Source organism: Pocillopora verrucosa, chromosome 9, assembly GCF_036669915.1.
Source record: "Pocillopora verrucosa isolate sample1 chromosome 9, ASM3666991v2, whole genome shotgun sequence".
NCBI lineage: Eukaryota > Metazoa > Cnidaria > Anthozoa > Scleractinia > Pocilloporidae > Pocillopora > Pocillopora verrucosa.
The window spans coordinates 13501007-13642565 of NC_089320.1; the positions used below are offsets into that span (position 1 = coordinate 13501007).

Below are 141559 nucleotides of genomic sequence, written 5' to 3' on the forward strand. Positions count from 1 at the left end.
CACGGATTACGACGGAAAAAGTGACGAATCACGGATAACGGATATCGAAATTTTTGTTGACCGAATTATAAAAGATAAGCATGTCACATAATTTATACGGCTCGTGAGCAAAGAAACTTCGCCATGTTCACCATAAAACAATAAGAAAAGTCCAAAATTTTTTAATATTTTCATTAAAAAAAGGACTTTCTGAACTAACCTGCGGGGCAATTTTCTTTTTTGAAGATGCAGTATTTTCCTTCAGGCCATGGCATATTATATCTGGATGTTCGAGGCTTTATCTTCATACAGAACTTTTGCTCCATGTTACTTTTGCCAACATGTCCCGCCAAATGGTAGGGGTTTGACCAATAATTGCTTGGGTCTTTATCTTCAGTGTCGTGGTATCGCCAGCCCGTTTCCCAAAAACCTCCGTTTGGACATCCTGATTTTGCCATAGGAAGTCCATATTTGCCCAGTGGCCAAGTTAGAGGAATGCGGACTTTAGGATCTAACAAAATTCCAAGAAACCTTATGATGCGACAACTCTTTAACATAGTTACAGAGTTGCACGCTATTTTAGCCGAGGGAATACGCACTTAAGAATTAATGACGTTGCTACCCAAGATAATGTTTCTTCACCGAAGCTAAAAAATTTGTGCTTTCTTAATGATATATTTGGAAAAAAGAGAGAAAAAGTCTTTTGAACATGACTTTTCAGTCAACAAAAGAAAATTTTAAGAAAAATTTAGGAAGTAAGTTCAATGATTCTTAAATTGCTCAAAACAGTAGAGCAAAAAAACGTCAATGTTTTCAAAATAAAGAGGTTTAAGCCTGTTCAGAACACGATTAATTTCTTGTTGGCTACAAAATTCCTTCCAGCTCAAGTTTATGTTTTTAGTCAAAATTATCGAGCAGTGGATTGTTCAGTCAATATTAGTCATGCAGTTGAAAGCTTTTCATATCACCATATGATTATGTGTTCGAAAATCTTTCAAAATACTACGTCAGCACTTTTCAGATTTCAGACCTATCTATCTCGAAAACTACACCAGGTTTCTTTTGGCTACACCAAGATTCTTTTGGAATTTTGAAAGCTCAAGATCAGATTTATTTCATAAGCATAGGCATCGGCCAGGAAAAATTAGATCCCAATCATCAGAAGATGACGAAGAGGGTTAATGAGGATCTTTACGAATATCATTCAAAAATACATCAAAATAGCTATTACCTGATTGTTAACGTTACAAAAGTAACACGAACGTTTCTAGTATCTATGTATACGTGATGATACCTCGAGGATACGTTTTAGCTCCTTCTAAGCCTGGGTATTCTTTCAAAATCCTTTTCACGTTCCTCCTCCGTCGTGCCAAATTCTGACATTGGTATTTCTTACTGAGTGCCTTGAAGAAGCTGTCGTCAAATGCCCGGTCAATGGAAATCAACTTCAATCCAATGGGCTCAGGCTTGTATCGTGTACCACACCGAAACTCAACTTTTTCACTTCCAAATGAAAGGCCAGTTTTCATGGATGCTGTGAACCTTTTAAAGTTAACGGAGAGATAGCTACTAAACCCAAAGAACCTGCCAGACACAGACACCGCGGTTTTCACCTAAGGGAAAAAAAAGTCAGAGCAAAAAACATACAAAACTCGATGTGGAAAAGTGCTTCAATAACATTTATATCACGCGGGAGCCGGTTTTCATGTTTTTATTTCGATTTCGCTGTAGTCTGTAACGATTCACCGGTAAATTTTCACACCATGGGTATTTTTTACAGAGCCAATGTGAATTGTCGTTAAAAGGCATCATGGAATCAAATAAGTCCATTAAAAAATAAAACCTTGATGATTTCAAATTTCAGTTGAGTTATCGGCACACAGCTCAACTTTAAATGTTCCAAGGAGCTTCTATGGGCCAAAACCAGGTTGTTGGCTAATTAATTATTGTTATCAGAATGGCTCTTTAAATCATAACGGTAAGTTAGCACTCATTTAGGAGTTGGAACCAAAGGAAAATGTGACTTTGCCTCAAGGGCAGTCGAACGCCGAGCAACAAAATCTATTCCACATCAGTTGACGTGCCTGGAATTTTACTGTGCACGTTGTTGCACACGTAATAATTAATTTCAATGAGCGCAGAAACTTATTGATACTCACATTTTTCATGGCGTACTTGAAGAAATCGACATACGAACTCTTGTAGCGTTCAATCTTCTTGGTTCCAAGTTCCACCTCGCTGACAATATGCTGTAAGAAAAATAATAAAATTCATACAAAAAGATACATAACGCTCTCCAGACTGTAGTTTAGCTTAAATTATTCTACAGGCAAGTTCTTTGAGATAAAAATGAAAATTATCTTAACGTCTCTGAGTTACCTACATATAGTTTATGGCTTTGCTTTCCCTGCGACAATCAAAATGTTTCATTGCTAAATTCATAACTAAACTACATGTACTGTTTATTCCATTTGAATTCTGAGACAAAACATGCTCTAGTGTAATTAAAAGGGTCTTAATGGGAACCTTGAACTATAATCAATATCATCACAATTATCATTTCTATTAGCACTATCATTACGAAAAATTAAGTTTTCATGCGTGGCTGTGAAACAACCCACATTTGATATCCAAGAGGACTGGGTGCTAGTGCATGTTCATCGGGTAGAGAAGGTCAACTTGATATGTATTAAGGGAAAATTTCCTCTTGGTATCCAAAAAAATTATATATAACTTTTGATTGACATTATTTTGTTTGGAAATTTATCAAGATGAGTTTATCATGAGTATAATTTAACCAAAATTTCAGAAACATACATGCACCTCGGAATATCCACTTTATTAAAACCAATCAGTTTCCTGGTTGGATGTGTATAGTGAAATGGTAAGACTATTTACTAACAAAACCAAAGATTCCTACAAATCCCCCATAAGGGAGGAGGGGGGAGTGGGGCTTAAAAAAAATTAATGTAATTTGGTAAATTAGCCTTTGTAAAAAGTTTCAAAGCTGATGATACTCTCCCACCGACACAGTACCATAGTTTCTTTAGAAACTAAGCCCCATTATTAGCAGAAAAAAAGGATAGTTTTATAATATGTAAAACAAAAAGACAAAAAAATATGAAATTAAGTAAAAAATCTGATCAATGTATTGTAAACATCAACTCTAGTCAAATGCAAAGATGTGGCAAAAAGCTCTGAGGCTAGTTAGAGACCACTATACAACTTAAATCAAATTAATGTAATTATACATTGTCAAGAAGTTCAAAAAAGAAAGGACAACTCATATATTTTGCAATTTGAGGATACACCATACATAGATTCCTCAAAAATTATGCAAGTTAACACATATAGTTCATTGACGCACTGGGTTAAAACATAGCCAAACAAAACCAGGCTAAACCCATTCAAATTAAAAGTTAATGAGGTAACAATTAAATTAATTTAGAAACCCACCGTTCCCCAATTCTTTATGAATCTGTGATAAGCCATCCGGTTGTATGATTGTGGTAAGTTACAGACAGAAGCAGCAAATTCATTGGTGATGGTGAAATGTTTCCATTTAACAAGATTCAGTTGGTATCATGCTTTTCCAAGATTATGTACAGCTTTCTCTTGGTAAAATATGTTTTTTGCACGAAATGTCTGGTAAGAAACCTTCTGATACACTGCAATAATTAAGGGCAAAAGAAGAAAAAAATGAATGAATGAATGAATCAAACAATCAATCAGTCCATCATAGAATTCTCAACAATCAACATAGCAGTCATCCATCTATCCTGCCTTCCAGCCATCCAGTCAGCCATCATTCAGCCAACCACCAAGCCAGCCAGCAATCAATCAGTCAACTATCCAGCCTTCAAGCCAACTAGCTAGCTATCATTCAGCCAACCACTTAGCCAGCCAACCATTCAATAAGTTAGTTAGACAGTTGTCAGTCAGTTAGTCAGTCACGCTATCAGTCAATCTGTCATCCAATCAGGCAGTTGGTCAGTCAGCCACTCTGTTTATTTGTTGGTAAGCGTGCCATCCAAGAGGAACTCCTCCTAACAAGAACTCTTAATTTTTGTCATGGTGTTTATGATGGTTCCTTTCCACCCTGGTTTTCACATGATGTGTGATTAGTTTAATGATAATAGGACTGAGTGGAGTCCAATTCTGTCCATAATTATACGTGTGATAATAAAGTTGGATGACTGTACAGTGGGAGTCTGATTTGTTAATTAAGAGTATGATTACACACAGAATTGGAAGACACAAAGCCCAGCTGTAACCATTAAATCATAATCATTAAAAGTTTCCAGAGAAAACCATGGAAATGAGTCAAAACTGACCTTGAAAAAAACATCTCCGATAGAGACTTTGTCTTTTAAGGTAAAAATTCCTCCATTTTTGGAAATTCCCCAATTTTGTTGGGAAGTGGTTGAATGTTATTATGGTTACTTTGATCAGTTCTGGATTTGATTGAGTGGACTTCATATCATTGACTGCTTTAACAGTCCAGTTATGTTCCACTGTCCGATTACACTGTTCGATTACAACTCTACAGAATAATTTGTAAAAAATTAAGTAGCTATTGCATCAATCAGATTTGTGGAAATTGTAATGGTTATGAGGCCAAAATTGAAATGTGACTTGAGAATTTTGCAGAAAGGATAGCGTGCAATTGGTGATTTTATGAACCGGTATCAGGTGTGATTTCCCTTTTGAAATATGTAACCTGTAAATTTTTTTTGGACTTTTTTTCATTTACATTTTTCATTTTTGCCTTAAGATTTCCACGAAACCTCGCTCATGAAAGAAGAGAAAGGGTGATAACCAGGTTAGCTGTAAGCAAAACTAATCAATAATTTTTGTTCTTACTTGTACTGAGGCTGAATGCAAGATTCCATAATACATAGTTCACGCCACCTACCGAGAGAATATACAAAGATATATGAAATGTTTCAACGGAATTACTCACAGGTGAATAAAATTTTCCGTGATGTGAACTGACTTAGTAACCAGGCTATAGTCTTAGTTCGAATTATTGTCCCTCTCTATTGGAACAGGGACTCTTGGATTAGGAATAGTTGAGTGTGGAATCGCAAAATCTGTCTGATGTTCGCGCAAGCGTGAAACTCAGTCACAGAAAAGTTATGTCTTATTGATTTGTCCAACCTTCAGATATACCACGCTCTACGAACGCATCTAGCACTATACCGCAAGGATAGACTATAATCAAGATTTATATATATACACACATAAAGTTCCTTTTGAAAGTCGATCTTCCTTACAAACTGGATATAATCTTAAGCAATAACACATACTCTCTTAATCTCATCTACTCACCGTCGACTTTTACCCCAGTCTTGAGTTTGCCTTGGTAGGATTTGGTTCCAGAAAAAACTTCTTGCACGGTTTCTTTTGCACTAGAGTCGCGATCAGCAAAAACAACCTGATCTGGCACCTTGTACTTCTTATTAACAGAAAGTTTTCCGTCGCTCCACGTCAACTTCAGTATTTTTCTGGTAATTTTCAGTTCTGGGTCAATTCCGCCTTTTGACAGATCACCGTCCGGATTTCCTCTCAGGATGTCATACCCAACACCGATAAAATTAAGGCCTTTAGCCGTTTTGGGATAACCGTAGCCATGGGTGAAAGCGATGCCGAAAGCGACAATAAGGACGAAAAGATGCATGGTTACTCTTTGCCTTTTGATGCAGTAAATATGTGACGAGACAAAATAAGTAAGGGTCCACGGCGCTCTGAGAACACTTGCAGAATTTTCGTGTTTAAATGAACAAAGAAATGATATCACTTCCGATAAACAAAAACGGCGTAGAGTGCCACGTGGCAAATTAGTTGAATCATGTTTTCAGTTTTGGCGAGTCTAAGAGAGGCGTTTATTACAATTTATTTTTGATCATAGATTATTCCTTTCCGTACCGCCTTATCACCAGACGAAAGTTTAGCTTCATACCAGTTATTTGCAGCCCTTTGCGAAGTCTTTATTGATACCGAGTATGCTGAATTACCGTCACCTAAGAGGTGAGTATATTGATTTGTGTACTTGAAGAGTGGTCATTAGCCGTGGTAGCCATGAAAAAGGCTAATTGATATGTCTCTGCATATCTCTAAACCCTATAAGAAAACTTTCACAATATGTACTGTGACTCCTGGTTATCAACAGGGCATAAGCTCTAAGGAAGTCAATTAAGTAGAACAATAAACTTTACAGCATAAAATCCATCGTGCTAGAATGATAATGGCGTGGTAGAATGATAATGGCGTAGTTAAAAGAGCATTTAATGCTAATCAATAGCTATATATAACGAAATACTTTATGCATCTAAGGAGGTGTATATATAGCAATGTTTTGTTTGTAAAAATTTAAAAACTAGCAGGATAAAATTTAAGCCATTGAACGTGTGCTCAAAAAATTTGTTGATATGGTAATATATCATAGACATAATAAAATTTAAGTGAAAGAACATACGCTTGAAAGATTTTGTTATATGGTAATAAATCACAGACAAAACAAAATCTAAGCGAGTGAACATACGCATAATAGTTGCTAGGGTTAAATTTTGTAAGCTAAAACAGAACGAGCCGATTTGCAACGAAAAGGGGTAGGTGGTGAGAATGGCTACAATGTCTACTTTACGAGGAAGTGAAGAAGAATTGCGAGGAAGTGAGCAATGCAAAGAATAAAAATTTTTACTGGTGGATTTTTAACATTTTATTGACACAATGGATCAACCCTGTGTCGAATCACTTTATTTCGTTAATGAATTTATGTTGGCTCCGGCAGTAATGGATTTCAGTGGCGTTTCTTTCTTCTTCGAAGACTTTTGATCATCGCTTCATTTTTCTTTTTTTTATTTAAAAACAGAACGAGGCTAAGGTTTTGCAGTCACGCTTTCTTGAGACATTCAATTGCAAGTTGTCCTTAAGTACCACGCCAGTCACGCGATATTCTTGAAAGAATCACTCTTCGACCCTGGGATGGCGTTGTGGACTTTGACCAAGCGGAATTAACTTGTCGATCTCTCGCTATAGTGGTACGGAAGCAGCCCCTAGAAATTCAAGTTGTGACGAAAATGGGTTCTTCGATGGAATTCCTACCTGTGAAGCATATCTTAACAATCAATAAAGACAAAGGACATATCTAGTTGATAAGTAACGACAAGTAAATTTTTACAATGCTTTGACAAAGCTTTGCAAAATAATTGGTCTGGAGTCCTAAAAGGAATGAAGGAAGGTTCCTCGTTATTAACCCTTTAACTCCCAAGATCTCATTAGTAATTCTCCTTACTGTCTGTCATACAGTTCTTGTGATGTTAGTTTGGAGAATTTGATATTGGATCAACTCTTAATCTGAATGAACCCGAATGATTTAGGGCTGTAATTACAGCAAGATCCTCCATATAAACTGAATAATTTTGAGCGAGTAAATGGTAGTTAAAATAGAGGTGATGAAAATTAAAGAGAGAGGCTTCACAGAAACATTTTCATTTGCGTAATGATAAAGGTGATTTAAAAGGCTTCCAAACAAACTTTGAAACATCATTTTTACAAGTATCTGTCACAATCTGACACCTGTAAATCAGAGAGCGCGTAAGAAAAAAAAAAGCGCATGTACACTTTTAAAAAAACAAAACAGTCAATAATCTTATGGAAATATTATTCACTCTCGTCGACGATTAATTCATGTACGAAGATTTACTTGCTTGCTACAATGGCGTGTGTAAATCTGGTCCTTCCTCCACAAAAACTAAATTCGAATGAGATATTTCAGTGAGACACGAGGATTTAATGCGGCTTTTCCTCATAGAATTACTTCAGTTTCTGTTGTGCAATTTACGGTACCAAGCAGATATGTTATAAGGAAGGAAGGTACATTATTATTGATGTAGAAGTCGGTTAGTTAATCTTTACCATCTGTAATATTTATGCTCCCAACAAAGACGACCTATTTTCTTTCAAAATGTACGTGAACAAATGATAATATTTAGTTGTGAGGAAATTATTCTTGGGGGAGATTTTAATCTTGTTAGGGATGCCACGAAGGACAAAAAGGGTGGGAAATTAACGACACACCGAAATTCCGAAAGTGATTCAAAATACTCGAGATAATCTTAAACTGACCGATATCTTACAAATGACTCAGATATTCTGAGAGAGTGTAACTCTTTTTATAGAGATCTTTACACAAACAAAGTACCAAAATAACAGAACATTTGGAAAAACTTTTTTCACTATAAACACCACAAACTTAACAAAATGGATTAGAAAAAAATGTGAGGGTCTCTTAACTGAAAAAGAATGTCTAGAAGCTGTCAAGTCAATGGAGTCCGGTCTCCCTGCCGAATTTTATAAAGCTTTCTGGAGAGATCAGGGTCGGCCAGGGTTTTTGGGTATTCGGTATTCAGGGGCGTTTTAAATCGGGTATACGGTATATTGCAGCTTAAATATGGGTATTCAGTATATCACTTTCTTTGAATTTCAGGTATAAAGTATTCAAAGCTTCGATTATTTTTGGGTATATTTGGAGGAATTTGGGGTATTTTGGGGTATTTTGTCGATTTTTTTTCGGGTATATTGGTATTCCACTACCCCCCCTGGCCGACCCTGAGAGATGTATCACCTTTTCTTATAAGTTCCTTCAATAAAAGCTATCAAAAAGGAAAACTAGCCATAACTTAGAGGAGGGGTATCATTTCTTTGATCCCGAAAAAAGACAAAGCATTAAACGAATTGAAGAATCGGAGGCCCATAACCCTACTTATCTACGATTACAAAATTGCATCAAAGCGATCGCTTCTCGTCTCAAGTTTGTGTTGTCGGATCTTATAGATCACGATCAGACCGGTTTTCTGAAAGGCCGTTCTATTCCATAAAGTATTTGTTTGGTCAATAATGTTATTTCCTATACCCACTTGAAAGATATTCCTGGATTACTCCTGCTCATCGACTTCGAAAAAGTATTTGATACTAACGCTGGAGCATTTTGGTTTTGGTTCCTCTTTAATTAACTGGCTAATTTATTTTACTCCAATGTCCAAAGCTGCAAAATAAATAATGGATGGTCGGGGAGTTTCTTTAGCTTAGGTAGAGGTGTAAGGCAGGGCTGCCCGCTCTCGCCTTACCTATTTGTTCTCTGTGTCGAGTTGTTAGCTACAGCTATTCGTGGAGACAATGAGATAAAATGAATCTCTGTAGGAAATGTCGAGTGTAAATTAAGTCAGTGTGCGGACGACACCACGATGATATTGGATGGTTCACAAGCGTCACTTGAGAGGTATTTTGCTTTTTTAGACAGTTTCGGCCAACTGTCTGGCCTGCGAGCTAACTGTGGAAAAACTAAAGTTCTCTTGATAGGATCAAAGAAAGGGTCAAATCAAATTATGTGCCCACAAAAAAACTTGAAATAGGCGGATGGTAAAGTCAAGGCCTTAGGTGTTTGGTTTTGTACGGACCAAAATGAAGAAATGAAAATGAACTATGTAGATAAGGTTCACAAAGATGAAAATGTTCTTAACAATTGGCAAAACAAGAGATTAACGCTTCCTGGAAAGATTACAATTATAAAGATGTTGGCTGCATCCCAATTGATCTACATGTTGCCCTCATTACGTACATGTTTTAAATTGTTTAAAGAAATAAATGGTTTGCTTTTCAAATTTCTTTGGGATGGAAAAAGGGACAAAATCAAACGGTCTAAAATGATTGCTGACTAAGGCGATGGTGGTCAAAAAATTTTGGTTATCATAGCATTCAGTAAGTCTTTAAAGATCGCGTGGATCGTTCTGATGATTGTAAATCCAAATGGAAAAATTTTGAGGATTTCTTTCTTTCAAAATGGGGAGGAAAATTAGTTTTTCTTGGGAACTTGGAAAAAAAGACGCTACGAAACATGATATCAAGGAGGACTTCCTCCGAAAATTTATCGACATCTGGGTGGACTTTAATTTTAGAGACTCTTTCCTCTCCAAACACGACTTTTGTAGTAGTAGTATAATATGGAATAACTCATTAGTCAGAATTGCTGATAGGCCTTTTTTTTTCTACAAGCATTGGGCAGAAGCTGGTGTACAAAATATCAAAGATTTTGTTAACGATGATTTTAAGGTCATAACTTATGGAGAGTTTAGAGAGAAATACTGCTTATCCGCCTCTTTCCTTGAATTTTATGGAGTAACCACGGCCATAAGGAGAGCTATGAAGTCTTTGAAATTGAAAACGCCAGATGGAAAGGATCAGGGGTTTTCGGTGCAAAAACAGATTGCAGCCACCAAGCCGACTAAATTAGCGCATTAAATTCTAATACAAAAAAATTGTTCTAGCCCCCGAAAGAGTCAAGAAAAATGGGTAAGGGACTGTGACCTTGAAGTGGTAAAATGTTGTAAAATAAATTTAAAAAAAAGAAAAAAAGGCCAGCCTGAAGTCCAAACTTTTAAAAATCAAGATCTAATTATAACACCATTGGTCGTAGGGTTCGTGACCTCAACACACCATTTAGGAAAGCGTACATGAATACAACTGCGTCCGATTTTAAGCGGTGCGTCATTTATGTAAAGAAACATGAAAACGGTCTTGTCATCCTAAATCAACGTCAAGATTGTACGAACTTGAGTCTCGCTCTTATCATTTCTTACGGCATCATAGGAATGCTGTCATTGACATGAAGGAAAAAATATACTGGATTACAAAGAGCGGAATATGGTCGGCATGCCAAAGATAAACCAGGGAAACAAACAAAGAAAAACCAAAAATACAAACAAACACCCGTTACATAATATGCGGCCAGGAAGTCTGGTACCTTTGGATTAAACCAGTGCTCCAAAAGCTGCAGTATTACCAAGAATATTGAGGCATCAAATCAATTGACCCAGCACCATGTTAGCTTTAATTTCTGATCTCAAAAGCGCCTTCTGACGCTAGTTTACAATTTACTTTCCCTTTATTTTTCTCTTTCACTTCTAATGTCTAAAAACAAGGCGAAATCTTCTTGAGGCATCAGTTACGTCTGTGGCTGCGTGTGGGGCACTGATACTGGGTTAAGTGTAATAACAGTAGTGAACTTTTATATTACGGTGTGAATCCAACTCAGCGTTGATCGGTCCGTGTATGGCGGCATTCGGTTTGTGATCTTCGGTGTCCCAATAAAAATACGCTGATCTGTGTCTCATTCCGACCACTTCCTGACAGATGTGGGTGTTAGCCTTTATCAGCGCAAACGGTGAGCCAGTTGGAAGGCGAATGGCTTCTGTGGCATCTCCATCCGTACGGCAACAGTATTCGATGCGAGTATTATAGTTGTAATGACCTTCCGGAAGCGTGCCACCTCTTTCATTTCTGTTATCGTCATCTTCATCATCCCAACGAATGTATGCCTCCTCGAAATCTGTGCAGCAAAAATTTAGCGCAGCATTACGCTTGAATTGAATCATTTATTTGAGGGAAGATGTGAGTTACGACTTCTATAATTTATCATTTCACGATTACGTCATTTGAACACATCAGGGCAACGGAGTGCTAAAAGTATGCGACGGTTTTACATCGTAGAACAGGGAAAAAAACACGGGCAGAAAACGGAGCCAAAAAATGACCGCACTGAACGCTTCAACCTTTGATTTCTTTCGGGTTTTTCGGCTTGCCTTTTTTAAGCAACGACTTAACTTTTAAACTTAAAAGATATTTTTGTTGACAATAAAAATACTTGTGAAAATGGTTTCCGATTTGTTGTTTCTATGCGATCGATACGTTGTTGAGCTAAGGTCGTAAGAAGCATTTGTAAAACTAGAGGACTAGAAAATGAAATAATAGCGGAATAATAAATCCTTATTCGATGGTTTAACAGATAAAATACGTGGAAATTTTATTTATTGCTGTTCTTTCTTTGCCCCAACTCGCAAAATATCCACGTGTATTATATATTAAACCATCGAATAAGGTGCAAGAATAAGACTTCAAAGGCAAAAAATTCTGGTTGAAATCAATATTTTTCCTTCATAGGGGTAGGCCTTGTGCTTGATTGATTCAAGATCTGCATTTAAGGTATGAAAATACATGTAACGGCCGCAGACGGTTATGTTTTTGGAAAGAGTCGTACCAGAGGATTTAAGGCATGGATCTTGGCGGAAAAAGTAATCAATCACGGATAGCGGATATCGAAATTTTTGTTGACCGAATTAAAGATAAGCATGTTACATAATTTATACGGCTTGTGAGAAAAGAAGCTTCGCCATGCTCACCATAAAACAATTAGAAAAGTCCAAAATTTATTAACATTTTCATTAAAAAAGGACTTTTTAAACTAACCTGCAGGGCAATCTTCTTTTTTAAAGATACAATATTTTCCTTCAGGCCATGGCATATTATACCTGGATGTTCGAGACTTTGTCTTTATACAGAACTCTTGATTCATGTAACTTTTGCCAACACGTCCCGACAAATCGTAGGGGTTTGACCAATGATTGTTTGGGTCTTTGTCTTCGGTGTCGTGGTATCGCCAGCCCGTGTGCCAAAAACCTCCATTTGGACATCCTGATTTTGCCATAGGAAGTCCGTATTTTCCCAGTGGCCAAGTAAGAGGAATGCGGATTATAGGATCTAAAAAAATTCCAAGAAACCTTTAATGCGACAACTCTTTAACATAGTTACAGAGTTGCACGTTATTTTAGACGAAGGAATACGCTCTTAATGACGTTGCTACCCGAGACTATGTTTCTTCACCGAAGCTGAAAAAATGCGTGCCTTCTTAAAGATATATTTGGAAAAAAGAGAGAAAAAGTCTTTTGAACATGAAATTTAAGTCAACAAAGAAAAATGTTAACAAAAAAAAAACTAGGAAGTCAGTTCAACGATTCTTTTATGGTCCAAAAATAAACAGTAAAGTTAAGAAACGTCAATTGTTTCGTCAATATTAGTCAATCAGTTGAAAGCTTTTCATATCACAATATGACTATTTGTTCGAAAATCTTTCAAAAGTACCACGTCAGCACTTTTCAGATTTCAAACCTAACTATCTCAATAAAATAAGTGGTTACACCAAGATTCTTTTGGAATTTTGCAAGCTCAAGACCAAATTTATTTCATTAACATGGTCATTAGCCAGGAAAAATTAGATCCCCATCATCAGAAGATGATGAAGAGGGTTAATGAGGATCTTAACGAATATCATTCAAGAATATACCAAGATAGCTGTTACTGATTGGTAGCGCTGAAGAAGACTTTAAGCGGCAATTGTGCCAACCAAAACAAATTAACATAAATGTTTCAAGTTGTACAAATAGTGGCGCACACATAGCTTTAAAATAGGAATCTATATGTGATGATACCTTGAGGATATGTTTTAGCTCCTTCTAAGACTGGGTATTCTTCCAAAATCTTTATCACGTTCAATCTCCGTTGTGCCAAATTCTGACATTTGTATTTCTTACTAAGTGCCTTGAAGAAGCTGTCGTCAAATGCCTGGTCAATAGAAATCAACCTCATTCCAATGGGCTCAGGGTTGTTACTTGTACCACACTGAAACATAACTTTGTCACTTCCAAATGAAATGCCAGTTGTCATGGACGCCGTGAACCTTTTAGAGTCAACGGAGAGAGAGCTACGGTACTCGCTAGACACAGACATAGACACCGCAGTTTTCACCTATGGGAAAGAAACAAAAAAGTCAGAGCAAAGACACACAACATAGTCGACGTAGTAGGTTTTCATGTTTTTCTTTCGATTTCGTTACAGTCTGTAACGATTTATCGGTAATTGTTCACACCATATGTATTTGTTTTACGCAGCTAATACAAATTGTCGTCAAAAGGCATCATGGAATCAAAGAAGTGAGTAGTAACTCATGTTTCAAATTTCCGTTGAGTTATCGGTGCACAGCTCAACGTCAAATGTTCCAAGGAGCTTCTATAGACCAAAACCTGCAGGTTATTGGCTAATTTATTCTCGTTATCGGAATGGCTCTTTGGAGCATAATGGTAAGTTGGCACTCACCAAGGAGTTGGAACCAAATGAAGTGCGACTTTGCCTTAAGGGCAATTAAACAAGAACAGTTGAACGCCGAGCAACAAAATCTATTTCATACTGTTGCTTAGTAGAAATTTCAGTGAGCGCAGAAACTCACATGTTTCATCGCATACTTGAAGAAATCAGCATACGAACTCTTGTAGCGTTCAATCTTCTTGGTTCCAAGTTCCACCTCGCTGACAATATGCTGTAAGGAAAATAATAAAATTCATACAAAAAGATACATTCGCTCTCCAGAATGTAGTTTAGTTTAAATTATTCTACAGGCGGGTTCCAATAGATAAATTGAAAAGTATCTCATTGACTCAGTTACCTTACTACTGTACTGTTTACTTCATTTAAATTCTAGGACGAAACACGCTATAATGTAATTAAAAGTGTCTTGATGGAAACCTTGAACCTATTATTATCAATATCATCAAAATTATCATCTCTATTAGAAGCACCTTTATGAAAAAATTGGGTTTTCACGTATGGCTGTTAAACAACCCACATTTGATAACCAAGAGAACTGGGTTCTGGTGCATCGGTACATCATGTAAACAAGGTCAACTTGACATGTATTAAGGAAAATGTATTCTTGGTATCCAACAAATAATCAATAACTTTCTATACACATAACTTTGTTTGAAAGTTTATGAAAAATTGAGATGAGTTTATCTTGAGTATATTTCAACCAAAAATTCAGAAATATAAATGTACCTCAACACATCCACATTATTGCAACCAATCAGTTTCCTGTTTGAATGTGTAGTGTGGAACGGCAAGCCTGTTCGCTAACAGAAACCAAAGATTCTTACGAATCCCCCATTGGGGAAGGGGGGAGTGCCGCTTAGAAGGTTAGTACCAAACAGCGAGAAATGAAGGTAATTTGGTATTATCAAGTGAGTTGATATTGTGAATTGGCCTCCGTAAAGAGTTTCAAAGCTGGTGTTACTCTCTTTGGAAACTTAACCCCTTTATAAGTGGAAAAAAATGAAAATTATAATACTTAAATTAAAAAGGCAAAAACACATGAAATAAAAAAAAACAGATCACTTAGCGCAAACATTATCTTTAGTCAGCTGCAGAACATTGAAAACTGCTTTTCTAATTGTTACATTTTTGTTATTGTAGACGGATTTATCCTTTCAGCCAAACAAAAGGATAACGTGCATGCAAAGAATGTGCCAAAAAATTGTGAGGTTAATTTAAGACACCTACACAACTTAAATCAATGTAATTATACATCTTCAAGAGGTTCAAAAAAGAAAGGGAAACTCAGATATTTTGCAATTTCAGGGGACAATATATAGATATAGATAACTCAAAAATTTTCAAACACGTATTCTTCATTGACACACTGGCCATGGTAAAAACCTGGCCAAATGAAACCTGGCCAAATCCTTTCAAATTAAAAGTTAATGAGGTAACAAAGTTAATTCAGAAACCAACCGTCCCCCAATCCTTTATAAATCTGTGGTAAGCCATCCGGTCATATATTTGTGGTAAGTTACAGACAGCAGCAGCAAATTCATTGGTGATGGGGAAACGTTCCGATTTAACAAGGTCCATTTGGTATCGTGCTTTTCCAAGATTATGTACAGTTTTCTCCTCGTAAAAGACATTTTCTGCATGTAATGTTTGGTAAGAAACCTTCTGATACACTGCAATAATTCAGGGCAAAAGAAGAATAAAACGAATCAATTAATCAGTCCATCATAGAATTCTGAACAATCAACATATCAGTCAATCAACAGTCAATCAGTCAGTCAGCGATCCAGTCATCCAGCCATGTAGCCATCCTTCCAGACTCCCACCTATTTGGCTATCTCGCCATCCATCCAGCCTTCCAGGCATTCAGCTAGCCATCATTCAGCCAGCCAACTATCCAGCTAGCCATCATTTAGCCAGCCAGCCATCCAGCCATCTACCCTTCCAACGTTCCACCCATTCAGCCTTTCAGCTTCCAGCCGTCAAGATATCCAGTCTTCCAGCCTTCAAGCTTCCAGCCATCCAGATATCCAGCCTTCCAGCCTTCCAGCTATCAAGAAATCCAGCCATCCATCATTCATCCAGCCTTCCAGCCAGCCATTATTCATCCGGCCAGGCGTCCATGATGATTCATTTTCACCTCAGTTTTTACACGATGCGCGACTAGTTTAATGGCAATAGGACTGAGTTGAGTCCAATTCTGTCCGTAATTATTCGAGCGATTGATAAAGTTGGACGACTATACAGGGGAAGTCCGATTTTTAAATTTCGAGTATGATTATAGACAGAATCGGACTACGAAAAGCCCAGCTGTTACCATTTAATCATAACCACTTCAATTTCCAAAGAAATAAAACAAGAAACCGTGGAAGTGAGTCAAAATTGACAATGGCGAAAACATCTCCAAAAGAAACATTGTTTAGAGTCAAAATTCCAACAGCTTTGGAAACTCCCCAATTTTGTTGGGAAGTGGTTGAATGTTACTATGGTTACTTTATCAATTCTGTGATTGGTGGATTTAACTGAGTGGACTTAAAGTATGACTGTTCAATTATAGCCAACTGTCAGATTACATTGTCCGATTACAATTCTGCAGAATAATAAGTGAAAAATAAAGTAGGTGAAGCATCAATCATATTTGAGGAAATTGTAATGGTTATGAGCAAAAATTAAATTGTGACTTGTGAATTAAACACAAAGGAGAGCGCGCAGTTGATGATTCTATGAACCAGCATCAGGTGTGATTTCCCTTCTTATATATACAACCTTCTTATTTTTAAATTTTTTTTTGTTTTTCATTTTCATCTGTCATTTTCAACTTAAGATTTCCATGGAACCTCGCACATGAAAGGAGAGAAAGGGTGATCGATAACCAGGTTAGCAGTTGACAAGACTAATCAATAATGTCTTTTCTTACTTGTATTGAGGCTGAATGCAAATTTCCATAATACATAGTTCACACCACCTACCGAGAGAATATACAAAAATATAGAAAATGTTTTATTAGAATTACACAAACAGGTGGGTGAAATTTTCCGTGATGAGAACTGACTGAGTTACCAGGCTATAGTCTCAGTTCGAATTGTCGTTGTGGTAACCAAACCCCTCTCTATAGGAACAAGGTCTCTTGGATTAGGAATAATTGAGTGTGGAAAATAATACATACACATATAACTGCTAGTGCTGTCATGCTAAAAACTCCCACCATTTTTTCAAAAGCAAAAGTAACACGAGTCGCAACACAAAAAATACATTTTAGGGGTAGTTTTGCACAATCAAAAAGTGAACAAGTGTCGCAATCCCTCCAATAATATCACATAAAAATCTCATAAAAAAAGTAAACAAGACTCGCAAATCAAATCAAAATTTTTCTCTTTAAAAGGTGAACAAGCCTCGAAAAATGCATTTGGTGGGGGTTGCTTCGGCACAATGGCATAAAATTGAGTATAATTTGCACCAGTCATAACGCAAATTATGATAAGAAGTATGTGAGGCTGTATTTCAATTTGGCACAATCGCGTGAAAATGAGCATAATTTCATGATCAACCAGTCACAAAGGCGCTGGCGGTAACGACGATCAGTGGTGATAATTTTAGACTTATCCCACTATACAGTTGGTTATGCACGTGTGCTCCGAAAACGTTGAACTTTCTTTATTGCAAAATAACACCGCTTCCTGATGCTCTTTCAAAGATGTACCAAACTGAAGTTTGATTTGTCCGATATACTCGTGATCAAAGTCACTGCATGGAATATAATAAATAGCGTTCATTGTTCTTTCGTGACAGGATCCTTAAGTTTGGCAAAAATATGCCCTAAAGTTTGAAAAGGTCTTTGAGCAACTTTATTGTTGTTGCCATTCAAAATTCTCTTGATGGGTTCCGTAACACCCTGAATGTAAGCAATAGCAACAAAACCAGTCGCAGGTTCCTTCTCATCAGGAGCGTTACTAGTTGTAACTGGTTTTTGGCAGTTACGGAGAAAAGTTTCGGTATGGCCATTTACCTTTAGGATATCGGGGACACATTTATTTCCTCAGCCTTCGAATTAAGTGAAGATGATAGATATTCAGCCCTCCTGAGTAAAGTTTTAGCTACATAATTTTTGTGGTAAAATTGGGTGTGGTGAGAGTCGAAAGCGAGGTATTTGTCGGTGTGGGTAGGTTTACGACACACACTCGTCTCTAAATTCCCCTTTTCCACTCTGCACAAATTTAGGTCAAGAAAGGGCAAATGTTTATCCTTTTGAAGCTTAAGAGTGAATTGGATAATTGGATAGACGGCTCCACTGAATTCAAATGCGATAGGAAGCGTTCCGCTTCATTTCCGGATACCGCGGAAATAGCATCAACGACATATCGTCTTTAGAAAAAGGGTTTAACCGGTGAAGTGGCTAAGGCCCTTTGTTCCACGTCTTCCATAACCATATTGACACTAACAACAGAGACGGGTGAACCCATAGCCGTACCAAAAACCTATTGATAGTAGGTGCCCTTGTATACAAATTGTGGGTTTTTGAGGCAAAAAGACAGCATATGAATAATATCCTCCACAGGCGAAGAAATTCTTTGTCCTAGGGAAGGGTCTTCTCTGAGTTTCTCCCCCGCAACTTTAACGGCAGGATCAACTAAGATTTTAGGGAAGAGTGAAAAAACGTCGAAAAATACCAATTCTTCACAGGCATTAAGAGTTTTATCTCTTATGAAATTTTTGACAGTGGAATAAATGTTCCCAACAACAGGCAACAAATTCTTGCAAGATAACCAGAAATTGCATAAGTTGGAGAATTAACAAAAGAGACGATAGGTCTCAATGGAATTCCCAGTTTATGAATTTAAGGTAAGCCATAAAAACGTGGGCATAAGCCATCATTATTGTATAGAATTTTGTATGTATAGTCACTAATCTCATCAGCTCTTTTCATATCAAGCAACATTTTGTTTAGCTTTCTTTAAGTTTTACTAGTAGGATCAGAGTTAAAGACTAATTACGTACTTTTGTCACTGAGCAGGGACAAAGCTTTGTCGTCATATTGCTGTTTGTCCATATCTACAACTCAATGGGAATCTTTGACGGCACAGAAGTATGCGAACTAGTCAGACTTTTCATCTTGAGCGACCTGGCAAACAAATACGGAACAAACAACATCGGACTCTAAAGGGACGACGGACTCGCCATTTTCAAGAACACAACAGGACCTCAAGCAGAAAGAACACGGAAAGAAATAACAAGGCGCTTGCAAGAACACAGACTGAAAAAAACAATCCAAAGCAACTTAAAATCAGTCGACTACCTCGATATCACGCTCAACTTGACGAGTGGTCTCTTCCAACCATACAGAAAACCTAACGACAAGGCGCTTTACATCAACTCAAAATCTAACCACCCACCCACTGTCATCAAACAAGTACCCACAGCCATCAATCGCAGATTATCAGCCTCATCATCTATCAAAGAAACATTCGACAAAGCCAATCCTCTTTACGACAAAGCCCTCAGATCAAGTGGATTCAACGCAAACCTTCACTACTAAGAGAAAAACACAACCACACCCACGAAAAGAATTAGAAAACGAAACACCATCTGGTTTAACCCCCCAAACAGGAAAAATTTCCAAACCAACGTAGCTAAAACCTTCCTCAACCTAATCAAGAAAAACTTCCCACCAAACCACAATCTGCACGCGTCTTTAATAAGAACAACGTGAAAGTCAGTTACAGCTGCATGCCGAACATGGGCAGCATCATCAACAACCACAGCTAGAAAATCCTTACCAACAAAAACAGATGCAACTGTAGAAAAAAAGACCAATGCCCACTAGACAACAACTGCCTCATCACCAGTGTAATCTACAAAGCCAACGTGACCACAGACAAAGACAACACAAAAAAGAACTACATCGGACTAACTGAAGGAACATTCAAACAACGATATACGCAACATAAACTATCATTCCGTAACAGAAAATACGCTAACCGCACCGAACTAGTAAAACACATCTGGAAACTCAAGGACAACAATGAAAGCAACAAAATAATCTGGTCTATCAGAAAGCGCCTACATCCAAACGATGCTTCTGCCTAACTGAAGAACTCTACATTATTAAAGTCGACAAAGCAAGCAACCTTAACAAAAGAACTGAATTAATTTCCAAATCCCGCACTGGGAACAAATACTCCCTAGTGAACATCGACACCAGATTACAATAGACTTGATAATTAACTAACTACTGTATATATTTAAACCAAGTGAGGTATACTCTCCATTAAAATCTGTCGGATGAACGCGTGTTTGTTTTAAACATAAAAATGTTTTAACATTATGTTTGTTTTATGAGTGGGCAACCACGAAACAGGCTTGTAGGGATGAACTTGTAGTTTATTTGTGTTTTTTCTCCCACTATATATATATATATAAATATATATTTGAGAGCATTTAATGGTGACCCAGTCAATCAAACAAACGGTTCCAACAAACGGTATGTTGATGCAAAAACAAACGATTTTTTTGCGAATTGATGGTTCGAGATCAGTGAATGCTGATCTGAACATAAGGTCAAAGAGTATCACAAATCTCAAAGATCCTCAATCAGACGAATGCACTCATACTGTTCATGTAAATTTTGTCGATAAGACGATCTCTGACAATAATGCAACCATCAAGACCTATTACAAGAAGTACGTTGATGGTGGATTAAATCATTCCAATCAAGTGTATGATGATGTTAACATGTTTCAATAAACTTTACTGACAAACTTTGCTGGTAATCCGTGACCTAAGAACAATAGCAATTACTTAGATTACTCATTTCCTCGGGAAAGTCCCTGTTATATCATCAACTTCCCGATCCGCTGACAGTGTCACGCAATGGAAAAATTGAAAGGCACGCTGAGACATGTTAAAAACGTAATTTGGGTTGTGACTACTGAAAATTAATGCTTATTAAAATGGGATTGTGCCTAATTGAAATATAGCCTCACATTTCATATCATTATTTGCATTGTGACTGGTGAAAATTATGCTCATTTTTACGCGATTATGCCAAATTGAAATACAGCCTCACATACTTCTCATCATTATTTTCGCGATGACTAGTGAAATTTATGCTCATTTTTACGCGATTTTGCCAAAGTACCCCCACCAAATGCATTTTCGAGGCTTGTTAACCTCCTTTCAAAAGTCGATCTTCGTTGCAAACTGGACATAACCTTAAGCAATAATGCATAATCTCTTAATCTTTTCTACTCACCGTCGACTTTTACAACAGTCTTGAGTTTGTCTTGGTAGGATCTAGGTCCAAAAAAGACTTTTTGCACGATTTCTTCTACACGGGAGTTACGATCAGCAAAGGCAATCTGATCTGGCACCTTGTACTTCTTATCAACTGAGAGCTTTCCGTCATTCCACGTCAGTTTTAGAATTTTTCTGGTAGTTTTCAGCTCTGGGTCAATTCCGCCTTTTGAAAGATCACAGTCTGGATTTCCCCTCATTATATCATACCCGACACCGATAAAGTGAAGGCCTTTGAGTGTGTCGGGATGACCGTAGCTGGGATGACCATAGCCGGGGGTGAAGGCGATGCCAAAAGCGAAAATAAGGACGAAAAGATGCATGGTTACTCTTTGCCTTTTGATGCAATAATTACACTCGCACAATAGGTTCTTTGCAGGACTTGATCACGTGCTCGGATACCACATAGCAACGCTTTGCTGGGGAGCAGGTAAACTAGCGTCACGCTCCTTGTAGTGATCGACTTATGCGAAGCGAACTTTGACTTTTTGGTCGAAAGCCCCCCAAACATTTGTAGTATAAGGACACCAATCGAGAATTATTGTGACTTTGTTTCATTGAGCTTCAATTTCGTCTGATCTACCTTTGTTGTGGGAGTAAAAGACCGGCGAAAGCCCCAATACATGGCGAGATATTGCCGCTTATCCAAGACCGAGTGACGGTGAGTTACTTTGTTTTCTATTAATGACTATTTCCTGGGATTCCGTTATGTTAACTGAAAACGGTCGGTTCAGTCATCTATTAGAAGACCTCAATCGCGTCAACTTAACTGGTTACGGTTAGAAAGGTTGGTTTCAATACAAGACCAAGTCGCATAGTGTAATTGAACTTATCTGTAAAGTTGGTCAATTTTAATATCTAACTTGTTTTTCCAATTTATTCTTGTATATCTGATTTAGTACGTCTTTGCCTATCAAGCTGGCAAATTGTCTTTTCATATTTGCATTCCAAAAATTAGCTTTTGGTGCTATTTTACAGGAGATTTTTTCAGTTTCAATTTAATGAGAATAATTCTTTCAAGTAGAATAATTGCCAGTCTCCATAAAAGGTAACTTACGCATTAGAATCTGTTAAGAACTCCTTTGTATGTGAGAGAGCCTGAGTTCGATGACAAGAAGTTTGTTTTCTTCATGTGTAAAGTATTTCTACTAATGCACTGGATTATCACATACGTTCACGTGACATAGATGTTAAGAAATTAGCTCAGATGGAGCTACAAAACTTGAACACACCTGTCCCAAAGGATAAAGCAATAAAAGTCAGAGTGGCTGCTTGTTTGTCGTCTTCCTTTGTCATAATATTCGTGATGTAAAGGTGTCCCTTTTCATGATAGATATAAACTTTTCACTAACTTCCAATTTATTAACTTATCCATTTATTTCTCCTAAGTCATTTATTCTTCCATGTAAGTAATTGCAAAGTGTGTTAGAGAAAATCTAATTTAGTAGTATGATAATTTAGTTGTCCATTATATGTGCAAAATTCTTCCGTGTAACAGTGAAAACATTTAGGAGAACTAATGTGTTATACTACCGTTTCAACAAATTTAGGGCGACATTTTTTCCACTGTCTGAGTACGTCACATTTACATCGTACGATCAGACTTACAGAAAATAGCAGATAAGGAGAAACCCCCTTGGTTCACCTCCTGGTTCCGGTTACACTCGCGACATCGTCGAGGATGCCATTCGGACATTAAAGGAAAAGCTCAAGGAATACTGACTTTTATACTTTTGGAATACACTGAGGATCAAGGTGAATGGTTTTCGTGTTGATAAGAAAATGAGCACAATTACGTGCATTCCTTTGTGAGATTGCTGCCAAGAGATGTTGTAGACTCTGATCGCATGATGAAGGCGTATTTCAGGAAAGCAGTAGCAAGAAGACACAAAGAGTCAAGTCCATGTGGGTTCCGTGACATTTAACCATAATATATAGATTTAGCCAAGCCTAAAAGTGGAGCTCTTATTAGTTTATTTTCCAGCCCTACATTAAAATAAAAACTGCTATAAAACTCCTCAGCACTGGCCGTAGAAGAGTTTCTTCAAGGGGATTTAGGGACCAGTCCAGGGAGTCGGGAGGGGGCAGAAATTGACGAGGTCTGGAGCCTGGGGACGATGTTCTCACAACTTTCAAAGCGATCGACACGCATGCGGGTCAGCGGTATCTTAACGCAGCTGAGGGCCTTCGTTGTTGTTCCTGATGTTTTGTGCAAATTTTCGAAGATAGGGAATGTTTTCTTCTTCATATGAAGTGTATGATGTCAGCATCAGTTGAAATTATAATCTATTGAGCGTGACTGATAATTTAAGTTTGGGGAAAATGGGCCAAAATTGAAAGAAACGACGGTAAACTACTTTGCGTGTAAATTCATCACCGTTCGATTGAAGAGATATCCGCCACTTTCGCCCCTATCTAGTTCACCCATACCTTATCCCGTGTTCGCCCCCACACTTTTCAAGTTCGACCCCACCAAGTTCGAGTTCTACGATGCTTTTCCTGCTACGTTTCCTGAGCCTCATGCATTTGATAAGTCGTCGCTAATGGAGCCTTCAGCAACAGGTTCTGGACCAGCCATCTTCGAGATCGAGTTTGAGATAGTGGAAGATTCCATAAAGCGGGGCCGAAATAAGCTGGTGGACAGCCGTGGTTACGCTTATAGCATTAAAAGACGTCGAGGTGGAAACACTGATTGGCAGTGCACTGTTTGACCAAAGGTATAGTTCTACATTCATTTCTTTCACAATCACCCGGGGCAAGTGGGCGCAGGCTTAGCAGCCCGGATTACTGCAAAGGCGAAAAAGCAAGCTGTCGCGAATTTGTTTAAGCCGGCGTCTGCAATTGCAATTCACTGAAGAGGAATACAGAAGAGTATACACATAAGAACAGTAAGTCATTTAAACAATACGCTAGAATCGTATGGGCTTCTCTTATATCTTCTCTTGAAGTTGCTAGGTGTGACTGCTTGCCTCACTGTGTTTCCCTAACGTGACAACCTCTTCTATTTAGCGTAGAAAATTAAAAAGAAAATTAATTTTCAACTCGTGTTTAAACCTGTAATTTCTTAAATTTTAACTTTTTCTTTTTTGGCTATCTTCAAAGTTTGTTTCACGATCGTCCTCTGGCTGGAAATACACGGCGTCTTTTTGAGATTTTTCTGTTATTTAATTTGGCAACCTCTGCTGTAACTGCATATAATGGAGGTGTCTTTAAGCCAACTGTTCATGATCTTGGCAACTCTGGCTAATGAAATACGAAATGTATCTAACATGTTTCTTGTCCTGCCAAAGTTTGCTTTAAAGGAAGACAAACTAGATCTAGATTATCATAATTAAAACTTGATGACGAAGAGAGGCTTAAGATTCGACCATGAAGGCATTTGTAGAAAACTTGAGATAATACCTGGATTTCATTTTTACATCACAGAAATCAATTACAAACATGAACTAAGTTTTCGATTTAGTTTAAAAGTTGAGTTGATGTTGTTATTGGCTGTATTAAATAGGTTGAACAATTTTAGTTGGTATTTTCTCATGTTTGCAAATAATTTAATTTACTGGAAGGTGGAGTTGTTGCAACATGTTAACATGAAACACATCCATAAATTTTATTGATATGTAAAAAGTTTTTATTTGACTATCTACTAGCAAGTCTTTGTATTATATTTCAACCCAACTATTTTCCACATCTTGTAAACACAATTACAAAATAATTAGTCAAGGAAATTGAAAATTTAAAAATAAATGTAATGTATCCACCACAACAAACTCAAAAGGGATGTTAAGAAGTGGAGGCATTGTGCAGCCTTTCCTTGCAGCCGTGGTGGAGTGCTGGCACAACCAAGTGCACTCTGATAGCTTTCTCTCAATTGGCCAGTCATCAACTGGAAAAAGATCACATAATATAATATATTTCTATTATTGACTTGCTTGTTGTTGGCTCTGTGATGATGAAGATGAATTTAAAATACAAAATTTCAAGAAGAAATTCTCCCTACTTACTATCAAGGTTGTTAATTTGGTCCTTGCAGCAATAACACCAAATACAAAAGTATTTCGAGCTAGCTCCATTTAGTCCATAAACAAGGGCCAAAAACTTCCAGTCAGAGCAACAATACCTGTTAATAAACAAATTATTAAACATGAATTAACCAGTAAACACCTTTAAGGTCATTAGTTGTTAGCATCTCTGCACTTACCATTGTACAATGCCAGAGTATACTGGTATTCATATGTTGCTTTATTTTCACACAGAATGTTGAACACAGCCATTACTGTGCCAATCCTTTTGCTTGTCCTCCTCCCATCAGCTGCAAATCTAAGTTTAATTTTTGATCCATCTTTTTTATGGCATCCTTAACTTCTGGTATTGCGATTAAATACTGCAAAACATCATGAACACTCCTCCAGGCACCACCAGCTTGTTTGGCCTGCATTTATTTAAAACCCAAAAATATTAATTATTCTGTAAATTATTATGCTTGCCACAGTCACATTACAAATTGAACACTACAAATCAAAATAAACTTAAATAGTACTGGTGCATAGTGTCACTTATGATACCCGGAAATCATCGTAGGTCGAATATGTGGCCATGATTTTGCCAACAAGCATGGGTGGGAAACTGTCAAAAACACTGCTAAGCTTTTGGATGCTTTTCATCACCATCCCCACCCTCACCTCAACTTTTGATGATAAGGTTTGCTCAGCAAATGCCAATGCGATATGAATGATTCTCTGAGGTCGGCCAAAAAAAAAGAGATGCGGCGATGAGGTTTAAATGTTAGTAACATGTGCACGACAGCACAACTGCGACTACGTGCAATGCCGCCATGTTTTCAGCCATTTTTTCCTCTACTGTTTCATCTGAAAGCCCGCTGAAAGTTATCGATATACCGTGGGCACACTTCATGCTTGTACAGCGATGGCATCATATCAGCTTCTTCATGAAAACTATTAGCGGCAAAGCGAATCGAAAGCAAAGAAAAATTTATTTGAGGTTTAAATTAACCGTGTTTTTTTTTTAAATCAGAAGACGATAATTGCACTAAACTCTGGCAAAATAATAGTAACCATACTGCTTTGTCTTCACCTTATATCGCCTGCATAAAAATTTTATTTCACTTATTTCACAAAGATTCTTTGCTGATAGCGTGAAAGGAATAAACAGCGACAGGTGAATATAATACTGAGTAATTATCAAGGAAATTTCGCAATGATACGTACCTCGATTGCTTTAAATTCTGCTGGTAAAATCTTTGCAGCATTTCGGAGGTAGTCTCCGATTTTTTTCCTCTTCAAAGACCGCGCAGCCCTGTCCACGTCCCAATAGCTTTTGCGGCTGATGTTAAATTTGACGGTGTTCTTTTTTTGGGAAACTTCGTGTCTTAGAAACTGAAGTTCCTGACGAAGCTGGAAAACTTCAGCTCTTCTCTTTGCCAATTCCTTCGCCTGGCCATTAATGATCTTAACATGTTCCACTTTTTCAGCTCTTAGCTGCTCATTCTCAGCGCGCAGATGGCGAATACGCTGGTCGTACGCCTCAAGGAGTGGCAAAGAGATGGCAGACTGCTCTACCTCAAATGGCTCGGTTCACGTCTGTAGAGGGCGTTTGGCGCCTTCTCTATCTTAAACTTGGAAAACATTTTCGACGATCTCTATTGATGACACGAGCGAAATGATTGTTGTCAAGTGACAATAGCGAAATGATCGTTGTCAAGGGAACGCGTCTCTATAACCATTTAAAGGGGTAAGTTTCTAAAGAAACTGTGGTGCTGCGTCGGTGGGAGAGTATAGCAGGTAATTTAGTGTTAACAACTGGGTTGAAAACGTAAATTAGCGTTAACAACTGGGTTGAAAACGTAAATTATCGCTCTGACGAAGGGCTAACGCTCGAAACGTCAGCTTTTTTACTTTTTACGGTGGCTAATTTACGTTTTCAACCCAGTTGTTAACACTAAATTACCTGCTATAACCATTTACTCCATTAGCATGAAAACAAGAAAACAATGGTGTCAACTGAGCACGAATTTCAAAGACGCTTAGCTGCGCTCAAAACATGTTATAGGCCGGTAACTTAACCTTTGACGATTAAGAGACAAAGACGAGAAAACAATACACAACTGACCACGAAAGCTTTGCAAGTTATGAATAGTCTAGTGGAACTAACGCACTGAAAGTGTTTCGTAACTGAATTCCCCAAGAACCCTGTTACAATTTCTTAGATTGACTAATTATAATCTGCAATATGTTTGCGAAGAGTTAAAATCGATTAGTTTGAATTGGGGGAGTAACATTAGTAATAGCGCAACAATTGTGTTTTTAAATAACACCAAAGACGCTTTTGTTTTCTTACACTTGTAAGAAATTCAATAATTTTATCATAAGAATTTAACCCTCCCAACAGGTTACTGATATTTCGAACATAATTGATAGTAGCGGCAGTTCTTCGCTGCAGGTAGGCTACTTTCCCCGCAGCGGGTTTATCAGCTGGCCCTATTGCGAAGCATCAAACAGACCAGAAAAAAGGCTTATTACTTCGCTTCACTTTTGAGTTTATTTTCCGATGACTAGGTTTTGCTTGTAGTTGTATTGCGCTTTTCCATTTGTATTTAAAAAAATACAAACCCTAGCTCTTTAAGCGTGCTTCTGAACGTTGACATTCGCCGGTTTGCGCGAAGAAAAGAAATAACTTCTACAGCCCGCGCTTCATGTAACAAAGTTTCCCTTCCGTACTCCCGGTAAAAATTGTCTTTGTTCTGAGCGACATTCCCCTTACCCCACCCCGAGAATTGTGATATTGTCAACATCTGGTAGTCAACGAATATTTTGAATCTCGCGCTCGGAAATTGGCAAAGCGTCGGTTCTTTCAAACCTTTGTTCTAGAAACAATAGAGCCTCTAAGCTGTAAACAATTAAAATGCCCATAAAAGGAAGGTAATCCAGTGCCATTGTCTACTAAAAATTAAACACAAAGTTTGATATGAAGTTTCCCTCCCTTTAAACTAATTTCTCAGTAACAATTGAATTACTGTCATGACATAGATGGATATTGTTCATTTTAAGAAAGCATCATCAAGCAAACAATAACGCTCCAGCGCAACGTATGAAGTGCTTCGAAAAGACCACAAAGCCCACATTGTCCAGATAAACACTCAACCCAAGCGATATGAACACGTTATCTTTTCAAAATCCATCAGTGTCGTCCGGTCCTGTTGCGCGTATTAAAGAGTCAATGACAGTTATCTTCTACAATTTTATTAGCAACCCGATAAATGATAACGTTTTTTAAAAAGTTGACTTTCTCATCCATAGCATCCGAAGGATAAAAAAGTAATTAAAAATTATTCACCGGCAATGAGGTGAATAACTATTTTTAATGTTAGCCACACAATACCAAAAAACTAGTTTACTTTTGTCAATATACCGAGAAATTGTTGGAAATCAAAACCTTATCCCCCCGATAAAATGGTCCAAAAAATGGTGCGAAAAAGGGTCCAAAAAATGGTTAGAAAAATTGTCCGAAAATTGGTCCAAAAAATAGTCCAAAAATAGTCCAATGATCCAAGGGTCCAATGGTCCAGTCCTTATTTTACCTACGCCACAGAAACTGTGGTGCTACGTCGGTGGGAGAGTATAACTGGCTAATTAAGTATCATCAACTGAGTTGATAACGTAAATTGGCCACCGTTAAGAATTTTAAAGCTGAGGTTTCAAAAATCTTAACGGTGGCCAATTTAATTACCCTATCCTGTCCACAATTTTTCCAAAAGAAACAAGTTTCCACTCGCATGGATACAAAACTTTGTTAATGCCATGCGAGTTTGCTTTGTACTATGATTTTAAAATTATTCTTCCATCACATTAGATAAACAAATGTTTTCACTTCCTTTTTTAAATAAACTGCATTTGACTCGGAAGTAAGTTAAGTAGGTTTTCTCAGTGAAACGATTAATTCTTTTATTCTAAGCGAAAAGGACGTTTTGGATCAAAATTAATGTTTTAGTCCTGAATTTTGATTGCTTCTCCATTGGATTGGAGCCATCAACAAAAATGAACTAGCAAACGATTTCATTTTCACCAGAGAAAAATGTGTGTGATTGAGGTTTTGACATTTTTGGTAGACTACTCTTGTCAAGTATCTCATGATCAATTGAGGTTTTACAACAAGCTTTTCCTACTGAATTCTCCACGCAATGAAAAATTAATGCTCTCAGTTTGGGTCATTATATTTTGATAGTTCTTGAAGAGTAGAGTTCTTTTGTCAAGTTACCAGCTTTTTATGTTATTTATTATTATCTTCTTTAAGGACACATGTAATAACAGATTTCACTATTATCTTGTTAGGATTTGAATACTGAACACGTTCCTCTCTCTCGATAGTTCGTTATACATTATCGATTTAGTATCACCAAACATCTATTTTAATGCGTTAAAACTAAGAAATCCGTTCGTGAGCCTGTTATTGTCTTGATTTCCATGATTCACAATTCCGATTTCGGATCGTCCTTGATTTTTTCTACATGTTGAATCAATTTTTCTTCGCGTATAGTCTCTTCGATTCATCTCAAGCAAAACACTCAAGATTTTACTCTCGTCAAGAGAAAAGTTCGGTGATTTTCCTCGTTTATCTTGGATTGGGGACGATGTATAAACTTTTCCACGCATTCCACCCTTCTTTCGAAAAAGATTATTGAGAAAAGCATCATTTTCCTGAAGATCCTTTGTCGGTGACCTCAGTTTCTTTACAATATCTTTAATTCCTCGCCGCACTGTTGTATTGTAAACAGCAAACAATATGGGGCTTATAGCACAATTGCTGTGCGCTAAGAACATGCGCCAAAATCTGAAGCTACATGGAACCTTCCTGTAGGTGATTTGGGCTGTGAAGTATGTTATCCAGCAAACTAAGAACACAAGAGTAATAAGCACCATCATTTTTGCTATGTTGCGTATAGCTCTAACCCGTAATCTTTCTAAGCGAATCTCTGTGGTCCTCTCCTGCCGGGGAGTTTTACCTGTTTTGAGCTTGATAGCAACGGCTAGATACAAGACGAATATCAGCAACCATGGAATAGCATAAAACGTTATGAAAAGGAACGTGTAATATATATTTCGGGCGTCTTTATTGTTAAACGCTTCTGTAAGACTGGAACTGCAAGTGCGTCTTCCTTTCGAAATCTTGGTACGCAGGGCTATGAAGTATGGCACTCGGACGATAGCAGCTAAAGCCCATGTAAGAAAGATCGCAAATTTTGCTACTTTCTTTGTGAAGGGATTTCTCAAAGGAAATGCTACGGCGCAGAAGGTGTCCAAACTCGAAGTCAGCAGAGTCAAAACTGAGGCGATAATTGCTACTGTGTGAAGGAATGGAACAGTTTTGCATAGAACGTAACCAAAGTCTCCCTCGACGAGCCAAACAGAACCAATTAAATACATTGGGATCAGTCTCGGCATGTATACGGTGGTAATGACAAGATTTGCAATCACCATATTCACCACGGACAAGTTGATGGTCTTTCGCTTCCTTCCATATTTGGAAACCACAGTAATAATGAAGATGTTTCCAAACAACGATGCCAATATAATTACACTGTAGGCGATTACCCGACCGAACTTGGCGGAGGACTCGTCGTGGACGTAACATGCGATAGACGATGTGCTTGTAACGTTAGTGCCATTGTTGAAGGAGTCGATGGTTGAAGAGAAGTTCATTTTCTCAATCTGTAAAGCAAAATATAAACACTAGAAACTAAATAAACTGCCCCTTACGCTGCATTTTTGTTCTTATCTAATCCGTGATGATTACTGAGTGAATAGCGATGGGTAAGTACGTGATTTTAAAATCAAACAAATACTGTAACATCTACAGCCACATAAGAATTTTGTTTCGATCAGTGATAGAAATCAAACCGATTGAAAATATCATTCTAACCTTGCATTATTATCAGATTGGCATATAGCAACGCAAAAATGTTCTGCTCGCTGTCTAATGTATATTTACCGTCGGTTAGAAAATGTTTGTTTTTGGATACTGCTAGTCTCGAGATTAATTAATGGACTTTGGCAGGGTTCCTGATAATAATTTGAAAGGAAGTTTCATAATTTTTTTTTATTCTAGGGCTTTCTATACCCTGTGTATATTTCATTCAACTGTAGATCTTACATGTAAATGTTTCTCAAAAAGTGTTATCAAAAAAAGATGAAAAAAAAAAAAATACGGAAAAGATAAAAACTCAGTGCTGGTTGTATGTGATTAGAATATTTAAAAAAATAGGGGATATAAAAAATTCATGTTTGTTTCGTGTTCTTCAATTTTGGACACCCGGCTGGAACTATAAACAATTGTCTACTAGCAACGTCAGTAAATTGCTGATAGTCATTCGTTCATTCCACAACCACAGAAACATTTCAAAGAAGTTAAATACTATTCCAAGCAATTTGTTACCACAAATTAAAAATTGTTTTTAGATGTTGTTTAATTTTGGACCCCGCTTAGAGCTATTAACAACTGTCAGATAACAACTTCAATAAATTACTAGTATTCAGTCGTTCAGTCGATAACCTGGAAGACTCTGGAAACATTTCTATAAAATCTAATGCTGTTTTAAGCAATTTCTTAGCAGAAATTAAAACAGGTTCCTTTCCAATTGAATCATTGCTCTCTCTTTTTACTTTTACTTAAGCTTATGCAAAAAAAGAAGAGGGAAGACTAGAAAAGTGACGAAACCAGATATTGCTGGCATAGAGCAAAATGATATTGTGAAATTTCATTAACTGTCGAGAAGCTCATAATTTTTTGAAATTTGAGATCATCCCTGTAAATAGTTTTCTTAGAATTCTGAATCCCTGGAAGGTTTGGAGGGATTAAACCTTACAACGGATCGCAAAAAAAAAAAAAAATTAACATGTGCAAACTTTACAAGGGTGACTTAAAATTCCCAAAGTTACACCTTTCTTCTGTAGAACCTGCACGTATGAAGTGTTTGATAATTTAGATAGAGAGTGATTGGTTAGACGAGGGGAAATTATGGCAAAAGATAATTGAAAAACATGACTAGTTTTCGTAATTGAAAAGTTCATTGTTATACCTCAAACGAGACCAATTTTTGCCAAATGTCAATATTTGGATGCTTGTAATCTGAGTATGGATGAGATATGATTACGATGTGGAAGTTTAGAATCTTTTCCTAATCGCTCATCGCGATCGGCCGCTTTTGATTGCTTCATGGACGAAGCAATTGGTTTCTCGATCTTCGTGAGCGAGGAGATAACATTTTTATGGATTACACATCCATTCCACCTGCTATTTCTGTTATTTTCTGGTTATCAATTTGTACGGCTCTCAATTTATGAACGCGATGACAGCGAGAAATCAGCAGAATTAGAATATGCAAAGAAGTTCACCGTTTGCGTGGAGCAAATTATCTGACATCCTTTGTGGATGCAAGGTACATTAAATCTGAAATTTTGAGGCAGTGTTAGAGAATAGTATTTATCACATGCAAGAGTTTGAAAAGAATTTCGATGAAAATTTTCTATTGTTATTGCAAGGGTCAAAAACGAGAAAGTTGTACCCAAGATCGATGTATGTTACAAAAGTGAGAAATTTTATAGTGTAAAGAGAAAAGCAGGAAGTCAATCGAGGTCTTGTCATGTTCATTTATGGAATTACTGGTTATAGAACACAAATCCAAAACTACCAATATAATGATAATATAGTTCAAGTCTATTAAGCAGTTATTTCCTTCAGATTAAATTAACGTTAACTCATGTTAAAAACCGTGCTCTCTGTATCTCAATTTGTGGATAAAAATCTTTCAAGCACTTTCCATGGTATGATTTTTTTACCTCATACATACTGACATTTTCGTCTTACTGACCGACAAAGATTAACGCGAACGACTGTGAAAATACATCGTTCGTCCAGTCAGAGACACGAACGATAGAGCTTCACAGCGTAAATCTCAGTATGTATGAAAGGAAGTAAATGAATAGACAAATAAAGGTTCCCCCAACATTTCTTCGCTGGTTTCTTTGAGAGTCTGCTAGAATATAGTTACACTCCTGCGTCGAAAGAGGTCACGTGATGGCTAAGTATCTCGCCGAAGAGCACAGCACAATAAACCCGACAGGACTCGACCCAGGCCCTCGCGAAGTCACGATCTGTGATACGGCGCGCTAAGCTTTAGCAAGTGCGTCTGAAATATTTAACGACGATGTACTCAAAACGCAATAGACTAAATGTAAATAAATTCGAATTCTGTGTTAAGGGAATTTAAACAGGTAGTTAACACTGTAGGTGGGTAGTTTTGTGGAAGTGAGAATAGCCAGTTGTAATTACGGCTCCTGTTAAGAGTATTTATTATAGACGATAAATAAGGCGATTTGCGCGAAAGTAATTGCTCAATGCTTTGTTTCTCACGCTGTCGAGAGCCCTTGATTATGCTGCTGTTGCGATAAACTATCTATTCGGGAAATAATTTGGTTGTTTGTTTTTTTTTTTTACTGCCATAAGGCTTCAGTAGTTATGCATTTTTCAAAGCTTTATCATATGACCTGGCAATTATTTTGGCTAGGGGCTTTCATATGACCGGCTTAGATTTTATCGTGCAATTGTAAACACTCGATCGCAACAACATCACTTCGGGTTTTTTCGGAAATTGATTCTGATGTTATGGTAAAACTCAGAATATACAGTCGATAACAGCATGTGTTGCTTTCCAAGGTGAGACACAACTTGCCATTTTGCAGGCATAAAAAATGAACAATAATGTGTGGAAGTGAAAATAGCCAGTTTTAAAGATGGCTCCTGTCAATGATATTCATTATCGATTTAGATTTGCGATTGTGTTAAAGAAATTGTGTGCGATTGTGTTAAAGAAATTACTCGGTGCTTTATTTCTCATACTGTCCAGAGCCCTTGATTATGCTGCTTCCCCTCCTTATTCATTATTCAAATGTCTATCATATAACGTGACAATTATTTTGGCTGGGGGGCATTCACATGACTGGTGGCTTGGATTTTAGCATAAAATTATAAAACACTCGCCAAAACATCACGTTGGGGTTTTCGGAAATTGAATCTCTTGTTATCGCGAACTCAGGATCAACGGTTGATAACAGCATGTGTTGTTTTCCAATGTGAGACAATTTGCCATTTTGTAGGCATAAAAAATAAACAAAAATTTATGTTAAACAACGTTTTGAGACACACGTGTATGGACCTCTTCCAGAGTTCAGCTTGTTCCAGCCACTTCTAAAATATAATTAAATTAAGAAATATTTCCAAAAAGTCAGCTTAGGGTCTTATCCTTCCCCCTAAGTGAACCCCTCGAACAGTTTTCGCGTTTTTACTTGGCGTTGAATTGCGAAATTTCCACGGGATAAAAATTTTATAAAAAACAAACACTTCACTGCTTCTTTACGTATGTTCATGCAAAAGCTCCGCATCAGGCAAAGGGTATTTTAGAATGTAAGTGGTTGGCATTCAACATAATCGACGTTAAGAAACTATGTTTTGAACTTAATCTGACTGAAAACATAACACGCGAGAGCGCGCTCGAAAAGTATTTGCTAGAAAGCCATACGCTCTGACGCCCTTATCAGTTCGATGTAAAATTGATTAGCTATTGTCCTTAGGTACCTTATTCGATAGTGTTTTCCTTCTGAATATCAGTTGTTAGTAGTGAGATCTCCACTGACGAACCAGCCATCTCAAGAGAGCCTTCCATGAACTCTGAATTCAAGCTTAATATAGAGACAGATGGGTTCTATGACCCTGAGGCTAGGGTAAATAAATACATTGAAAAACTCTAGCCAATCAACGCGAGAGATATTTCAGTCAATAAAGAACGATCTGAGAGGAGTTTGCGCAGCACTTGACGCGCAGTCAAGTCACATGAAGTTAGAAGGCACGAAAAAATATTCATGCGGTTGCTAAAAGTTATCATACTGTGCGGTTCGTGCCAAAATAAAGTTTCACGCACCGTTAAACTGAACTTAAGGAGGCTCCATGGGGTTTTTTCTCAATGTTGGTGCGCGTGCCAGCGTGCTGTTTTTCTCGGAAATGTTCATGTTTTCGATCTTCAAGGTAACTAAAAGGTTTAGACTATCGTTTACTGTAGTAAACATCATCAAAATGATTTTCATTATTATGCTAAGGCTCCAAGAAGGGAGGCGCTCGCCAGCGATAGTTTGGCTTTGCCTTTGAATTTCTTCAATTTGCTTCGGTGAAATCTCTCAAAACTTTCACAATAAAAATTATCCAGCCGATCATTTACAAGCCGAAGTTTGGGTTATCTTCCTCTATCTCAAATTTGGTCTGATAAATTAACATACCTTTTCAGATAACAATCATGCTATGGTATCGAGTCGCCATGTTTGTTTTGCATGTTGATACTTTTAAAGCTCGTGCTATGTTCGCACCCAGATCCCGTGCGGTCAAAAAACCCTTTGGAGCATCGTAAAGTTGCCTTAAAATTATCAATATCAGCATATAGCTGACTTTATGCTGTTCATGTTCATAGCGTGGTGTTTTTGTGGTTGCTCGCCTAGACATGTATTAAACCCAGACTATCTGAAAACAATTTAACTTATGGTATTACAGCTGAATGACAGAGTTTCTCGTGAAAAAAAAAGTTTCAGTAAAAGTGCCCACAAAGAAACACGGCTGAATGTCCATAGAATGTTGAGCTAGAAACCCTTATTGGTGTTCTGAATTCGACAGAGTAGTTCCCACCAAACGCAGAAAATCCTCAAGGAAAGAGAGGTGTTCAAAACAACTTCAGAACTGCTAGATCTGTTATACTTCAAAGATGGAAATTATCTTTCAGTAGACTCGGCTCAGACTCAGTAGAAGCTGCACTTGTGAAAATTATCAGCAATGAAATGAATGTTCTGAATTTTGAGGTTCGATTCGTTTTACCTTCCGCTTGATTTCATAAACAAGACAATGAACTTCGCTCATGTAAAAAAACAAATGAAAACGTGATGCGGATGAATGCAGTCACATGCAAAGTGGCTAGTTAAGAGCATCATGCTGAATATCCTGTGAACTCACCACGTAAATGACGGGCAAAGCAGGTGGTTGGACGATGGAGGGAAGACCAAAGGGGCAGGCATAACTCGTTCATCCAATCATGGAAAAAGATCATCAGAAGTGCAAAGGAGAAGATTCAGACAAAAATTAGCTACGTCGGTAGTACTGAAGACTGGCTCATTTGAATCCGACCTGGTTTCGTGCGATTTTCCTAGTTATATGTACAACCGATTTTCCGGAAATGTCCGTCCTGGATTATTTGAATAAATCGGCTATTTGCTTTCACAGAAGCTGACAAATACTCCCTAAACAGTTCGTGCTGAGGAAGCAGATTCCCTTAGGCATTTTCAATTCAAAGAGATTTTCACACAGAGAAATGGCTGGGATTAATCTATCATTATCAAGGTTTGCGTGTCCAAAAGACTAGAGGGTTGCAGCCGGCGAAAATGTTACGTTATTCAATTCCTGTTGCGCGTTGTTTGCGCGGAAAGTAAATGATTTGTGCTTTCAGAAGAAAAGGTACATAGTTAGACCAGAAAGGGTAATTTAAATATTTAGGAGCACTCAATATTGCTGTGTCAAAGACTCTCTTAGTATCATAAAAAGCGTGGAAGTGGAAGGCCCTTGATTTTTGAGTTTATAAGGTTTTGGCTAAAAACCGAGAGAATTGATCGTATTTCCACCGTATAAGGCAAGCGTTCAACAGATAATTTTTAAACTTGACTTCCTTCTCCAATCACATTTAACACATCCGGATTTCTTTCCAGCTGGGAGCTTAGTGTCCTTTTTTTCAGTGTTTCGAAATCATATAAATGTAGAAAGCAAACATGAAAGAGATAAAAAAAAAAAAAATTGCTCTGAGAGACATGTAGTGTATGTATCGCTACTGTGTATGGTACATACCACTTTTTGGTGGACACACATGAGACTTTTTGATCTTTCACTCTTGTTCCATTGAAATAAAGTAAAATATATTTATATTGTAGAAGTGGCCACTTCCGTCATAAAAGATCAAACTAAATATCCCATCTGACATCACTGTATTTTCCCTTCAATTTGGAGTTCTCAGCTACGTGTTGTTTCCGAGACAAACTGGTATGAGTAATATGGAACTCAACCGGATGAAATTTAACTTTGATATTATATCGCTGCCTAACATGATTCTATATTTGGCACAAAAAGCCATTTTGAGAAAATAAAGTTTGTCGCAGTACAAAAGTAAAAAATTGTAAAAAAATAATTTCGCAAGAGCAAATTTTGTTTTGTTGACCAAGAACTGAAACCGTAGTACTACCTTTAAAACAAATGAAAAAATGATGTAAACATTGCTTGTAACATGATTACCCCACGTGACCTTGACATACTACCACGTGACCTTTACCAGTGAGATTTGCCTGTTAACAACAGCAATTCGCGTGTCACAAAAAATATATTAAGTCAGCAATAGCTTCTGCATTGACTGTTACCGTTAAACATTCATCTCATAACCATGCAACAGATATCAAATGACCTCAAAAGCTTTTTAAAAAAATGGCTCTAGAATGCTTCTGACCTGTTTGGAAAATGATTCTTTTCTCGTAACTTGAATAAAATTGAGAAGACAGTGATTATTATTATTGTTATTATTATTATTATTATTATTATTATTATTATTAATATCATTATTATTCAAGACACGTCCTTTTTTGCATTTCCTCAGAATAAATAGTTTTCTCTACCATGGAAGAAATTTTCGTTCGGGCGGAAAAATTTCGGAAGCGAAAGTCATGGAGTTTCTTTAGGTCTTATCCAATTCTTTGTGCGCGAGCGAGTGCCTTCTTTTTGTTTACAGCAAGGACTTTAGATTTAAGGTTTTTTAGGTATAAGTGCCTTTCGCTACCATGCCACAGATTTCTAAATGGCAAAGAATATTGTGGGAAAGTGGTATCCCATTCATAACATGGTGTGTATTCGTGCGTAGCGCTTTATGCCTTGGAAAGCGGAGAAAAAAGCTGTGACGACAAACCAGATCAGCTTCCTTTTCTAAATGCAGAATATTAAGCGAAGTAGCTGGCTAGAATTAAACCATCAATGAAAAAAGTGAAAGGCAAACTGATATGATGATAACAAGTTAGGAATCAGGACAGAAGAAGGATAGCTAAGCGCACTAACGAGAGACAAAGTTTACCTCTAAAGAAATGCAGTTTTTCTTCAGTGGGCGAAATCCAAGGAGGAGAAATCTGTGTCCACCAAGCTGGAATGCAACAGCTGTTTCAGCAATGAATTCTTCAGATCCCGCGATATACTCTTGTTAGCTCTGCGATTAAGATCTGTCTTGAGGTGTGAATTAAAATTCAGGCGCTAAAAAGTGAATATTTAAACAAAGAGTGATAACACCCCCGTTAATGAGTATCGAATGGTAAAAACTATATTTACTATACGTAAATTCCTATCAAATGCCGGAGTTAGTTTTTATCATTTACCTACTCACGTTTGTTAGTTGCAATACTTGTAGATAGTGTGCATTTTAATTGGGCGAAAGCTTCAGTTATCACAAAGGAGCACATTGTAAAGCACCATTGATCACTCAAGGTAAGAAGAAGCAAACTTCTTGAGGAGAAGAGTTCTGAAGCGCGTGTGATCAAGTCTCGATTGTTTTTAGGTTTGTATCTAATTGTTTGAGATGCGGACTAAAGCTTTTTGACCAATCAGAATGCAGTGAAGCAAATCTTGTATAATAACTGGATACCTCCGACGCTCTCTCGAAAATTGCTCATTTTTGTGGTCACCGTTGCACTTCTGGTTTGAGGAGTTAAAAAGGAGATAATGGTGAGATAGTAAAGCGAAAGATAACCGCTTTTAACAAGACGTCCAGGGGATGATCTTTGCATTGTTAGTAAGAAGAAGTTGGCGAATAAATTGAACTTTATCTTTTTTAGTCATTAAAGAGGAAAAAAAATCAGGAAAATTTTGAAAATTTTTGGCTATTGCGGTTGTCGTAGACGCCTTTTGGGTGAAGTTCGCCCTAGCACAGATACCTCTTACGCTAACACTAAAAGGTAAATATGACTGCAATTCTGCGGCAGATGACCGCAGACCGTGGTTTAGCTCATGAAACGTGAATGATAGCGAACAAAAACACTTGAAAGAACAAAATTAGTAAATGATTTACCCCTCAGGGTCTAATTTCAATAAATAAATCATATGCCAAGCAACAGAAACTATCACAGGAAACAGCTCCCGGAAAATTTCTCGTGTATGCTGTGGCTTAACTCACTCTGTCTCTAATTATTTCCCTTTCTGAAAATTTGGCTCTCAAACATTATCAACCATAAAAGCAAAAGTATAGGAAATTTTTAAAAGGGGAGGAAATTTAACCACAATATATTGCCTTAATTCGAAGATAGGATCTGTTTGTTGAGTTCTCAATTTTCTGTTGCCGATTCCCCGTATTCTTAACCACAAGATCAATTACGTTAAAATGGAAGGCGCCATCTGTTTATTCATTCATCAGTTTCTGTTGCGAACTCACTGTACTCTTATTGAATATATCCTTCGTGAGCAATTTTTTATGTAACAAAACATGGAAAAGGTCTTGTTATCGGTAATTCAACCCCTACTTTTATGATAATGTCGAGTACGTTAGCGCGCTTGATGTTAAGAAATTAACATTTCTTACCTTATGAAAATTAAATGTTAACATAAAGATGAACGTGAATACTGTATCCGGAATTATTATCACAGAGTGAGTTTCTAAAGAAGAAATATAATTGGCACAAATGAATAAAGGGGGTAAGTTTCTGAAGAAACGCTCTGACGAAGGGAAAACACTCGAAACGTCAGCTTTGAAACTCTTTAGGGTGGCAAATTTATGTTATCAACTCGGTTAATACTAAATTACCCGTTAAAGTCGGTACAGTCATGTTGCTCGAGCCTTTCATATCTGTAATTACCTTACCTGGGTTCTTCTTCATCAAGCTGGATGTGGTTGTACGTACTCGCCTTCGAGTGACTATCGAAAAGGGTTTCCGAATTTTTTTCCTCTTTGAATTGTCAGGTAAGTGGAAATAGCCATTATAACCATTACTATAAGAAACATTGTATACCTTCTGTGTCCCAAGGACTTGCTTTGACTAATATTGGTTGGCTATCAGACAATTAATACAAACATCCTTCTTTGAGTGGGATAATTTTGCACATTTCAAACACAAGTACACACTTAACACGCGTCATCTTGGACGGAGGGAAAGCAGGTCAAATTAATAATATCTATCCATTAACATCAGGATAACCAAAATTTCTCATCGAACTCGATAATGGATGAATGAAAAGATACCTAATCCGGACAGATTAATATAGCGAGGCTCGTGTCGTCATTGTGAGCAGATGCAATATTAAGCCTTCACTTTGAGATAAAAATATGTTTTTTGATTATGTCCTTTTGTAGTGAAATGCCAAAATAAGTTTTTTGATTTGATGCAACGAGTTGTTTGTTGAATAGTTATTCGCCTCTGTTACGCTGTTTAAAGAAGGAAGGAAAGAAAGACTGCAAAGATGTAATGATAAAACTGGAAATGTTTGTAAATTTTGCAGCCTCAGAGTAATTTTAGACATTATACTCTAAATCCTGAACGTTAAATCCATGTCATTAGTAATTATTTTCAAGACGTAAATGCCGCACGCTCAAAGGGTATCGCCGGCGGAGATATAGCCTTATAAGAATAAAATTAATTAATAGACGTATCCCAATACATGAAAAATTCAAATGACTCAAATGAAATCAATATCAACTTTAACTCACGAAGCCGAGAAATCATTTTCAACCTCATTCCTCAAAAATTTTTTTCTTCAAAATCGAGTCATTTTTATGAACTTGTTTCCACTCATGTACACTCTTTTTTAAACTGAAAGGCGAAATTTTTTTTCATCCAAAGTCCTTGCCACCAAATGACACCGTGACTAGATAGTATTATACCACCAGTTTCAAGTGTTCAAAAGACAAAAATGTCTTACAATTTTGTCATCAGTACAACCAATGTAATTGCAAATCCATTTTTGACCCTTTAACACTCACGAGTGACCAAGACGGAATTTCTCCTCACAATATCAATACAATATCAAGCAGGCAAGTGACGAGAATAAAGAAAGCTATCAATTAGAGGATTGTTAGTTGATCCAATGCTAAATTCTCCGAACTAACATCATAATAATTGTGGGACAGACGCCAAAAAGAATTACCAATGAGATCCTGGCGGAGAAAGGGTCAAGCATCCGTACTTCATATAACCTATAGCTATCTATCCACTTATGAAGTGAAGTTCCTTTGTCTTCCGTTGCACGATCTGCACGAATCACCAGAAGAGCTTTCTGTCTCTAGTCTATAAAAGTGAGGCGGTGTGACGAATGTCCAATCTTTTTCCTATCCTACGCCTCCTTTAATAAATATGAGTATTAAGTAATCTCTTGCAGTTCCCGAGAAAGATTTCCGTAATTAGGTCCTGGTAGGATTCCTTGTGAATTTTAATCATTTCTGTTCTGTTTTCTGTTACCACGAGCAAAATGATCCTTAATCCGCGGCGCTAGCCTTTAAGAGTGACACTGAGCATCTAATTTCTCCTTAAAATATCACCCCTGAGTCAAACTTTGAGGTCATGAGAATACAGGGAATGATCACCAACACTCTCGATTTGTAAACAAATTCTCCTTGTCAGTACCTTAGGAAATGAACAGAGAACAGTATAGAGAGTATGCATACTGATGTTAGGTTGTAAAGGGCTTATTTGTCAGTTTAGTTCAGTCTTGTCAAAACACCTTGGCATTGTTTCAGTTTGCTGACTTCTGTTGCCTATATCTCCTGTTGTTCCTTCTTCAGTAAAAGAGGTATCCTAAGTGTCTATCTTTTCCCTTTCTTTTCGTTGAGCATTAATTTTCATTAATAATTCCCCGGTAATTTGCACTTAGTGGCTCTGATTAGTCTCTTTGAACGAGAGTGGAAAGACTCTTTGACTCGCGATCAAACGATCCTTGCTGATTGTTGTCACCGTTCGTAACTGATTCACTGCGAATATTGTTAAAAATTTCACAGCGAAGAATTCTTTAAAACTCTCTCCTGAAAAACGGACTCATCCTTGTATAAATGAAAGGATGAATGTTGTTTGACAAATTCAAGAACAATGCATCACGGCATTTCTTCCGCAAGACTTGCCAAGATGGTAATGATCCAGGCAAGAGCTCAACCCAAATATTACAACGAATAACGACCCGCTATTTTGGATTGAATGTGGGCTAACACTGGCTTCCCTTTTCTAGCAGTGTTAGCCTAACGCGTTACAATTTACACAGTGAGCTCTGTGTGGTGCTTTAAGCAAGGGGAATGGCTCCTTGACTAAATCCCTTTTGATGGTCTTCGCCTTTCGAGCCTGATTCATTGCGAATTCTGTCGAAAAAAAATAAACAGTGAAGGATAACATTAAACTCTCGCCTAAACAAACAACGAATTCATACCAGCGTAAATGAAAGGATTAACGGTGTTGGACAAATTCACGAAGAAAGCGCACAACAGTTGAACATTGCAAGGTACTTTTCCCACAAAACGTGTCATGATGGTAATGACCCAAGCGGGAACCCAGCATATCATGAATGCAAATACTACGACGAATAATGACTTGCTTATCTGAATTTCATGTGCGCTGACGTTGGCATTTCGTCTTTGACCGGACTCCATGATGATCAAAGCTTCGTTTCGTGATTGATTAAATATGTTGCCGACGTTTCTTCAGCTGATGCTGATTTACGTGGCGTATTTTTCTCCTTCGCCAGTTCCTGATGAGCTTGTGAAGAATACAAGGTATACTACGGTAGTTTCAACCAAATGTTCCAAATAACTCGTAAGTCGATGGGACTGAATGAAATATCCGCGCGCTAACTTTCTCAAAACAAAAGATTACTAGTATAAATGGTTTGGTAAATAAGACAAGAAACTGCCTTAATCTTGAGAATACCTTGACTTTCTCAAACAGTTGGGAGAAAATTTGACTCACCGTAGGGACAGAAATCAGTTCTTTTATAAGTTGTAAAGAGAGCTTCCTCAGAATGATGACAGTAAGAGTGTGCTATTCACGAAATACAATAAAGAAAGAAATTGATGCAGAAACAGAAAGCACCAATTAAGAAAGTTTGAGACGTTTCCGAGGAACACTTTTGTGTAATGGTGATAAATCGACACGTGTACATTCTCTGATGTGCATTACATTCTCATCAATGAGAATTTGACTTAAGCACTAATGATTATAATTACGTTCAAGCGTTAGAAATATCAACCTCTATCCCTTAATGATAGCCATTCCCTTCATTATTAATCATTCTCAGAATCTCCTCCATTTCCGACCTTCAAAAAGCTAATTGATGACATCTTTTGTGCGTTGTAGATCGCGTTGGTTTTATGACCAATTTTACACCTACTTCTCAGAGACACTTACCGTGCAAGATAATGAAGCCCAATTTGCTTGTGTCTCATCAGAATCCCTACAATGAATACACGGAATGAGCGATTTAAAAATGGAGGGACATCTTCCTTTCTATTTGACCTCGCAGGTTTGTTATAAATCCCACATTAAGGAGATTTTATTAAAATAATTCTAGAACAGCTAATGATGATTATTTTGCGAGATATAAGGAATTGCAGATCCATTTTTTACGCTTCCGTGTTGTAACCCATTGCTTTTGACACATAGGTTTAATCCCATGTCTCTCAACAATGTCTCTTAGATAGCTGGTTTATATGTGAGACCTCGTATTATCTCCAACAGTGCTAATGATTCTATTTTGAGAACAATAAAGGTGCTGTAAATCGTTTGAATATTGTCTTTGGGCAACTGCCTTACTGTCATTTGTAAATATTTTTAAAGCCAAGTTTTGAAGCAAAACGTCCTGTCTGCAGTTTCCCTCTATCTCTATCGTGTCCGCATAAGGACATTATCTCCAATAAGTATTATCTCCAACAGTGCTAATGATTCTATTTTGAGAACAATAAAGGTGCTGTAAATCGTTTGTTTATTGTCTTTGGGCAACTGCCTTACTGTCATTTGTAAATATTTCTAAAGCCAAGTTTTGAAGCAATTTTTTTCTGTAAAAGATTACAACTTCGTCCTGTCTGCAGTTTCCCTCTATCGCTATCGTGTCTGCATAAAAGTAAAAGGTTCATCTATCTCTAAAGAACAAGTTAGCGATTTTTTTTCAATCTTTTCCTCCTTCCACCAAAACGAGTCTAAGCAGAATCCATACTGAGGATTATAATACCGAAGTCTTCAAAGCTAGGATTCAAGGTACTCATATAAGCTTAATTTGATTAATCAAAACAAATAACGATCACTGTTAAGAAGAAAGAACTTAAGCGAGCGTGTAGAGTACGAGTCTACAGTGCTGAAATGTAGTGTATTGGAAATTTGGCTGAAGAATTTGAGATGGGGTTTCGCACTTTACTATTGACGGCTGTAACACGCATTGCTAATGTGAGACGTACACAACAATTAGTTAAAAAGTGTGTGCATTTGGGAAATTATATCACCAAAGGGTTGTCTTTGTATTAGAGTATCTAATTATAAAGATCTTGGAGTTATTATGGCGAGTGATCTGAAATGGTCAAAACATGTTGAACAAATAGTTCACAAAGCAAATAGGGTTCTTGGCCTACTTAAGCGCACAGTAGGCGGCAAAAATAAAAATATTTTCTCAAATTTGTACAAAACCTTGGTTCGTCCAATCTTGGAGTACGCTTGCCCGGTGTGGTCACCACACCTAGCCAAAGACATCCATGAAATTGAGAAGATACAAAAAAGAGCTTCGAGAATCGCTTTAAACCAAAGAAGACAAGAGATGGCGTACGAGGAGAGGTGTAAAATTCTTAAATGGAACTCTTTAGAACAAAGGAGAGATTTTCTTTCCCTGGTGGAATGTTATAAAATCGTATTCAATCTGAATGGATTAAATTTCAGCGATTATTTTGAACTGTGCAGGAACACTAAGTCGAGATCTAACCATCCATATAAGTTACAAACCAAACTCGCAAAATTGAATGGTTATAAAAATTCTTTCTTTGTCAGAATTATCAAACATTGGAACGATCTTCCTATTAATGTATTTAATTTTCGTGACTGCCCTAACGTTAGTAAGTTTAAATTAAGATTGAAGAATTATATGAATGTTTATTGAATGGCCATTTTATATTTATTTATGATACTTATCTGTTTTTCACTTGACTTTTTTATATTTTTAGTACTTGTTTTTGTATAGTGACCTTAAATAATTTTATGTATTTTTTTATTCTTTAGGAGACCCTTGATATAGGGCTAACCTCTGGGTTTCCTTTTTCTTAATAACTACGTTTTAGTATGTTATTCTGAAATAAAGTATAAAGTATTGTATTCCTGTAATAAGCATTCCTGACGCCAAGAACGCTATTACTAAAATTGTTATTCTCACGAAATATGTGTACAATGATCTCAAGTTACCAAACGCCGTCACGTATCTAATATCGTAATTCGATTTAGAACTTTTCGGTTCTGATTGCGGTGAGAAACGTGAGCAGGTGGCTGTCTCAGAGGTTTGCTTTCGACCTCAGTTCGTAAATTTAGAGTTGAGATATGAAGGTCATTAACTGTTATTTCTGTACAAATTTACAACAGCTCAGCAATTGCTGACAAGCAATAGCCTTAAGGATACAAGTAACTGTGATGCTTTTAACAGAGAGGTATACGTTAATACGAAACTTCACAATGATGACATCTGTTATCCTCGAAAGTATTAACCACTGTAATTTTACACGGCCTGTGGCATGATTGTATACTTTCACGCCTATGATATTTCGTTCTTTAAAATCGAATTCCTCACCTAACGATTGCGTACTTCTTGTTTTGATTTTATTTAGTTCATTATCACGCCCAAGACGGAAATGGCGCCAAGTAATTTACAAGGTGTGGTGCTGTGTGGTGTTTTGAGCAAAGGCGACGGTTCTTTGAGTCGATCCCTGTTGATTGTAATCGGCGTTCGAGCCCGATTCATTGCGAATTTTATTGTAGTATGCACAGAGGAGTATTCTTTTGAACTCTAACCTAAACAACGGATTCATTCCGGCGTAAATGAAAGGATTAATGGCGTTTGACAAATTTACGAAGAAAGCGCACAACAGTTGAACATTGCGAGGTACTTTTCCCACAAAGCGTGCCAGGATGGTAATCAACCAAGCAGGAACCCAGCATAACATGAAGGTAAATACTACGACGAATAAAGACTTGCTTATTCGGATTTCATGTGCGCTGAAATGGGCATCCCGTCTTTGACTTTGATGGGTCATCGCTAAATTGATGTTGTGTTCCTGGATCTTTCTGGAGACTCTTCGGTAACTGAAAATCGTCACCGCCAGGGGAAGAAGGAAAAACAAGCCAACGACCACAAAATAATGAGCTATCTTGCTAGATGCAGCCAGATGTTGGCTCAAGCACGAAGCATACTCTGGCACAAATTGAAAGCCTTGTAGACCAGCCAAGCGAGGAACCAGGATGTAACCAGCAATTAAGCTCCATCCAAAGGCCAGCACAAGACGGGATTTTATTGGGGAGAAGAACCGTTTATACTCCATATCTGACTTGCATATTCTCATGTATCTGTTAGCTGCTGTCAAACCCATCGTCACAGGTGAAACGTACACAGCAAATAGGCTGAAAAAGGCATTTACCTGGCAAAGTACTTTACCAAAGGGCCATCTTCCTGAAATGAGCACTCCGGCTGCAAACGGCATGACGAAAATGGCGCTCAAAAGATCGCTGATAGCCAATGCGGTGATATAAATATTAGTGGTAGTGCGGAGTCTTGTATTCCTGTACACGGCTATACACACCATGATATTGCCTCCCAGAGACAGAATATTCAGTGCGATCATAAAGCCGGACTCCATGATGATCAAAGCTTCATTTCGTGATTGAAGATCTGCCATTTTATTCCGATATTTAAATATGTTGCCGAAGTTCCTTCAACTGATGTTGATATGTGTGGCGTATTTTCTCCTTCGCCAGTTCCTGATGAGCTTGTGAAGAATACAATGTATGCTACGGTAGTTTCAACCAAATGTTCCAAATCACTCGTACGTCGATGGGACTGAATGAAATATCCGCGCGCTAACTTTCTCAATACAAAAGATTACTAGTATAAATGGTTTGGTAAATAAGACAAGAAGCTGCCTTAATCTTAAGAATACCTTGACTTTCTCAAACAGTTGGGAGAAAATTTGACTCACCGTAGGGACAGAAATCAGTTCTTTTATAAGTTGTAAAGGGAGCTTCCTCAGAATGATGACAGTAAGAGTGTGCTATTCACGAAATACAATAAAGAAAGAAATTGATGCAGAAACAGAAAGCACCAATTAAGAAAGTTTGAGACGTTTCCGAGGAATACTTTTGTGTAATGGTGATAAATCGACACGCTTACATTCTCTGATGTGCATGACATTCTAATCAATGAGAATTTGACTTAAGCACTAATGATTATAATTACGTTCAAGTGTTAGAAATATCAACCTCTATCCCTTAATGATAGCCATTCCCTTCATTATTAATCATTCTCAGAATCTCCTCCATTTCCGACCTGAAAAAGCTAATTGATGACATCTTTTGTGCGTTGTAGATCGCGTTGGTTTTATGACCAATTTTACACCTACTTCTCAGAGACACTTACCGTGCAAGATAATGAAGCCCAATTTGCTTGTGTCTCATCAGAATCCCTACAATGAATACAAGGAATGTGCGAGTTAAAAATGGAGGGACATCTTCCTTTCTATTTGACCTCGCAGGTTTGTTATAAATCCCACATTAAGGAGATTTCATTAAAATAATTCTAGAACAGCTAATGATGATTATTTTGCGAGATATAAGGAATTGCAGATCCATTTTTTACGCTTCCGTGTTGTAACCCATTGCTTTTGACACATAGGTTTAATCCCATGTCTCTCAACAATGTCTCTTAGATAGCTGGTTTATATGTGAGACCTCGTATTATCTCCAACAGTGCTAATGATTCTATTTTGAGAACAATAAAGGTGCTGTAAATCGTTTGAATATTGTCTTTGGGCAACTGCCTTACTGTCATTTGTAAATATTTTTAAAGCCAAGTTTTGAAGCAAAACGTCCTGTCTGCAGTTTCCCTCTATCTCTATCGTGTCCGCATAAAAGTAAAAGGTTCATTTATCTTTTAAGAACAAGTTAGCGAATTTTTTTCAATCTTTTCCTCCTTCCACCAAAACGAGTCTAAGCAGAATCCATACTGAGGATTATAACACCGAAGTCTTTAAATCTAGGATTCAAGGTACTCATATAAGCTCGGTTTGATTAACTAAAACAAATAGCAATCACTTTTAAGAAGAAAGAACTCAAGCGAGCGTGTAGAGTGGTCATTACCAAGGAGTGTACAGTGCTGAAATGTAGTGTATTGGAATTTGGCTGAGAAATTTGAGATAGGGTCTCACACTTTACTATTGACTGCTGTAACACGCATTGCTAATGATGAGACGTACACAACAAGTAGTTAAAAGGTGTGTGCATCTGGGAAATTATATCACCTAAGGGTTGTTTTCCTGCAATAAGCACTCCTGACGCCAAGAACGCTTTTATTAAAATTGTTATTCTCACGGAATATATGTACAATGCTCTCAAGTTACCAAAGGACGTCATTCGATTTAGAACTTTTTGGTTCTGATTGCGGTGAGAAACATGAGCAGGTGGCTGTCTCAGAGGTTTGCTTTTGACTTTAGATCGTAAATTTAAAGTTGAGATATGAAGATCATCAACTGTTATTTCTGCACAAATTTACAACAGCTCAGCAATTGTTGACCAGCTATAGCTTTAAGGATACAAGTAACTGTGATGCTTTTAAAAGGTAGGTATACGTTATTACGAAACTTCACAATGATGATATTTATTACCCTCGAAAGTAATAATCAGTGTACTTTTATACGGCCTGTGGCATGATTGTATAGTTTCACGCTCATGATACTTCGTTCTTTAAAATCGACTTCCTTGCCTAACAATTACGTACTTTTTGTTTTTGATTTTTATTTTCGTCGATTTTTCATGTGTTAACGTCAAGGACGAAACTGGCGCCTAGTAATTTGCAAGGTGTGGTGCTGTGTGGTGCTTTCAACAAGGGCGACGGTTCTTTGACTCGATCCCTGTTGATTGTAATCGGCGTTCGAGCCCGATTCATTGCGAATTTTTTTGTAGTATGCACAATGGAGTATTCTTGTGAACTCTAACCTAAACAACGGATTCATTCCGGCGTAAATGAAAGGATTAATGGCGTTTGACAAATTTACAAAGAAAGCACACAACAGTTGAATATTGCGACGTACTTTTCCCACAAAGTGTGCCAGGATGGTAATCAACCAAGCAGGAACCCAGCATAACGTGAAGGCAAATACTACGACGAATAATGACTTGCTTATTCGGATTTCATGTGCGCTGAAATGGGCATCCCGTCTTTGACTTTGATGGGTCATCGCTAAATTAATGTTGTGTTCCTGGATTTTTTTGGAGACTTTTCTGTAGCTGAAAATCGTCACCGCCAGGGGAAGAAGGAAAAACAAGCCAACGATCACAAAAAAATGAGCTATTTTGTTAGATGCAGCCAGCTGTTGACTCAAGCACGCGGCATACTCTGGCACAAATTGAAAACGTTGTACACCAGCCAAGCGAGGAACTAGTATGTAACAAGCAATTAAGCTCCATCCAAAGGCCAGCACGAGGCGGGATTTTATTGGGGAGAAGAACCGTTTATACTCCATATCTGACTTGCATATTCTCATGTATCTGTTAACTGCTGTCAAACCCATCGTCACAGGTGAAACGTACACAGCAAATAGGCTGAAAAAGGCATTTACCTGGCAAAGTACTTTACCAAAGGGCCATTTTCCTGAAATGAGCACTCCGGTTGCAAACGGCATGACGAAAATGGCGCTCAAAAGATCGCTGATAGCCAAAGCAATGATGTAAATGTTAGTGGTAGAACGCAGTCTTGTATTCCTATACACGGCTATACACACCATGATGTTGCCTCCCAGAGACATAATATTCAGCGCAATCATAAAGCCGGACTCCACGATGGTCAAAGCTACACTGCGTGATGGTAGATCAGCCATTTTATTTGGAGTGTTATCGTTATTGCCGCAACTTTTGCTTTTCTTCTATTATTTCAGTTGATGAGACGAATGCTTGTCCTAAGCTGGTTTCTAATGGGCTTGTGTCAAATGAAAGTATATTGGTTCCCACCAATTTTCTGAGGTAATCTTCGTTCAAATGGTTTCCAAAAATGAAAGGTGTTGATTGTAGCTGTAAAGCAAAAATGGAAGGCCTTATGTTAATTATACCTTTTAAGCTTCGTGGGCAGTTGGAGGAGCGTTTGACTCACCGGTGATGCTCAATATGACTAACTTCCTGCCAAGCATAAGATCTCGGTTTTGTTATTTTCAGGTGCCACATTCTCAAGTAAATTAATCATCTCGTGGGCGTAAAAACCAAACAGAACCAATGAATTTATTGACAGGCGCCACTGATCCTTCAAAGTAAAACAGGTGACCAACCGTGGATTGTTTTTAGCTTGTCTCTGTCCATTAAGACGTTGGCGCAAGTTTTCTACACCATTCATAAGGAGCGATGAAGTAAAACAATGCAATATTAGACCGAATACTTTCGACGCTTTCTAGAAAAAGTACACTATCCTTTTTGTAGCCAGCAATATCTCTAGCTTAGGAAATTCAATATGGTTATTGTATAAGAGAGAAAGGTACTCGATTTTATTTGCACGTCGAGAAGATGATTTTTCATCGTCATTTTGTAAAAATTTTGATCTTCTTATATTTAGTGAAAAAGTAATTAAGCATCATCCCACGAAAAATTGGATAAAACACACGGTGATAACTATTTTAAGAAAAAAACACAAACAGCCAATTTTTTTACCTTCCGCTTCAAAAAAGTCACGCTGTTAATGTAAATTCTGGTCATATTCATAACACTCAGTGTTTACAACATGTAAACATGTTTGTCTTTAATTCTGTGACAGACGATCAAATGACAGAAAGTGATTCGTGTTAAGTTGTTGATGATAAATTGTTGTATCAAGGAACAAAAAGAGAGAATGGAAAAAAAAGAAAAAAAAAGAATGACACCTCCACTTTTAACACTTTTGACTTAGAACATCCCGTGGGAGCCAAAGTCAACTCCGTACTCCGCATGCGTGATAGAAGATCGAGAGTTTTCTCCGCGGATTTTAATTTTCATCTACTGCCTCAGTTGACATAACATATTGGTCAGCATCTTTTCTTAATTTTGTAGATACCAATGTATGTTAGTTTAAATCAAATATTAGTCAGACTCTTTGAAGGGCAAGGGGAGACCTTCATAAGGACAAATTGGAAAATTATGAAAAGGAAGTCTCATTTTGAATATAACATCTTCTTTAACCTTTTTGACAACCGGCGAGATGTAGATCTTATCTGTGTTCTTGATGATGGCCTTTATGTGATGAAGGCGATAAATGCGCACTAATTAAGCGAATCCAGTGAAGGAAACAACGGATGTAAAAACGTCGTGCAGCAGTTGAGAATTTTGGAATTTATTCGAAAGAAAAGCAATTGCGCAGATATTTTAAATCAATGCTTTTGACGCTTTCTACTCTGTCTCGGAAGTTATGATCCATCAAATATTTTAGCTTGCCCGCATGCTGATGGAATATGCCCCGGCTAAACCAGTGAAGAATATGCCGGAAATAAACCCCTTTAGACGAGGCGGCTGAAATATTGTCCGGAAAATGAATATTTGGGCGAGAAGCGAAGCCTCGAGGGAAAATATGAAATTTTTAGGACAATCTCTCAGCCGGGGGCATTATCAGCCGATATACCAGCAACTCAGATGTTGCTTATTTATTTAATAACCTATCTGTTAAATTTCGTATCGAAGGTTGACTAAAAATTTGTTTAAATGTTTTTTAGTTTCAGGGGTAGAATTCGAGATTAGCTTTTTAATGTCACTACCTGTGGACTCTAGAAAATGAGCTCGTTTTTCTTCCATGTAAAGTAACAAAGAATAAAAATTGAAACTCTTGTGCTGGCTTTTTCCGCTGGCTTTGTTTTCTTTCGTCAAACTGAATCTCTTTCTTTATTTTCGATATGGGAAAGGGATGAAAATTTTTACTTAATTTGCTCACTTTGGATCATCGAACGCTTGTATGCGCGGTTAGGATATAACTATACTATAAACCTTACGAAGAGGTATTCAAACGCATTTTTAAAACGGATAACGGCCTTCTTCCACAACAAATTATGCATTGTAACTCCTGTTTATTATGCTTTCCTGTTAGTAGCCCACCAACTTCATAAACGGCATTAAGGTCAGAGATTAAAGGGAATGATAACCCATTAAAGAAGCTCTGGATTGTTAAACACATTCTCGTTGTCAGCACTTTTGAAAATGCATACAGAGCAGTATGGGGAGTATACATTTTGATGTTAGGGTGTAAAGGATTAATAGTTTCCTTTTTATTATCAGGTCTATTTCCATCTTCTTACATAAGTTCTGATGCCGATGATTCTATTTTAAAGACAAATTAAAGTACGGCAAATCCATTCGTAAGTTTATGGGACTGAATGAAATATCCGCGCGCTAACTTTCTCAAAACAAAAGATTACTAGTATAAGTGGTTTGGTAAATAAGACAAGAAACTGCCTTAATCTTAAGAATACCTTGACTTTCTCAAACAGTTGGGAGAAAATTTGTCTCACCGTAGAGACAGAAATCAGTTCTTTTATAAGTTGTAAAGAGAGCTTCATCAGAATGATGACATTAAGAGTGTGCTATTCATGAAATACAATAAAGAAAGAGATTGATGCAGAAACAGAAAGCACCAATTAAGAAAGTTTGAGACGTTTCCGAGGAACACCTTTGTGTAATGGTGATAAATCGACAAGGGTACATTCTCTGATGTGCATTACATTCTCATCAATGAGAATTTGACCTAAGCACTAATGATTATAATTACGTTCAATCGCTAGAAATATCAACCTTTATCCCTTAATGATAGCCATTCCCTTCATTATTAATCATTCTCAGAATCTCCTCCAATTTCAACCTTCAAAAAGCTAATTGATGACATCTTTTGTGCGTTGTAGATCGCGTTGGTTTTATGACCAATTTTACACCTACTTCTCAGAGACACTTACCGTGAAAAATAATGAAGCCTAATTAACTTGTGTCTCATCAGAATCCCTACAATGAATACAAGGAATGTGCGAGTTAAAAATGGAGGGACATCTTCCTTTCTATTTGACCTCGCAAGTTTGTTAAAAATCACACATTAAAAACATTTCATTAAAATATTTCTAAAACAGCTAATGATGATCATTTTGCGACATATAACGACTATAAGCACTACATATAAGGAATTGCAGTTCCATTTTTTACGCTTCCGTGTTGTAACCCATTGCTTTTGACACATAGGGTCAATCCCATGTCTCTCAACAATGTCTTTTAGATAGCTGGTTCATATGTGAGACCTCGTATTATCCCCAACAGTGCTAAGGATTCTATTTTGGGAACAATAAAGGTGCTGTAAATCGTTTGTTTATTGTCTTTGGGCCACTGCCCTACTGTCATTTGTAAATATTTTTACAGCTAAGTCTTGAAGCTATTTTTTTTTCTGTAAAAGATTACAACTTTGTCCTTTCTGTAGTGTCTCCCTATCTCTATCGTGTCCTCTAAAAAGGTTCATTTATCTCTTAAGAACAAGTTGGTGAATTTTTTTCTATCTTTTCCTCCTTCCACCAAAATGAGTCCAAGCGGAATCCGTACTGATGATTATAACACCGAAGTCTTTAAAGCTAGGATTCAAGTTACTCATATAAGCTTGGTTTGATTAAATAAAACAAATAACGATCACTGTTAAGAAGAAAGAACTTAGGCGAGCGTGTAGAGTAGGAGTCAACAGTGCTGAAATGTAGTGTATTGGAGATTTGGCTGAAGAATTTGAGATGGGGTATCGCACTTTACTATTGACCGCTGTAACACGCATTGCTAATGGTGAGAAGTACTCAACAATTAGTTAAAAGAGTGTGTGCATTTGCGAAATTATATCATCAAAGGGTTGTCATCCTGTAATAAGTATTCCTTACGCCAAGAACGCTATCACTAAAATTTTTAATCTCACGAAATATATGTACGATGATCTCAAGTTACCAAAGACGTCACGTTTCTAATGTCTTTGTTTGATTTAGGACTTTTCGGTTCTGATTGCGGTGAGAAACGTGAAACGAATCTCAGAGGTTTGCTTTCGACCCCAGTTCGTAAATTTAAAGTTGAGATATGAAGATCATTAACTGACAGTTATTTCTGCACAAATTTACAACAGCTCAGCAATTGCTGACCAGCAATAACTTTAAGGATACAAGTAACTGTGATGCTTTTAAAAGAGAGATATACGTTAATACAAAACTTCACAATGATGACATCTGTTACCCTCGAAAGTATTAATCAGTGTATTTTTACAAGGCTTGTGGCATAATTGTATACTTTCACGCCCATGATACTTCGTTCCTTAAAATCGAATTCCTCACCTAACAATTACATACTTTTTGTTTTGATTTTTATTTTCGTTGATGGTTCATGTTAACGTCCAGGACGAAACCGGCGCCTAGAAATTTATAAGGTGTGGTGCTGTGTGGTGCTTTCAGCAAGGGCGACGGTTCTTTGAGTCGATCCCTGTTGATTGTTATCGGTGTTCGAGCCCGATTCATTGCGAATTTTATTGCAGTATGCACAGTGGAGTATTCTTTTGAACTCTAACCTAAACAACGGATTCATTCCGGCGTAAATGAAAGGATTAATGGCGTTTGACAAATTTACGAAGAAAGCGCACAGCAGTTGAACATTGCGAGGTACTTTTCCCACAAAGCGTACCAAGATGGTAATCAACCAAGCAGGAACCCAGCATAACATGAAGGCAAATACTACGACGAATAATGACTTGCTTATTCGGATTTCATGTGCGCTGAAATGGGCATCCCGTCTTTGACTTTGATGGGTCATCGCTAAATTGATGTTGTGTTCCCGGATTTTTCTGGAGACTTTTCGGTAACTGAAAATCGTCACCGCCAGGGGAAGAAGGAAAAACAAGCCAACGACCACAAAATAATGAAGTATTTTGCTAGATGCAGCCAGATGTTGGTTCAAGCACGAAGCATAATCCGGCACAAATTGAAAGCCTTGTAGACCAGCCAAGCGAGAAAACAGGATGTAACTAGCAATTAAACCCCATACAAAGGCCAGCACGAGGCGGGATTTTATTGGGGAGAAGAACCGTTTATACTCCATATCTGACTTGCATATTCTCATGTATCTGTTAACTGCTGTTAAACCCATCGTCACGGGTGAAACGTAGACAACAAATAGGCTGAAAAAGGCGTTTATCTGGCAAAGTACTTTACCAAAGGGCCATCTTCCTGAAATGAGCACTCCGGCTGCAAACGGCATGACGAAAATGGCGCTCAAAAGATCGCTGATAGCCAACGCGATGATGTAAATGTTAGTGGTAGAACGTAGTCTTGTATTCCTGTAAACGGCTATACACACCATGATGTTACCTCCCAGCGAAAAAATGTTCAGTGCAGTCATAAAGCCGGACTCCACGATGGTCAAAGCTACACTGCGTGATGGTAGATCGGCCATTTTATTTGGAGTGTTATCGTTGTTGCTGCAACTTTTGCTTTTCTTCTTATATTGCAGTTGATGAGACGAATGTTTATCCTAAGCTGGCTTCTAATGTGCTTGGGTGAAATGAAAGTATGTTGGTTCCCACCAATTTTTGAGGAAATCTTCGTTCAATTGGTTTTCCAAAACGAAAGGTGTTGACTACAGCTGTAAATCAAAAAAGGGATGGCCTCCTATTAATCATATCTTTTAGAATTCTCGGACAGCTGGAGGAGCGTTTGACTCACCGGTGATGTTCAACATGATAAACTTTAAGATTTCGGTATTGTTATTCACCCGTGTCACGTTCTCAATTAAATTAATCATCACATGGGCACAAAACCAAACAGAACCAAGGAATTTATCGGCAGGAGCCACTGATCCTTCAAAGTAAAACAGGTGACCAAACGTGGATTGCTTTCAGCTTGTCTCTGCCCATTAAGACGTTGGCGCAAGTTTTCTAGACCATTCTTAGGGAGCGATGAAGTAAAACAATGCAATATTAGACCGAATACTTTCGACGCTTTCTAGAAAAAAGTGGACTTTCCTTTTTGTAGCCAGCAGTGTCTCTAGCTTTGGACATTCAATATGGTTATTATACAAGAAAGTAAGGTATTCGATTTTATTTGGACGTGGAGAAGATGGTTTTTCATTGTTATTTTGTAAATGTTTTGATCTTTCTTATTGTTGGTGAAAAAAGTAACTAAGCATCATCCCACAAAGAATTGGATAAACTACATGGTGAGAACCATTTTAAGTAAAAAGCACGAACAGCCAATTTTTCTTTCCCTTTCGCTTCAAAAAATTCACGCTGTTAATGTAAATTCTGGTCATATTCATAACACGCAATGTTTACAACAGGTGAACATGTCTGTCATTAATTCTGCGACAGACGATCAAATGGCAGAAAGTGATTCGTGTTAAGTTGTTGATGATAAATTAATGTATCAAGGAACGAAAAGAAGGAATGGGAAAAAAAAAAGAAAAAAAAAAAAAAGAATGACACCTTCACGTCTAACACTTTTGACTGAGAACATCCCGTGGGAGCCTAAGTCAACTCTGAACTGCACATGCGTGATTGAAGATCGAGAGTTTTCGCCGCGGATTTTAATTTTCATCCACTGCCTCAGTTGACATAATATATTGGTCAGCATCTTTTCGCAATTCTGGAGATACCAATGTATGTTAGTTCAAATCAAATATTAGTCAGACTCTTTAAAGGGCAAAGGGAGACCTTCATAAGGAAGAATTGGAAAATTAAGAAAAGGAAGCCTTATTTTGAATATAACATCTTCTTTAACCTTTTTGAGAGCCGGCGAGATGTAGATCTTATCTGTGTTCTTGATGTTTTTTATGATGATGGCCTTTATGTGATGAAGGCGATAAATGCGCACTAATTAAGCGAATCTAGTGAAGGAAACAACGGATGTGAAAACGTCGTGCAACAGTTGGCGAATTTTTGAATTTATTCGAAAGAAAATCAATTGCGCGGATATTTTAAATCAATGCTTTTGACGCTTTCTACTCTGTCTCGGAAGTTATGATCCATCAAATGTTTTTGGTTGCCCACAATTGCTCGAAACGTATCACATGATGATGGAATATGCCCCGGCTAAACCAGTGAAGAATATGCAGAAAATAAACCCCTTTAGACGAGGCAGCTGAAATATTGTCCGGAAAATGAATATTTGGTCGATAAGCGAAGCCTCGAGGCAAAATATGAAATTTTTTTAGGACAATCTCTCAGCCAGGGGCATTATCAGCCGATATACCAGCAAATCAGATGTTGCTTATTTATTTTATAACCCATCCATTAAATTTCGTATCGCACGTTGACTAAAATTTTGTACTAATGTTTTTAGTTTCAGGGGTAGAATTCGAGATTAGCTTTTTAATGTCACTACCTGTGGACTCTAGAAAACGAGTTCGTTCTTCTTCCATGCAAAGTAACAAAGATTAAAAAATGAAACTCTTGTGCTGGCTTTTCCGCTGGCCTTGTTTTCTTTCGTCAAACTGAATCGATCTGGGAAAGGGATAAAAATTTTTACTTCATTTGCTCACTTAGGATCATCGAACGCTTGTATGCGCGGTTAAGATAAAACTATACTATAAACCTTACGAAGAGTTATTCACACGCATTTTTAAAACGGATAACGGCCTCCTTCTACAACAAATTATGCACTATAGGTCCTGTTTATTATGCTTTCCTGTTAGTAGCCCACCAACTTAGTTGGTGTTGGCTGTTAGTAGCCTACGGCATTAAGGTCACGAGATTAAAGGGAGTGATAACCCATTAAAGAAGCTCTGGATTGTTAAACACATTCTCGTTGTCAGCACTTTTGAAAATGCATACAGAGCAGTATGGAGAGTATACATATTGATGTTAGGGTGTAAAGGATTAATAGTTTCCTTTTTATTATCAGGTCTATTTCCACGTTCTTACATAAGTTCTGATGCCGATGATTCTATTTTAAAGACAAATTAAAGTACGGCAAATCCATTCTCACGCTTAAGTTTTTTTGGAGGCAAATACCCTCCTGGCATAAGCCAATAAAATTTTAAATTAAGGCCACGCTTTTCAATTCTTTTCATCCCAATACTGATACTTATTCCTCTTAAATAAGGTAGTCCTGGAGAAGAAAAGAGAAAAGAAAATGGCCTGAAAGGAAGCGAAAAGACCGAAAAATAATAGAACTGACCATTACTTTCATAATTGAATCAAACGCCCAGATTCTGGCTACAGGGTCTAAGATATCGATTTTCTAGTCAACTGGTCCTTGTTCTGCATGCACGTTTTGTGTGAATGACTGCGTGCTTTCCGTCTTTCGAAATTGTCTTCGACAGAACTACCACACGATCAAAGGGAAATCAAACTGGAATGAACCAAGCCATCACGCGATCAAACAGTGTTTAAACTAGAGTAGCTCATACCATCGCGTGTCAAACGGAGACTAGACTGGGGTGGCCCATACTATCATATGATCAAATGGAGATCACGCGGGTCGCGTGTTTCGAGCCTTGTGCAAAGCGCACGTCATCTTCTCTGAAAAAGAAGTGACTTACTGTGCACGTAAGTAAACTGACACAGAGGCTTGGTTAACTGATACTAAGTTTGTCGAATGATAGACGGAAAAAATCAAAAAGCTCTCGTCATATTTAGACTGAAAGCGGTGATTCGGTTACTCATGGCTAAGTAAGATGTTTTTAGGCAAAAAAAGTTAATGGCACTAACAGGGAATACTACAGTTTCAGTCCTTTATCTAGGGATCCTTTCCATCCAGGTCTTTGAGCTTAAACCTTTTTAGCAGCTATCTAGTAACCTGTTGTTAAAATAATACAAAAAGCGATGCCTTCGCTTTAAAATTGCCTTCCGAAGTTAGATTGACTCTAAATTCGGTACATTGTTGCTCTAACTCTTAAGTTTACACACACACCGAGTCTTTGTCCAGTGAATGAAGTCTTGACCAAGTTTGGCCGATCACATTCCCACAGTGCAGCCACTGAGATTTGAAGTCTGATTGGTCTCCAAACCAAAATAAACTCAGAATGGAATTCTGTATGAACGTGAAGTGTACACTCGACTCGTAAACGAATTCTACCATTCCGGTAAGACAGCTTTCCAAATCAAAATTACCGGATAAAAGTCCAGTCGGTGGAAATTTGAATTGGTTTCGACGAGTAAATTCTTGATATTTCACGTTGTTGTACCAACGTTGCTGAAGAGAACTGGGTAGTACTTAATTGAATGAAATACTACTCAGTCTTGGGTTGTTGAAGCATTCCTAGAAATGCCGCAGAAGTAAAGTCCAGTCGGGTAAGGGTTTATTTGTTTCGCCAGGTGAAGCTGATACGACTTTCTCTGTGTTTTTGAAGCAGGTGCAGAAGACCACAGATGGCTACTCGACAGCCTGACATTGATAATTACAAAACACACTCCCATGACAAGCCACTACATGCATAAAAATGTTCCCAGGAACTCCTTCCAGTGACAGATGAGTGCTACATATCCCTAGGCCAATGCTTCCGCTCCATACCCGATTTATGATCCTTGCTTTCGATGAAGTTAAAGAAAAATACTTTGTTTCAACTGATCAGTTTGTGTATCGTGTATTTAATTTCACCTTGCGAATTCAAACCCTTTAGAACCATTGTCAGCTGGACCCCTAAAAAATACAAGTGCACGTGGTAAGACATTTACATCTTCTCACGGTAGATTAAGACCCCTTCAAATGTTTTATTGAGTGAGAAAGTTAAAGCTATCGATATGCACCAATAACAGACGCCACGAAAAATGTTACCTGCAGTTAACAGGATAAGTCGATCGCTATCGTGTTTTGTTATCATGCTTTGGTTTTCTTCACGGTTGCGTGCTCATGCCTTCGCCGGAAAAAGCAAGGAAGCACAGTACCGCTCACATATACTGTAGCATCACACGCGCGTCAAACGCGTCTAATTCCCACGAACTAATTGTGTTAACGATAATCGCAAGAAACGATTAATAAAAATCGGAAAAAAAACCACTTGTTTAACCATGGCTCTATGACCTTTTGATTTAGATTTGGGATTAGAACCAACCCACATTTTGGGTTTTAGGAAGCCTGTCCATAGTCACAGTCTGTTTTTGTTTTTGCTTTCGTGAGGTTATGGGCCTCGTTTGTTAAATTGTTTTTATTTGTTTGTATTTTTTTCCTTAAAGCGCACATTTTTCTGCAAACTAGAATCTAACACCTTTACATATTTGTCATATGGAACGCTGGTTTAGTCATTATCATAGATGTCATTAAACGTAGATTGCACTCGATACGATCGCGGAATTAGATGGACCTATGGGGATGTTAGGTGTGGGGCACAAATTTATGAGTTACATGTAGCATTAAATGAAGACAACCTCCTAACTCTGACCATGTGATTTATGTTACAACACAGATGCACAACAGTATTTCTGTGGCAATTGGTGAATATATAATGCCTTTTAAGAAAAAAGATAATGCCTTTTAAGACATAAAAAGCTTACACGTTTTAAAGTTTTCACCCAAGAGTACTTTGCTTCCAAGCAAGTCGAGCGTACTTTGGATTTATTTTTTTAATAAATTAGAATGGTAGCCAACGTTGTTTTCCATCTAGGTTTACTGTTGTTATTGTGTTGGTGGTGGTAATAGTAAATAATAATGATAATAATAATAATGATAATAATAATAATGATAATAATAATAACGATGATATTATAATAATATTAATAATAATAGTAACAACAATAATAATAATAACAATAATAATAAAAACAATAATAATAATAATAATAATAATAATAATAATAATTATAATGATAATACACTCATGGCCCTCTGCAACCATTGGTGGTGGTGATGCACAGTGTCTGTGTGATGAATGACCACACACGAGGAAACAAAATCCCATGGCTAGACTTCATTAGGTCACATGAGTGAAAAACCAAAACACAGGGTTTTAGCTTATGTGTCAAGTTGTGAGTGCAATAACTTCTCAAGAAATCGCGCCAATGGAAGGGACTACACCATGAAACCAACAACAAAGAATAGTCATAAGGATACGTCCAATTGTATGTTCTGTACCAATCTTTCCCAAATACACTACATTTTTAAAGTTTACAATATTGCATAAAAAACAATCTACTCTACCTTGGTAAACGTATGACATTCTCTGGCAGTTTCTGCTCCACTTGTAGTAATTGTGGTCTGACATCACTTCTGTATAATTGAAAGTTAAAGTAACATGTACATTTTTGTTAATTGCAGAACAATAATTGAGGACATTTGTGTTTTCTGCAGGGAGAGAAAACTACAGATACAATCCTATGACAAGAGCAGCATTTGAAACAAATGACTATGGAAAATGTACATTAACCTTGCATTATATGCAGGCATGTCGCTAAGGGGAATTGGGATGCCTGGACCACACTCTTTAGGCAAAGATCTTTCTTCTAGCAAACAACATACTAACTCAGGTCGTGAAAAAGAAAGGATCAGAGGAATCTTAATGCATCACGTAATGATCAGCCAACAATATTTTGTATTAAGTAAATCAGAGCATGGATGACCTAACTTCACCCCTGGTGTACACATGTACATATGTGAATAAAATCATTGTAAGATGATCTACAGGACTAGTGTAACTTACTCTGAATCATTGTTTTCATCTGTTGCAGATCCCAATATTCGTGCCCTAATAAAATGAAACAATAAAGAATAATAAAATTAACAAGAAAAAATCCATTATTATTATTTACTTATTAGTATGATTGCTCTGGTGATTATGGAGATACACACCCTATGATTGGTCAAGGATTCCATCATATCTTGCTATTATCACCTAATGTGGGGTGATCTTAGCAAGAGCGCTAAATTTCAAAGTGGCTGCATGCCTCACATTTTGTTAGTGTTATTAAGGAAATGATGAATGAAATAACAAAAAATTCAATTTCAAAGAGCACAAAAGATGCTACTAAGATTGGAGTATCACTTTCCAAAACAAAGATACATGTATGAATTAAGTGAACCTGTTAAATTCTACTGTAAACTGGCTCTTAATCGAAACAGTTTAAACAGAATAGTTTCAGGATTAAAAGGAAAGCACCTAAACAAATATAATAAAACAATTATTTGCCTCAGGCTCAGTGAATATTGTTGAATAATCCCCTTGCCATTGTTGCAGAGATCATTCAACAATATTCAGCATAATATTATTTGTTAGACAACTACATCTACACTATGTACCTTTTAACCTTTCACCCCCCCCCCCTCAGATCTCATTTGTAATTCTCCTTACTGTTTGCCATACAATTCTTATAATGTTGGTTTGGAGATTTAGAAATTGGATCAATTAGAAATCCCCTAATTGATAATTATATGTTTTTTTATTCTCATCACTTGTCTGCTTGATATTGCATTAGTATTGCAAAAATAAAATTCCTCAAGGGAATTAAAGGGTTAACCAGGTTTATGATACAACTGCTATATATTGTTTACTTTTATGGATTAAAAGGTTACTAAAAAAACTGTATATATCTAGAACAATTTACACCTGTTCCAGGCTTGTCTCATTTTGAAAAATTTCCTTACCTAGCCTCTGCATATTGTGCTTGTCTCTCTGCTAATGTTTTATGAGCAGGCTTCTCCTTGGAGGATTCCTGATTTTTCAAATTATTTGTTCCACCAGAATCTGGTCGTTTTAATATTCTCAACTACAATATAAAAATTAAAAGAAACAGTACATGAAGTTCAGAATCTGGCAACTTGAAAACACTAAACCACATACAACTTGCAGGTTCAAATCTTACCAACATAATGCACAGTACTATACTGTACATACTATACTATCATCCAATAGGTAGTATCTTGGGCCTGAAAACCCCTGTTTATTCCCCATTTTATTGTTATACAAGTAAGAGTGAGGCTAAATGCAATTTACACAAGGATAAAATCACCTCAATACACTGGTGTCACCTAAATTGTAAAGAGGAAGGCTACTGGGAATTTTGTAGAGAGAGGCTCTGCAGTTTTACTTAATTTACTCAGCTAATTTGCTTTCTTTGTTTTCATTTTGCTGATGGTTATACTTGACAGAGTACTTGACAAACAATTTCAAGGATAATAATTATCTATAGTACTGATTGTTCCTGGGGTTGTACAATGACACTAGAAGGTGGCGTTGCAGAATATTTGTCTCACATGCACAACAGAAAACCTGCTGCATCCTAAATATTTATGAGTACCCTGTTCCACAAGAGAAAGACAATTCAATAATATATTGTCTAATCGACATTAACCTAATAATTATATGGAAACAAATAATATTAACAATAATAAAAATGATAACAATCATGATATTACAATATTTAACTTAAAAGGGCCAGCTCTAAAGCCCTATGGGTCCTCAGTCCTCTTTCAACAAGATCACCTATGCCTCTTTGAATTCCGCTGTTTGATTTAAATAATTTTATTATTTCCATTGCAATTCCATTTCTTCAGACTTTTCTTTTGTACAAAAAGGCATTCTGCATTTTAGGATATTCCGTCATTCCTTGTCTTATTAAAGATATTCTACCATTCTGTGGATCCACTGATCCACTGTTGATCCACTGATCCACTGTTCCTCCATTCCATCATTTTGTTGAACAACTCATGGTATTGTGTTTTGCAGAGGCTCCCTTTGCAACTTAGTGGCTCTTTTCAGAATAAGTTGCAGATTCAAGCTGTTTGAATGTTCAGATTGGATCTATTGAGATATTTCTGCATGCCATGGAAAAGTTTTGATTTAAACAATGCCTTGTTGGATGCCACTGTGAAATAATTTTAATATGTTCATTGCCTTTTGTAGTGTGAGGGCAAAAACTGAAAAGATCAATCTCCTCTTAGTTTGCTGATTTAAATGGCAAAATATTCTCTCTTCAAAGAAAATAATTTTCTTTTTAGTTCCATGATGTGCAATCATACCTATTACAATATTTGTACAAGGAAAACTTTTGCTGTAAATTACGTGCAATTCTAAAATTATTGTGAGATGTTTATTATCTCCTGCTGCCCTCTTTTGTGTCATGGGAAGAGCTGAAAACATAATTCACTAGTGGCTAGAAGTCTCTCTACAAAATTCCCAGTTACTTGCTCACTCATCTTGACAATGCACATGTACATATGTGACTAATGGCCTCCTATGGGAGGCACTAGCCACAAAAATAATGTAGTCATCAGTAAGGAGAGCTAGCTTATTAGTTGAAAGTATACAGGACTATAGTACACAGTATATCATATTAAATGCATGCTTTATCAACTACAATTTTAATTACCTGTGGCTTGTACAGAGTTCGGTTTGTATCTTCTTGCATCAGAATGGATGAACCTGTCTTAGTTTCTTGCTTTCTAAAAGAAATGATGAGCAAGTAGAATTGTTTCTATGATTTACTATCAGTTTCATTTCACTTATGCCCAAAACAAGTCCCCACATAAACGTCTGATTACACAAACAAAGTTTAACCAATGTTTAACAAAACTGTGATCTAAATTATCTTCAATTCAGCTGAACTTTTTAACTGATCATCCATAATTATGAACAGTATCAAGAGGACCAGACGCTAACAGTGGAAGGGCATTGATTTAATTAGTCATCAAAGAGAAAACCTGAGGTCCACAGCTTCTGTAAAACTGCAGTTTGGGTTAGACTTCATGTAAATAACTGGCCCTACAAGTCTTGAGGTATGTTAAAAAAAAAATCATAATAATTCGAGATAAAATAAAAATAAAAAAAAAAATTATTGAAGATGTGCAGTTAGAATGATATTCCTATGTCAATATGGGAGAAACCCACTAGGAAAATCTTTGAAAAAGCAATTCTTATGTTTTACTCTTCTCAGTATTAATAAATATCTTCCTTTTTACCATGTGCTATTATTATATTTGTTGTTAAAGGTGTGATCCTGATTCTCTCTCTTACATATGTACTCCTCTTGTTTTACTGACTATGAAAAATTGTAATTTAGTGTAAAAGGACATCTAATTAGCTTGCTATATTATGCCCTTCTCCATTTCCTTTATTTTTTTGTAATTATTCAAAGGTTGTGATTGTTGAAATGAAGGAAATAATTTTAAAAAAAATGTAGGAGTAATCTTCCTAACTCAATACATGTAAAGCATTCACAAGGCAGCAGTCTGGCACTGGATACCATACAGACATGGTTTTATGATGAAGAGGCTTTTTGAAACGTTTTTCCCCGCGAACACTTATGGTTTAATTTATAGGGAAAGTTGGAAATAAAATACTACTGAATTTATTTTTATCTTTACAGTACAGTATATGGAAATTGCTTCAATGTCCTTCAATTTAACCACAAAAATACTCACTTGAGACTTTCCTTTATGTTATATACTTTTTTTTATTTAGCTTTGTATTGTGACTCGTCTTACTTTATAGATGTAATTGAAGGTTTCTGGTCCTTTTCTCGTATCTGTTTCTCCCGTTCTTCCATTCGTCTTTCTAATTCCTACAAATGAAATCAGTTGTAAACTCGACCAATAAATTCATTGGCAAATTAAATTATAGGTAAAAACCTGTTTCTCCAAAAGTAGTATTATCATTACTAGATCGACAGCGGTTGGAACACGATGTCATTCCTGGAATCCAGGGGTTAATTACTGGCAGATGTGAAAACTACCTTACAGTTCATTGATACAATTTACGAGAAAAAAACCCTCAAAAAATGGGAGTTTTGACTGGGTAGAAATTTATATGAATTACAAAAGTGAGGGAAATAAACATTATCTGCAGATTATTTACCCCAGAATCTGCCATATCTTCCCAACTGTCCCAGATATCGTCATCTTCTTCTTCAGCCGCCATTTTGACTTCCGTTTGTTCGAACACGCGTGAACAAACAATTCAGCCGCTGACCGAGGATAAATCCAATATGGCGGCGAAAGTGGCCGGAGCTGAGTCATCAAAAGAAGTTGAAGATTCCATTTCTCGTGGATCAATAGAAGTTTGTCGCCTTATGCATCCTGATGATGCCAACTTAGCAGGCAATGTTCATGGGGGCACGATTCTGAAGTTGATCGAGGAAGGAGGGTTCATAATAGCAACAAGGCATTGCAACAGGAATCGAACCAAAGACGAGCCCGTTCTGGCTGCTTTGGCACGTGTGGAAAGAACTGACTTTATACAACCGATGTTCATCGGTGAAGTTGCACAAGTTCACGTTCAGTTGGGCTACGCATCGAAGCGATCATTAGAAGTTAAAGCCAGTGTCTGGGCAGAAAATGTTCTAACCGGAAGTCGTAGATTGACCAATCGCGCCTCTCTTTGGTATGTTCCAATCGTAATGGGGTCAGATGTTCGAATTATTCCTGAGGTTCCCTCGTTGGAGTACTCCAGCAAAGATGAGGAGGAAAAAGGCAAAGAGCGATACGAACTACAGAAGAGAGCCAGGCTTGATAAGGAGGAACATTTCCAAGAGGTACTTGTAAGGCGGTAAAGTGATGGGTCTTCCATTTAACCTTTATACTTAGGACCTAATATCTAATTTCCTTTCAAGCTGCAAGATATATTCTATAAAATACATTGAGATAATTTGGTGTTGAATGAAGATAACACCCTTAAGCCGATAAGTTTGTCTTTACCATCACCTGTTCCATGACACTCCATTTTGTATTCCTGTGTTCAGTATTTAAGTATTAGTGAATTTGTCTTTCAAGGTGAAGAAAAAAATATATTTAAAAATAAAAATAAACGATTATGTTAGCAGTTTTGTTGTGGTTTATTATTGGCCCATAGCAAGCTTTAGTTGGACTGTGTAACCAAACCCACATTTTTACACAATTTAAGGATAAAGTTCTTTTTTGGATGTTACATTTTTTCCTGCCTGTATACCTTAAAGTACATTTTATCTTTGCAGAATCCCCCAAGCAACAATGTGGTTTCCCCATTAGTTCACCCAGCTGGAAAGAATGTGTCACGTTATAGTGTGTTGAATTCAGAATCATCATTGATCCATTCAGTACAGCCATCAGAGTGTACAAAAGCTGGATTTGTTCTTGGAGGAGTGACCATGAAAATGATGGATGAGGTGGCAGGAATTGTGGCATTTAGACATTGTAAAACTAATGTGGTCACTGCATCCATCGGTGGGTTTACTTTTCTTAGAGAAAATATCATTTACATCTGAAATCTTAACTGAACAATTTAGAGCATTGATAGTCATGTGCTCTAATTTACGGTAGTTTGAGATTTCATGAAAGTGGATTCCAAAGTACATGTATATTGTCTCCACATGCACATTTTTATATAACAATTTATCCTATTTGTTACCTCTGGAAATATCACCTGCATCATTTGTGACTTTGTTGATAACTTCTGCTAAGGTAGTCAAAATGTCACTCACCACAATTTACAACAGTCCTTCTCAGGACATCTTTCTTCCTGATGATCAAACTACCTGTTTTCTTGACTATTTTGTTCCTTTTCTCATGGGAAAAAGGCAACTGTTCTTTATTTAGGAATACACTTTTGCTATGGGTAGTTTTCTTGTAACCCTTTAACTCCCAGATCAAATTTGTCATTCTCCTTACTGTCAACTATATAATTCATACAATGTTAGTTCAGAGAATTTAGTATTGGATCAACTAATTATTTGCAAATTTATATATTTCTTTATTCTCATCACTTATCTGGTTGATATTGTATTGATATTGTCAGGAGAAATTCTGTCTTGGTCACTCATGAGAGTTAAAGGGTTAAGTTTTATCCCAGTTTTGATGAATTGGTGAGAGGACTTTGTGTTCCCCAATTTTGCTCCAGTCATAGTGAGAAATTGGACTCCATCAGTAATCAAATGGTTATTAGACTTGGTCATACTGTAGTTGAGAATAAAGTAAACAATTCTTTCTTTAGACTTGAATTTTACATTTTTTCTTAGTCTGCCCAAAGAGTTTGATAATAGCAACTTAAGAGAGCTTGCATGCGCACTGGACCTAACAATGTCAATAATCTCAAATTTCCTAATAGTCACTCATTCTCTACTTTTTCAATTACTGTGTTTGTCATTCCAGATGCCATTGACTTCCATGCCCCTGTCAAGCTTGGTCATATTATACATATTACTGGCCGAGCAACGTTTACTAGTGCCAAGTCAATGGAGATTGAGGTTGTTGTATATGCCAAGGACTATCATACAGGTACAGTATTTAGTAACAGTTTCCTGCTCTTCTAATCAACTTTCTGCTAGTAATCCTCATATGGGGTACTTTGTAATTGATTATTGTAAAAATAAAACCATTATTATCATAAAAGGCATTCAACATAAAGGTTGATATAAGTCAGTCAGTCAGTCAGTATTTTTACCTCATGGGATGACATCAGTCATAATATAAGATTCAGAGTTTAAGTGTGGACCTAAAATTCACTCACTCGCTCACTCACTTCTGATCTATTGAACAATATATGCATTTAATGTGGATTAAACACATCATCTCCTGCCTCCCCTTCTAGGTTTGGTCCCATTCCCAAAGTTGTGCCATTCTGTTCTGTTCATATTTATGGGGGTGGGACAAAAGCAGAAATTTTCACAACTGGCATCTTAAAGCAGAAAAAAATTAAAAAATCCTTCAATCACATTACAGTGCATGACAATTTGACTCCTTAAAAATTGTCTGTGTTTACTGAGAAATTTATAGCATGATTGACAATTTCATGGATTTTCAATGACCTGTGTTGTTCCTTAACTTAAGAGTTTGGATCTTATTGAAAACTGCTGTAATGTCCTATTTGTTTAACTTATATGTTCTTGTGACACACAGATGACAGCATAAGAGCTTGCAGTGCATACTTCACATTTGTGTCCCTTGATGAAAAAAGAAGACCCCAAGCTATTCCCTTTTTGGAACTTCACACTGAGGAGGAGGCAAGACGTTTTGAGGCAGGCAATAAAAGATATCAAAAACGTAAAGAGAGGAGAGAAGGTCAAAGCTGAATGATGGGCTTTGGGGGACACGTAATCAAACAGGGCCATGATTAGTTTGGTTTTAGCTGTGGTTCATGTAGTTATTGCAAGAATCAGTACATGCTTGCATTTATTACACATAGGTGTGTGTAGTGGCACTCAGTTGGCATGTACTGTGCATGCATTGCTTAGGATTTGCACATACATAAAGTGCGTGTAAGGCTGTTTGTAGTAGTAGAAACAGCTTTGCAAAGGCTGTGGGTTATAAAATAAAGATTTTCAGGACACCAGATATACAAGTATACAAGTATACCTGTGCAGAATTTAAACTAGGTTTCTCAAGAGTCAACAGAATTTCATGTAACAAGACACCTGTGAAAATGGTTTAATGTTTTAAGATATAATTTATTAACTGATATGTGATCATTAAACTGAGGTACATTTGTGTTAGAAAAAGACTTTTTATTTGTGAGTTTCGGAGAAACAGACTAAAATTTGTATTTTTAACTTACTAAACTTTTGAAGAACAGACCAAACTTAAATACTTAAAAAGTAATAACAATTACATTGCATTGTTTACCTGATTACTTGTAGTTGTATATAGTTTAAGGTAACATTTTGTAATGAGTAATATTACTGGTTGTATTTTTCATTTTTATGAAATATTTAAATAAATATTTATGGTCTTGTTAGCAGTTTGAATCTGTGTACATACATGTCAGCACAAGTAGATTCCTCCACTTTGTGTCTCATGGCTGTCTCCTAAAGAGATTTTCAATTTGAGGTTTTATTTTGGTCTTGATGTCAGTCTACCATCTCTCAGTCTGACACTCAGTACTTTGGCAGTTGTCAGTTAATCAGTCATTCAGTGTATTGGCTGGTTGGTAGGTTGGCTAGTCATTCAGTTAGCCTGTTAGAGGGACTATCCTTCTCCCTGTCTGTCTGTTTGTCTGTCCACCATTTCTCTGTCTGTCTATCGGTCACTTATGCAGTGCTTTGGCAGTTGGTCAGATAACTAGTCAATCACTGTGTTGGCTGGTCAGTAGGGTTGGCCAGTCATTCTGTTAGCCTATTAGTGGGTTGGTGGGGCTGTCCCTCTCCTTGTCTGTCTGTCTGCCTATCCATCTCTCTGTCTGTCTATCAGTCATTCACTCAGTCCTTTGACAGTTGGTCAGTTAATCAGTCAATCAGTGTGTTGGCTGATCAATTGGTTGGCCAGCCTGTTAGTGGGTGGGTGGGGCTGTCCCTCTCCCTGTCTGTCTGTCTGTCTGTCTGTCTGTCTTTGTATCAATGTCTGTAACACTGACTAGCTAATAAACATGTCTTTATGGACTGTCGTTATGTGACTCGTACTAATTGCAACTACAACTGATACACGTTCAGTAAACACACAAATGACCCCTCTGATGAGTCTCCTTCCCTTGTACCTCACTCTTATATTTGAAAGCCTATATTAGTTCATTCTGATTACGGAAGGTTTATCATCCATACATTTGCATACTGAGTACACTTTTAATTCAGGCCGGGAGACAATTCAGAATAAAATTTATGATTCAATATTTTGGTTCTCAGTGGGTTTTCGATAAGACTCCTTCCACTACTCGAATAAAGCCCCTTTTCTATATCTAAGGGTAAAGGCTTATGTGGTACCGGTCATATGACATGTGATTTTAACTCTACACCCGATAAGTTTCTACCAAATATGTTTTGCGATTCGAATGCGTCTGGTATACATAGAAACCAGTATTTCCAAATCGCTTTTTTTCAGTTTCCTGATCACTCTCTTTTCAGTAAATTATCAAGCTCCTAAACTCAGTCACCTTGAATTTTCTCACTGAAAATTATTTAAAGGTGCTCTGTAATCTCCCTTTCCAAGTGATTTGATACGTAACGTTTTCCAGTATTTGAAGCGAGCCAGAAGCTTCCTCGTTTCAGAGTTCAGCTCATTCCTAGCACTCAAGACTAGACTGTCGTCCTATTCTCATTGTTGGCTCTGAGACTTACGAGATGGACTCCTCGTGGGAAAACACCTAACGAACTAAAACTTGTTGCCGACTGAGAGATCACGGACAGTGTTGCTCCGCCACGTAGTCGACTCGGAGCACGGCATTTAAGTTTCTTTAAGATGCTTTTGAAACTACTGCGGTACTTTTGGCTGAAAATGATGTATAAACATGGCGTCACAGCACTGTTGGAATGAGCTAAGAAGTACCTGACAAACTGAACATTGCACGATATTGAAATTCCGATGATGGCTTTGCGCATGACGAAATAACTGAGCCAACATGATATAAATGCGAGTGTGACAGCAAACAACATTTTAAAAACGTTTGCGTTCACCTTATCTTTGGAAGCTTTGCGTGCATTTGCGGCTGCATACCTGTTTGCGACGCTCCTTCTTCTGAGCTTAATCACAGCCAGCGAGTAAAGAAGGACTATCAGAAACAAAGGAAGGGCATAAAAAATGGCCGCCAAGACGTTGTCATAAATTTTCCTGCCTTTTGAGCTTACAAACAATTTGTTTAGATATGCTCGGCAAATCAGTGCTCCCCCCTGACCAGGCACCAGTTTCAGCGCAATGACATTTGGCAGGTGAACAATAAAAGACATCAACCAAACTGCAATGAGAATCACCTTGACTCTGCGCACAGTTAACCTGTTATTTGCAAACGGCAAAACTGCAAAAAACCTCTCCACGCTGAGAAATACTAGGGTTAGGATTGTTACTTTCACCGATACCAGGTGAGTTGTGGGAACGGTTTTGCACAAGACGAGGCCTATGGTGCCTCCAGCTAGCCAATCATAGCTTCGTATCACCGCTGATATCATCCTGGGCATGTATACAACAGTTATAGCCAAGTCTGCGGCAGCCATATTGGCTATAAGATAATTGACTGGTTTGCGCATCTTTCGGTCTTGCCACAGGACACCAATAACCAGGGAGTTTCCACATAGCGAGAATAGTAGGATGATTGTGTAGGCCAGCACACGGCTAGCTTTTATCACCGGCTGGTCAGACTCGAAGCACACAGTCATCACTTTTCCGTGGGCCAACTGCGTGAAATTGTCGCTAATATTTTCGTACATGATCAGGGTTTGTGGTTAAAAATTATATTCGGCCGTTTCCCGCCAGACCACGTCTAACAGAAAAATTTCAAAAAAAGAAATGCTTAATTTAGATTGGTATATTTTCAGTTTTACACAGTTTTAATCAAACGAACTGATCATAGGTGACTCGTAAAAAAAGGAATAAAATAAAATAAAAAAACAAAGCGTTTCTTTAACTAGATTCTCATGGTAAATCTTTATGATGTATTTGTTTCATTGGTCAATAACTAGTTTTTTGAATTGGACTTATGACCGTCAAAATATTAGTCTTAAGCACAATCATGTTTAGCTGAAGTAAAATTGACGAACACAATTCATCAAATTGCTGGCTACATTATACATAACTTGCCTTTTGTTCCTATTCTGCCACAAAATGTAAATATAACAAATGACTTTCTAAAGAAGAACCGTTGGGTCTGTCGACGTCTTTACAATCCACCGCAGATATGAAATACGAAAATGTTTTTGATGGCAACAAGGAGAGGATCTGAAACCGAGCCTTACAATTCCTTCAACTCACTGCCTAGGAGGACGATATTTCCTCTTTCGTCCATAGATGATCGCTTGCACTTTATCATCATTCGAAGGAAAGTTCTCTTTGCACTCAACGTCCAGTTCAAAGAGTAATCGTGCTCAACTAAAGACACGCTCCTGAAAAAAGTGCGGAAAAAAAAGGCGTCTTTTAAATTAAACTGTAATTTTTAACGCCAAATAAGTTAAAGTCTATGTTTATTTTCTTGAAGAGTTGTGGGTTGTGAAAAGCGGCTCTCGTAATCGCAGAAAAGGTTTCGATGGCGGAGTGGGAAGTGTTTACGGCATGTTCATAATAGCCTTTATTTTGTGTTTGTTTTTGTTATCGCTCAGAAAGAGAAACGTGGGATTTTTTTCATCAAGGCTTGTTTGTTTAGATTGCCATAGTTTTGTTTGATGTTGGCGTCGGTTCCCGCCACTGTATCTGAATAATGAATTGCAGATGATATACATTCGAGTTCACATCGTGCGGCTGTGAATCTGAGTTACAACCGCCATCGCATCGATGGGGTTGTTAAAATCAGTTTTGAATGAATACTTTGATGCTTTTATTCTTTTCTATCACAATACAGTAGCGATTTGGAAAAAAGAGACCATTTTCTTAGAGTTTGTTACACCTGCAGACTTAGTAAACAAAGACTGAACAAAGAGTAGTTTGTCAGGTGCATTGTGTAAATAATGTAAAACGGCCAAGGATTCTTAGAAAACAAACAAAAGAATCCCAAACTGTCAAACACACTATTGGGCAGTCCTGGCAATCATGAAATGGATTTTCAAAATCTCAATCAATCCACAAATGCGCACTAAAAAAATTCCCTGCGGTAAAGTACTTCTTGTACAGAAGACATGATATGCTAAGGTTTTCCTCATCTGTAACTTTCTTTTTAAATCCATCACTTTTTAATTTGGCTTCTTTTCTAAATTTCGAATATTTAAAAATCAAGGCTAGCAATCCTTGGTCTGAGAAGTTCTATCATTTCTGCGACCGAGAAACCCAAGTGTTGCTTCTGCACCTGAATTTGCGTTTCAGATGAATATCCACTTTCAGATAAATCGATATAAGGCAGTTTCTCAACTATCAGCCAGTCTAATTTCCACATTGAAATTATGAAGAAAGTACTCTGGCGATAGGTTTCGTTTATATCCTTACCTTCCCTTCCTAATTGATTAGAGCCGGTCTCAATGGGTTCGTCGTAAAACGGCAAAAACAATGAACAGTTAACCCTTTAACTCCCGTGGGCGACCAAGACAGAATTTCTCCTTACTATATCTGTACAGCATCATGCAGAAAAGTGATGAGAATAAAGAAGAATACCAATCATGGGATAACTAATTGATCTGATACCAAATTCTCCAAACTAACATCATGAGAATCATCTGGTAGAAAGTTAAGAGAATTAGTAAAGCGATCTTAGGAGTTGAAGGGTTAAGCGTATAAATTGACGAATTTTAACCTTTTGTCGTTAAAAAAAGTAACTGCAAAAATCTTTTTTTTAAAAGCAATGGAAAGAAATTAACTGTTAGCCGTAAAATGGCCAGAATTTTTAACCGTTAGGCGTAACAACCATCACCCCATTGAGTTCCTCCGATTATGTTTTAAATATGACCCTTCTATATATAATCTTTTCTTTGCGGGGCTACGGAGAAGAAGGCGTGCAAGTTGAAAATTATTAAGCCATGAATAGGTGGTTCCTTCCGATCTATGATGAAACTTTTATTACGAAGCTGTCTTATTTGTACACAGCTAATGGTAACTATTTCGATATTTGACTATTTACTAAATGGCCATGAAGTACTTTGATGTTTCAAACCGTAAACTTTCCCACGAAAACTAGGTACTTAAACTATTCCTAATATTTGTCTAATTGAATCTATCAGAGAGTGATGAAAACTCGTCACCAATCTCACACATCCAATTGGAAAAAGATAAAAAAAATCACACTGAAGTCAGTATTGCGTCAGTATTTTAAGTCCTGTATTACCAAAGGTAAACCACATTATGAGTTCATGGTTAATAATTGTTTATATGAGACGAACAAAATCTATGAGGGTTATAAATAAAGCTCTGAAAAAGAAAGGGAGAGCTCCCCTCTCTCAACGGCCTCTTGCCAAAAGTAATTTCGTAGAAAAGACGCTTCAAACAGCCCATGAGGGCGAAAAAATATCACAAATGAGTCGATTAACATTTCATTTAACATTATTGAGACTATTGAGATTCATCCTGAATTGTAATTTAGATATACAATTTTCAGAACTTTATTTATAATCCTCATAGATTTTGTTCGTCTCATGTCAACAATCATTAACCACCAACACATAGTGTGGTATGTCTGTGGCATTACATTGCCTCGTATGGCTTATTGGATCCCCATTCAGTCCAAGGAATTTTTGTATAAGATTGGCCATCAAGATCTTTGAACACTTTGATCCTGTTAAGAGAGGGAAAAAAAGGAAGAGAAATGTGTGGCCTATTTACATACTTCATAACTTCTTTTTGTTACGAAGGAAAAATGTTCTCCAGAACGGCGGTTTTCACGGAAATGGAGTCGCTAAACACCTTTAGAGAATTATTAAGACATAAAATGAGAAATCCATGACAGTTTTGAAAAGCTGCGTTGAAATTCTTGGTGGAAGGAAGGAATCATTTATCACTGAGCTTTGTCGGTTCAAATGACCGCATCTGAGCCTCGTTATTTTTGTGTTTGTTTGTGATTTCATGAAAACGCAGTTAATGAAAATCAAAAGAAAACAAACAAACAAACAAAAAACGTGGAAAAAAATTAGAGAAATTACAAGGAAATCTGAAGATCAATACCATATAACCCTTTCAGCTTGCAATTGATCCTTCAACAATGGCTAAAGGAAATGAAACTCGAGTGAAGTATTTTTTTTAGGAGTGGCATACCTTCCTAACTTCCCAAGGATCTTACACTGAGCAACTCAATGTTAGATCGTGAACGGTCTCTTTTCGACGGCGCATGTGCAAGCCTGATAATTCTTGGCCTTTCAATTTTCAGTTCTCGCCATTTTATCTGAACAGCTCTTCGAAAATTCTCACTAAACGCAAAACATATGATCGGGTTGCATGCACTGTTTAAGTGCCCAAGGTAAAACCGCAAGAAGTGAACCTCACAGGGGATAAACACATTCCAAAACTCCTGTAACGGTATGACAAGGAAATACAGCAACCAGCATAGAAGGAAAGCTGTTATTACGGCCAGGATCATTTTATTCACCTTTCTTGTCGTAGCTAATACGCAATCTCTTGTGACGTTGTCAATCAGGGCATGACGACGTCTTAAGAAGACCGCAATCACAGTGTATATTGTGATTATGATAAGCAGAGGCAGACCATAGAATATAACTAGCATAGACTCCTGGTACGACCTTCTTGATTGCTTCGTTTGAAAGCTGAGAGAGCCGATCCAAAAGCAGCCTAACTCACCGGATTGAAATCGAATCGTTTTGACGCCGTAGAGCATTGGGGATCGCGCAGCTAGTGACAACAGCCAAGTACCACACAGCAAGCATATGGAGAGCTTCTTTGAGATGACAACTCGTAATGGGAACGTTACGGCTAGGAATCTCTCAAAGGCGATGAGAACAACTGTTAGAATTGATACGCATATTGAGATTTCTTGGGACAAAGACACAAGTACACAAAGAAAAAGTCCTAGAGTGCCCTCCACCAACCATTCAAGGCTGACGAGAATCCGAGCGACCATCCTCGGCATGTAGACTAAGGTAACAAGAAGGTCCGCGAGAACCATGTTCATGATGCAGCAGTTGATTGTGGTCTTCATCTTTTTGCTCTTGAAGTAGATAAATGCCAGTAAAGTATTACCTATGATGGAAGTGCCGATCACAAGAACGTAGGCAAAGACCATGAGCACCTTCAAAATGAGATGGTTCGTAAAAGTGAAGCAGGGTACGTCTGTCGTAGCAAAGGTTTCCTTGGAGTCATTAATGATGAGACTTAAAGTAAAATTTTCCATATCACCTTGATCAACGCAAAATTCTAGAGAAAAAGGAAATTTCGGCCGATAACACTGTTACCGGTTTGCCGAAAAAGTGGGTTCCTGGATTGTCGTATGGCTTTGAGCATTTAGTGGCAGTATTTCGGCCCCAAGTTTCAAAAGTAAGCCTTTTTCCCATGTGGTTAAATACAGCTGCTGCATACAGCTGCATAAAAAATAAATAAAAAGATAAAAAAACTAGAATAGAGGCAAAAAATGTCTGTTACGGATGCCATTCACAATTCTTTCATTTTCAGTGTTCTTTTGTTGGGCAATTTAATTGATTTTACTTGGATATAGGGAACAAAGGCTGGTTCAAAAGGAATGGAAATCTAAACGTTTAAACGAGAAAACTGCTGTCATGAGAAATTTCTATAACCTTGTTGGGAAGATTTAAGGTTTTAGTGCGAAACAAAATTAGAATAGATACCCTTATTTAAAGGTAAGCTTTTTATACAATCGACTTTGGCTTTGTGTGGAGAGTTCAGATGTCCTAAAACATTGGAAACAGCTGTCATCATTGACTCAGGCAAACTGTCAGCTCTTAACAAAGGAACTACTGAATAGCTTCTTGGACAGCAGAATTTTGTTAATCTCGATGGAAATAGCAATTTTGATTGGTAAACGAAGGGATGAAAGATATTTCCGTGCCTTAGACCTTTTTGGGTTTGTTTTTGCTGTTATGGTTTTTACGGTCAATCATAGGTTTCTGGTAAATTTTCAGGTGTCTAAAGACTCAATTCATAAAAATGTGATTCTCAGCGGTGATGGTTCGTAAGCTTTTAACTCAAAACCTTTACGTGGAGAGGCCTGAACTTAATTCTCAGAAAAAGACGTAATCATACACAAGTGCTATCAGTATTGTAGCAGTCTGTGTTCTGATCGAAATCGAGTGAAAACTATGGGCTCAACTTCACCTCAAGTCGTCAACACTGTTACACGCTCGTTAAAACGTAAAAGAGAAAAAAAAATAATAAAAGAAGTCTTTGTGATAATGAAAGATTGAAGAAAACAGAGATTAATTTATTTAGAATTAAAGGTGTCCTTTATCATGATACGTTCGCTACCCCTATGCAATGCAAATTAGTCGAAATAGAATTTACCTGTTAAATTAAATCATTTGACATATTTACCCTTACTCGAGAGCGTGTTTCGAGCCACCCATTAAGAGTAGGCCGGGATAGAAAGACTTGAAATGAATAATGTTAATAATAATGATGATGATGATATTGAAAGTCTTTCATATTACATTGTATTATCATTACTATAATCAGAAGAAAAAAGTGAAGAGAAGAAAGAAAACAGTAAAAAAAAAAAAAAAAAAAAGGAAGAAAAAGAAGAGGCTACATTGCTCTATTTCGTAATGGAAGTACAAACAAAATGCAGGTTATCTCATTAAAAATTTAATACCATCCTTCACTATCCCTATCAATAAAACGTAAATTAGCAAAAAGAACAAACGTGCTAAATTGTTTAACATATTCAAAGTTTCTTGAGAGGGTGTTTGGAGTCACCAATTGACAGAAATGGAAAACGATTTTATATTCAGGATGGCCTTTTCCAAGCTTTTAACGCCAACCCTAAGAAGTTCCTTCTGTTTGAGTCTGCTGGTGTTCTGTGGTAAGTGGGATTGAAACAGACTGTTGTCGTTAATTAAGTCAAATTATTAAACCGGCTCGAAAGTATTAATTATGTACCAAAATTGTGAGCAACAGACAAAAAAAAAAATTATTTGGAAAACAGGCCGAGCTATGGGGAAAAACATCTTCAGCGGACAAGTAAAACAATTTGTTGATCACCAAGTAGAGGTTACTGAGGAATTAATGAAACGCCCTATCGATGTTCAGAGTCAGCCCATATTCATGCAACGAACAGAACAATTATTTCATTTTTAATGTTGCATGAAAAAAATTGTTCTCCTTATTTTTCGCAACCGCTTTCATAATTGCTGAAGGCGCACTCGGCAATGTTGGTAATTTAAGCAATACGATTATGATTGTCAAATATCAATTCTCGAAAAAAAAAAAAAGGGAAAAAATAACGATAAAATGAACTATCGTGGCAGCGGTCATTTGGAGCATCGTTTTTCTTTTTCGCAACATGACATTCCTGTCTGTCTAAGTAAGAAATCATCCGAAAGAGTGCTTCATTTATAACATCCTGGCTTTTTGTTCAAACTGGATTAAAACCCAATATATATCTTTGTTTGGGGTCATGCAAAGCTACCATAATTCTATATTTTTAGGTCAATCTTATATGTATATATTATATGACTTAAATATTCATCGTCTCAGTCATTTTGGCTGTGGGTCAAGTTCCTTAATATAATAATCTGAAGAAGGCGAAAGTCGATATTTTCTGTCACTGTAACTTTATTCTGAGGCCCATTGTTAAGTGCATCGCAACAGCTAAATGTATAACTACACCCCAAAAGAATATAAACTTGTATACCTGTATTTCATGCAGTGCTGTCAACGGATTACAACAGAATTTTGATATTCAAAGAGCCCATTTTCAATGCTGCACTCACGGGCCACATCATTAGGACAGTAAAAGTGTCTGACGATGGGGGCTGTCGAGTGATGTGCTATATGGAACCAAACTGTGTGTCCTTCAATGTTGGACCTTCAGATGACGGAACCCGTACATGTAACTTGAACAACGCCACAGATGATAGCGTATCACCTACTAGTCTGGTCGATAGACCAAATTTTTCCTATAACGGTGCTGAGGTAAACTTTTTTCCCTCTGGCTTATTAAGTTTTTTATCATCATTTTTGTTATCGCTCTTGTTTCTCCCTTCTTGATTTTCGTTATTTTCTATGAGATTGCGAAGCTTTCTCACTACGTCTTTTCATAAAGGTAAAACTCAAATCGCAATTCAGAACTTTGGTCCAGGGCACAAGTGGGGCTGTTCTAAGAGTCGTGCCTTATCGCACGCGTACCACATCGCACGTGAGCCTCTTTGCACTCGTCTCTTAGAGCACGCACATACGCGTGTCGTATTACAAGTTGAGCGTGTCATACAGGATACTGCTTGAAACAAATCCAAAAAAAATTAGCTATGCCTGCTTTTGTTTTCCTTAGTAAATATATGCATATCTGCAAATTTGTGACAATCTTAGCTTGCCGTGTCAAGAAACACGTTCCCGTGCGTTCACCTTAGTACTCTTTTTCCTTGGAGGGTCACAACTTGACATAACCTTATATGATAAGTCTCCGCTGTCCTCTTCCATCTCCATACCTTTGACTTCTAAGAGTGCAAGTGATTAGCAAGTAATTTCTCTAACAATACTTACAACCTCTCAATAAAGTATTAATGTCGTGAGATTAAATAAAAAATGGTTACCAATCAATAAAAGCTCTTGATTGTTAACTCAATTCTCCTTGTCAGCACCTTTGGATACATGTAAAAAAAAGGATGGAGAAAATGGGTACTGATAAAAGGATGTAAAGGGTTTAAAGCGTGAAGAAATTAACCACTTCAATGAGAAATAAAGAATCACTGGCCGGGTTTCTATTTGAAAATACTAGAAGTAATTATAGATAACTTAGTTTCCTTCTTTTGAATATAGAATGTTTGTCTTGGGGACCCTTGCCCAGGAGAGAATTCGGTTTGTCAAGTGGGATTCACAGAGAAGGGCTTTAGATGCAAATTCCTTAAGAGATGCAATGAAGGTGAGTAGCTTACTGATGAACTGGTGCCTGCTGACTAAACCCTTCATTTCCAAGGGAAGCCAAAAAGAATTTTTTCTGAAAACATTTTCAAGCAATAAGGAGACGATGGGAAAACTTTAATTTGGGGATGTTGTTCGATTTAACACGAAATTCTTAATGCCAAATCTTTTGAAACAATGTATGGAGTACACTGCTACGAAATGACAATTTGATCGTGGAAGTGAAAGGGTTAAAGAATGAATTGATTTTCATTAATAAAATGGAGTTATTAAAACATTTATTTTGCTCTCCTCCCTCAGGCTTCCTTCAAGGTGAGGCTTCTCTCAGTGGTTCATGTTATAAGCTCATAACCAAGCCTGAGACTTGGAGCAACGCTGACGCCAAATGCAAAAGCCTCGGAGCTCAGCTGGTAAAGATCGAATCAGCTTTCGAGAACGACTTCCTAACTCAAGCCTTTTTCAAAGGAACATCGGGAACTTACTGGATTGGACTGAGCGATCAGGTACATGAAGGAAAATGGATCTGGACTGACAGTAGCTCACTGGGAGCCGATGATTACAGCCCTTGGGGAAAAAATAACCCCAATAACTTAGGCGGGCATCAAAATTGTGGGCAGATTGTGAAAGGAGATTTCAAATTGGGATCACTTCTTTTCAGAGGTTTTAAAGATGGAGAGTGGAATGACTTCAGGTGTGATTTTCTTCTCGGCTATATTTGCGAAAAGAAAATATACTCTGGAGAGAATGAGTAGCAAAAGCACCAGTTAATTACCGCTGCTATTTATCCCTGAATGATGGCTAAGCCTGTCATTGCATTCATTATTTTATGTTTTTCTCTTTTAAACGAGAATCAATTTTTATCAAATGGAAACAAAGTTTTTTTTATCCGGAAATTGATCGAGTCTGTTTGTTTGGAGGGCAAGATTTTTTTTTTTCACGATAAAGTTTATCTGGTCCTAAGATGAGGCTTTGTAATGTTTTTATGAACCCCACCTTATTGGAAATTAATTGGCAGTCGACTTTCAATATTCCCCCCTTTTGTACTTTGTTGGAGAAGTTGGAGAAGACGAATCCCTCTTCCGTTCCCCCTGAAAACCATTTGACTCAACAAAATCCTCCATCCCCCCACCCATGTGATAAAAAAATGATTAGTCTCTTAACCCTTTAACTCCCGTGAATGACCAACACAGAATTTCTCCTTACTATATCATGCAGACGAGTGATGAGAATAAAGAAAAATATCAATAAAGGGATTACTAATTGATCCGATACCAAAATCTCTAAACTAACATAATAAGAATCGCAGACAGTAAGGAGAATTACTAATGAGATCTTGGGAGTTAAAGGGTTAATCGAAAAAAGATTAAGAAACCATAAAGATGAGAATAAAAAAAAAAAAAGCTGAGTGGTAGACAGAAAAAACTTATGAAATGAATCAATTTTTGCCCTTTTCCTCTGGAATGGGCTTAACTCTAATTCTTTAACTAAAGTAGTCGCTTTAGACAAAAAAAGTGAATGAAAACACTGAAGAAGTCTTCAGGCAAACATCACGATTTTTGCAGATGTGCAAACATTTACCTAACAAAAAGCCTATTGTTCCTGGGGTTTCTAGGTAAGAAAAATTTCTATTAGAATGATGATCCTTCGGCAGAAAGAAGGAATATGTAAATGTGAACATATTTGAAGTGATAGTCTTACAAAAATGCTCTAGCAAATGACAAAAGTCGAAAGTAAAAATTTGAGGTATTCAGGGGCGATTTCTTTTAACAAATATTCATATTAATTTTGGCACTTCATCAAAGCAACCAGCTGTTTCTTGGACAACGGGCAGTGGGTTAATTCTTTGTTTCTAACAGGTAACGTCAGTGATATTTACTCCTGTTAAATGTAATATATTTTACAAAAATAAAACATTAACATGGACACGCTATTCAGCATTGAAGACTACTGAAACGGGAAGACCTAACTAGTGGAGATGATCCATGTTAGAGGATGGGTTTTTCGAAACTTGTAATAGGAATTGTTCTGTTTGTCATCGATATGTGGTGTGCTGGTAAGTTTATTTGTAATCAACGTCTTGGTAAATCATTAACGTTGTGTTCCCCGTTTTCCAAGAGATAAGGGAATAATAAGGGAACAGAAGTTAGCGTTACACATTACACTGTGAATTTTATTTGATAAGCATTGTGTATCATTTAACTGCTAACGCACAAATATAAAAATTGCATTCAAGGTCCAATTCTTTAATAACTCAACGAGGATTCACCCAAATATTTTATAAGAGCGACAGAAATAACACATAGAGCACAATGCGTTTTTCTTTCTTATTTGCGTAAGGGTGATCGTTTAAGAAAGAGCATCTAGAGAGAGTAGAGAGAGAAAGAGAAGAGAAAGAGAGGGAAGAGACTGAAAGAGCATCTAGAGAGATTATTCAATATTATATGTGACACAAACGCAATTTGCTGTATATAAATATTGCAAATAATTCAGTTTAAAGAGCTGTCTTCTAAAGAAAGCCGCCGGATATCTAGTTAAAGCCTATATATGCCGCACAATTTTCACTGAATGTTGGTTTGTAACTTAAAAAAAAAACAAAAAAACCACCAGGATCGGTAAGAGGAGACAAGAGGAAAAAAAATTCATATTTCTGATGTCTTTTTTCAAATTGCGTGGTTTGTTTTCCCGTAAAGTTTTCTTAAACATCAATGCAATAATTATGCAGTATCCTTGCTTACACAAAGCACAACAATATGGTTGTTAGGAAGAAAGATCATTTAGATAATGGAACTGAATGATGATTCACGTCACTAATTACCTCGATGAGGGGGGCATTGGGGTCTGTTAGGCCTAGTTCAAACGTCGATCTTTACATGTACCGAACCTAATTTTCTGTCACTGTAACTTTATTCTGAGGCCCATTGTTAAGGGCAAAAAGCCTATTGTTCCTAGGGTTTCTAGGTAAGAAAAATTTCTATTAGAATGATGATCCTTCGACAGAAAGAAGGAATATGTAAATGTGAACATATTTGAAGTGATAGTCTTACAAAAATGCTCTAGCAAATGACAAAAGTCGAAAGTAAAAATTTGAGGTCTTCAGGGGCGATTTCTTTTAACAAATATTCACATTAATTTTGGCACTTCATCAGAGCAACCAGCTGTTTCTTGGACAACGGGCAGTGAGTTAATTCTTTGTTTCTAACAGGTAACGTCAGTGATATTTACTCCTGTTAAAAGTAATATGTTTTACAAAAATAAAACATTAACATGGACACGCTATTCAGCATTGAAGACTACTGAAACGGGAAGACCTAACTAGTGGAGATGATCCATGTTAGAAGATGGGTTTTTCGAAACTTGTAATAGGAATTGTTCTGTTTGTCATCGATATGTGGTGTGCTGGTAAGTTTATTTGTAATCAACGTCTTGGTAAATCATTAACGTTGGGTTTCACAGAGATAAGGGAACAATAAGAGAACAGAAGTTAGCGTTACACATTACACTGTAAATTGTATCTGATAAGCATTGTGTATCATTTAACTGCTAACGCACAAATATAAAAAATTGCATTCAAGGTCCAATTCTTTAATAACTCAACGAGGATTCACCCAAATATTTTATAAGAGCGACAGAAATAACACATAAAGCACAATGCGTTTTTCTTTCTTATTTGCGTAAGGGTGATCGTTTAAGAAAGAGCATCTAGAGAGAGTAGAGAGAGAAAGAGAAGAGAAAGAGAGGGAAGAGACTGAAAGAGCATCTAGAGAGATTATTCAATACTATATGTGACACAAACGCAATTTGCTGTATATAAATATTGCAAATAATTCAGTTTAAAGAGCTGTCTTCTAAAGAAAGCCGCCGGATATCTAGTTAAAGCCTATATATGCCGCACAATTTTCACCGAATGTTGGTTTGTAACTAAAAAACGAAAAAACCACCAGGATCGGTAAGAGGAGACAAGAGGAAAAAAAAATTCATATTTCTGATGTCTTTTTTCAAATTGCGTGGTTTGTTTTCCCGTAAAGTTTTCTTAAACATCAATGCAATAATTATGCAGTATCCTTGCTTACACAAAGCACAACAATATGGTTGTTAGGAAGAAAGATCATTTAGATAATGGAACTGAATGATGATTCACGTCACTAATTACCTCGATGAGGGGGGCATTGGGGTCTGTTAGAAATCGCAAAACAGCAAAAATGAAAAAGAAAACAAGACAAAACAAAAAAAACCAAAAAAATCTATCAACACCGAAAACCGCATGCAAAACCGATAAATTTTCACATTCCAGTTGTCAAACCCTTATCGATCCGATACAGAGGTGACAAGTGAAGCAAAATGGGTTTCGCGGCTATGAGAGACCCGTGGAGGCGAAAAATTGCCGCTTAAATCGAGTAGGAACCGGAATCCAAATAGGAAAAACCGAAAACCACATCAGATACCAAATCCGAAAACCCATGAGTATTTTTGACGAAAACCGAAAACCAAAGGCTAAAAACGGTAGATCCGCAAATCGCAATGAACACCACAACAGCAAAAACGAACCGAAAAACCGAATTAAAAAATAGCCAAAACCCCTAAACCAAAAATCCTAATGCCTTTTTTCTTGCTCCGTAGGACATGAATGAAGTTTTAGTTTTAGTCGATTTAGTTAAGCTCTAGTTAACCGAGTTTATGCGTGATATAGCGAGTTGTATTTCTAATTTAAATCACCACCACTGATGACTATCCTATGAAACTGATTAAGACATTGTTGCTAAGTATTCATTCCATTCAAAAAATAGCCTGAGGGAAGGCACAACAGCTATAATAAGTAAAGCATGCATTAATCGTCATTAACTAGTAGCTGTCGGAAATGAGACTAAAGAATCTGCTATGTTCCGAAACTTCACGTTTTATTTTATAAAATCAACTTAATCTCCCGCTCTCTCTCACCGTTCTCTGTCTTTCGCTCTGGTCTCTCTCATTTTAAATATATAATATGATCCTATTGTTCAATCATCTGTCACTTATCGCAAAAAATCAACCGGAAATCAATTAACGCTGAATAATCTCTCACACACTCCCCTGTTTTTCTCAACGGAGAAAAACACTAGAATGGCGTGCTCGATAAAATTTGAAATTCAATGAACGAAACAGAAAGTTAGTCCAGTATATCAGTTCAGTGTTCCTAAATATCTCTAATCGGCATCAATGTTCGCATCTTGAATGCGATAACGAGCGGCTACCGCTGCATCCCTCCTGGGCCTGAATGTCGGGGCTAAGGGGTTGAGCTGCAGAGGAGCCTGTACATTCTCCCGATCGCAGGACAGCTCCAGTGGGTAAAGGTGTTGTACCGCCCGTTCAAGTGTTCCTTTCCCCGCTCGAAGTTTGGCAGCTCGAACGATTCCGTCTCGTCCCGGAATCAGATCTTCCACGATTCCAATTTTCCATTTATTGCGATTTCGTTCCTCGTCCTTGATGATGACTACCTCTCCTTTGGCCAAGGGCGTGGTTTGACCCTTGTGTTTCATCCGGTGTCGTTCTCTCAACCCTCGTAAATATTCGGTAGTCCACCTGGTCCACAAAGCCTGCTTGCACCTTCGCAAATATTTAGCTCTTCTACGCAGATCAAATTCTCTTAGATGGTGTGGTTCCAGTTCTGGTAGCTGGTTTGATCGAAGAAATAGCAGTGAGTTAGGGGTAAGCACGGGTAACTGTATGTCGTCTTCGACGTAACATAAAGGGCGATTATTCAAAGCAATCTCCACATCCAGTACCACTTCACACAGCTCTGTCCAGGTCAACATTCCGCATCCGATAGTCTTGTTTAAAGCTGTTTTTACCAGTGCGATGAGGCGCTCGAACTGTCCTCCCCACCAAGCGGCGCGGCTGAGGTTGAATTGCCACTTGATGTTCTCATGTGCTAAGTAATCTTGTGTCTTCTCGTCACGCATAACTTGTTTGAGCCACTTCTCGGCGCCAACAAAGGTTTTGCCATTGTCGGAATATATCTTCTTCGGACGCCCACGGCGCGCGATGAGCCGTTTTAGACTTCTTAGGAATTCACTGGTTTCCAGGCTTGGTAGTACTTCCAGGAATAATCCTCGGGTAAGACTGCACGCGTACAATGCGAGATAGGCCTTTCCTTCTGTTTTGGCTCTGATACGGTACTTGACGGGCCCTGCAAAATCGACTCCGATAACCTCAAATGGGGTGCTCCCCTCTGTGCGGTCAGTGGGTAGGAGTCCGGGAGGCGGCGTTGCCAGTGCCATGGCCTGAAAACGCTTGCAGCCTGAACACGCTCTGAGAACTTGTTTTACGAGTGTCCTTAAACGCGGTACCCAGTATAGCTCTCGTACTTTGGTCATGGTAAGGGCCACTCCTCCGTGCAGTGTGTCGACATGTGATCGGTGAACTAACTTGCGAGTGAAGGGCGAGGAGTCTGGCAGAAAGATGGGGTAATGGCCTTGAATTCTTCCCCTACACTCTAATATTCCCTCTTGGTTTCCTTGCACATTCAACTGTAAACGGTCTTCTTCAAATTTCTGGCTCGACTTTGCTTGCTGTTGAGTTCGCTTGATCCAGAACGTTGTCTGTTTCTGTATTTCTTCAGTGGTAAGGGGACCAACGATTCTCTGTTTACGGACGGTTCTTATGTTGTGGAGGAATCTCCAGATCCAAGCACCCACTCGCAACACACGCCACAGCTCGTACTTCTCCAGCAGTGCATCGAAGGCGTCGTTGTTCTCTGTTTTCTCTACTGCTAGAGCAAACAACTCGCGAGTTTGTTTCGCTTCTTCCGCTTTTGATTCTTGAGTAGATGTCGTTACAAGGTCTGGCGGCCAGTCCTGTGGTTTTGCTAACCAGCTTGGCCCCTGCCACCAAAGAGCTGTCAATCTACTCACATCTCCTCCCCGACTCCCCACGTCCGCAGGATTCTCCTCTGTTGGTACATGCCTCCAGTTTATTTCTTTTTCTTGGATCTTCCTCACTCGATTTCCCACGAACTGTTTGTATTCGCCATTACCACGGATCCAATGCAGTGCGACTGTGCTATCCAGCCAACCATAGACACTTCTTACGGGAAAACCCTTCAGGACTTCTTTCACATTGTGTACTAGGTTCGCAGCCATATGTCCAGCCACTAGTTCTAATCGGGGAATCGTGAGTCCTTTCTTCGCGAGCCGCGACTTCGCCGTCACGAGGCCTCGATTCGTGCCTGATGGTTGCTCCACCACTGCATAAACCGCGGCCGCAACTCCTTTCCCGCTTGCGTCCCCGAATGTGTGTAAGTCGATTGATAATATCTTCCCTGAATGCTTGACGACATTTCTTGGCGCGTTCACGTGCTCTGGAAGTCCTTGCTCCCATTTCTTCCATTTGGCTTGTAAGTCACTTGGTAGGGGCCTATCCCACGCGATCTTCGTGTCGCAGGCGTCTCTGTAGAGCATTTTTCCAGAGAGGGTCACGGGTGAAGCCAGACCGAGTGGATCGTAGATTTTTGCGACTTTTCCAAGAATACCTCTTTTTGTCGGCTCAGCGGTTGAAATCGGGAAGCTGACTTGAATTTCGTCCTTTTCTTTGTCCCAGGGGACTCCTAGCAGTTTTGATTCGCCCTTTCTGGTTCCCAGTTGTTGTTTGGCGTAACTCTGACTTTCTTCATCTACAGTCGCAGTTTCAACTTCTAGTTCCCGATCGTTGGAATGCCACTTGTGCAGCTTGAAAGTCGCCTCACCAAAGATGGTCGTGGCTGTCATCTTGATTTCTAACGCTTGTTCTGTTGTCTCCCCACCACTGATTAAATCATCCACGTACATACTGCGCTCTATCTCCTCTACTAATTCCGGGTTCACCATTTTGTATCGCTGTAGATGTTCTTTGATAACTGCGGCCAAGAGGAATGGAGACGGTGCCAAACCAAAGAGTACTCGAGTGAATCGCAAGGTTTCTACTTGTTTGCTTGCCAGATCCTTTATCCAATGAAAGCGTAAGGCATCTCGGTCTTCTCTTCGGACGCGAATTTGCAAAAATGCTTGTTTTAAGTCGCCAGCTATTGCCACGGGATAGAACCTATTTCGTACCAGCACGTTCCAAAGCTGGTTCTGTAGTGGAGGGCCGATTTCGAGGCACTCGTTGAGTGAGGGGACACTTGCATTAGCTCTTGCAGAAGCATCATAAACAATGCGTATCTTTGTAGATTCTGCATTCTCGCGCACGACCGCTTTATGAGGAATGTAGAACTCTTTTCCGTCCTTGACCACCTCGTCAGCGTGTTCTACGATCCCTTGGCTCAGTTGAGTCTGGATAATGTCGTTGTACCTCTCCAGCTCGCCTTGTATCTCTAACTTCCGCACGAGATTTTTGAGACGTTTTAAACTTCCAGTGTGATTGTTCGGTAGGGGGGGGTGATTTCCTTTCCAGGGCAAGTTCGTCTCGTACCAGCCTTCTGAACTCCTAGTTAGTTGCTCTTTGAATTCTTCGTAAACGGTTTCCTGGTCTCCACTTGGATTGTCCTTCAACCCCAAGACGTCTAACTTGCACAATTCTTCGTAATCAATTGCGGAGGTCTGCGTTAACAACATGTTGCTGAGATCCAACTCTGTCCCAGGTGACAAGATCGTCCAGCCGAACTTCGTGTATTCTGCTACTGGTTCTCCCGAGCGCCCAACTCTTGGTCTTGCCCCTGTTTTGATCTTAGCGTACTCGTTTGTTCCAAGGATCAGATGAACAGGCAACATCGCTTTCTCGTCGTTATCATTTGTGGTTACGCCCTTCAAATGAGAAAACTGAGCCACGATTTCTGCGCATTTTGGGTTTTCCAATGTCAACAACTCTTTGCGGTCGACTTTGTTTACTTCGGCTTCCAAGGTGAATTTACCATCAACGCTTCGAATTTGTAGGCCATAGATGTCTATCGCTTTGTTTGAAGTACCAAAAATCATTTCAATGCGCTTGAATTGTTGACGGATAGGGCGCAAATGTAAACAGTTCAGAAGCGTTGATGAAGCGTAGGAACTTCCGGCTCCTGTATCCAACAATGCTCGGCATTTAACACCGTTCACTTCAACTGTTACCATAGGATACACCACTCCTTTCCTTTCTGCGCTCGTTGTGGTCATCAGCTGGTCTCGCGATGTATGTTTGTCACAGATCGATGTATGATGTCTTCGACTGCAGATCTGGCAGCCAGAACGGCTTTTGCACTCAGAAGCACGGTGTCGACTTCCTGTGCAGTTAAAACAAAGCTGTTTCAGTCCTAATTGTTTCCTGCGGTCTCCAACTGTCACAAACTTGTCGCAATTCACAGCTCTGTGGTCAGTTGCGTCACAGTAGACGCACCCTCTTTGTGTTGGCGTAGTTTCGTTTGCGTGAAATGTTTTCTCGCGATCGCGGAATTTAGCACCTTGCTTCCCCGCATTATCCGCGCCGCTCCCAATGGGGTTGATTTCCTTCCAACTTTTCAAAGCTTTTATCAACTGTGAGAAGTCCCAGTCCTGCCAGTCCATTTGTCCTCTCACTAGATCTGCTTTTACACCCTTTAGTTTGTCGAGCACACTCCTTACATTTCCAGTGACGTCTTTCAATTTGCCCAGTGTCTCCAAAGATTGCACATTGTACACGAGCTTCTTGTAAAATTCGTGGATAGGCGCAGGTTGTGTTCCTGTAATGACAGGCAAATTCGCGATGTTCTGGACGTACGCATTCACGATCTCGCTCGTTTTCCCATATTCGCCGATGAGGATATTCTTTGCCCTTTCGTAGCCCTCTGTTGTGAAAGGCAGTCCGTCTATCTCCGCTCGAACCTTTGGATCTACCAGCTCTTTTAGGTATGCAAACTTAGTCACAGATGCAAGGTTTGCTTTATCAATTTCAGCTTGAAATTTGTTCCAGAACGGCAGCCATGCTTCATACGTCCCATTAAACTTTGTGATCTGTAGTTTCGGTAGCTTTGTTGTCCTTTGTTCAGTCTGATTGGCCTTCTCAACAGGTTGCTGTTTTGCCTTGGTCTCTTCCAGTTGGCGTTCGAATTCTAGCTTCATCTCCATTTGCTCTCTTTCGAATTTAAGCTCCTCTTCACGAGCACGGGCTTTCCTTTCTTCTTCGTCCTTGTGCTTTCGATGTTCGATCTCTCCATTCGTCTCCACGAGCCATTTTTCTAGTCGCGAAACTTCTTCGTCAGCTTCGGCGATCGGTTCTTCAATGCTACTGCTCCAACTTCCAACGTCTTCTGCACTTTTCCCGGCCTTGAACATGGTCTGTTCAACCTTTAGTTTAAGCGCGTCTACTTCTTTTACTAATGCTTGTAGGTTGTCGCGATGTCGCGCGACCGCTCCTAGGTTTCCCTTTTCCACAATGCCACGTGTTTTTCCATTAGTGTACAGCAACATCTGCAATTTAGCCTCTGCTTCTTTGGTTAGTTCCTCCATGCTTCGCGCGTCCCGTCGGAGGTGCCACTGTGTCGGAAATGAGACTAAAGAATCTGCTATGTTCCGAAACTTCACGTTTTATTTTATAAAATCAACTTAATCTCCCGCTCTCTCTCACCGTTCTCTGTCTTTCGCTCTGGTCTCTCTCATTTTAAATATATAATATGATCCTATTGTTCAATCATCTGTCACTTATCGCAAAAAATCAACCGGAAATCAATTAACGCTGAATAATCTCTCACATAGCAAAAAAGGACATGTAAAACAGTAACTTCTCTCAAAAGCAAAGGGGAATAACCCTTAAGTGATTTATCAGATGATGGTTTTCTTTTTCGCTGAAGATGAAAAGAGTAAAAATGAGGTCATAACAAAAAAAAAAAATGAAAGGGAAAAGCCTTGTCACCCAGAGGTACTGCTTAACATAACAACATCAAGAGGCTTTTAAAGAATTCATCGCCATAAAAGTCTTGATATAAACAGCGTAAAATGTATGTTAAGTCATGCTGGGGTAATGAGGGCGTTCAGCCTGATAATCGAATATCATTCACCAGTTTGAATAAATCGCGTAGACTTCAAAGGTTAAAACTCAGGGTAAGTGATGTTATTAATTATTGCTGGATTTGACATCACATCAACCACAAAGCCCGCGTGACTCTTAATGGGCATTAAGTGTGTCTTGAGTGCTCGTAATTAAGGAGTGGAACGCTGTAAACAATGCTTTAGTTTTCTCCTCTCATTTTCAGCGAGGTCAGTTAGCTTTCCCTGGAACCGATTTGTTCATCCCTTTGACCTTCACCTACAAAATGCCGAATACTTAGCAATCGTTATGTCCATACAGACTGCACGCCTAATAAGGCTGCCACCTGAAAATTGTAGAGAAACCACAGGACCAATATTTTTGCAATTAAGTGTGATGACAAAACAGAAACTGTGATCAGTTTTGATGTATGAATAAGGAGATCCCTACACATCCCTACACATATCCATTTGATTTATCAGCTGATGTTTTTCTTTTTCGCTGAAGATGAAAAGAGTAAAAATGAGGTCATAACAAAAAAAAAAACTGAAAGGGAAAAGCCTCGTCAACCAGAGGTACTACTTAACATAACAACATCAAGAGGCTTTTAAAGAATTCATCGCCATAAAAGTCTTGATATAAACAGCTTAAAATGTATGTTAAGTCATGCTGGGGTAATGAGGGCGTTCAGCCTGATAATCGAATATCATTCACCAGTTTGAATGAGTCGCGTAGACTTCAAATGTTAAAACTCAGGGTAAGTGATGTTATTAATTATTGCTGGATTTGACATCACATCAACCACAAAGCCCGCGTGACTCTTAATGGGCATTAAGTGTGTCTTGAGTGCTCGTAATTAAGAAGTGGAACGCTATAAACGATGCTTTAGTTTTCTCCTCTCATTTTCAGCGAGGTCAGTTAGCTTTCCCTGGAACCGATTTGTTCATCCCTTTGACCTTCACCTAAAAAACGTCGAGTACTTAGCAATCGTTATGTCCATACAGACTGAACGCCTAATAAGGTTGCCACATGAAAATTGTAGAGAAACCACAGGACCAATATTTTTTGCGATTAAGATGATGACAAAACGGAAACTGTGATCAGTTTTGATGTATGAATAAGGAGATCCCTACACTACCGTATCCACCACTTAGATATATTGAAGTGGTTGCTCGCTTGAGAGGACTCACAAATGTCGTTTTCAGTAAGCATATACAGCTTCGCTGCGTTATCAGCCTTACTTCCTTTTCACCTTACAGTGCTTTCCAAAGAATATAGTCGGATTTTAGAGTTCAAGGAACCAGTACCAAACAAAGCGCTTAACGGGCACTTGATAAGAGCAGAAAAAGTGGCCGACGAAGGAAGCTGCCGCGTCTTCTGCTATTTGGAGCCAAATTGTGTGTCCATCAATGTAGGTCCGCAAGAAGATGGCGGTAGAATTTGCGAATTAAACAGTAAAACGGATGGAAGCTCCTCACTTTCCGCACTGCGGCAAAAGAACCAATACACTTACTATGGAATTGAGGTATGAGATAAAAGAATTGGTTTATTAATTTAATTGCCCCGAGTCACAAGTTCAGTTCCACATTTGCTCTATTATGTGAATTTTGTACCGGAGAAAAACATGCTAAAACAGTCGTTACCGAGTAACTTCATAGCGCCTGGAAGTTTGTTGATGAAAAGTTAGCAGATTATTAATGTAGTATGATAAAGATTGAATATATTTATGAGAAGTACCAACAGGACACTGATATTGGCTAGGCATCTCCTATGAAGAGAACAAAAAGTTTCGATTTCTTTTTTGCAGGATAAGTTCATGTACAAAACGACAAAATGATCTCCCGAATTATTTCAAATGGATGACCAGCCCTGTTGATTTTTTTATCTGCAGTATATGACACTGTTATCATAAATCCACAGTTGACAGATTAAGATTGAAATTATTTTCTGACACAGAATCCTTGCCGCAGCAACCCTTGTGCCAGAGAGGGAAAATTGTGTCAAGCGGGATTCACTGAGAAAGGCTTCCGATGTGTTTGCCGCGAAATGAGCGAAGAGGGACACTGCAAAGGTTCTTATATCACCAATGCAATGAAAATCAACTCACTCTTGATCAAGAGGGACCTACATCTCTTATCATCCTAAAATCTCACCCCTAAATCGCACGTTAAGGACACAGGAATAAAGGAAATGATCACCAACTATAGGAGCTCTTGATTGTTAAACAAATTCCCCTTTTCCCCATGTAAGAAATTGTATAGAGAACAGATGGAGAATGTTTATTCTGGTTGGGGTGCAAAGAGATAATCCATAAAAAATGGACTCTTATCGTCTTCAAAAGTATACCATTGCAGTGTAAAAAAAGCGTGTAGCTCTCGATAAAATATCCAATTTTACCCGTTCATTTCTTGCCATCTCGATTTCTACTTTTTTTTCTACTCTTCCATGTCATCTGTACACAACGTGTAACGATCAGCAAGCTGCAAGCCTTCCGTCTGTCATACCGAGGTTTCTATAATCAAATTTACCTTTCACACTCAACAACACAGTAAAAGAAAGGGTGATGCAAGAACTATAATGCTACTTTATCTTGATATTTTTCTGTGGACATGTGCAAACATGAATCCAATATGAAAGATAACGCAGGTTTGCTAACTATTTTGCATTGATTTTATTAGACTGTCCTACCGATTGGAAACCGTATGGAACCTCTTGTTATGCTGTATTCACCACTGAACTTTCTTGGAAAGACGGAGAAGACCACTGTAATTCAATGAATGCACGGCTGGTGAAGATAACCTCTAAGGATGAGGCTGCTTTTATTCGTGAGGATCTTGGTGTCAACTCTCAAAATACAGCCTATTGGATTGGCCTTCATGAAAAAGAGTCCAATGATGAGTGGAAATGGTCTGACGGAAGTGAGCTAGATGAGTTTATCGACTGGAATACAGGAGAGCCAAACATAGGGTCCATAGCTTGCGCTGTGTTGTTTGATGGAAAGTGGCGCGACAGAAGTTGCTCAGATAAATACAACTTCATTTGTGAGAAATGATTACAACCACGGGAACTACAGTGTTTTCTGTATTTGTATGGATATGCTTAAAGTACAGTGTGGGATGCAGCTCGAGACATAACCCATAGTCCTCAGTACACCAATCACTGGCCTAACATTGAACATTGGAAGAGTAGTACCGCCGGTTTAACAATATCACTTTTAGCTTTAATTATTATCGTGCATAAATAAAGGTTCTGTTCTGTTTTCTTGTGACTCAGAAACTTTGTCACGTGATTATTAAGTATGAAACAAATAAGGTAACTGATGCATATGATATCAAATAACCTAAATAACTTAGAAACCATGAACACATTCAGCCATTAGTGAAATTCGCGAGAATGTAATTCCATCAGTTTTTTTGAAACCAAAAGTTCGTTGGTTCCATCTGTCGTGCCTGCCGCTCGAAAATCTCGAATTGACGCCAGTTAACAGGGAGGCAAGAACTGAATTTCAATCTGAGACAAGTTCAATGCTGGTTCGACTGATTGCTAACACTTTCCATTTTTAAATTCCTTTTTCTGAAAAGGGAAAATATATCCAAGTCCAAACTGCTGAATAACTCAAACAGAGAAAATTAATCATTGCAGTCAACAGCGTTCGCATAGACGTATTAATCCCTCATTGCAAACCATTGCATTGTTTGAGAAACCTGTCGTTTAAACATTCAAGACTTTGAACGTTGAATTGTTTACTTTAGAGAAAGCCCTTAGGCTCTACGAGACAAATGACAGCCCGGCATTACAAAATATGAAAGGCTGTCCTGAAAAAATGACCGAGACAACGTATATTGAGATAATGATCTTTGATGATCCAATCAGCTCAACAGAAAGATGAAATAATTGCAAAATTGGGCTAATTTTAAAGAGAAACAAAATAGTTACCATGTATTATCGATCACCTACGCTTTTTCTCCGTCCAGATCCGTCCAGAACCCCATTGTTTTTTAAACAAGAGGCCGCTGATGTAAGCAGCTAACAACAACAACGAACGAAACCAAAGTCTAAATTCGGGTCAGATCATAAATACAAATGCTTTGACAGACCACCTGTATTGGAATTAGTGCTGGTTTGTTGAAATAAACATGTACCCTCTCTCAGAGAGTGCTTCAGGGATGACATCATCAGATCCTTTTCACCTTACAGTGCTTTCTAAAGAATATAGTCGGATTATAGTGTTCAAGGAACCAGTACCAAGCAAAGCGCTTAACGGGCACTTGATAAGAGCAGAAAAAGTGGCCGACGAAGGAAGCTGCCGCGTCTTCTGCTATCTGGAGCCAAATTGTACGTCCATCAATGTAGGTCCTCATGAAGACGGCGGTAGAAGTTGCGAATTAAACACTAAAGCGGATGGAAGCCCCTCGCTTTCCGCACTGCGGCAAAAGAACCGATAAACTTACCATGGAATTGAGGTATGAGATAAAAGAATTGGTTTATTAATTAAATTGTCTCGGGTCACAAGTTCAGGTCCACATTTGCTCTATTATGCGAATTTTGTACCTGAGAAAAACATGCTAGAACAGACATACTGAGTAACTTCATAGCGCCTGGAAGCATATATTAATGATAGATCACCTATGCTTTTTCTTCGTCCAGATCCGTCCAAAACCCATTGTTTTAGAAACAAGAGGCCGCTGATGCAGCTAACAACAACAACGAACGAAACTTATATCTAAATTCGGGTCAGATCATAAATGCAAATGCTTTGACAGATCACCAGTGTTGGAACTAGTGCTGGTTTGTTGCATTAAACATGTACCCTCTCCCAGAGAGTGAGTCAGGGATGACATCATCAGATCTTCAGTGCGACACATACAGCAACTGCAAACGGCAAAAGGGAACTCTGACTTCCCCGACTTTTCACAGTCCATATCCCAACCCTATTCTTGTTCACAACACAGACATTAGTCTTAGAAGATACAAACTCAGAGTTGCACATATCAAAATCTTGGATATTGATAGTTCCTTATGATTCATAGCCCGTAAATAAATTGGGTTACAAGCATTTAAAGTTATCTTCAACATTCAGTTCACAAATCTCCGCCCAGGTGGGCATCCAGCGATCGGAACCATACCGAACTGGTTGCCAGTACCCCTTTAGTGTAATTGTTTGTTCTGTTTTTGTTTCTAAAACAAAGTTGATTCTCTTCGCTGTCTCCTTTTAAACTTCACTCCACCTGAATATCTTCTCTCTGGATTGAATATATCCAAGCCATCTATAATCTGCAAGAAAGCACTGTTCTTAAGATTTGCACCACCAGAAGTGACCAAAACCGAGTTTCTCCACACGGTTTTAATACGCAGAAGCTACAATTGTGAGAAATTAAAATGGACAGTGTGGAGAATTTAAGTTTAGAAACTGGGAGAGAAAGGGTTAACCCGGAGGGAATGAAATGAAATTGTAAACGTTGAAGACGGAGTTAACAGTTACTTCTACTAGAAAGAACAATTTCTTCGCATGATGAACTTTCAGAGTACTAAATTTTTTAACTGTTCGCGGCTCGAGATCACTGGATCTAACCACCGATCTTTCAACCAAGAGCAATCTTCGCGTTCTCTGTCTATTCAGACAATATCATAATTAAGTCTTTAGGAAAGATTCATGAATAGAGCAATAAATATTTCACCTTTTCTCCGTTGTAATCAGCAATTGTAACGTGAACAAATATGGAGGCTTGCTGATTTCCTTCAAGATGCACATGTCTGTAGCCTAAGTAGGCAGTTAAATAAATTTACATCTAAGTGATTATCTGTTTCAACAAGTTGACAGCAACGTACCACAAGAGCAAAATAACCGTTTATTCTGAAAGTCATTCTTCCTAACATAAACACCATAACGAGGCTAGCAGTGCACCCTGGTACCGAGGCTACCTAGCCTACCATACATATCAATATCGACTATCGATGGGTGAGGTGGAGAGAGATGATACCAGTAAGATATTTAAGGATTATCTCTTGTAAAAAAGGCAGCTCTCGCCTGCGGCCGACTGTGGAGTTCTTAACTTGTTGACTTTCGCTCGGTCAACTTCACCGCAAACATTGAAAAACTCAATGGTTCATAAATACACAGAAGTAAAAAAGTTGTAAGCTACCCCTGTCAAAATACACGACAGCACAATTGGACATATGTTTTATTCGAAAAAAATGGATGTATAGAAATGTATTGGTTAACCAACATTTACTGAGAAATGTAAGCTTATCTAGTTACCTGGCATCAGGCTCGAAAATGGATAACTAACTTGACCAATGAAATCTCTACCAATTGGATCCTCGTCCCAAACGACAAAACGGAAATTGGACAGTTCCGGAAAGGTGAGAACAAAGGTAATGGTCTCCTCCCAAACTGGATTGAACCCTATGAAAGAAAGGGTGTAAGACACAACGTGTATTTCATGTCAATAACAACTTCTGCATGACAGGTGCTTACTAAATTTTAGTTTAATTGTAGTTTAATTTAACTAAAATCTAAAGTTTAAATCACGTTTTTTCGTGTCAAAGCATGCCATGTAATGTCTCGTCAACTCACGCGACGTTATGCCACGTCACGTGTCAAGCTGACTTTTACAAACAAGGAATTATTAAATAAGCAAACAATTTTCCTCAAAGTCTTAACAAAAAAACACAATTGAAGAAGGGTTCGTGAGCTGTTTCATTTTTCTTCTAACGATCCGCATTGTGCATGTTAACAAACCACCTTCGTCTACGTAAATGCTCAAGAGTATCACATAAACATTCAGTTCCTGGCAGTGTTCAAGATATTGGCCACACAAGCCTATAACACCACGATTCTGTTTACTACTGTACGAGTCCTGTCGAGCTCGTTAGAGGATCTAAACGAGTATTCGGAAGGACACGAGCAGCATTTAGAACTTTTCTTTCCGAACATATCTGCGTCACGGACTTCAACACCTCTCTCAATAGTTTTCCTCACCATTATCGATGACCGTTTTTGTGCGCCGCTTGCAGTTGTCAGCTGGGATACCTATCACCTCAATCTCTACGTAAGGGTCAATGACCTGTATAAAAAATAATTGAATAGAGCTCAAGTTTAGAGGAAAATTGATACTAAAGGAAAACAAAAGGATTCACTGATTTATTCATTCACTTGATAGACTTTGCAATTTTACCCCTTCGAGAGAAATCACGATCTACCACACGAAGAAAAAATATTTTACGAAAATGGCTTCAGTGAGCCAGATTGGTTTGATAGTTATAACTAACAATGAATAATCCTTCTAACTAAATTAGGGAAGCAAGTGTTCAGAATAGATGGGGAAATACAAAATATTTTCAAGACAGAGTTAATGCTGTTTGGGGGCAAGATGCAAGTTGCAAGCTGCAAATCAGACACGCAATCGGAATTTGCGGTAGGAAAGTTAGTTGTGGGAATAGGAGTTAAACCATGTCATCGACATGGTGTAAACCGCTGAGCCCAACAGGAGATTTACCCTCCTTAACTTCCCGCTTCATTCCTTCCTGAAAACAAATTGAATACGAAGAAACAAACTGCATGTAGAATTTTCTGCATACCTCTCCACGGTCTCCTAAGATGCTGTCTTTTGGCTTTGGCAGTTGTTGGCCACTTATCACCTATCGAAATATAAGCGATACTTTGAGAAATTTAAAAAAAATGAATGAAAAGAAAAGAAAATAAAAAACCTCAACAACAAGGAAAACAAACACTCAAACACGTAAAGACAAGGAAGAACTAGTGGAACTATTCAAAATGCAAGAAATAGAGCAGACTGATAAATGAAAATATTCATTTTTAGAATTGTTCTAAAATCTATAGCTTAATTATCGAACGATTTTAAAGTGTCAACTTCCATGAAAGTGTAATCTCGTACACACCGGTTATAGTTGCTTCATTTATCTTTTTCCCTGGGAGAGCTCAACGTTTTACGTGAATGTCGACAAACATTCAGTCACATTCTTCAAAAGCACATATAGTGCACCTCACACATGTGGTAAAGTCTGTTCACCTTTATTTTACAAGTCTTTCTCCTGACTCCTTTAATATCCGTCCTTGTCATGGGATCAAACTTAGGTTCAGCTGTAGAAAGAATAAAAAAAAAAACACTCTTTTTAAATTCTGGTGGTTTTTTTTTTAAACTGGAATTTCGTTCGAAACGTAGCAAGAAACCCTACGAAGGGATTTACATTTTAAGAGGATGACGATGATGGTTGTCACCAATTGGGAAGACTGAAATTCAAAGTATACTAACAAACCTTCACACATAATATCAGGCTTAAGGACATATCCACAGTTTCCATTTGACTTGAATTTTCCTTTGTATATCTGCATCATTCGTCCTTCTGTTTGATAGTTTAGAGCCACTGAGGAAGAAAATGTGCCAATGTCACTATCCTACTTTAACCACTGAATGAATTGTGAATGATAGAAATTAAAGAAACTCGAAATCAAATCAGAAAAAAGGAAAAAAAAAACAGCACAGGTTACAATTTCTTATCCACATAGTTGGGAAACCTTACCACAACTTGCACTGTTCTCCTCTTCAGACGTTGTCAAAGGCTAATTTGTTTACGGTATTTCGGAGACAAATACTGAGGCATGGAAGGTAGTAAGTGTCCCAAATAAATGTGTAACGGAGTGTAGCTCCTGTTATAATTTTTGTGAGGATGTGCAAAAGGTATTTACCACGTCATTTTTGCAAAATTCCATTTTCTTTACCACTATAATACAATGAACAACTCATAAAGTTTTACTTCATACAATTCGTCAGATTCCTCACGTCATCAACACCACAAAATACGAAAAATGAGGACTGTTCTGCCACGACACCGGGCTTTAACACTAAGGTATGTGATTGGTTTTGGTGACTCGTCATATCTTCCAAATGGCATTTATCAAAGCTGAATTTGCTGAATCTGTGAGAAAGAGTTGCACACTTTAATTATGGCATCTGCCTCGCTGTGGAAGGTAGGTGCAACTGGGCAATACTATCTTTTACCTAGTTGGCAGCCACAGTTCCAGAAGGCTTGTGGATTTGGGTTGCTAGAGTCGATTCTGTAACCTGCCGGGTAAACTCGGCAAAGTTTATATCTTGTGTAACGCACAAATTGTTCGCCTTTTGTGTCAACATATCTGTAAGCTTTCGACTCAGGTACTGAACATACTTCACAGTGGGTATCTGTGAGAAAAAAAATTCAGCTTTCAATGAGACTTGTCTTGGTCATCGTTGAAGAACCAAACTGGAACAGTAATAATTTATCCCCTGGAGGGGGAAGGGGGAGGTTCAAAGGATTTTGGTTTTTGTCACAATAAAATTTACCCGATTCCCCATATAAGGCACGGTTGTATTCAAATGATACCCCTCATTGGCAGTTAATTTACTATAGTCCTCCTCTTACACTCTGTAACTCTGTAAGGGACGACTGATCCTCCCCTCCGTTCCCCCTGAAAACCAAGTGATCCAAAGTGCTCTGACCCCCCCCCCCCTTTCAGGATAAAGATGCAAGATTGGAAGGCTTATGGGCAGAGACCATGTGGAAGACTTACATTCTTTCTTTCTCCTAAGCTCGTGACACATGATATCTGTACATCATACCTTTACGTACCATTCTCATCAAGATCCAGTCCTTTGAATGCTGATGACTTAGTGTAAGCAACAAGATCAGAAAGATGCTTGCTCAACTTAATTTTTCTTATAGAATCCTGTTGACATGAACAAGAGAAAAACAATGGTCAGGAACGATAAATAAACACAACGCAAAGATTTAATCGACCACAGTATTTTCAGCATTCGAAACTTTTTAAAAGGAAATCAAAAAATCGCAAAATGTAGACAACTGAAGGTTAAAAAAACACACTAACAAATAAATCACGGCAAAAAAAATGAAAATAAAAAAAATAGTGAGTAATAATAGTTTGTAAAATACCCACCTCGTCGGTAGAGATAAGCCTTTTTTTGGATCGCCTTCTCGTTTTCTGAGAAATAAAGATAAATCATACTACCAAACTAAACCAACGTTATCAAAAGAGAGTTACCTCACCTGATATCGATTTCGAATTTCTTTCGCGCAAAGCTCGATTCAAATCCGCAGAAATGTACTGATTGAGAAATAAATACATCGGGATTCATATCTATATTCTCCTCGAGAAATTTAGATTGATCACAGTCTAAAAGTTTCCATTTACCGTACCTCGGAAGTCTGACGAAAACTCCTCCAAGAATTGCTCTTAAAAGCAGCGGAAAGGACCCAAAAGATTCGAAGATCATTTCAATAACAAACATTCAACGAAGCAGAAGATCACGGGATAAAAAAACATCCAGAATTAGAGGATGTACCACGCTACAGATTTCCATTAAATCTCAATCTTTGAGAACAAAAAGGAAATTTCTAACTCTTCCCCAGTCGTCTCTCTACTTTAAAAGATTAACGAGGGAAGCGCAAAAGATAAACGCGGGGCAAATGGGAAATTATGTCCAGTTTATCGCAGTGGTGGAAGTTTCTCGCAACCTTGCGGCCGCGTATTAACAAATGACTGGGGAAGAGTCACAGAAAGCGATACCTTAACTTCTAAGAACTTGATGAAGAAATACATTTTACGTACGTTGTTCCTAGTTTGATATATGTATAAAATATCACTATACCTTAAAATACTACTATACCTTATCTTTCTCACTAAAGCTTTGTGTTTTTCTTATTTCAGCAGGCTGATTGCGAGGACCCTGATCAAAGACATATTTTGCAGACAGCGATCTTCCAAGCTGAGAGAAAATAGGAGAGCTTTAAAGCGCGATTTTTTTTCTATGAGCTCACTCCATTCTTCGTATAACAAAACATTTTAAGTAAGATCAGAAAAAAAATTATATTACAATTCACGTACATGTCTTGTTTAAAGGCCGCATTCGCTTTTTAACTAAGGTGCCGACAAGAAGAATTTGTCAAAAAAATCAAGAGCTCCGTTTGTTAGTGATCATTTATTTATTCTCATGACCTTAATGTTTGATTCAGGGCTAATATAATAAGGAGAAATTAGATGCTAGTTACTCGAGGGTCAAGGGTTAAAGACTAAATTTCAAACTCCGCCCGCCTGCTGCAATAAAACGCTACGAAAAAAGCGTATGATTGCAATATATGACTAAAGTATGTTAAAAAATCGTGCTCTCCAACATCAGTAATCAACATTATGTTGTAAAGTGTTCTCTTATTCCTGACAAAACGCCAAGGCATCTATCTCTGTTTCGATCATTATTATTACAAACAAGACCTAACACAATTGATGCAAGGAACTGACTACACACCCTTGGTACACTTTTTGATGCTCCTACTGAAGTGGGTTCTTCCAAAGCCACGGACGTCACAATTGCTGAGCTAAGATCCCCACGAGCGTCATTTTCTTCGTCGTCTTTGTTCGTACGGAGACGCTGTAAGGACGCCAGTGTGCGTCGCCATTTGCGCTCCTTTGCTTTCTGCTCTAATACATTCTGAAATAAGGATAAAAACAACAATTGAAATGTAGGGAAGGAGATAAGCTCACAATTAATTCAGGTGTATAGCTTCTAAAGAAACTTTTGCGCTGGGTCGGTGGGTGGTTGAAACACTGAGCTGATAGTCAAGTGGAGGCGATAAAAGTAGATATTGTATACTTCATAGCGAACTTTTGAAAAGTACTGGGAAGTGGGTTGTTTGCCTGTTAAATATAGAAGTGTGGAGATATGCTTTTGTTTTACGTATGGTGCCGAGAAATGACGTATAAATAAATAAAAAATAATAATAAGTGTTTGTTGATTCTGATGCAAGGGTAGCAATGGGTACTGAAGCTTTCAGTAAAGATTTACAAAGTTAAGGAACTTTCTCAATTTTTGGTTAATGATTAAATGCGTTTTATTCAAAGCGTCTGCAAAGTACAAGTAGCTGGGTGTTGTAGTGGAGTTCTCACCTCATTATCTTTGAACTTAAAAGCCTCCTCCATTTCATCAGCAGAATCTTCTTCTGTTACGTCACCTTCATCTAAATCTTGGTCAAAAGTGGCTGGCAGTTTTTTGGCCTTCAAAAAAAGAAACTTTTGTCATATGCGATTATGCGCTTTGCTAAACCGTCTCCCCCTGCCCCACTGGTTGTTTTAAGTCCCCAGGGATTATAAACGAGAAGCTGATTAAAAGCAGCCAAAATGCGAGCCATCGACTATCCCCACGTACGATGTGGAGTTTTTTTGGTTCAAAAACGTACAGTTTTATACTTTTTGTTTTTTTGGGGTGTAGGGAGAAGGGGTAGTACCAAAGGCTCTACATTGGGGAACTATTCAAGGACCACCAGCTTTTTATTAAAGGGTTTGCCCAATTGAACAATTTTAAGGTAAGAGCAATAATAATAGCATAGGTAAAAGAGCGTCTCACTATCAGTTGTCTTTTTTTTTAAGTTGAAGATCAATTATCACCTTTTTCTTCCATAAATTAAATTATTTGTCAAGCATAAATCTTTGAGGCGTGACTTACGTTGCAAAACAACTTAAATTACATCGAATTTTATAGGTAAACAAGGAGGCAAGGGGAGAAATCTAAAAAACTAGAAAGGGACGTGCAATAACTACAGTATATAACATATTCCTTATTGGTATATACCTTGATCAGAATTTTACCCATTAAGCTCTGCGGCGAGGGTAGATCTTTTCTATCCAAACTTGTCTCGTAGACCAGCTTATCTAGGAAATGTTAAGGCAAATCAAGGTACAAGTTCCTGTAACAGACGTTAGGCAGAGGCAGTCTACTGGCAGAGGATAGTAGATGGTAAAGTAGATCCTTTAAAAAGGATATCTTTAAAAATGTCTCGCATAAGACTCGCCATAACTTTTTGTTGGCAAACACTGCAGTGATTCTCCAACGAAAGAATAACTGGATATCTAGAAAAAAGAAAATGATTAAACTGCATTTGCGCTCAAAATTGTGAATTTTGATGTGGTCTACCTTTAATAACACTTTTAAGACATCAAGATGAGTGCTATAATTATGTGAAGGCACACAATTATAATTAACATTTAATGCTGGTAGAATAATTGAATCATTAGAAAAAACAAACACTCTCAAATATTTCTGACTTTACATTTGCTATGTTTATCGTAATACTTAGTAAGGCCGTTTGGTTTTCAGTGCAGTGCTTTCTTACTTGTTATTAAGAAAGGCAAAGTCGTTGATATTAAGTATGATGTAACGAAATTTCACTTTGGACGTCATCGTGTAACCATGATATACCACAGGTTCACCATCCTTTCCATCCCAGCAGTCAACTGCACAGTTGGAAACACAAAGGAACAATTAAATAAAGAAGAGCCATACAGAATGTTAGATGACCTTATTTGAAATATTCTAACATCTTCAAATCTTATTCTTTGTCATCCAGTGCTAAAGTGAGGAAAGGTAGGGACAGTTGTTATGGTTTTTTAATTTTGTTATATTGGGGAACAGATTTATGCGGTACAGAAATAACTCCTCGACAAATAAACGCGCTAAACAGTTACTTGGAAAACAGCATTGGAAACACCACACGACATGTCCTTTTAATCATTTGTCTTCATAGACATCTTTCTCCCACCACCAACATTTCAGGATATCAATGTGCACTTCAACTGAAAGTGGTTAATTTCGCGTCCAACTACGCATCCAAAGTTTTAATTGATTAATTCTAGCCAAGAGTGAAGTATATTGTGCAAGGTTTAGAGTCGAAAGCGGTCGAAAGAGTGTCGTAAGATCAAAAGCAAAGTAATCACGACGGCCAATCAGAATGAAACGAATTATCACAAAGGAGCCTATGAGAACTAAGGTAAATGAAAGCAAGCTGCTTGAAAGGCGGGAAACGCAAGTAACAAGCTGCAACTGGTTTACATTTTGAGACTGCTTGGATGAGAGTCTGGCGCGCGTTTTCTACACCAATCACATTGAGCAGTGAAACGAACTAAAGTAATCCCGGGTTACTTTTGACATTTATTGAAAAGCGCTTTCCGTACATATAAAGAGAATTAATAATAATAAAGCTTAATAACCAAGAAGAAGCATTATCGCGTACTAAGGATCTTCACTCGGAAATAAACAAAAACAAACGACCGGACGATAAAACGAATAAACTTAAAATTATCATTTGAAGGCCATCAAAGCCTATCAAAAGGCACAAAAATACAAATCCTTACTTTCGATACACCGACAACCCGACTGCAGGACCTTTACGTATATATCCATACTTGAATTAGATGTCAGCTGATCTCCGAGGAGGTAGCTACAAAGACAAAGTTAGAGGGACTGGGCATGAGCATTGATTCAGTCGATTGCCCAAACAACCCTTTTTCGGGCAAAGTCTTAACAAAATGAAAGCTGATCCTGTCAACGTTGTATTATCTAGTTAGTGTTTTAAACGTTTTCATTCGGCTTCTGGCCAAGGGACATTTTTATCAGGCTTAAAAACCCCCCGCCATCATCACCTCTTGAAGGTTTTATGATCTGAGGTAAACAACACTCGATTATTCGGCTGCTGAGGTAGATTTTAAAGGAAGACTGACTTGTCACTGTTGATTCACCGAACCATTGTGATTGGAGTTTCCAGAGGATGATTCCTACAAAGAGCACACTGAATTTTTCGCATCTTTTTTTTTCTGGTATGACTGTGTCAACGATTAACCGTTAAATGATTACCCATATTCCCATAACTATTCCGTTCGTATTTCCTATGATACTGCCAAGAAGAATTTGTTTGACAATCAAGAGCTTTCTACACTGATTCTCATTTCCTTTATTCTGGTGAAATTTACATTTGATTCAAGAATGATACTGTAGAGAGAAATAAGAGGCCAGTAACTCTTAAAAAGCCAGTAACTCTTAAAAAGCCAGTAACTCTTAACCGTTAGAAGGCTTCCAAACATGAGTTTTCAAATGTGTACATTCCTTTTCGGAAATCTTCTCTGATTTAAAAGGTCGTGTCAGTTCGTTTGGAATGAATACTACTGAATACCAAACAAACAAACAAACAAACAAACAGGTCAACATACGTGTTGTGTGAAGAAGCAATGAAGTAATGAGACAGAGGTCTGGTCATATCTTGGTTGACTCTGGAGTGTTCTGGATTAAATATATCACCTTCTGGACCTAAAAGATAGCTTGTGAAACCTGTGATGTGATACCAAACGAGAAAAGAAAAAGGTGAAAACTGCGAAAACAGAAAGATAAATAGGGAGAAACGGCTATGGGGAATCCCGAATTCCCCTCTCCCCCCCCCCCCCCCTCCCACACACACACACACACACAAACTATGGAAGACTGACTTAATCTGATTTAGATTAACACTTTCATTCGATGGTTATTGAAAGTCTTCGAGGAGACTTAACAGGGAAAAATTGTTACAGCTATACCCAACACTCGCGGCGGGAATTTACGGTCAAGTCGACGACGCGATATGAAATGGTAAAATTAATAATGGTAGTATTATTATTATTACAATAATGTAAAATACCATCAATTCCAAGAATGCCTACACTTCTGTTTTCCAGCACAGGTTCGTAGGTTTGAATGATTTTGCAGCAGTCCTCTCCTGTCACATCTTTCATCTACATGAATTACCGTCATGACAGTAAATTATACAAAATTAGTGAGCGCATGGAGTCACTTAAAGACAAATGATAACGGAAAGTCGAGAACCAGAGGACTTTTTAGGTGTTTACAAACATACAAAGTTAAATAAGAGAAGGTGAAGGTTTATGGCCTCTTATGTAAAAAAATTTAAAACAAAGTTAACAAAAAGAAAGGCGCGAATATAAAACGTCATAATCGTGTTTAGGCACTTTTTTCTAAACGTTTACAGGTAACCTTGATCTTAAGTGAATTCAAATACCCCCAAGAAATGTTGCGTCGCCCAAGTTAGATGGACTGTATTTGATAAGACAATCATATTACGCGAGTTACGCACATGTATTGACAAACTTGAAAACTTGAAAATTCTCAGGGCTTTCAATTGATGAAAGGAAAAAAACAACAACCTGCGTGGACCAAGGCTAACGAACAAAATAAACGGAGAGAGTGCAAGAACAGCGAGGTGTGATCTTGAGACAATCGTGTTCTACTCAGCATTAAGAGCGAGGCTCTGTTGCCCTTCTATATGTGATTTCTTTTTTTGAGATATGCCACCAAATCTGAAATAGGCAATAGCTTTAACATGTAATTTGTCTGTGAATATGCAACTGTTGCATTTTTTTAGTTGCATTCTGACGAATAATCAAAAACTTTAATCGAGATAACATGTAGCAACATAATCACACTTAGGGGCAAGGTGACTTAGCTGAAGGCCGGTTACATAACCGGGTGACTGGCGTGAGTGATCTACTAGCGATGGCGGTTCTTAAATAAGTTTATTTTGCTAACTTGCACGGTATAGTAAATTTAATACGTACCTGCTGTTCTTTCTCTAAAAAAACTTTTAGTTCAGCTACCGTCATGTGCTCCTTACTATTCCCATATCTGACAACATTTTTTAATAAAATGAGGTTACTACCATCCTATATGCTAATGAAACCTAAATTTCGTTTTCCTTATTAATGTTATTCTCATGGAGAGCTAACGCTTTTAACTTTGGATTTTATGCATCAGAGACTTACTGAGTTTCAGTCTTATCAGTTCAACATTCTATTCACAGTTAGGATTCTCTCAAGTAGATCCCAAGTGACTCTAGCTTTACCAGGCTACTAGGCTGTATAACTTTGCTTTTATGGAATCTCTTAATTGCTGTGCAACCGTGGCTCCTGATAAAAGCCTGTTCAAACACCCTGAGTATCTACCAACAGCAGACTTTTACCAAAATGGTGCATGCAGGATCGTTCAAAGGCATTCATTTGAGAATTCAAATGTAGTTCTATGTTGATTCAGAGGGCTTATTTAAGAAGGAAGGATATGAATCACAGCTTTAGATATTTTAAAAGTATTCAAACTTACTTTAATAACAGAAGGTAGAGCTCCCTCCTGGTCGATATGCTCTTATAAAAGTTAATAAACTCATTGAAATCCAGTAAACCATCAGAATCTTGATCATCAGTGTCTGCTGCCTGGGGTTGAAACAATTAAAGTTGCTCATATCAAATAAAATTGTGACAAATAGGCAAACCAACACATCTGCAAACAAACCTGTTTATCAAGCTAACAAACGAGGCATAATAATAAAGGTTAAAAAATTTAAATATTGCCAAATTATGAGAATATAAATAGGGTAAATAAATAGTATCTGAGGTTTCAGTTGTAAATGAAAACTAATACCAACTAGGTCACAAAGCTTTACATGTATCTATAAAAGCTGCTTGAGGAAGTAAAATTTTTAATGAGTATTCACCTCAAATACAAAGCTACTGTAACATAACACTTGTCCTTTAGTCTACTAGGCAATGCTGCCTTGGCAAGATGACCATTAAGGCTGGGTTTTCATGACCCTGCATAAATGACTGACCCACATTATCAAACTATAAGAGTTCAATTGGTAACTGAGAATCTTCCATCCATAGCTAAAACAAACTATATAAATACCACTATTAAATGAAGCCTTGACTGCTTAAACAAGATGTCATGAAACCAATGAAAATGTCTAATAACGGGAAGCTTCCTTAGAAAAAAATTGGCCAACAAGCACCAAATGAACAAAAACTGGAAACAAGTTCAAGCAAAACTGCAGTTTTTTATTTTCAGCAAGGGGCCATTTTTGGTTGTATGACATACTGCTGCAATTATAATTGTCAAACAAGAAGTCTTTTGCTTACAGGTGTCCTAAAATGATCATAATTGAGGGAATACTGGCAATGGTTAAAAATCACACAGTCTAACATCCAAAAAATTCTAGGTAAACCACAACCAAAAATACAAACAATACTTTCACTGAAGTATCAGGTCATCTGGTAAAAGGAAAGACTGAAATACACACACACACACCTTAAATGTCTCTCGTAATTTCCTATTTGATATTTTAACATTGAGTTTGTGCATCAAAGAAAAGACTTCATCAACGCTTAAGAGACCATCTCCACTTTTGTCCGCTGAGAGAAAAACCTCTTTTAACCATCTACACAATTGTGAAGGAGAACACAGCAAGGAACAAAACTTGAAAACAAAACAGCAATAATACAGACAAACAAAACAAAAAACTAACTCTGACTCTGTGCATGGAAAAAGTTGAGATTTCAATTTTGGAGAAAATACATCAGAGTAAGGTACTATGGAAAAAGATTTGGGCTTTGGGAATTCACATGGAATTATGGCCAACAAAAGAAGAGAAATAGAAACATATCAGCCAAAAAAAAAGTAAAGGATAGTGGCCACTACAATGAAAAAAAAAATTAGGTCTCTCCTTAGTCTAAAAAAGGATACTGGTCTCGGGAGGTCTGCCGCCGCAGTGGTTCATCTTCAGCTGCAACATAAGGTTAATCCATTATGTTTCATTGTATCAATTTGATGAAGAGATTATTACTTGCAGGTTATTATCTTGTCTTTCAGTGTGGGAAAAAAAATTTCTACCCAAGAAATAGCTGCCTGCCTCAAACAGATGCTTCATATACATGTGGATATCACTGACTTTTATCTACAATTATAAATGAATTAACATTCTTTAAATACACTTTGAAAGAAATGTGGCATTATGGAGAAGTTAAATAGAAGTGGCCACCTTTTCTGGTTTTGCCAGAAGCACTTGGCTATTTATTCATTTATTTGTTTATGTATTCATTTACACCTGTAATCTTATATATCAAAGACCTGGGAAACATCCCAATTGGTAATTGTGGGAAAAGACATGTTACATCTTAATAAGGAGTTACTTGAAGTCTTAAAGCTTGCAAAGAACATGAACAAAAAACAAAACAAAAAAGTGCATTAATAAACAAACAAGCAAATAAGTGGAGGTATTAAATTAAATTATAGTTATAAGTTGAATTGAAGCTGGCAAGACAGGCCAGTAAACATGAAATAATTAGAGACACCTACCTGGAAAGATTCCTAAGGAGAGAGTGAAGTGTGCAAAAGGGTAGATGAGACAGTGAAAAGGCAATAATGTAAGGTTAGAACAAGTATTAGTCACTAGTTTAAGATTAGAAGTGATACTGAAGTTAAAGAATTAAGAATTGGAGATGAAGTAATATAATGTAAGAATGAAAGAGGCATTAGTTTGATGACAGGGTTTCAATTGTTATTTAGTCTCTCTGTTTTCGAGACCATCAAGCTACGTGCCATTCAGTAAAAAGGCAATTCATAGAAATGAGAACACTGGTTTTTTTCATGTTTTTCGTAGAGTAGCTACTCCCCTCTTAATCAAAGTCTAGGGGGGGAGGGGGGGTCACTTATTAGAGATTTCAATTACAATACAATGTATTGGTCTCACAGGTCCTCCATTTCTCATTTTTACTGTAACATCACATTTTAGACCAAAAAGGCAGTTCTATTCTAATTAACACTAATACTTATAACCACTCAACCTCACAGACAAGAGGGCCAATTCCCACATACATCCTCCTCAATCCTGTTAGCTTACTATGGTCATGGCATTTCAAACATGGTGTATATGCCACAAGTTTTCCATTTCCCTGACTAATTACTTTGTAATAGTGTTTATATGTTGAGGAAATTGTTGGGTTGAAATATAATACAAAGACTTGCCAGTAGATAGTTGTCAAGCGGCAAAGCATCAGCGCGTATATTAACCATAGCCCGGACTCAAGCACAAGAGCAATATCATTCAAATCTTATGAAGAAGCTTCGAATTTATTTCCATTCCCTTTTTGGCCACTAAGCTGCCCCTTCTATAACCCTTAACCCATCTAAACTGATTTTTAAAAAGTTATCAACCCCTGAACTACTTCACTGACTATACCAGTTGTGTCGTTCGGTATCAAAAAACACCTAGAGAGAAGTACCCTTCCGAAACCATACGGTTTTTATCTCAGTCTTTAAGAACTATCTATCATAATTTTTCTCTTACCCGGTTTGATGATGTTAAGAGGGCACAGTCGTTCGAAAATTGTCTCCAATACGTGCTAATATGTTTAAGACACGCCAAACGCTGCCATTATCAAAATAAAACTTAGGAACCTGGCCGTACACGCTGGACGTCGCTGAGTCAAACTGAATTGGCGGGAAAGTATCTGCAGCTGCTTTGTTTATGCAAAAACTTTGACTCAACAACGCCTTTATGCGTAATTTTGTAACTTCTGATTTGTTTCAAAGAGATTGCTGAGAGAACGTGAATAGACAGGAGAGACTCGCTCCTCGGTTCCTAGCGAAGTTGGTGAACATGATTTAAATTGGCGACGCAAGACTTTGCAATTTTTTTTCACCGTCGAAGGCAAATTTCATAAAATAAAGAGTCTTTTGAAGCCAAAATGCGAATAGACCCATAACTGCATTAAAACACTTAAAAACTGATATGTTGCATGTGTCGTGTCGTGTAAGTATACTGTACCTGATCTCTTAGCCAACAAGTAACGAAGGCCCACAGTCCAATGCAAAAATTCTTCTTGAGTTTGAAAAACTAAGTCAAGCGTGGAAAACTCCTCCCCATGGATAATAGAAAAGCAGCTATTTTCTGAGTAAACCTCTGGGCACTGAGTGAAGGCATCCGTTGTGAAACCTTCGCGAACTTCCCTCACAGACGCCAGTGGAACTGAAAGAGAGGCAATTAGTAGGTACATGTCTAGATCTACCACCCTTGAAAAAAAGTCTTTAGACAGGGAGAACTATGCGGTGGTAAAATCAACAGATTTTAGAGCCTTGCATCCGGAAGTACCCTCTACCCCCTTGATCTGCAATGTTGGTAAGAGTACCGGAAACGTTATGGCTTACAACCATGACAAAAGCTGCATTTGTTTTTAGATATCTTTTTACGGCTTAAAGCCAAGACAAAAGCTGCAGTTGTTTTCAAATTTTATTCAGGGAAGGGAGAGGAGTATGAGAAAAGCTTAGAAGGCTCTCATGAGAATAATTTTACAATATGGAAAACATATCTTTTGTTCAAGGGTCTGGGTATGCATGACAAAGTTGTTGCATCCCAACAACTTTTGACCAGAATTATAGAAAGGTCAGCAATATTAGAAGACAACTGTATTGCAATTTAACGGAAAATGTTGAGATGAAAGAAGCAAGTTTAAAACGGCCTAATTCTTCTGCTTTGCTTAGCAGGTGTGCATTATGTCGATGAGGTTATGACTTTCAGACACTATGATAAGCAGGTGACGCATGCAACGCTTAGGCTTATGTCTCGTTAGTTGGAAATTTCAGTCAACGATTGAGAAAATTTGGAGACATTGGAGACTGAGTAAGTCGGATGTAAGGTCATTTTGTCCCAGATAACGAAAAAATAAAGAAACGAAATACTAACGCGAGCGAAGGCGAACACGAAATTCGCGAGTTTTCTTGCAACGTCAGGGTTTCTAGTTAGCTTCTAGAAGAAACAAATTATGCCATTATTGCGATATACGCGCGAAAAATGAGAGTAAGTACTCTTGATGCGATTCCAAGAGTTTGTTAAATGTTTTGTTTGAGCGCCTGTTAACTTAATTCGACACCAAGTCCAATTTCCAGACAGGCTAAAAGTTTAGTAATATGCAAATAAAACACATTAATCGAAGCTTTTGTTTGCTTCAGACATAACATTTAGGATACATATTTACCTGAGTTTCATCTTGTTAACACATCGTGGGCATTTCGGTCGCACCTACGTGTGTAAAGGGTCTTACTAACGTAGAGAATCAAGTGCCATGCGAGCAAACATCAATCCCAAATTGCCACCCTTTTAGCATGAGATTAAAACTTGTGAGCATAAAACACTAATGGTAAATTAGTGATGATGATGAATAAATGAATGACAGTTCAGGCGACCAGTCGGGAGGATGAGAGCTTGAAACAATCACGGATAGTTGACGGAAAGCGGCTACCAATACTTCTAAGGAATTATCATTAACAGCCGAGCAGAAAATTGAAGGAAAAAAATATGTATATTATTTATTTCTGCGCGTATTTAAATGAGCTCAACTTTAACTCTTGTGTAGTGTTGTTTATATGATTTTTTCTGAGAAGTGTTTTTCATTAGGAGTGATGTTTCTAACCTTAAAAATTGCGATACGAAGTTGTAGTTTTCTACTTTCATTTCAGTTGGCGGCCCACGGATGTTAAAGGAGTACTTGTTGTATGAGAGAACATGAAGATCTCTTTTTTGAGTGGATATTTGGTTGGAATCCTCTGGGCATATTACTTAGACTAATGACTTCTTCAGTAGCTGCACCTTACTAAGAGTTAGTTTAGCTCCTCCTCTTATTCTTGAGTCGGGTTGATTACAGCACATTTACCCTTCTCATGGCTTTCGTACGCCTTGAAGTCTGGTTTTATATGTGTTAGTAAAGTGCGACATAATTAATCTTATTAAGCACAAAATCCAGTTTATTCCATTACGCGACCATTTCGAGGGATTTTCGAATCAGTGGCGGGTAATAGCATTACGCTTTATTAAACCTTCCCAACGCGTAATAATTATAGCAAAATTGAGATTCATCTCTTTCGATAAATGCATAGAACTTCAAGTGGGGTAAGCTATTTCATTTTATACTTTTCTTGTAAATAGATAAGGAAAAAGGTTCAACGTGAGGGCCAATCCTTCATCAATTATTAATCAAAAGTGGCTAAGTCTTTTCTACATTTATGGAAAATAGAATTATATCAAACAGACATGCCTTGCTTCTTATAATAAAAAAATTTTCCCTTATATACACAGACCCAACTGTGAAGAATACTACTTTCATATATTCACAGTCGAAGAATACAACTATTTTGTTTCAAAATTAATAACTTTTTCTCAAATCCATTTGAACGATAGCTATCCCATTCCAAACAACTAATCAAGATGCGAAATATCTCTTTTGCGTTTTTTAAATGTTTATCTATACGCGTAAATACTTTCTGTCTAGATTTTAAATATTTCTTTAAGCGTGAGAGGGGTCACAGTCTAATACTCTTAATCAATTTTTTTCAAAAACTTTTCTTTAAGGAAGGCATTATAACAAATGCAAATAACAGTAAGTTTGAAGATATAACATCTTATGCAAAATCTTTGCCTTCTCTTTTAGCGTGTACCACCACAAAAGAAGAAAAAAAAAGATAAAATTAGTAACAATTCAAAGCAGAGTCTTTAAATTCATCTAAAAAATCTCTTCATACGCAAGCTCGAGTAAATTGGTTTTGGCTTTTATCTTAATAACTGAGAGATGAAGAAAAAATCTAAATTCAAACTCACACTTACGACATCTTGTTTTACAGTAGCATATATTTGAGTTAAATTAACGTTAAATTGAAACTTTGACTTACTTTTCGCACGGTCTCCCTTTTTGGAAGGTGTCCAACGGATGTTTAAAGATTGTTGATCAAGGAAGAACTTTCGTGGATATTTCTTGGATGAACTTCGCAATTTTATGACCAATGCTCCCTTTTGCATAATATCGATGGACTCTCCGACTATAAACAGAACATACGATATTGATTTAGGCAATTTTCCTTATAGTGTTTATAGCAATAGCTAGCTTTCCCATGTAATTTAGGCGTTGGAGAACCGTGGTCTTATCAAACAAATCAGTAAATAAATGGGATTTTAAAGCTCTAGATGCTTATTTTTGCATCTGTTAAACACAAAATTCTTGTAAACAACTTCATGGACACATGATCAAAACAACAAGAGAGGCAATCGAAATAAGTACTTACTGTTGGCAAATTTATGGTTTTCGGCACATTTTGCTGCCCTGCGGTGTTGTAATGTTTTCCATCTATGCACAGACGTTTTGGCGATGCTTGCCTCGTGGCTCAGTGATTCGATATTTTGCGTGGTAACACTCTTCATTTTGTTATTTCTAGGGATTTTTTAAACACCTCATACTCGTATTTCGGAAAAAGCTCCTAGGGAGGATATGAAAAAAGTGACATTAGTAACAGGTGATTAAGCACCGTGAACACTTTGCATTATTAATTTGAGAGACGATAAGACTCGACCTGATTGGCTGACAGGTTAAGTGTAACCGGTGTGATGTAACAACAAACGTATTGCTATGAGGGAACCATATTAGCTACATTACTTGTGGTTTAATTATCGTTTTTTAATTATTCACCACAGGAAAATATATCTATATTGCTACAAATTTTCCTTTGAAAAGCACAGGAAACGTCGAAGGCTATCCAGATAAAATTTTTACATTACTGCATCAAGTTAGGAAGTTGTCGAGAATCCATTAAGTGAACTTTTCGCTCTTCAAGCTTACTCCACGCTTTTTCTTTAGTGAAGAACATTTTGCATTATTTGCCCTCGTCATAATACAATTGTGCCCTGAGGAAATGCTGTCTTTAACGTTTGCGTGCTAAAATCCCCATGTAATCTCCTTGCTCTAATTGGAAGCGAAGATAATCCATATTAACACTGGAAATTCTTACAAAACAGAGAATGAGTACGTTAAAACTGAAAACTTTTTGCACACCAAACTATTATTGAAAGATATCCCCTTCCATCTATTTGGTCATCTAATTGAGGTAGCAGTACAAATTTATGGAGCGATGTGAAGTTCCGGTTTCCTTTCCTTTTGGCAATGTATAAAAAGAGTTAGGATACCTGGAATACTAATGATTACAAATACATGATTATCAAGAGATAAATAGATACATCTTTTTGCACGACGTCTCCTTCCATTCGTCGTTAATATAGCTTTTCTGTTTCGAATTTTCCTTTTAAGATCAAAGTAGTGAGGGTATAAAACAAAAACTAAAGAAAAGACCTAAGTGCTATACTTGATTAGAAATGCACATAAATGAAAATTACCTTGGAATAGTTTGTTGAATGCAGGAAATTTTAAACTTAAAGGTTACTGCATGCATCTTGGCAAAGCAGTTAAAAGAGAATTACCGGTTAGGAGGAACCGCTTCGTGTTTGTCTCTTATATGAGGGCTCTTATCTCAGCGACAGAGAAGCAGTTGGAATCGATTGAAGAAAAAAAAACCTAATAATGAAATAGCATTTAGTGTGTTTTTCAGATATTATCTCCCAGCGATAGACTATGCAATTTCAGGTTGCTACTTGAGGTAGCTGTACTGTATCTTGCATCTATTTGAGGGTAAGTACAAATGACTAGGTACATGTTGAAGACTGTTTGAAATGTCTATTTTAGCTAGTCGAGTCATTGTGACTTGGTCTCGAACGAGGCATTTTGGTCTCACAGTGTTCCCCTTCACGCAGGAGTGTAAATGAGTACCAGCAAACAGTCAAAGAAACTTGGGGAATTGACAGGCGATTAATTACGACTGAAGAGTTTAGCTTACGGGAACCAGGATAAGCAGTGCTAGTAGTAAAAGGGAGTAGTTTGTAAAGAAACTGTGGTGCTGTGTCAGTGGGGAGTATATTAAGATAAGTTTGGACTTATTTGCTTGTTTGATAATGAAAATTGGCCACCATAAAGAGTTTCTAAGCTGACGTTTCGAGCGTTATTCTTTCTTCAGAGCGAATGCACTGATGCGAATGCCGGTAATGGCTACCTGGCTCAAAAGTGTCAACCTAAATGTAACAGCAACAACAGCAAGGTCAATTTGTACTTTAAAGTAACTAATTAAACAGTAAATGAATTGACAATACATACAGCTGCTGGTTACTGAAAATATTTATAAAGCTAAACTAGCACCATTTAACGAGGAAAGAGGCCTTGCTGTATTCAACTGAATTATTTACATATATACACCTAATTAAAAGAAAACGATTACGGAACAAATACATAGATAATTTTTACAATGAATTTTTATCAATAAAATAAACAAATAACAGAAATTGCAAAATACAGCAATTATTAGTAAAACTTCATAGAAATTAACGAAATGCGAAGATAATTCTCTCTTAAATGAATAGGAAGTTGGAATCTGTACGTTCGTTAAGCCCATATTTGAGAGACTTGTTTGGCATTTGCTAGTGCTGGAAACTGTTAACGGTAGCAGAGCAGTTATCATCACGGATATATAATTAATTATCACGTTTATAGATAAATGAAAACTTGATTGAAAAATTGAACCTCTATGGTAAAACGTTCTTCATTTCCTTACATATTTTTGCATTTTATAGAGATATTCTGCCAACATTATAAAACAGGTCCTTTACACAACGTAACTAATAACACACTGCATTTCATCTCTTATTATCCTTATCATACATTAAAATGCTTACAAATTGGTAATGGCAGTGCTTAAGTTCTATTTAACAAATCGACATTGGTTTAACGTGTTCTGTGCTCTCATCGACAACATTGTTCTTATCACAGCGGTCAAAATGTTGTGGAATCACGAAGCAGCAATGCTCGAACATGGTTCAAAACAGTGTTCTGTGTTGTTTCGTAATGATTAGACTAAGGTTTCACTCTAATCCTCCAATAGTTCAATTTTTCTTGCCTGCTGGAACGATTTAATGTTTTTTCTATTAGACTACTGTATCTCGCGTTTTATGCAAGTACCTTTGGTTTTAAAATTTGACCGACAAAAAGTAAATGTTACTATATGAACAAAATGTCAACCTCTTGAAGGCATGTTCTTTTGAAAGTAGATATAAAAGATAGTTTCAAAACTCAGGATGCTATCGTTTGTACATCACGTAATCATAATGGTAATAATAATTATTATTATATTAGTTATAGCGATGATGATGATGAAAGAAACAACAAAAAAGGATACAAGAAAGAAATTTGTCTTACATGGATGCTGATAATAAAAGAAAAATAAACTAAATATGAAACAGTGAAGATCCTATTTATTAATACATAGACTTAATAAGCCTGGTGGTGTGGTCTTTGCTTGCTTTCAGTCTTTGGAACACAAGGGGGAATCCAGGGGTATACTCAGGATTTTGATAAAGGTGGGAGGGGAGGGTCACATCGTGTCAAACAGAGGGTACTCACCAGATTGTCATGTCGACCTTTACGCCGTGTTTTACCTAATGCATGTGACATAAAAAAGGCTTACAAAGAGGGAGTTCACGACCACCACAGGACCCCTCCCTCCCAAGCTACACCTCTGGGAGTCTCAGGTCCTCCTTGTGTCTTGCATTGCGTGCTGAGAAGATAATTTTAGATGTAAATGTAAAGGACATGATGGACACGGTGGACGACGTGAAACAAGGGGGTACTCATTTACCCGTCTTCTAACCTAATATCAGTGTTATTAAAGAATGGAAGATTATAACCCCTATAAAATGATGAACGCCTTAAACTACTTCATCTAAAACTGGTACTGTAGCAAGCAGTTTGTGATCACTGCTGATAAGCACAACCTTATCCAGTGTAAGGCTGATGCGAAAGTGATCTGAAGAGTATCAAAGAATCAGCGAATAAATACATTTCCGTGTGGATTTTGTATATTCTTCAGTCCTCTGTCAGAGTTTTGCCCGCAGGGGTCATGCGTTGGCCAGTTATACCTTGTGCAGCCATCAAAGTAATAATGAAAAGAATCACTAAAAAAACTTGGTCCACAGTATCTGCCAAAATATCGTAGAAAATGTGTGGGTGGCGGCCCATCTGGGCAATGTTCAGTGATGCTCTTGATGATCTTACAATTTACAGGCCCGTCCGACCACTTGGCTAGATTTCCGTCTCCAGATGAGCAAATGATCCAATTGTTGATGTTGCTTTTGACCAAAATTTCCTCTCCAAAAATTTTCCATTTAGAAAATTCGAACGCATTGAAGTCCGTTTCACTCAAGGGTGGGTTTTTAGATATGGTGACGTCTACGCGACTTGGTATGAAGACATGCCAACTGGGTCGGGGTGTTATTGCATTAGAGCTTGCTTGAAAATTTGAGTAGTTAGTAAAGGTGTAACTCCAAACCAATGTCCAGTTTCCTCCATCAGTTTCCATCTCGCAGTAAGCTTTGAAGGAGTTGTCTCGGGACCCGCTATCTAGATCGAGCCAATAGACACCACTGGGAAAGTTGAATGAAGATAGAGACTTGCAAGAGGAAACAGCGAGTTCCTTAGTGGAGCCAAAAGCTGGAAGTTAAATCACGTCAGTACAGTGAGTGATAGATATTTGAAGAATTTGCTTTATGAATGCAACATTTTGCAATACTTGAAAACTGGACCACACGTACCTTGACAAGTTTTACCATCACCACTATATCCAGATTTGCAATTGCAGTGAAATGATCCCATAACATTTGAACAATCAGCGTTCGGAGAACAGTCGTGAGTAGCCACCGCGCATTCGTTAACATCTGGACAAGAATTATTTAATTAAATAGTTATTTTCAAAGAAAATTTTTGTCATATGTCAAGTGTAACGAAGTAATAAAAAGCGAAAGCAACTGAAATGCATGTGTATGTGGATTATCTCACCTAATTCACAAGTTTCCCCATGATAACCCTCTGGACAAATGCATCGGTATCCATGAGCCCCAAATCCTGCTTGACATGTCGAGTTAAGTTTACATGGACTGCTTTGGCAAGCGTTCTAGAAGTTAACACGAGATTATATATCTACGATAAGAACAGACTGTTCTCGAATGTCTATGCTACTCCGGATTGTGGGGTATAATTTGAAGCAGCCAAATATTCGGAAGAAACTTCGGTCAGGTAAACATCTAACCATAAATTGGTAGCATGAAATTTTTAGAATATGCTGCTACAAGCCCTGACTCGTTTGTGAATGGAGATAAGCGGATACCTACTTCCTTACAATGGAGTCAATAGGAAAGACTTTAACATTACTTACAGCTGTGATTAGACAGTAGATATAATCTTCTTTTGCCTTTAAGTCATTGGCAGGGACTTGTGAATGGGTCTTATCGCTTAGTTCACAGAGTAGGTTTCCATCTGCTGATGGCCCATAGTTGTAGGAAACGCAATTTGGATCCTGGTAGCATTTCAGTTCGCAGGTATCTCTGTCAAATACCTGTTCACTTTTTATGATATGGTTCGTTAGAGCCACATTTTGTTTTTGTTCTCTGAACTGAATCATGCGACATCCATCTAGAAGGAACAAACATTGTTTAGTCAAGAATAAGCCTATATCCGCTGAGGTTTACGTGATCGTTTGGATGTAGCTAGGGTAAGCATCTTCTTGCACAGCAGTGTCCCATAGTTCAAACGGAAAATTTAATATTCTTTTGAAATCTATGAGCTGATTAGGGTCCGGTTGATTATCAATGTATCAAAGATTGACCCTTTTGCGATGTTAATTATGGGAAAAATTTTTAAAACGGTTTGAGACCCTAGCAATAATCGACCAGATGATAGTCTTCAAAGGGAATTAGATGACTATTCACGACAATTTGCTGAAAAATTCAAGACCTAACTAACAGATGAAATATTGATGATTTCTGGGAACGATTGTAATGAACTCAGATAAAGCTAGATTCAATACATTTGCGTCTGTTGAGTGCATGTTAGACAGTTGTTTGTTGGGGGTGAAGTTGTGCATACTGAAATTTCTTTGCGATCCTTCCAGGATCCAAACCACAAATGACGTATATAAAAATAAAATCAATAGAATATACAAAATTTGCATGTCAGCCAACTTTGTTCAAGTGTTAATTGAAATCATTTTTTCTTTTGTGAGGCTCACAATGCGGGAATAATCGGGATGGCGTATCTAGAAACATGAGCTCGATAGCCAAATGACAAAAGGTTGCCAAAGTTGTTAAGCAGGATAGTTGAGTTTCATGAATGGAACAACAGTTACTTTCTATCTTTCATTAGTCTTGCTTTCAATTAAAAATAGCGAGGATTAATTCCATACCATGAAACACGAAAGGCGCACAAAAAGAGGAAAATCATAGTGTTAAAAAACAAATAAGAAATCTCCAATAATGTAGGCTAAGCACTTCCTTCAGAGGCTTTTTCCTAAATTCTTTCCCGATTTCCTTTCTTTTGGTACACATCCTTAAAATAACTGACTGATTAACCACTCTGAGAGTTGAGAATGAGTTATGAATAAACATCAAATGCGAAGAGGGGCAGATCTTTTTTCTGTGTTTCTTTACCATCGCCAGCGTTGAATGTAAATCCAAGGTTAATCTGCTTGCACCTCACAACGATTAATTAACGGAAATTTTGTGGAAAACTTACCTCCATGTGCTAAAAAAAGAAGGATGAGCCATACAGGATTTAAACAAATAGTTTTAAAACAGGAAATTGTGACATTTCTTTCATCACAGCCCATCTTAACACAACAAGTAGAACGAAGTTGCCACTGATTGTTAACCACCACCTGACATGGTAATGATGGGAAATGATTAACATAATTAAATGAAGAAATTTCGGGACAATAATGAAAAAGAAACAAAACAAAGAAATTGCCGGAGGCTAGCAGGGATAATAAACTCGAGTCGGTGTCAAGAGGAGCACAATGTGTTCTGTCGGCGAGAGAAGAAAAAATTGTGGGGATTGACCTGTTTTCTCTTCTTGGCGTTTGCAATTAGTTGTCCCAGTAGGATGGTAGTAAGAATTTTGAACAATCCGATGAAAAAACAAATAGCAAACAAAGATTCAAGAAGTGAAAAGTAGGTTAGAAAAATAATACAAATAAAAACAAAAAATAGTTTCTCAAAAAGGTTTGCAGTCCTTAGATTCATGTTTTTCCGAAGAGGGTGAAGTTTGAGGGTGAGACTTCATTTCATTCACAAAGCCCCTTAATTTAGTCTGCTCTGTGGAAAATTGTTTCCAGCTTCGCTTACAACTCGCTGTAGAGAGAGTATTGCTGAAACACGATACCCTCAATGGCTAGTTGTAAAGGTAATTATAAGTTTTGATTTTCTAAAACCTTGGGCCGAATATTTAAACAAAGTTAAGCCGTGCTCTACTCGACATCAAGACAACTCGACTTCTCCATTCGTGAGTTATGAAGTTGAATACTCGAAGAAAAATTCCATATCTATTTGCTCTCATGTATCATTCTCTATTTATCACATACCAAGCGAAATTACTAAATGTTTACTGGCTGCGATAAGGGTATTTGTTCCTAATCACGAGAGCTCTTAGTATAAAAAGGCTATGATTATTGAATTCTGACCATTTAAACGAAGGGTTATTGAGGTCGTAACTTTTTCACAATAACAGATGCCCGCTTTGTTAAACGGAAAGTACGTTTATAGAAATACTTTTGAGCAGTATGCGAAAAGAATAACCTAATAAAGAAAGAATATGAAATTTAAAACATGCCAGAGGTAAACACGTTCTATAAGTTGCCTTCGTAGCATTTAAGTTGTGAGAACTTCAAAAGATCCGCGCGAGACTAACCCTTGCCCGCAAATTACACCTGCCAATTACACATGCGAATGGTACAACCATTTAAAGACCTCCTCCAAGCCAGGCGGCTCTATGTTTTGCACAGAATAGCATGCTGGAGAAGGCGAAACACTAACTAAACTTTAAAATTGTCATATTTTGAAGTTTAAAAATTATTAGTCAGACAAGTCCACAGCAGTATCTTTGTAGTATAACTGTGCCCCTCAGAAAGAGTTATTTTTTTATTGCTAATCACTAAACATTTCAGCTTCATAAGTGAGCGCAAGTCATTCACATTCTATCAGTTCTTATTAATGGAAGTACCGAGTTTATGGAAATAGCAATTTCTTAAAAATCTTAAGGCTTTCATTCTTTGTAAATGTTTGGTTCACAAGAACACCTGCCATAAACCATAAAACAACGCTGCATATTGGTATGTATAAACTTGCGCAGAAACTCTTTAAACTTGCTTACTTGCATGATGAAAAGTGATGATAGAGCTATGGAAAATCAACCGCAAAAATGCCGTAGTAAGTGAAAAAGTTTGCTTGAACGCGAATGAAACAATTTCATGTATTATTTTGCATATAATTAAGTGAGATATTTCACAAATCCTGTCATAAAAGTGTTGAGTTCAAATTTTAATCGCACTTGAATTTTAGTATTGTCCATACCGGGGTAGCGTATCTACCTACCAGTCTAGTAATACTTCTGATATTTCAATCTAAGTGTTTTACCAACCACAAATGCATCTAACACCGCTACTTATCAAAAGAAGAAAAAAACACTTGGAGTTCTTTAGACTCAAATAAAAATTTTGCCATTCTACAACGACCTGGAAGTGTGATCTTGAATGCCTCATACACTTTTAAGACGCCAGAGTCCGAGGTCTTCTGTGTCCCCCATTATGGCTATAAATGTCTTTTAAGAACTTTCTAAGTAAAGAGCAAGTTTAATGAAGCCTTCATCTCAAGAGAACGAATCAAATGAAGGCTTTTAGTTTGTTACTTAAAGATTGTCTTTGCCACACACACAAGCACACATGATGTCGGGGTAATTAGAGAGTGAGAAAAAGAGATTGCTATGGAGATGTATAGTGTATACTGGAAAAAGCGGTAGGAAATCTTTTTATTTACACATATTCCGCCCAAGTCAACTTCGAAGGCAACTTTAACTGTAGCTTTACACTTAAAATGACCAACGTCCTGAACTTCATGATCGAAAAATGAGACAGAAATAGCGTTTGGCAGTGTAAGATCCCTGCTGATAAGCAAGAACTCACCGACCGTATTCGACTCCTTAAAGTTCAGCTACCAAGCTATTCTTGTCATTTAGAGCATTGTCAGGATCTTTTATGTTGGCTAAGTAGTGGGGAGTCATCGAATAAAAATATTTCCATGTGGATTTTGTATATTCTTCAACTCTTTGTCAGAGTATGACCCACAGGGGTCATGCGCTGGAAAATCCTCTCCTGTGCAACCATCAAAGTAATAATAATAATAATCACCACCTTTAAGTTTATAGGCTGGTCCGCATTGATAATTTCGGCCAAAATATGCGGGCGCTTTTCCCCCTAGACAATGTTCAGTGATATTTTTGGCAATTATACAGTTAGCGGAACCATATTGCCACTGAGGTAAACTTCCTGTTCCTGAACAAATAATCCAGTTGTTGATGTTGCTTTTGATTAATACCTTGTCCCCAATGATTGCCCATTTGGAGAATTCAATTGCATTGAAGTCCGTTTCGTTTAAAGGTGGAGTATTAGATGTTGGAACGTTGACGTCATCGGAATTTATGACGTCCCAAGTTGGTCGGGGTGTGATTGCGTTGGAGGGTGTCGAAAAGCTTTGATAGTTAGTAAAGGTGTAACTCCAAACTAAAGTCCAGCCTCCTCCATCGGTTTCCATCTCGCAGTAGGCTTTGAACGCGTTATCATGGGACCCACCATCAATATCGAGCCAATAAACACCGGTAGGAAGGTTAAATGAAGACAGAGACTTGCAAGAAGAAAAAGGTACTTCTTTAGCTGAGCCAAAAGCTGGAAGTCAAAGCAAGTCATTTTAGCAACTAGTGGAAATAAATTTCGAACGTGGCTTGTTTTAAATGTAACCTATAACACCAAGTGTAGTCTGGCCTACGCGTACCTTGACATGTTTTACCATCGCCGCTATATCCATCATTACATGTACACTGAAATGATCCAATGACATTGGAACAGTGGGCGTGGGTAGAGCAGCTGTGATTGGCTGTTGCACATTCGTCCAAATCTAAAAGAAATTTGAGACTTTAAGATGATCAAACATTTGTGATTAAAAAAAAAAATATGGAAACTATTCATATAATCAGGTTGCGTGCCCGTTTGAAGGGTTCTCGTGGCCCTTTTTTCTGCCTATCAGACCATCCTTATGTCTGTTTCTGTTTCTATATACATTCATTTCTCTGTCTTTCTCGCTGTCAATTGTAGGATCAAGCCATCTGTCTGAACATTACTTCGTCAACTGATCGGCTTCTCTTATTGCTTATTGGATTCGGCTAACAGCCTATCATTCGGGTGGGAGAATTAAACTGCATTTCTATTACCTTGACATGCTTTACCATCACCGGTATATCCAGATTTGCAGGCGCACTGAAACGATCCCATAACATTTGAGCAATCGGCGTTAGAAGAACAATCGTGAGTGTTCATCATGCATTCGTCATTATCTTATGGAGATTGAAAAGAAATCCAATTGAAAATTAAATCAATTAAAGATACAAGAAAAACTGTTACAATCTGAGTTGGCCTCTCTTTTGTGGATTCTTTCAGCCCATTCTGTCAGCCTTGTGTCAATTTCACCACTGATTGGTCTGTCTGAATAGGAGAACAGTCGTAAGAGGCGATCGTGCACTCGTCAACGTCTTCCAGTAATCGCAAAAAAAATTCAGTTTAAGATAAATCGATTAAAGTAAGAAAAAAACACTTAGAATATGATTTCAGCCCTCCTGTCTGTCTGTTTGCCCATCTTTAAATAGGCTACGGTCCATCTGATCGTACAGATGTTTGTTCGTCTTTGCACACATTCATCTGTCTCTCTGTCGGTCTCGCTGCCAATTCCACGATAAGTCAGACCGTCCATAAATTTTTCAACCCTCCTAATTGACTAAAGGTGTTTGCTCCACTCGGCTATCGCTCCATTTGTAAGCTGCATGAACTAGACTGCTCTTACCTTGACATGTTTTACCATCACCAGTATATCCTGTTCTACACGTGCACTGGAATGATCCCACAGAATTTGAACAATTGGCGTTAGAGGAACAGTCGTGAGAAGCCATCGTGCATTCGTCAACATCTTAAGGAGGGAGAAAAGAAAAGTCAAATTGAGGATAAATAAATAAATAAATACATTAAAGATATCAAAAAATCTTTTAATCTGATTTGGTAACTTCTTTCAATCCCTTTGTCTGTCTGTTTTTCTTCCTGTCCATCTAACCCACATTCGTCAACATCTTAAATATATAGTAAAAAATAAATTGAAGGTAAATCAGTTATCGATATGGAAACAACACAAAGAATCTGGTTTTTCTTCCTTTTTGTGGCTTCTTTAACCCTTTTCTGTGCCTTCTTGTCTGTGTGTCTGTTCCTTTTTATGCATACCTATCTTTCCATCCGTCTGTTTACCTCACTGTCATTACCACGATCAATAAAGCTGCCTGAATATTTTTCAACCGGTCTCGCTGTCTCAGTATTTATTTGACTCGGCTATAGGCTGGAAAAAGTAGACTACGGTTACCTTCACATGTTTTACCATCACCAGTGTATCCAGATTCGCACGTGCACTGAAATGATCCCACAGCATTTGAGCAATCGGCATTAGATGAGCAGTAGTGGGTTGCAATCGTGCATTCATCAACATCTTACAGAGATCAGAAAAAAATAATGAAATTAAAGGTAAACCAATAACCAATTTGAAAACAACTAAAAGAATCTGATTTGGTGTCCTGTTTTCGGCTTCGTACAGTCCTGCTGTTAGTCTAGCTATCTGTCTGGTCCTCATGTCACTCTTTCTGTCCTCCATTACCCACATTCTTTCATCTGTCCAACCGAACGTGTGCTCCGCTATCAATCCACAGTATATTAATATGCATAAATGTTTGTCTAACAGACTGCTTGTCTCACTCTTTATTTGGCTCGGCTATCGATCCATGTGTACATCACTGCACTAACCTAGACATGTACTTCCATCACCAGAATAGCCAGATTTACACGTGCACTGAAATGGTTCCATAGCATTTGAACAATCGGCGTTAGCAGAACAGTTGTGAGTGTTCATTGCACATTCGTCAACATCTTAAAAAGAAAAATAATTCAATAAGAAAATGTGTTATAGAGGTATTCTTTTTCTGTGCGTCAAGCTTAAAGAAGAAAATGAAAAGAGACAGCAATGAAACTGCATGTGTATGTGGAACATGCTACCTGATTCACAACTTTCCCCACAGTTAACCTCTGGAAAAATGCATCGGTATCCATGCACTCCAAATCCTGCTTGACATGTCGAGTTACTCTTACAAGGGTTGCTCTGGCAAGCGTTCTATGAGTTGACATAAAATAACGTGATTTTCCCTAAATCTACAATAGCACTAAATCATTCTCGAAGACCTGGCTTGAGATCTGACTGGATTTTGGGTGTTAGTGTGACGCTCTTGATGTCCCTTTTCAGCCAAGATATCGATTAATGACGTATTATTGAGTATTGTTAATAAAAGGCCATCGATAAGTTCCGCGTGGGTTATGGGTGGTAATAGGAGGCTGTCAACAATGAAGTCGAAAACTGTCACAATATTTTTTCCTTGCTACCCGGCTCCACAACAAAACTGTGGAGCTTCATCGGTGGGAGAGTATAACAGGGTTACTGCCTACATGTAGGGAAAGGCTGCAAGCTGCCATATGCTGCTTAAAATGATTAGGGAGATTAAAGTATCATCAACCAAAACATTGTCAAAAACGCAATTAACAAACTTATAGCTAAACAATAAGTGCCGGTCACTGCAAAAAATCTCACCATCACCACTCACCTAGAACTTCGTGTATTTATTTTTTAAAAACTTACTTACTTAAATTACTCCAAAACGATTCAGAGACTGATATATCTTTTCGCAACCTCTATCTATTTCATTCAAACGTGACAAAAATGTAGGCAACTTTTTTGTCAGAAGTTCATTTCAAACCAATGACCAACCAGGAACTTTCAAATGTGCTCGCTCACGATGCGAAACTTGTCCTCTCATTCATAACGTAGAGAAAATGTCGGGAACCAATCCATCAAGATCATTGATCACTTTACGTGCACCTCAGCCAATGTCATTTACTGCATAACTTGCACTTAAGGCAAAAAGTTATATATTGGTGTAACAGGGAGAAGACAAGGTAACGGATTCTGAGAACACCTTCACGACGTAGAAAGAAATGACTAGGATGCATCCAAACCAGTCGCTAGACACTTCAATCTCCCTTATCATTCTCAGCGGCATATGAAAGTTAACAGCCTTTCCTCATATCTAGGCAGTTCGGTACGCCGCAAAACTCTAGAACAAAAATTTATCTTTCAAATCGGAACTCTTAATCCCCACGGTATGAACGAGCGCTTTTCATTCGACTTATTTATTCGTGTTTTCTCTTCACAATATTCCCACCAATAGCTTAGCCACCGTAAACTCACACATAACCCACAATTCCTCCACTCGCTCTGACGAAGAGCCAACGCTCGAAACGTCAGCTTTTAAACTCTTTACGGTGACCAATTTACGTTATCAACTCAGTTGATAATACCAATTCACTCTGTTAGGTATACTTACATCGGTAATTTGTCTGTAGATAAAGTCATCTTTCATCTGAAGGTCGTCGGAAGGGACTTGCAAGTGGGTCTTGTTGCTTAGTTCACAGACAAATTTTCCATCTCCTGATGGCCCATAATTGTAAGACACGCAATTTGGTTCCTGGTAACACTTCAACTCACAAATGTCTCTGTCAAATACTTGTTCACTTCGGATAACGTGGTTTGCTAGAGCCACATTTTGTTTTTGCTCCTTGAACTGAATTATTCGACATCCATCTAAAAAGACGAAAGTTACTTTAGTCCCTTTAGGTGCGAAGAAGACATTCCTTACAAGGTATTCCAGAGGTAATTCGAGGATTCTGATTGGTTCTTACTTGGTCCGTATTTTGCCATACGATCCGTTTCCAGGGAAACGGTCATTAGCCGTGTATTTTTTGACGCAAAGGCCACTCGAAAAAGGCGAACGAAAATGTTTGAAGGATTATAAGTTTTTTGAGGGTTGTTTGAGACCACAAGGAAAAGTCAAGCAAATATCAGTTTTTAAGCGAATAGAGTGATACTCGCGAGAAAATTACCTCAAATTCAAAACTATTATTGCCAAACAAATTATTGCCCCATAAAATATTTATGGCTTCCACTATGTTATTTTTGAGCTCAGATTAAAATATGTACATATATATGTTTGTGTGTGAAAAAAATATGGGTCAGTCAGGGAGGATTTTGCCGTCTGGTAAAATTTTTATAAATCATTCACTGATTTTCAGGACCCAAATTGCAAATTGAGCAACGCCGGACAGATTAGTTTCAAGATTTCGAAAGGAAACTAATGAAAAAAGGCGTAAAATAAAGTTTCTATGATATCCAGTCATCATTGTCAATTACTTAAAGAGATAGAAGCCTCACTTGCGCTAATTTCATCCACATTTGAAAACTATCACAGAATGCAATCGAATTGTCACGACACACTTTTTTCCTTTAGAAACAAGAGACTGGCGAAGAGTTGAGCATTTTCTTCGAGCAAAACTTGATTTTCACAAGTGATTATAGAAACGTGATCTTGTTCAGCAGGATACGGTAAACTCTGTCTTCGTCGGTTTTTAATTAAAAAAAATAGCTGTGTGTAAACGAGGGTCTTGTCACAGTCATAAAGAGGCTGGTAATGCAAACAGCATATAAACGAAAGAGATGAAAATCGTCTATATTCTATTTCCACAGCTCGATTTTTGTTTTCGTTTGGAACAAAAATAAAGCAGTCAAAAGAATAACTCATAAATTTCATCGAGAGATAAAACTCATTTAGTCTCTACAGTGAAAATATGATCAAAAGGAAACCAGTAGGGAATAAAAACGTTCCAGTTTACATAAGGAAAAGAAACACAAAGCTCTTGGGCTAATGAACTTTTCTTAGCTAATAGCTGTTTTACTTGCCCTGTTTTTTTTCAGTTCTAGGTAAATGTATTTTATGCTTTTAACGTAATAAATGTTTTTTCAAAACGGCTGTTATAAATAGTTTTTCGGAACCACTTACCTCCATTTACAAAGCAAGGGAAAGTGACCGACGCAGCCCAAAGGAAGATGGTTGCCAAACGAGGAATTGTACTATGACTTTCATTACAGCCCATTTTCACACTGCAAGGGAAAAGAACTTGTTGTCCTAAGTGCATTCACCTCAGGATGTGATTACGGACAGTCCTGTTATTGGTCATCTGCGGGTTAGACGATTGATTACACTACAATGACAGAAACGGGACTTGTAGTTGACTAATGTCCTACAACTGACGTATCAGCCAACTAAGAATATGATAATAGTCTTGTTATTAGCCATCTCCGTGGGAAATGATTATGACCACCAAATGATGGAGTTCTACAATATTCTAGAAGAAATTGCATGGAAAATAATGTATTGAAAGTGGTAAGAATAGAGGAGCATGTTTTCTTAGCCAACTTTATCAATATCACCAATCTTCTTTGTAGTTAAATTTTTCAGTGTTCGAGGAGGGAATAATAAAAAGTCGAATGTAAAACAAATGTAAGACAAAAAAATAAAGGGAAAATAGAGAAATATGAAAGGATATCAGAAGTATGGGCATGATGCTTCATGTTTGAAGACCATAATAACAACAAAAAAAGAAAACAGCAAAACAAAAAAAGAAACACAACAAAACAAAAAAAGAAACACAACAAAACAAAAAAAGAAAAAACAAACATGTAGCAGATGCCATCAGTTTTTATAATTGAAAATTCTGCAGTCTAACTTTGTTGATTAAGAAGAAAAAGAAAATCAGCGAAAGCTTTTAAATAAACGTTGGAAATCGACACTATTGAGGGAAAAAGTATCTAAAAAGAAGCTTTTTTCCTCGACATATTTTGCTCCATTATTAAAACTTTTTAACTTTTTCAAAGGATTGTGTTTGCAAATGTCTTAGGGTGCTGTCGGAATAATTTAAACATGCAAAGTTGTAATTAGATTTGTTTCAATTCCCTTTGGTACCATGTTTTTTGTTGTTGTTTTAAATTCGTGAGTCAGCTAATATCAGTGAGCTACGAATAAATAAACCGTTAACATTTTCTTTGTTTTTTTTGCACAGTCTCATCATACTCCTGTAGCAAATAATGAAGATAAACTGAATGTATAATTTACCATCTTGATCGTTGAGAGTTTGCAAACGGTGACATGAAAACAAACAAAAAAAAAAAACAAAGAATCATAACAAACAAAAGGCGATGTAAACTATATACAAATGAATAATTTATCTTTTAATTACTTCAGATTCTCGTGACATTACCCGTGTTTTTGAAATTGAACTACTGCGAAAGGTAAAAACAAGAAATAATATCGTCTTAATATGTTTCAGCTTTGAATAACTAACTCTTATTTGCAAAGCTTTGAGAAGTAGCCCCTGACAAAGATTAAGAAAAAAGTCGCTACGACGTCAAACAGTGCGCTTTGCAGATTACTAATATCACCTATCAATATTCATCTCTGGACATACTCCGAAATAGCAATTATGTAAAAAGTCACCAGCAAGGCTTGTTTTTCTTGAAGATGGAGATCCTTTGTTATCTAATTAATGTCCAAAAGTATATTAGTCACACCGTGACACGATCAATTACAGTTGAGAATCACCAGTTTGTGCTTGAAAACATAAGAAAACAAATACCGTTTTCCATGTGATTTCTCTTAACATTTTTCACTGAGAACAATTTTTTAGGCTCATTGAGTAACACAGTCTAAAATCTGAATCCGCTTTGTTACTTTGTTTTGCAATGACATGACCCATTTATGTCGTGGGCAGAAAAAAGAAAACTACATGTCTATTAGAAATAGAAACATGGGACAAATTTATCAAAATAACGAATAGATCTTGGCGGATTTAATTTCAATATTCCGAGTCAGACAAAACTAGCTAACTGTTAACATAAGTGATATTAAAACGAACAACTTTTTTACTGAATCAGTGGGGATTCTTTGAAGATGTTGTTACTGGCTTAGCCTCAGGTAACTACAAGGTTTGATTTTCTAAAACATTAAAGGTCGGCTATTTAAACAAAGTTTAGCCGTGCTCAACGAGACATCTCGAAAATTCAACATCTCACTCGTTCGCTGCGCTCATTCGTGAGCTATCGAGTTGAACGCTCGAGAAGAGATTTCATAACTACGCGCGCCCTTGCTTTATTCTCTATAACATGCCAAGCGAAATTACTAAACGAAAGGTTATTGAGGTCGTAATTTTTTTTACAATAGATGCTTTGTTAAACGGAAAAGAAATTTATTGAAATACTTTTGAACAGTATGCGAAAAGAATAACCTAATAAAAAAAGAATATGAAATTTAAAACATGCCAGAGTTAAGCACGTTCTATAAATTGCCTCCGTAGCATTTGCTTGAGACATCTTCGAAAGATGCGCTCTAGGCTAATGCTTAATTTCCCGCAAATCACCCATGCCATTTATACATGTGAATGGTACAACCATTTAAAGACCTCATCCAAGCTTCTTCCAAGAAGGCTCTATTTTTTGCGCAATGCTGGAAAAGGCAGAACACCAGCTAAATTTTAAAACTGTCATTTCTTTTTGTGTAAAAATTATTAGACAAATCCACAACAGTATCTTTGCATTGTAAGTGTGCCCCTCTGACAGAGTTCTAATTTTATTGCTAATCACTAAACATTTCAGCATTACATTATATCAGTTCTTATTAATGGAAGTACCGAGTTTATAGAAGTAGCAATTTCTTAAAATCTTAAGACTTTGAGACTTCGTAGATGTTTGGTTCACAAGTACACCTGCTACAAACAACAAAACAACGCTGCACATTCTTATGTATAAACTTTCGCAGAAACTCTTTAAACTGGCATACTTGCATGATGAAAAATGACTATAGAACTACGGAAAATCAAACACAAAAAAACCTTAGCAAGTCGAAATAGTTTGCGCGAACGCGAATGAAACAATCTCACGTGCTATTTTGCACATAATTAAGTGAAATATTTCACCAATCCTGTCATAAAAGTGTTGAGTTCAAATTTTAAACGCACTGAACTTTTAGTGTTGTCCGTACTGGGGTAACGTATCTCCCTACTAGTCCAGTAATACTTTTGATCTTTCAATCTGAGTGCTTTACCAACAAAAATGCGTCTAACACCACTACTGATTAAAAAGAATAAGAAAACACCGGGAGTTCTTTGGACTCAAATACAAAATTTTGCCATTCTATAATGGTCTGGTTGTGTGATCTTGAATATCACAAGCAATTTTAAGACACCAGAGTCCGAGCTCTTCTCTGTGTTCCCAATTGTGGGTATAGGTGTTTTTTTTTTGTATACGTAAAGAGCAAGATCGAAGAAGCCTTCATCTCAAGAGAACGTATCAAATGAAGGCTTTGAGTTCCTTACTAAAGGATTGTCTTTGCCACACACCCACACCCATACGTGCATGATTTCGGGTAATAAAAAGTGAGAAAATGACATGCTATAGGCATGTACAGTGATAACCCGCAAAAGCGGTGGGAAATATTTTCATTTACACATGTTCGATGTGTTCCGCCCAAGTCGACTTCGATGCCAGTACCTATGTATTTAGGAACACCAACGCCCTGAACTTCATAATAAAAAAATGAGACAGATATAGCCATGGTGTCAGTGTAAGATCCTTGCTGATAGGCAAGGGCTTACCCACTGTATTTGACGCTTTAAAGTTCAGTTACCAAGTTATTCTTGTTATTTAGAGTCTTATCGTGATCTTTCATGTTGGCCAAGTAGTGGGGAGTCATCGAATAAAAATATTTCCATGTGGATTTTGTATATTCTTCAACTCTTTGTCAGAGTATGACCCACAGGGGTCATGCGCTGGAAAATCCTCTCCTGTGCAACCATCAAAGTAATAACAATGATAATCAGCACCTTTAAGTTTATAGGCTGGTCCACGATGGTAATTTCGGCCAAAATATGCGGGCGCTTTTCCCAGTAGACAATTTTCAGTGATGTGTTTGGCAATTATACAGTTAGCGGAACCATATTGCCACTGAGGTAAACTTCCTGTTCCTGAACAAATAATCCAGTTGTTGATGTTGCTTTTGATTAATACCTTGTCCCCAATGATTGCCCATTTGGAGAATTCAATTGCATTGAAGTCCGTTTCGTTTAAAGGTGGAGTATTAGATGTTGGAACATCGACTTTATCGGGATTTTTGACGTCCCAAGTTGGTTGGGGTGTGATTGCGTTGGAGGGTGTCGAAAAGCTTTGATAGTTAGTAAAGGCGTAACTCCAAACTAAAGTCCAGCCTTCTCCATCGGTCTCCATCTCGCAGTAAGCTTTGAACGCGTTATCATGGGAACCATCAATATCGAGCCAATAAACACCGGTAGGAAGGTTAAATGAAGACAGAGACTTGCAAGAAGAAAAAGGTACTTGTTTAGCTGAGCCAAAAGCTGGAAGTTAAAGCAAGAAATTTTAACAATTAATGGATATCAATTTCGAATATGGCTTGTTTTAACTACAACACCAAGTGTAGTCTGGCCTACAAGTACCTTGACATGTTTTGCATGTGCGCTGAAATGATCCAATGACATTGGAACAGTGGGCGTGGGTGGAGCAGCTGTGATTAGCTGTTGCACATTCGTCCAAATGTAAAAGAAATTTAAGACCTTAAGATGATTAAACATTCATTCATATCATCAGATTGTGTGCCCGTTTGAAGGGTTCTCGCGGCCCTTTTTACGCCTACCAGACTATTCTTCTGTCAGTTTAATTTCCCTTTTGTTAATTTTAAATTACATTGATTTCGCTTCTTCTCTTTCTCACTGTCATGCCATCTGTCTGAACATTACTTCATCAACTGATCGGCTTGTCTTATTGCATATTGGATTTGGCTAACGGCCCATGACTGGGGTGGGAGAATTAAACTGCATTTCTATTACCTTGACATGCTTTACCATCACCAGCATATCCAGATTTGCAGGCGCACTGAAACGATCCCATAACATTTGAACAATCGGCGTTAGAAGAACAATCGTGAGTGTTCATCGTGCATTCGTCATTATCTTATGGAGATTGAAAAAAAAATATCCAATTGAAAATTAAGTCAATTAAAGATACAAGAAAAACTTTTACAATCTGATTTGGCTTCTCTTTTGTGGATTCTTTCAGCCCATTCTGTCAGCCTTGTGTCAATTTCATCATAAATTAGTCAGTCTGAATATTTTTCAACCGGTCTGCTTATGTTAATGTTAGTTTGACATTTTTACCATCACCAGTATATCCTAGTCTGCACGCACACTGAAATGACCCCACGTCATTCGAACAATCAGCGATCGAAAAAGTAATTCAGTTTAAAGTAAATCAATCAAAGTAAGAAAACAACACTTAGAATATGATTTCTGCTCTTTCGGTGGCTAACTTCAGCCATCCTGACTGTCTTTCTGCCCATCTGTCTTTCTCGTTGTTAATAGGACTATCAATCAGTTTGATCCGATATTTTTCAACTGGTGTACCCGTGATATCTTTGAATAGGCTACGGTCCACTTGGTCGTCCAGACGTTTGTTCGTTTTTGCACACGTTCATCTGTCTCTCTGTCGGTCTCGCTGCCAATTCCACGATAAGTCAGTCCGTCTATTCATTTTTCAACCGTTCTGTTTTTTGACTCACTGTGTTTGCTCCACTCGGCTATCGCTCCATTTGTAAGCTGCATGAACTAGACTGCTCTTACCTTGACATGTTTTGCCATCACCAGTATATCCTGTTCTACACGCGTACTGGAATGATCCCACAGAATTTGAACTATCAGCGTCAGGAGAACAGTCGTGAGAAGCCATAATGCATTCGTAAACATCTTACAAAAATCGAAAAAATTCAATTGAAGATTAATCAAAAACAGATATCAAAATAACTCTCAAAACCAGACGTTATGTTCCTTTGAGTCCTATTTTCTTCCTGTCTCCCTGTCTGGCTTTTATTCTTCCAGTTCCTATTAACATACATATATCTGTGGATCTGTCTGTCTCTGTCGTTGTCTCTTCCAAGGTCATGATTAATCAGTTTGTTTCAACATTTTTCAAAATGTGTGCTAATGGATTGTGCATTTGACTTGGGTAACAGTCCATTTGCCTGAGCGTAAGGACCAGTTTGCACTTACCTTGACATGCTCTACCATCTCCAGTATATCCAGATTGGCAATTGCACTGGAATGATCCCACAGAATTTGAACAATTGGCGTTAGAAGAACAGTCGTGGGAAGCCATCGTGCATTCGTCAACATCTTATGGAGAGAGAAAATAATAGTTAAATTTAGGATATCATTGTCAATTAGTTTAAGATATAAAAGTCTCACTTGTGATTATTTTATCCACATTTGAAAACCATCACAGGATGCAATCGAGTTATTACGATACACTTTTTTTTAATTTTTACTTTTTTGTTAGTATATTAATTTAGCCAAGGGGTCGTTAACTCGAAGAAAAAGTACATTGAAAGAATAATAATGTATGAGTTTTAAGTTGAGCACGTTCTATGATATAACGCAAACATGTCGCATGATTTTGTGAAACACTTTTGTTTATTACACCCGTTTTGAAATCATTGGTGCTCCCTGTAATCTGAATGGCTCTAATTGGTGCGATTTATTCACGAATCGCACCATTTTTTGCTTGAAATCGCATCTTTTTCCCAGCCAATGAGGAGGCTACGCTGAAAACAAAACAACCAATCAGATTTCAAGGCTTGTTTAAAGAAACCAATCAAATTTCAGGAAAATGAAAGACAAGTATCATGTGGCAAATTTTGCAACTTTTGTTTCCAAAACTCTTATTCCCCCCCCCCCCCCCCAAAAAAAAAAAAATGGATGAATTTAATTTCAAACTGGCTCAGTACTGCATCAATAAAAATAATTGAACTGACCAAAATTCCTGCATTTGGGTGATTTCGGAATGGGTGTAATAAAGTGGTTATTGAACCCTGTGTCGTGCAATTTTGGTCTGAAATCACACTTGTGATTACAAATGGAACTCGCACTGCGCGCTTGTTCGATTTTAAAATCACTCATATAACTCGTATAGCTCTTACGCATCTTTCGTGCTCTCCAAACTTCCCGCGTGCTTTATATCTCGATGAACGCACGCTGACGTATGAACCAATTGTTAATTATTTAGCACTATCGAGTATTAGTAGTATCAGTTTTCTTTCTTTTTTTCTTTTACTATCACGATTTTGATCGTTTAGATATCAGCATCTAGTTAATTTTATGAGAATGGTCTTACGAACGAAACCTCTAACTCTTAATGTAATATTAATGCCTCTGAGAAACCATAAAGATAGAGTTTTAAAACTAATTTAAATTCACCCCAAGATATACCTTGATAACAAGTTGCTCCTCCTTCCAATCCTTTAGGGCAAATACATCGATATCCTTTATTAGTAAACCCAGCTTGACATAATGTGTTGCTTGGACACGGGCTGCTTTCACAGGGATTCTATGAAGGTAATCAAAGGCTTAATAAAACATTGAAAAGAGGCTAGTTTATTTAATAATAATACATAAAGTTAAGGTTTTCACCTCGAAAGATGGTTCGTGATTATTGCACAGTTTTTATCATCAACAACCGGGGCGCATGCTCTGTCATTAAAGAGATATACATGTAGGTTGAGGAAGGTATTTGAAGGTACTTGTAGAAACATTTTAAAAAAAAACTAATTCAAACTCAAAAAAAAGAAATTAAAAAATAATGGAATATATGGAAATTGTTGAAATGGCTTTAACACTTGAAAGATTAAAAATCAATTAAATGCGAACCACCAATTATGACTTCATGCCTTTAAGGCTGGTATACCGTTAAGATTCCTTTGACTTTTGGTTTTGGACTCCGGATCCCAAAGTTCTATAATTGTGATTAGTTTTTGTTTCTTACCAAGATGTGTTGGTAGATGTACTCTTCCTTTTGTATAAAGTCGCTGCTGGAGCCTTGTAAGTGGGTGCGATTGCTGAGCTCACATATTGGTACATCACTGTATAATGGACCATAGTTGTAGGACACACAGTTGGGTTCAAGGAAGCACTGCGTCATACACTGTGACTTTCTTCGAACACTGGTGTTTCTTATCATATGATTTTTAAGAATCTTGTGCTTTGCTTCAGGCTCAAATTGAATGATTCGGCAATCGTTGGAGAGAGCTATTTAAGAATATAACATAACCACTCGCTGAGTTGAGTTACATGAGGTGCAATCACAACTAAATCATTTCCACCATTAAAAAATTAGATTGGAAAATTTGCCTCAATTTATTTCGCAACGTCGGTGATAAGTTCCTTCGATTTATAAGATATATTAGGAGGTGAATCAAACAAAACGTTTCTCCTTCTGTAGGCCTAAATGACTGCTGATGACTTTGACAGCCGCATCTGTTTAGCACTAAAACCTTTTTTTCGTTACATTTCTATCTTCTAGCTAACTTCAAACACCTTTTTGAAGGTTATTCGGAGAAAAAAAGAAAATCCGAGCCAGCCTTTACATCTTTACCTAACTTTGATCGAAATGTTTTCGACTGCTCCTCAAGAGTTTTCATTTTACTGGTCACAAACTAACAATTTTGATTGATCTCAAGATGCACTATTGTTAATATCAAGGAGACTCCTAAAATGCCACGAGGAGAAATATAGAAAATGACAAATATGGAATTAAAATTCTTACATGCATAAACTGAAGACTCCAAGAGATAGAAAACGAGATATATCACCCTTGCAATGCCCTCAATAGAACACTTCTGGTTGCAAAATGCGGATGGATCTTAGTTTTGCACAGAACCCTGTAAATGTAAATGTACACACATGGCTTGTGGAGTTATTCTAACAACGTTGCACACGGTGAACATTATAATTCCCAACGGGAGCTAAGGAAATTTTTTCTGGCGCGCAGCTTTCCAATTTCAGAATACGTCAACAGTCTACTTATCTCTGTACTGCGTACTTTTAGGCTTCGAACATTCTCGCAAAGAAATTTCCTCTTGGCAACTGCTTATGGCCGAAACTGCGAGGACCCTTCCGTAATTGTTTGTTCCATTACTCAAGAGGTCGCTACAAAGTGTGAGAGTCGCCAATTGAAAATCGCCTCTCTCCTGTGATACAAGGTAGGTATGTTAAAAACTTCTTCGAGTCTATAAGATAAATCATTAGTGCTTATCATGCGTAGTGCTCGCTTTTGCAGGCGTTCTAACTGATCGGAGAGATATTGCGGTAGAGCGGTATGAAAGACTGAACATGCATACTCTGCAACTGGGCGTATGCAAGTGATGTAGAAACTTAGAAGGTCATTAGCTGGCACTTTCGCGCGCTGTAATTGCCTAAGAAAGTAGAGACGCGCTGCGGCTTTCTTACCTATCATTTCTACGTGCACATTCCACTTCAAATCATTCGATATCATAACACCTAGTAATTTAGCGGATGGAACAACCTCGATGTTCGTATTGTTGATAGTAACAGGCTCTAAAGTATTCTCTGACTTTATGAATGATATTCTAAGTTCCTTGCACTTCGATTCATTCAACTGGAAACCATCAGCACGAGACTTTGTAACAAATTTATCAACGCGCGACTGCATCGAGCTGGTTTCGTTCTTTTCCACACACTCAGCGAGGGTAGTATCATCTGCATACTTCCAGATGTTCGTATTCGCCACACTCAGGTCATTAATCATTACTAGAAATAACCATGGGCCGAGTTTAGTCGATAAGGCACTTTGCCGCCTTTGTAACAAGGATGACGTTATCCAAGGTGGTTCGGTTGAATGTACTTTGCGCGTACGCATAGGCATAACATGGTCAAGACCAGTCTTAATGATTTGTTCCAAAAGCGAGGTTTTGTCTTCACAACTGTCCGCGGAATTGAGTATAGTATCCAAATCCACTGATTCTAGATAAGTGCGCATTGTTAGGCGCTTGCTGGGACGCATATTCCTCGACTGAATAGTGGTTGTAGAGCTATTGGACTTTATCCTCGCCTGCGGTTGAACTTCTATAGACATGTGATCCGAAAGGCCAAGTGGAGGGCGTTGGGTTGGGGTTTCGTAGTGGTCTTGAAGGTTGGTGAGAACTAAGTCGAGCGTTCTTTTTCCTCGTGTCGGAAAATGTACTATTTGCTTTAAATTGTAGTTGTTTCTAAGCCGTGTGGTTTGTAGCCTGTTAAAGTCTCCCACCAAACAAAGGCCACAGTTGAAATACCTTGTTTCGATAGATGACAAACACCTCTCTAAATACTCTAAAAAAGCAGAGTCATTAGCGCTTGGCAGGTGCTAGAACACTCCAAGAAAACTAGAGCTGTATCTCTATGGGAGGACTACAGTAGGACTACTTTGAATCCATAACGCCTTGAAAGAAGGGTCTTCTAAATCGTCTACGACTGTAAACTTTATCTTGATATACACGCACACACCGCCATGTTTTAACTCTGTTCTGTCCCTGCGGATGATATTGTAGCTCTCCTGCGCAACCACATTGTCATGAATGTGGCTTTTAAGCCACGACTCCGTAATACAAACAAGATCTAAATTAGCATACTTGACAACGTGGCGCAGTTCATCCACTTTGGAAGCCAAGGACATGACATTCGAGACAAATAAAGATGGTACATAAGCCGTCGGTGAAACCTTCCTTTTTGCATCTGTAGGGGCTGGAGTAATTTGTATACAGTTCGCAGGGTTGAGGCATCGTAACGGAGCTGAAAACCAAGGACGGCCGCTAACTTTCAGTGTTGAAACAATAGCAATCTGTTTGATGGAGACTCTTTCTCTCTCTCTTACGAGGCGACCCGCACGTTTCCCACGGTAAGAAGGCCATAGGGTGTTTAGAAAGAATTTACGAAAGCTTTTAAGGCGGTTGTAGGCCATTAGCACGAGTATTGAAGGGGAGTTACACGGAGCTAAAAAATATGCAGCCACGCAAGGCGCCATACGATAGCAACCAACGTGGAATAATTCTCATTTACAATTGGTTAATGAGAACAAATTATAAGAACCCTCTATGATAACACCTGGAAAAATAGAATACGTTTTGGAGAAACGAAACGCTTATTATCGCTGTTTCAGTATAGCATGAGAGCAAAATTCTTGAAAAGTGATCCGCAAGTGACCACCTACTTTAGCAAGACAAACAATGAGAACATTTCCCACAACAATGTG

General features: G+C 37.7%; 15 protein-coding genes, 1 long non-coding RNA gene and 1 pseudogene across 18 annotated transcripts; 4 read left to right on the forward strand and 13 right to left on the reverse strand.

Moving 5' to 3' along the window:
• LOC131775380 (uncharacterized) overlaps positions 1 to 5659 on the reverse strand; it is a 13165-nt pseudogene extending 7506 nt beyond the window's left edge.
• Positions 5660 to 10843: 5184 nt separating this feature from the next.
• Positions 10844 to 21634, reverse strand: LOC131775379 (uncharacterized). The gene is made up of 7 exons (XM_059091476.2): positions 21224 to 21634; positions 16892 to 16939; positions 15436 to 15647; positions 14099 to 14188; positions 13305 to 13620; positions 12286 to 12576; positions 10844 to 11368 (listed from the first exon to the last, which is right to left on the reverse strand). The coding sequence occupies exons 1-7, from the start codon at positions 21585 to 21587 to the stop codon at positions 11022 to 11024; spliced, it is 1668 nt and encodes a 555-aa protein (XP_058947459.2). The 5' UTR covers positions 21588 to 21634; the 3' UTR covers positions 10844 to 11021.
• A 3279-nt stretch (positions 21635 to 24913) lies between these two features.
• Positions 24914 to 25593, reverse strand: LOC131775413 (uncharacterized). Its single transcript, XR_009339462.2, has 3 exons — positions 25463 to 25593; positions 25266 to 25381; positions 24914 to 25147 (listed from the first exon to the last, which is right to left on the reverse strand). It is a non-coding gene; the product is annotated as an uncharacterized lncRNA (long non-coding RNA).
• Positions 25594 to 28549: 2956 nt separating this feature from the next.
• Positions 28550 to 40388, reverse strand: LOC131775344 (neuropeptide SIFamide receptor-like). 2 transcript variants are annotated; one of them, XM_059091449.2, is made up of 4 exons: positions 40241 to 40388; positions 39962 to 40035; positions 38471 to 38643; positions 28550 to 30986 (listed from the first exon to the last, which is right to left on the reverse strand). In XM_059091449.2, the coding sequence occupies exon 4, from the start codon at positions 30975 to 30977 to the stop codon at positions 29682 to 29684; it is 1296 nt and encodes a 431-aa protein (XP_058947432.2). In that variant the 5' UTR covers positions 30978 to 30986; positions 38471 to 38643; positions 39962 to 40035; positions 40241 to 40388; the 3' UTR covers positions 28550 to 29681. The 2 variants fall into 2 exon arrangements, with proteins under 2 accessions (XP_058947432.2, XP_058947431.2); XM_059091448.2 differs by lacking the exons at positions 38471 to 38643; positions 39962 to 40035; positions 40241 to 40388 and adding an exon at positions 34909 to 35039.
• Positions 40389 to 43040: 2652 nt separating this feature from the next.
• Positions 43041 to 45622, forward strand: LOC131775351 (uncharacterized). Its single transcript, XM_066172460.1, has 3 exons — positions 43041 to 43129; positions 44871 to 45448; positions 45612 to 45622. Exons 1-3 carry the CDS (start codon positions 43041 to 43043, stop codon positions 45620 to 45622), a joined length of 678 nt encoding a protein of 225 aa, XP_066028557.1.
• A 624-nt stretch (positions 45623 to 46246) lies between these two features.
• LOC131775346 (beta-2 adrenergic receptor-like) lies at positions 46247 to 47272 on the reverse strand. Its single transcript, XM_059091450.2, has one exon. It carries the CDS (start codon positions 47270 to 47272, stop codon positions 46247 to 46249), a length of 1026 nt encoding a protein of 341 aa, XP_058947433.2.
• Positions 47273 to 49090: 1818 nt separating this feature from the next.
• Positions 49091 to 50704, reverse strand: LOC131775385 (melatonin-related receptor-like). The gene has a single exon (XM_059091485.2). The coding sequence runs from the start codon at positions 50462 to 50464 to the stop codon at positions 49412 to 49414; it is 1053 nt and encodes a 350-aa protein (XP_058947468.2). The 5' UTR covers positions 50465 to 50704; the 3' UTR covers positions 49091 to 49411.
• Positions 50705 to 54589: 3885 nt separating this feature from the next.
• Positions 54590 to 56227, reverse strand: LOC131775387 (melatonin-related receptor-like). Its single transcript, XM_059091486.2, has one exon. It carries the CDS (start codon positions 56037 to 56039, stop codon positions 55014 to 55016), a length of 1026 nt encoding a protein of 341 aa, XP_058947469.2. The 5' UTR covers positions 56040 to 56227; the 3' UTR covers positions 54590 to 55013.
• Positions 56228 to 59301: 3074 nt separating this feature from the next.
• LOC131775389 (SUZ RNA-binding domain-containing) lies at positions 59302 to 66449 on the reverse strand. Its single transcript, XM_059091488.2, has 7 exons — positions 66366 to 66449; positions 65996 to 66072; positions 64882 to 64954; positions 63158 to 63279; positions 62217 to 62261; positions 61718 to 61786; positions 59302 to 60223 (listed from the first exon to the last, which is right to left on the reverse strand). Exons 1-7 carry the CDS (start codon positions 66426 to 66428, stop codon positions 60178 to 60180), a joined length of 495 nt encoding a protein of 164 aa, XP_058947471.1. The 5' UTR covers positions 66429 to 66449; the 3' UTR covers positions 59302 to 60177.
• A 24-nt stretch (positions 66450 to 66473) lies between these two features.
• Positions 66474 to 70093, forward strand: LOC131775342 (cytosolic acyl coenzyme A thioester hydrolase). Its single transcript, XM_059091446.2, has 4 exons — positions 66474 to 67041; positions 67480 to 67708; positions 68633 to 68758; positions 69380 to 70093. The coding sequence occupies exons 1-4, from the start codon at positions 66496 to 66498 to the stop codon at positions 69550 to 69552; spliced, it is 1074 nt and encodes a 357-aa protein (XP_058947429.2). The 5' UTR covers positions 66474 to 66495; the 3' UTR covers positions 69553 to 70093.
• Positions 70094 to 71484: 1391 nt separating this feature from the next.
• LOC131775352 (neuropeptide SIFamide receptor-like) lies at positions 71485 to 72609 on the reverse strand. The gene has a single exon (XM_059091458.2). It carries the CDS (start codon positions 72607 to 72609, stop codon positions 71485 to 71487), a length of 1125 nt encoding a protein of 374 aa, XP_058947441.2.
• A 3461-nt stretch (positions 72610 to 76070) lies between these two features.
• LOC131775353 (QRFP-like peptide receptor) lies at positions 76071 to 77048 on the reverse strand. The gene has a single exon (XM_059091459.2). The coding sequence runs from the start codon at positions 77046 to 77048 to the stop codon at positions 76071 to 76073; it is 978 nt and encodes a 325-aa protein (XP_058947442.2).
• A 1619-nt stretch (positions 77049 to 78667) lies between these two features.
• Positions 78668 to 82221, forward strand: LOC131775396 (brevican core protein-like). The gene is made up of 4 exons (XM_066171677.1): positions 78668 to 78797; positions 79644 to 79909; positions 80753 to 80855; positions 81155 to 82221. The coding sequence occupies exons 1-4, from the start codon at positions 78704 to 78706 to the stop codon at positions 81604 to 81606; spliced, it is 915 nt and encodes a 304-aa protein (XP_066027774.1). The 5' UTR covers positions 78668 to 78703; the 3' UTR covers positions 81607 to 82221.
• Positions 82222 to 82760: 539 nt separating this feature from the next.
• Positions 82761 to 95047, forward strand: LOC131775398 (C-type lectin domain family 4 member A). Of its 2 annotated transcripts, XM_066171679.1 has the most exons (5): positions 82771 to 82907; positions 84057 to 84253; positions 93040 to 93305; positions 93737 to 93851; positions 94459 to 95047. In XM_066171679.1, exons 2-5 carry the CDS (start codon positions 84193 to 84195, stop codon positions 94830 to 94832), a joined length of 816 nt encoding a protein of 271 aa, XP_066027776.1. In that variant the 5' UTR covers positions 82771 to 82907; positions 84057 to 84192; the 3' UTR covers positions 94833 to 95047. The 2 variants fall into 2 exon arrangements, with proteins under 2 accessions (XP_058947482.1, XP_066027776.1); XM_059091499.2 differs by lacking the exon at positions 84057 to 84253 and having other exon boundaries at positions 82761 to 82907.
• On the reverse strand, positions 85969 to 89778 carry LOC131778398 (uncharacterized). The gene has a single exon (XM_059094803.2). It carries the CDS (start codon positions 89776 to 89778, stop codon positions 86035 to 86037), a length of 3744 nt encoding a protein of 1247 aa, XP_058950786.2. The 3' UTR covers positions 85969 to 86034.
• Positions 89826 to 91492, reverse strand: LOC136283291 (uncharacterized). The gene is made up of 2 exons (XM_066171854.1): positions 89911 to 91492; positions 89826 to 89861 (listed from the first exon to the last, which is right to left on the reverse strand). Exons 1-2 carry the CDS (start codon positions 91261 to 91263, stop codon positions 89826 to 89828), a joined length of 1389 nt encoding a protein of 462 aa, XP_066027951.1. The 5' UTR covers positions 91264 to 91492.
• A 1205-nt stretch (positions 95048 to 96252) lies between the features above and the next one.
• LOC131775397 (1-phosphatidylinositol 4,5-bisphosphate phosphodiesterase eta-2-like) lies at positions 96253 to 115727 on the reverse strand. Its single transcript, XM_059091498.2, has 26 exons — positions 115549 to 115727; positions 115159 to 115305; positions 112265 to 112465; positions 110182 to 110221; positions 109747 to 109876; positions 108766 to 108875; positions 108228 to 108294; positions 107294 to 107387; positions 106833 to 106950; positions 105981 to 106066; positions 104963 to 105083; positions 104611 to 104699; positions 104422 to 104498; positions 103740 to 103847; positions 103102 to 103284; positions 102466 to 102564; positions 101736 to 101780; positions 101411 to 101507; positions 100804 to 100983; positions 100061 to 100168; positions 99814 to 99884; positions 99362 to 99421; positions 98763 to 98847; positions 98040 to 98186; positions 97459 to 97541; positions 96253 to 97054 (listed from the first exon to the last, which is right to left on the reverse strand). The coding sequence occupies exons 1-26, from the start codon at positions 115682 to 115684 to the stop codon at positions 96959 to 96961; spliced, it is 2778 nt and encodes a 925-aa protein (XP_058947481.2). The 5' UTR covers positions 115685 to 115727; the 3' UTR covers positions 96253 to 96958.
• Between the last annotated feature and the right edge of the window lie 25832 nt (positions 115728 to 141559).

Coding starts and splice junctions, on each gene's coding strand:
- LOC131775379 (XM_059091476.2), bottom strand. CDS start 21,587: ATGCATCTTTTCGTCCTTATTTTCGCTTTTGGCATCGCCTTCACCCCC. Junction 16,940..21,223: donor GACTGTTGTAAAAGTCGACG/GTGAGTAGAAAA, acceptor TTCTCTCGGTAG/GTGGTGTGAACTATGTATTA. Junction 13,621..14,098: donor TCAAGTATGCGATGAAACAT/GTGAGTTTCTGC, acceptor TCTTTCCCATAG/GTGAAAACTGCGGTGTCTAT.
- LOC131775344 (XM_059091449.2), bottom strand. CDS start 30,977: ATGAACTTCTCTTCAACCATCGACTCCTTCAACAATGGCACTAACGTT.
- LOC131775351 (XM_066172460.1), top strand. CDS start 43,041: ATGTTGCCGACGTTTCTTCAGCTGATGCTGATTTACGTGGCGTATTTT. Junction 43,130..44,870: donor GAGCTTGTGAAGAATACAAG/GTATACTACGGT, acceptor TCTTTGTATTAG/AGTATCTAATTATAAAGATC.
- LOC131775346 (XM_059091450.2), bottom strand. CDS start 47,272: ATGGCAGATCTTCAATCACGAAATGAAGCTTTGATCATCATGGAGTCC.
- LOC131775385 (XM_059091485.2), bottom strand. CDS start 50,464: ATGGCTGATCTACCATCACGCAGTGTAGCTTTGACCATCGTGGAGTCC.
- LOC131775387 (XM_059091486.2), bottom strand. CDS start 56,039: ATGGCCGATCTACCATCACGCAGTGTAGCTTTGACCATCGTGGAGTCC.
- LOC131775389 (XM_059091488.2), bottom strand. CDS start 66,428: ATGGCGGCTGAAGAAGAAGATGACGATATCTGGGACAGTTGGGAAGAT. Junction 62,262..63,157: donor GCACAATATGCAGAGGCTAG/GTAAGGAAATTT, acceptor TCATTTTATTAG/GGCACGAATATTGGGATCTG. Junction 61,787..62,216: donor GATGAAAACAATGATTCAGA/GTAAGTTACACT, acceptor TCAATTATACAG/AAGTGATGTCAGACCACAAT.
- LOC131775342 (XM_059091446.2), top strand. CDS start 66,496: ATGGCGGCGAAAGTGGCCGGAGCTGAGTCATCAAAAGAAGTTGAAGAT. Junction 67,709..68,632: donor TGTGGTCACTGCATCCATCG/GTGGGTTTACTT, acceptor TTGTCATTCCAG/ATGCCATTGACTTCCATGCC. Junction 68,759..69,379: donor TGCCAAGGACTATCATACAG/GTACAGTATTTA, acceptor TGTGACACACAG/ATGACAGCATAAGAGCTTGC.
- LOC131775352 (XM_059091458.2), bottom strand. CDS start 72,609: ATGTACGAAAATATTAGCGACAATTTCACGCAGTTGGCCCACGGAAAA.
- LOC131775353 (XM_059091459.2), bottom strand. CDS start 77,048: ATGGTCTTTGCCTACGTTCTTGTGATCGGCACTTCCATCATAGGTAAT.
- LOC131775396 (XM_066171677.1), top strand. CDS start 78,704: ATGGAAAACGATTTTATATTCAGGATGGCCTTTTCCAAGCTTTTAACG. Junction 78,798..79,643: donor GAGTCTGCTGGTGTTCTGTG/GTAAGTGGGATT, acceptor TATTTCATGCAG/TGCTGTCAACGGATTACAAC. Junction 80,856..81,154: donor CCTTAAGAGATGCAATGAAG/GTGAGTAGCTTA, acceptor CTCCTCCCTCAG/GCTTCCTTCAAGGTGAGGCT.
- LOC131775398 (XM_059091499.2), top strand. CDS start 82,847: ATGGGTTTTTCGAAACTTGTAATAGGAATTGTTCTGTTTGTCATCGAT. Junction 82,908..93,039: donor CATCGATATGTGGTGTGCTG/GTAAGTTTATTT, acceptor TTCACCTTACAG/TGCTTTCCAAAGAATATAGT. Junction 93,306..93,736: donor ACACTTACTATGGAATTGAG/GTATGAGATAAA, acceptor TTTCTGACACAG/AATCCTTGCCGCAGCAACCC.
- LOC131778398 (XM_059094803.2), bottom strand. CDS start 89,778: ATGATTTTTGGTACTTCAAACAAAGCGATAGACATCTATGGCCTACAA.
- LOC136283291 (XM_066171854.1), bottom strand. CDS start 91,263: ATGGAGGAACTAACCAAAGAAGCAGAGGCTAAATTGCAGATGTTGCTG. Junction 89,862..89,910: donor AAGGAGTGGTGTATCCTATG/GTAACAGTTGAA, acceptor TGTTGGATACAG/GAGCCGGAAGTTCCTACGCT.
- LOC131775397 (XM_059091498.2), bottom strand. CDS start 115,684: ATGAAGAGTGTTACCACGCAAAATATCGAATCACTGAGCCACGAGGCA. Junction 103,848..104,421: donor TGGGTAAAATTCTGATCAAG/GTATATACCAAT, acceptor CTTTTTTTGAAG/GCCAAAAAACTGCCAGCCAC. Junction 99,422..99,813: donor GAAAGACTTGTAAAATAAAG/GTGAACAGACTT, acceptor ATATTTCGATAG/GTGATAAGTGGCCAACAACT.